This window comes from Syngnathus scovelli, chromosome 6 (genome assembly GCF_024217435.2).
Source record: "Syngnathus scovelli strain Florida chromosome 6, RoL_Ssco_1.2, whole genome shotgun sequence".
Lineage (NCBI taxonomy): Eukaryota > Metazoa > Chordata > Actinopteri > Syngnathiformes > Syngnathidae > Syngnathus > Syngnathus scovelli.
Window position 1 is genome coordinate 10,333,919 of NC_090852.1, and position 130,248 is coordinate 10,464,166.

The window sequence follows — 130,248 nt, forward strand, 5'->3', positions numbered from 1 at the left end:
TGATGCACAGAGATCAAAGCTGAGGAGATCCATTACCATTATTTTTATGACAGGCTTTAACAAATTTGCAATGGAGGCAGTCTTAAATGCGGTGTAAAAGCTGTTGCACAGCCTGCAGGACTACCCAAATAATTTTGGCAGACAAGAAAGCGTGTGTGAAATGTCACTTAATTACAAAAAGAAAAAAACCCTGGTGTAAGTTGGACCCAAAAGCAAACAAATCCATTCAAATGCATGATAGCATAAATTTATTAGGGGAAAGAAAAGCAACATCAGGAAAAAGTTCTGTTCCAACATTTAAAAAAAAAAAAAAGTTACAAATATCAATATTATATACAACAGCTTTCAAAAATAAATCTATAATTTAGCTCTGTGAAGAATTGTTTCTGCAACAATGCACTGCTTGAGATTCCTGAGCTGAGCCACCGAGTGGGACACTTGACTCAAGCAATTAGCAGTTTGCTCAAAAACACACTACGTAACACTGAAAACACACGTTGTGGAGTGTCTGAAGTTGGGAAGGAATGTGAATGGAAATGTACTGTACCGGTATTACACGCGTGACTAATCACCAAAAAGACATGAGCAAGTTCAGATACCACATTCAAAACTGCACTATTTATCAAAGTTGTACTTCAAATAAATGTCGAGACTTAATCCATGTAAGAAAACACAAACACTTTCTTCATTAAGCATGTAAAACACAGTGCCAGCTGGTTCCGTTGCTGTGGTAACACAACACAATAACTTACAAAGTAATGGCCACTTTCCACTGCACGGTACCTACTTGGCTCAATGTGCAATAAATTGTGTCTCTGTGGCCAACATGGCAAGAATAAAAAAACACCTTGTTCTCTTATTGTTGTCTATTAGCATGTCTTGTTCTGACTGGTGTGTCCAATAAGCATGTTGTTATTTCTTCGCAATTTCCTGAAGTATTGTTTTGAAATTGGAAAACGAATTGCACTAATCCACCTGGTAGGATGCAGTAAAAAAACAAAAGTGGCTTCCACAATGACGACAACTCGTAAATATCACCGATTCTCTACATTGTCTTCATCTCTAGAAACTGCGTTTTCACGTAATTTAGGCTGACAACAGCAACTTTGTTAATGACACAAAATGTACAACATGACACATTGAGACTAACACCAGAAAGAGGAGAAAAAAAATGTAGTGAGGCAAAATAACATATCTCTTACTCTTTGCCGGACTACGTTTTTCTTTTTTTTTTTCTTTTTAAAATACACAATTTGGGTATATATTAGGATTCATTTTATAAAAACACATCAAATTAGTTTAGTGCAATGCAAAAAACGGGGATAAAAACATGTCTTCAGTCTTTGCATCCTTAAATGTAGAAAAGGTCAGCATGGCTATAGATAGCTTCTGTATTTGGCTAGAATATCTCCTTCACTCATTGACGTATTAAATAAAAGTGTGTGACATGTATGAGAAGTGGTGACACCCACACTCCCATACCAGTCCTTAAATTGTTTACAACTTCCATAGGAAGGTAATTTATTTTGCCATTGATAACTTCCTACTTGTTCCACAAAATCTTCATTCCCGTAGAAGCGCCGACATGACACTTGCACCGCTTCGAAAAAGTCTCAGAAGGCATAATAAATATCACAGGTCCAAGTTCTTTCTCGTTTCCATTTTCAGGCCAAGTGTGTAAACTGTAATTGGCGACAAATATAGTACTTTCTTAAATTCTTGAGGCCTTTGTTGTGCTGCGAGAGCAAATAAATTAATTCCCTTTTCAAGTCTCAAATATTCCAGCTACCTTATTTCTTTATAATATTTCCTTTCAAATTTAATCTAATCTTTTATTGGTTATTGATGTATTGGGTGGCATTCTAAATACCGTACGGTCTTACTGACAGATTATTTGATTCATTAAAAGGTGATAGAAAATACCTTCATCTCATTCCTTGAAATTCTTTGCCAATGTTTCAGGATGGAAGCTCATTCCTACCTTCATTTCAAGTGCTCTTGTTAGAAAAAAGGAGCTACAATCACACCAAACTTGGGACATTTATGTCAAAAGTTAAGGTGTGTGCAGGAGCCGTGACATGGGCGCTGAAGCACCGTCAAGACCTCTCTGTATTTGCAAACATCCTCCCTGAGTCTCTTTCATGTCAACAAGCTGAGCATGAATGTCATCCTTTCGCCAAGGAGGCAGTCCACAGGAGTTTAAGGGCTCGTGGTCTTGAGGCCTTGTTTCTCCATGATGTTCCACAGCTTTCGCAAATTGGACTGGGTGATGGTGTCATCCGGTTTGAGGCGCAGCGCTCGGAGGTAATTAGCTTCAGCTTCTTGAAGTTTCCCATTGAGGTGGAGGATTGCTCCCAAGTTCATCAAGGCTGCAGGATACTACAAGACAACAACAGAGGAGATTTCGGATGCAAGTGTGCATAGTTATGGAGGAGCGCCATTTTCATATTTCTGCAGGGATGCCATATTGGGTTCATGTCTGGGCCACTCAAGGACAATCTCAGAGTATCAGAGTTGTTCTCAAGGCACTACTTTGTTATCTTGACAGGGTGCTTGGTGTAACTTTCAGTTGAAAGGTGAACATTTTTTCACCAGTCTTAAATCCATAGGTCACTTGAAGAGCTTTTCATCAAGGATCTGTCTTTGCACAGTTGGGATACCACTGACCAGGTTCACGGTTGCCTCCAGATAACATTGTTGATGAGCTGTGAGTGGCAACTGTGTAGCACCCGAGGACCCGATTTCGACTTTGGGTCAGCAATTGAAAGAGGAAACTAGGACAAACCAGAGCATCAGGAGAAAGCCTGTTTTTGACATACATGCAGGTACGCTAAGTTGGCAAAGCTGACTTTGCTTTTGTAAACTAGCGACGCTCTGTTTGCAGCAATGCTGCTGAAAGCAGTGCACTTCAGTGGCGGTACGCTTTGAACTCCGGAAGCTGCTAAAAGAGTTTATTAGGAAAAGTCTTTCTGGCAGATGAATTAAGCGCTAAAACAAACCTTTGCTAGGTGTCAGGTATGTTTAAGCAAGATATATAGAAGCTTTAATATAATGATAATAAAAAAATATATATGTATGTATATGTGTGTGTGCGTGTGTGTATATATATATATATATATATATATATATACACACGCACGCACGCACACACACAGACACATATATACACACACACACATACATACACACATGTATACGTATACATACATATATACACATATACATATATAAACATGTATGAATTAAGTAACAAATAGCAGTCAGCAGGGAACAAACCAACTATGGATTTTTTTTTCTTCCAAAGATAACGGAAAAAAATCTTTTGGAGAGCATATCAGGTCATAAGTTAAATTCCTCCTCGATTCAAAGGTAAAACCTTTAAGCAAAGCTCAGCCAAAAATCTTCAGCGCTCTGTATCATTCATAGGAGTAAGACGTCTGATTTATATCCATACTCCTGCATTTTTCCTCTTGCCCTGTAGCAGCACATGCGGTACTCCGCAAATGTCCCTTGTCAAAAAGCCTTCATTTTTTTTCCTCATTTCCTGCAGCTCTGCAACCACTCTTACCTCCCAATCCTCCCCCAAAACCGTCATATAAGCAGCAAAGGCAGAGCCAGATGTGCAGCACATTAGCCTGCTCTGTACAGCAACATGTGTTCCATGTAAAGTCCGAGTGTGAAATTCAGTTGGGCAATCATTGGCTCAAATAGTGCAGGTAGCTATTAAGATAAAGAATCCCATGATGAGATAGGACACATCAAAGGGGAGATGAAGAGCCATGCAAAGCAAGCATCAGATATGACTAAACTTGCCTCGCGAGAGGCAAAGGCATGACTTTATATAGAGGGAATTGTCCCGCAGACATTGGTTTTTAATACAAAACATTAGTACATTTGAGTAATTCATGAAACAACAGAAGATGGACAGGGCATGGCCTAAGTCAAGAAAGTGTTAACAATATGGGGTACACTAGTGATCTCGTCATTCTTATAATCCTTGTCTTCTTTATGCTTACAGACCATTTTTGATTTAGAAAACATGAACATTTTATCATTAAGAATCTGAAATGTTTTCCTGCCAATATAGACTGAATATTACTACTCAACCCCTCTGTTTGTAGTCCAGGTGTATTTAGCATAAGTGTTTGCTTTTGAAGCTGGTAATGGACCAATAAATCTCCAGTCTGAGTAAAATCCCTAATTTTGCAGCGATTCACTGATAATGAAGGCACATTGAACAGTATGTGATAACCCAGTTGTAATGGTAATACTAATGATTCGCCATAGGATGTACTTACGTTGGGTCTCAGGCTTGCTGCTTGTCCGTAATACTTCTCAGCTGCTGCATTCAGGCTGGCTTGTCTAAAAAAAGGAAACAGAAAGAAGCAATCATTCATCCATCCATCCATCCATCCATCCATCCATCTTCTTACGCTTATCCGGGGTCGGGTCGCGGGGGCAGCAGCTTTAGGGGGGACTCCCAGACTTCCCTCTCCCCAGCCACTTCATCCAGCTCATCCCGGGGGATCCCAAGGCGTTCCCAGGCCAGCTGAGAGACATAGTCTCTCCAGCGTGTCCTGGGTCGTCCCCGGGGTCTCCTACCGGTGGGACATGCCCGGAACACCTCCCCAGGGAAGCGTCCAGGAGGCATCCTGATAAGATGCCCGAGCCACCTCATCTGGCTCCTCTCAACGTGGAGGAGTAGCGACTCTACTCCGAGTCTCTCCCGGATGACCGAGCTTCTCACCCTATCTCTAAGGGAGAGCCCGGACATCCTGCGGAGAAAACTCATTTCGGCCGCTTGTATCCGGGATCTCGTTCTTTCGGTCACGACCCATAGCTCGTGACCATAGGTGAGGGTAGGAGCGTAAATCGACCGGTAAATTGAGAGCTTTGCCTTTTGGCTCAGCTCTCTCTTCACCACAACGGACCGGTACAGGGTCTGCATTACTGCCGACGTTGCACCGATGCGCCTGTCGATCTCGCGCTCCATCCTCCCCTCACTCGTGAACAAGACTCCAAGATACTTGAACTCCTTCACTTGGGGCAGGATCTCATCCCCGATCCGGAGAGGGCATTCCACCCTTTTCAGCACGCCATCCCCACTGTAAACAGTGTTGACGTTGCGCTGCTTCCCCCTCCTGAGACACCGGATGGTGGACCAGAATTTCCTCGAAGCCGTCCGGAAGTCATTCTCTATGACCTCACCAAATTCCTCCCACGCCGGGTTTTTGCCTCAGCAACCGAAGCAATCATTACGCATCTTTATTGCGAACATACACAAAGGAAGGCTTCAACCTGCTGCTTATGGTTTGTATGGGTGTCACTGAAAAAAGAATGGAGTGGACAACATGAGGGAAGACAATACCCGATTCATTCACTTGAATTATTTCTCACTTAATAGCATCTTTCTACATGATTGGATCCTTGATTTGATAACATCTCATCTGAGTAGGACAATGCAAACACTTTTTTGTTAATTGTGGAACCAGTGATGCTTACACTGTAAACTAATCTTTTTAGTTTTAAACTTTTGAACTTTTTCCTTATCAGCTGATGCCTAATATTAAGTTGTCAATGTTACCCCATTTGTCTTGTTGCTAAAAGTCTGCTGAAGCACAAATTACAAAGGCCAACTGCATTATTTTCACTGATGGTAACAATTGCTCCATTGAAATGGGCTATTTTGACAAAGTCAAGGACAGCAGGGCACAAAGTGGCTCTGGTGGAGCTCCTTTTTTTCTCATGATCAAAGAAGGCCAGCTTTCATGTTGGCTCTTGTGGTCCATTATAAGCTCACTGGTTTTTTAACATTCTAGGTAAAAGGGCATTTGACATTAACAATCATCAGTTTTCCAAAAAAATCAACAGTGATGGATGTTTGGTTTTGTGCTTGGAAAAAAGAAAAAATAATAACCTAATGTTATGTGTCTAATTACAGTGAAGTGAAATATGCAATTTTAAGCTATTTGGATGGAAGAAGCACATCTGGCCCAAATACCTTAAAAATGGGGGAAAACCAACAAATGTTTGTTCATTCTACCAGAAGGCTCAAATCGGGGCTTATGTCATGTCGGCCAAACTCATCCACAGATGCTTTGTTAGCTGGGGTCATGCTGGAACAAAAAAGTGCCTTCACCAAACTGCTCCCACAAATATGGAAGCATATTATTGGCCTAAAATGGAAACGAAATGAATCATACTTTTTTAAAGTGTGCTAACGATGACGAAAGTGAGCATGCTGTAGATTTAAGATAAGGTTGCTTTACCACGGCCAAGCAATAAACTAACGTGCTAGCATTTTTCAAAAAGAATGTCCACGATAGAGCAATCCAGACAGGAGCAGGCAGACATGCTAGATTGTTATAAATGGGTGAGTTTTCCATCTAACCACAACCATATGTTTGTTTGCTATTATTTAGACTATGATTTTTGAAAAAGGTGATGATTTCTTCTTCAACCCATCACTCTGTCTGGCAGAAATCAACTGGAAAGCTACCAAAAGAGCTCAGGAGCCTTGTAAGTCTGCCAAGCTGTAGTGAACAGAGGAATGTATGAGAGGGGTGGTTTCCAAACATACGAAGATCCTTTATTTAAACCTTAAGTAAAGAATAAGAAGAAAAAGAGACAAATGAACTGCTGGATAACTGATGTTGTTAGGACATCTTGTTTTGCAGACAATTTATCTCCCCAAGGCATGAACAAATCACAGAATTTCAAGCGTGGTAATGTTATTGATTGAGCTAAATGGCAGATGGACTTAAAATCACAGTCATCCCATCATTTTTTAAATTCACCATTCGACTAAACATCGAAAACTTAAAATAAGAAGTCTATGAGTACCTACAGTAGGAGTTGCAGTTATGATGTTTTGTGCTGGAACTGAGATCAATCTAAAGAATCTCTGATTGGCATACCAAACATCATGATATGCTTGTAATTTTTCTAATATGCTGCTATTTGACATGGCGGACAAGGTGTCTAGAATAGGAAATCATAAAATATGTGTATTGCAAGTGTATTTTATTGGGTGTGATTATAGTGTATTGTACAATATCACATAATTTGACACACAAAATGAAAGGTACAGAACTTCATAACATATTAAACAACATTAAACAGCCTACTTTTTAAAACTGACGCTGCCAAATAGCGGCAATTTAGAAGAGGGAAGGAGAAAAACACTCTCCGAACTTGTTGAAAGGAGACATGCAATTATTAGTTTGGTAGCTAAATGATCAGAAGCACACGAGAGTGCAATAAAAGACATTCACACATGTAAGCGTCCTTTTGAGAAGTGACTCTTCCCTTAAAAACCAGAGGCCTTTCTACGTCTGCACCCAACACACACACATAAAGCGTGTGAGCTGTAGAGGAGTCAGGCACCAGGCCAGAGAGGAAGAGGAAAACCTGACCATTGCTTAAAACTACTCTCTGGTAGCGAAGTCACATACATATAACTAAAGTAAATACAGTTAATGGCTTAGTTTGATTGAAACGGCTTTTACATTACAAAAAATGCCCTCATACCTAAATGAAAAACTCACACCTACGAGTAATTTGGAATGCTCAATCAGCCTATCATGCATGTTTTTGAGATGTGGGAGGAAAACCGGAATGCCCGAAGACAACCCACGCAGGCACGGGGAGAACATGCAAACTCCACAGAGGGAGGGCCGGAGCTGGAATTGAGGCGGACGTGCTAAGCAGTGCTCTGCCGTACTGCCACAATAAGGTATGTACACCATAAGAATAGATGAATCCAGGTTGTGAATGGATTTAGCATTTAAAGTAAAGTCGAGAGTAAAACCAACACACTCACTCCAGTTTGCCGCCTTACACAAGGCACACAAAGTGAGTCTTCCCTTTGACTCCCTATTCAAAGACAATTCATGTAATCCGGTTCACGGATTGACTCAAATTATAATCTAACATTGACTAATCAGTATGTAAACATACTGAGAATCAACTATTCTGAAAAACATAGCAGAAGAACAAACTCAGTGAATGCGAGAATACAGTCAGTAAGTCTAGATTTATTGGAACATGAATGTACTGCAGTGCAGGCAATAAAGTGCATGGGTAATAATCCAAATTTTATAGTAGAGAGCAAGCGATACATTTCCACCTAAAAAGGCCATAAAATATTTGACTATTCTTGGTAAGGTAAAATTTAGGATTAAAACCGTGTCTAGGCAGTTTATCACTGCCTTTCTATAAGAACACAACCAAGGAAGCACATGTAGAATAATTACAGTATATGGTATTTGGGGAGAGTGACATCTTGGATGAGAGCCCTGCTGCTGGTGCTGTTGTATATATGTATGAAACGTCTCTAGCAATGTGTAGATTTACTTATTTGCTACTATATTTAGTTACGTTGCTTTCTTTGCCAATTTCCATTCATCATACTGAATGTACCAACCAATGAATATTTAAAAGGTTCCATTCAGAAGGACATAACAAACTACTGGTTTGTCATGCATAATACAACTTTTTTGGGGGGTTTTCTCACTGTAAATAAAGCTTTCATTTCTGTATTCAGCACCAAATCCCATTTGATTGCTTGCATTTAGAAAAACAACAGAGAGCTGGTGGGCTACGAACACTTCATATTTCAGGCCCCTCAGTTGGACGTTGCTCTTTGATTTTGGAGTGGAAGCCAGTTCCCGCAAAGCAAGAGTGGCAGGGGAAAGTGGGAAAGCACGTATGAAAATATACAGCTGAAAAGCTCACTGAGCTCAGCTGGCAATGCGACCACAGAAGACGATTATAAAGTGGAGTCGAGTCAATTGTACTGGCTGAGGCGAAACTATCCAGACATGGCACACGTCCCTCTTTCACAAACTGCCATCCCATTCAAATAAAGCAATAGAGTACACGGTTGAGATACCACAAACTAAAAGAATTCTAATTCAAAACTTACCTGAGCATGTGAGCAGCACTGAAGACCACTTCAAACTCCTCGCTGTCGAGTCGCGCCGCCTTCTGTGCCATCTCTGCCGCTTCTAGCAAGCGTGACTCTTCCAACAAGAACTGACCTGGAAGCCCAACAGAGAATTGCATTGTTAGAATGCAAAGGGGAACTCTTGAGAGAAATAGAAGTGGCATAATGGCACCCAAGGTGGAAGAACATTAACGAAAACAGGACACAAATGTAAATATTTTGACATTGCTCAGTCTTAACTGTTCAAATTAACAAATTTGCTAACAGAGAATATAACAAGTGCTATATATATAAGCACTTATAGATATATAACTAAAGTTGTGTGGGAGAAGTTTTTGTGGGGACTTGGGTACTGTGTTGACTTCAGCTTTCCCAAAATACTCAACCAGGATGCTTAGTGGACTGAGAAATTATCAGAAAAGTGTGTATTGCTCAAAGCACAGAGGATTGTAAAAAAAAAAAAAAAACCTTCATAATATAATGCCACTGGCCGCATTTATGGAAGGCTGCATTTTCGGAAGCATGAATTCATTTCCGGCGTGACTTCACCTAAAGCCTGTTCAAATTCACCACAGTTTATGCAGTCCAGCAAGGCTATGTGAGCCTTTCTAGAATTTGGAAACTACATGCGGTGAAATTGCGCCGGAAGTGATGTTATGCAGCCGAAAAATGCGTTCGATCATGCGGCCTTCCGATGATTTTGGATACAGCACGTGTTGATGTTGTAAGCTCCTGCTGGTGCATTATCCCCACAGTCTTGCAAGTGATTTACAAACTCGAGCCAGAAGGAAGTGCTGCGGAATTGATGAAGAAATTGGCTTTTTACTGGATTCTGTCATATTTTTCAGCGAAACGAGGTCATCAATAAATTAGAAACGGCTGTTGGGATAATGCTGTGCTGTTCTACACCTCTACAAACTGCAAGTACATTAACGATCAGTGTTGATTTAATATCGCTATAACCCATCCGGTCAACTGAAACAGAACAATATCTTTGTAAATGCAGTGTTTTTGTACTGAGCATCAGTGGTTATATTTTTGCAGCTTCTTGTCTGATCACAAGCCTATAGAAATAAATTGCGTTATCTCACGTGTTCTACCTCCTCTTCTTTTGATCATTTGAGCTAATGACTCTGTTACTGTTCAGTATTCAATATTATTTTTAATATCACTGTTAATGTTCAGGAATTTACTGTCAAAAATTTAAACATAGTAACAAACATTACATTTTTTACAAACACATCCACAATAGTGATAAATCAACTGACAATGAAATTAATTAAGTTCATTTTGTTCAAATAAGATTCTGTCTGTCAACATACTGGCTTCCTGACTACAAAGACTAATACATAAGCTACTGCATATATGTGTATGTTACTTGAGGATATGAGGCTGGGATCAAGATACGTCCAAATGAAGTCGAGAAAACAAACGGCTACTCACCATAATGCATGTAACAGTTGCCCTTTGTGGGATCCAGTTGGATAGCCTTCAAGAAGTACCTCTCTGCTTCTGATTTCTGCCCCTGAGACAGATTAACCGCAGTGTCATTATCGCTATTTCAATTGCCTCATGAAACTATTCATTCCAATAATACCGCACTCAGCTCGACAGTCCAAATATCTTTGTGTATTCTTAGCATGTCTCCTCAAACCGCAGCCTCACTTTAACAATAAATCTGAATAAATACGCATTGCACCCTTGCTGTTTCTTCAAGCTCATGCGTTGTGTCAACATACAGTAAGTGTGGTTACTCTTGATACGGCCGATCAAACGGGGCAAATAAATCCATTTTATATCTTATCTTCTAACACTTGCAGAACGTAACCACAGAATGCTGGGTGTACCTTAGTTTCTATATAATGGAAAATTGATTCAAATTGAGCCTGAACCGATAAAACCCAAACACATTTTGGTGGACATGAATTCAGAGGTGCCCCTTTCTGACCCATGATAAACCTGACTCAAAAATTAACTGCAAGAGACTGATGACAACCAATCTATAATCTAGTGAGAATGAGAATTAGCACTCAAATGTGCAAGGCATGTGCAGCTGTGTATATACCGTGAATTAACCCCAATGCAAAACAAAACCATTCCCAAAACAGGACGCAATTAAAAACAAACCCACAAAAAAAGACCTTAGTGGCTTTGAATTGTCAATCAAAGTTAAGAAAGCAGAGCAGCTGGCCAATAGAAGTGCAGACTGGGACGTGGACAGATTCAACACAGGCATCAGAAGACATCTGATCAAACAAACCACAAACAGCAGTCATCTATAGGAGCCTGGTTTAGTATTAACAAGGCAGCCATAATTAGAATGTGTTCACTTGAAAGGACAATAAACCCAACATGCATAATGCATTCACAAAGCCTTTATAGGTTTTAGATAGTGAAATACTTCATTGTGGCACCATCCAACCACCAGTCTCATATGAACGCCGGTATGGTTTTAAGTGATCTGCACATTCAATGAATTAATTTTCAAATGTAAATATGCAAGTGTGGTTAGTTTCCTCCCATGCTGTGGAAAATCAAGCCAGTGTGAGGTATACTGCCCAGTCAATATGCTTGGGAGTCAACTTACATTCCAATTGGAAGACGGTCATCTCTGGGTAGTTTCATTCTGCCTTTTGACAGGCTGATGATTTTATAATAACGGAGGCATATGTGTGTGTGTGTGTGTGTGTGTGTGTATTTTCTCAAATTTATAATAACGGAGGCATATGTGTGTGTGTGTGTGTGTATTTTCTCAAAGTCAGAATAAAGCTTTCGTTCTCACAAATGGGAGTTGAGAGTGGATGGAAGATGTGACTTCTGACACATCTTGACATAATTTATCAGCTGTAATGAGTTACAGACAAAAAACAGATGAAAAAAAACGGACGCATGTATACTGTTGTGTCTGCAACCCTCGTGAGGATAAGTGGTTAGAAAATGGATGGATGGTGAATGCAGATACAAGTGGTTTACTTAGGTGAAAATAAAAAGGCCTGCCTCAAATTCATCCATCCGTTCATCTTCCGAAGCGCACAAGGGTCGCGACTTGCTGGAGCCTATCACCAATCACAGCTGTCTCAAATCATACCTATATTAGCCGTAATAGTAGTATATGCCCAAGATATACAGTGGGGGTTTGGGTTAGCATTTCACATTTTTTCCTGAAATGATAAATCATGTCCTGAATGGCTTCTATACAGTGCAGACTCTGCTTAGGCTCACACCATAAGAAAAAAAATCTATACAATTCTTAAATTGTCAACTGTTTTTTTGGTTTGCTGTTTGGACTGCACCATTCACACATAGATATATGATGACTGTTTCCATAAGGCAAATAGAATCTGAATCAGCATTCAACGACCAAAATACATGGCCTATTTCTACTTTTGTATCTTTCATTCCAGTGAGCTTCTATGCTTCATTTTGGCACATATGCTGGCCTTAATGGTGTGTCCCTCACACCTCAAATCTCTGGATAATGTCACACAAGTAGCAAAGGGATCCCTTGGATGAACCCTGATTTATTAACTGTTGAAAACGACAGCATGTCGAGAAAAACAATTCTATTAGCAACCATTTGAGCCAACATTCTGTCACACATACTAATCCCTAAGGTGGAGGTGTGGAGTGTTTAGCACAATGAGGCGGTTGAGATTTCATTACATCTCCCTCTTCCTTCCCGACAAGCAATAAACTCCAATTCAATCGCCGTCTGTGCTTCAGCTACCAGCTCTGCACCTCTTGTCCTTTCCCTCAAGCTTTAATGATCCTGCCGCCGAACTTAATCTCTCAGAATCTCCACCCTGCACCTCAACCATCCGGAATGGCTCTGGAACATTCTCCCGGCTAGTCATTTTGCCACAGGAGAGTGTGCAAGTGGGCGATGACAGATGACCAGGCTGCAGGGCTCGTCTTATATCCTTTACCCACACTGACTCAGTCTCGTAAGTACAAAGCCTCAAAGATGTTTGATTAAGAATAAACGTGTCACAGCGGTCAAGCCCAATAATTAACTTCCCTCCTGTGCTGGCATTGCACTAATACAATCATATGTGCTTTAGAACTCCTTTTCCATCCATCACTGTCAAAATGTACACAATTACATCCCTTAAGGTTTCGACTTTGAGCTAAAATCAGTAACAGTCTCCTAAATAAAATGCGATTCTCGTCACGGCTAGCTGAGCGCCTTCCCAGAGTAAACTTCACCAAACCATAACACTCTTCTGTGTTATTCCCAGAGACTGTGCTTGAGAAAACAACTTGAGCTCATATGATTTATGATGAAGGGCTCTTGCACAGAAAGTACTTTATGTCTGCTTAACACGCTACTTTTATTTAAGATCACAGTGGAATAACTCTGAAGTCTCAAGACATCAGTTTGGTTACAAATGGCAGTAATTTGGGTCAGTCATAGTGGTGTAGCAAACATAGCAGCATGCATGTGATCAATATCTGCTCAGTGCGTGCGGGTGTGAATTGGTTTTGTGTCCTGTGATTGACCAATTAGAGTGTAGTCTGCTGGTGCACAGGGATGGGCGTGAACCTAATCCATGACATTGTATACTATGAAAGCAGCAGACAACAAATGAGTGGATGGAAAAAATAAAATGAAAATAGACTGACTTATTAGAACCCCCCAATAGAAAATTGGGGTTGGTTTCAGATGAATGTTTCTTCTTGAATGCCTTTTTTTCCAATTAGCAAAGGGATCAGTTTCAAAAGGTTCATGATTGAGAAAAACATTAATTCACAGATGAAATTGTTTGTTTAAGGAAATTAAGTCAGGAGGTGCTTAGTATTCCAGAAGAAGTCCAGATGCCATTGCACTGGGCTTTAGTACACACTTATGTCCTTTCTTTACAGGCCTGGCGGAGGTTGTAAATGACGTACAGGCATACAAAAAGTGACAAAAAATATCGAATGAAAAATTGCAATGTCACTGGCTTAATACATTAGACTGTACCAAATGACAACATTGTGCCAAAATAACCATGTATTTTATTAGATAGTCTTTAGGCAGATGAATAATAGCAGGACAGAGGACAGTGAAAGGTTTTGAAAAGAATTCCAGTCTAGAGAAATATTTATCCACTAAGGTGTAGCAAAAGCGTCAGGAAAATATTTATCTTCCCTGACGCTGTAGCAAAAGTGTCAGCAGAACCCCCCTGTGTGTATTGTGTTCAGTTATTTTTGCGTATGACTTCACTTGCAAGAGGCACAATTTGTCATGATTTCCTTCATAAGTAATATAATAGTGGCTTTAAAGGCCAAACAAAAGAGTGGAGGGAGAAAGCTTACTGTGGTAGCCAGCAGTTTTCCATAGGTGAGGTGTGCAGGAATGTGGTCCGGCTTGGCTCGCAGGGACTCTCGGTACCAGTGTTCAGCTTCAGTCAGTTTGTTTAGTCTCATATAGGCCTCTCCTGTGAGGGCAAAGGCAGAGATCAGGTCAGGGTTCAAGCTGTCAAAGGTTAAGAAACCACACATCTGCCGCTTGTGCCGCTAAAGATTTCCTGGATAGCCAACCAACTTTTGATTACGAGACATCGGATCTGGTACAATTGGGTCAGTAAAAGCTTTATTCAAAATTCTGCGCTCAATCCCAACCTCACTGATCAAATGTTTTAGAACACGGTGTAGTGTGTGATTTGAGCAGTGTTATATTAAGCGCTATCTCATCCTGCCTCATGTGTCAGACATCATTTGACACCACCACATCTGACCCTCAACCTGCTCACACCTGGAAAAACAATGACATCTCGTCCAAAGTCATCAGGTGACGCCTGCGTTATTGCCAAGAATTTGACAACATTGCATGGTAACTCTACACAACGCAGCTCAGAATGCATCCAGGGAAGGAGGCTTTGCGTATTCCAGGTGTTAACACTTCACTTGAGCTTTTGACATGGTTTGTATATGCAGCTGCTCAGTTTTTACCCACTCTGGAACAACTGGAACCATAGGAACACTTTAATTCTGTAGAGATTACGACTAATCCTTGCACTGATAAAGTATGACAGGCAACAGGTGACACACACTTCTTGAATTAACACTCACATTTGGGGTGGTGTGAGGATGTAATGAAAATTATTATTATGTCCTTAATCTAGTTTTTGCTCATCAGAGTTATTAAATGTGTGTTAGGAATATGCAGACCTAACCTGCAGTATTTCCATAGCACTGTGTTATGAGTTAAGGAATACCTGATAACATTTTTGATAAATAAAAATTCCTCAGATTTTTATCTCGTATGTGACAGCTGATTCTACACAAGACGTGGACATGTTCACTTTTCCTTCATTCAATTGGCAGTTACGATTGTTTAAAATTAAAAATGTAGTTACAAACTAAATTATTATTAAGTAATGCCACCCTTTTGACCGGACTGGACAAATAAGTCAGGCGGGGCAAACAATCAGTGCATCAGCGGTCGTCAGGGAAGGGTCAATCCTTCTCATTTAAATGTGGTGGAAATTGAATTCCACACAGTACTTGTCATTGAATATTTATTTCTCTTATTGTTTGCAAGACACTCAGACTGTGTGGTTCATCTTCCGTTCCACGAGCTACCTGGGCTGCGTTCAAAGACCGTTCACACCATCAAACAAAAAACAATGCATTAAACGTTGATGGCCACAAATTTCCAAACAATCTGGGTTTTCTGACAATCGATAAATGCTGACGCAGTAAATTGGAATTTGTTTTTGTTACAAATTTACTTTATTAAAATCAATAGTCAATTTAGTCCCTCATGTTACAATTAATAATTACATTACATCACTGAGCTTCAATTCTCCATTCTGCAAGTTATCTCAGTATTAGTGGTCGGGATGTCAAACGTTAAATATCGGCGTTGTAACAATAGTAGCGACAAGATAAGCCGAGACAATAATCACAATCTCATCAGTAGCTAAGCAAACTCATTAAAGCTATAAAATCCACTCATCCATTTTCTAAACCACTTGAATGTTTTCAACATTCCACATATCTAACAAAACCATCAGTGTACACCAAGATGTAACATAGCATCTAAACTAGCCTTGGAGTGGAAAATTCCTCAGCTCGCCAGAGAGCATTGGAGTAGGCCCAGCACAGTGCATGTGATGAAAGGGGCTGCTCATTGGCGACTGACAAACAGCATGAGGACAGCACAGGGAATAGACGTGAAAATAGTTACGAGCAGGTGCGCCAGTTGGGCAAATTCAGATCTGGGGCGACACAAAAGTAAAGTGCAGAAAAGAAATTATTGAAGGCCCTGTTACAAAATTGCTGCTTCATGGCAAATTGAGCTTTCGTCGACATTTTGACATCTTGTCAGTAACTCTGTAAAATTGCATCTCGCCAACAAATAAATGAAGCAGTGGCACTACCAAGTCTGGCTTGCAGATGATGAGAAGTGGCCTTATGATAGAGGAAGAAGGGGGAGGCAGGAAGAGAGAAAAAAGGGAGAAGGAGCAACCGAGCATCTGCTCTACAGCTGTAAGCTTGCTTCTGGAGTTGAAATCATTCAACTTCTGTGCAGCACTTTTTGCACCATGAGGCTGAAACGTCATGTTGTATGTTCTTATTCATTTCAGCTACTCCCACAGTCAAAGACAGTCAGTGATTGACTGGCTAACTGTGCAGGGGTTTGGTCGTGGGCACACATTGCTGAAATCGTCACCGACTGCCCAATAACCATAAAGTGTCCAAACATAGATTTAGTCATGAGCACAGTATTGGGAAACAATTATTTTGACTGAATTGATTAAAAACTGAATGTGAAAACACATGCTGCTTCAACATACTGTAGATGAGCAGTGCACACGTCACTGGCAATGGTTGGTAACTTCCGAATAATTTCAAAGTGTGAAATGTTTCCTAAATGGAAGTCACATCTCATGAAAACTCAGAACTAAACGAGTCAAGCCTCTTCGAGGGTTGTGCATTAATTTCCAGGTGATGAATTGCGGGTGTTTCGGTGTAACTTGAATGTGAGCAAATTAGTAGCAAGATACTGACAACTAAACTAGGCCAAATTATACTCAGTCTGACACACTATGCTGATCTATGCTTGACAGCTGTTGACTCAACTCATGTTTGGTGTGACTTTCAAGGCATATTTTTCCCCATCACTTAGGTAAAACTCAATTTTAGGAATCAACTTTCAAGGCTTCACTACAATAATAATTTTGAGTTCAAAAAAAGGTACTTTAAGAGTTATAGCCAAGTGGAATCCTCCCAAATATAACCTCATAGCCTTGTTTCCGCAGAGTGTTCTTTCCCCCGCATTGAAAAACAACAGCTGCAATGCTTTCAGCGTTGAAACAAAAAGCAGTTCTTACCCATCATGTTGTAGAGGCTCTGCGGTGCAAATTGCCTTGGCATCTTCTGTATTGCTTGTTTAAAGATGGAGAGGGCCTCCTATGAATGACACACACAAGAGAAAAGAAGGTGGGATGTTTGCCTTAGACTGGCGCTTGGGTCGCCTGGCGTCAATACAAAGCGTGGAATTGGGGGGTTGCTTGGAGGCTGGTTGATACAGAGCTGAGGAGGAAGGAAGGGTCTGTCCACAATGTCACGGCTATTAAGACGACCGGAGTGTGGTTTCACATTCTGTGTATGGGGGCAACGATTCACCTCTCAAATTAAATGGTCAAAGGATCTGGAACCAGTTTACTGCTGAAGCTAATGCTGTGGTCAAGAGGTCAGATTTCAGCCATCACACTGTCTAGAGTGAAATGGAATCTGCAGGGACTCCTGCCAAATTCCCAAGTCAACCAGCAGCGCTAGTGCTTCTGTACAGTGGTAATTTGCAGAATTGAAACCACAGCTACACAAGTCTTCAGGGGGTTGAAACCAAACAGAGTGCTTCAAAACAGCCTAAGGTTTATCTGCTCAGTACATATCCTTTGACAAAGGCAATTATAGAAAATATGTACAGAACACAAGCCCCCCTCAGGGGCCACTTTAGCTACTACCTACATTTGATTTCACCACTTGTGTGTATAGGCAAACTCTTTCTTTTTATTCCCCTTAAGAATTACACAAATATATTAACAAATGCTTTGTGCCTAATTGTTTGAGCAAATTGAATGCTTTATATATTATATACTATGTTAATGAGGCTTTGGTCCATTATCAAAATGGAATGCTATTTATGAGTTGGGGGTCAACACGGGGTTTATTGTTATAGTATGCACTGAACAGAAAGACACCACTGAAACAATACGATACAAAACAAATCATATTATTGTAATATATATGCATTTTTACCAGCCGGAAACATACAGTGTATGTTAATAAGGTCTAAAGTTTATTTTATTTTTGTTTAGACTCTAAACAAAAATATAAAGGAAGACCTTTGATACAAATCAATAATAGAAGCCACCTTTGTAAGCTATCACCAGAATAATAACCGTGTACTGTAGATATATCATTTGTACTGCATCTCGGGACAAGTATAACTAATGTGCTTGACTGCGAAAAACAGAACTAGCTTCACCTCTTGTTGTCCCTGCTCATGAAGCTGCTTCCCCAAGTTGTACAGGCAGCTGGTGACCGAGCTCTTGTGGGCGTGAGGGTCCTTCAGGTTCTCGTCTGGAATGTCAGCGCAGGTTAGAAATGTGCGCTTAGACTCCTCCAGGCGACCCTGATTCATCAGGATGATGCCTGTATTCAAGTAGGCGGCTGTATAGAAAAAAAAAAGACAAAAAGAAAGCACAAAATGTATTCATTTGCATTATAAGCTGAACGAGTGACTAAAGCGGTGCTAATTAGTGCAATTTTCCAACGGTCTCCGTCTGTGTTGTGTTTCAAGATTGTTGAGCTAAAACAGCATTTGAAAAAATGTAAATACGCATTCATGTATTCTGACAGCGTCTAAGAATCTTGCAACTTTCTTTGCAGTATGAAATTGTTTTTGTTGTTTTCATATGACAATGAAGCTATCGGATACAAAATGCACAGACTTTATAAAAACACCTTAATTTAAAGAAATACAAATCTGTTTTGTTATGTTTCATGTTTGACCTATGAAGAGGTCCTATGGTATTCGGAATAAAATACACTCATTGGATTTGGCTGCATGGTTGATTAAAACACCCTTTCCTATTTTTATTCTGTCTGGGAATTTCAACATTAATATTTTAATTATTGTATCAAATATAAGTGAAGCAAGCCTGTGACAGAAAACTGCAAACGAGAGCCATAAAATAATTGGGGCATTTTTGCACTAGCTCTGTTATTAGGCATTGAGCAATGGAGTAAACGAGAAAAGGCAATACAATTCTCTTGCCTTCAATATGTCAGTTGCTCTGGCTAATTCATTACCTCTGTTATCAACAAATTGATTGGATAATTGCACACCGAATTGAAATGTTCTAGTCCAACTGCGATCGTGATTAGATCTTTAATTACATCAGGGCAGAAGGTACAGACTTCCTGTTTATCTATCATAGAACAATTGGGAGCTAATATATTCTGCTAAAACTGGGAGTCATTTGTAATCATGGCAAAGTGAGCCTGGCTGCTGAACACCTTGTGGGAAATCAAATTTCAGACAAACTAGTCAAATGGTGGAGAAAACAAATCAAGCACAGAAAAGAACTTCCTTACAGAATTAATCATAGATGACATCATGTGTTTGCTTGTTCAATTGAAAGCACCAGCTGTAGGCCTGCTGCCCTTTGCCTCCCATTCCACTGGCCTCACATAACCGCAGCCTGCCTTCACTGTTGCCTGGACACAGTGCAGCCACAACCAAGCGCTGCAGATTGTCAATACCCGGAGAAGCTGTACTTACAGGCCAGAGTTGGCCGGCTCCCAATAGCCAGCTTATAGTAGTGAAGCGCCTCTGAGAACTTGTTGCTCTCCTGCAGCAGCAAACCACTGCAACATCAAAATGACAATGAATTGCAAGAAACCCCCAAGGTGGAGATGTTTTCAAAGAACGCAATCATAGGTAGAGAATACAAGCAGTTAAAGGAAAAAAAGAGCATGTCAGCCGGTTTGCCGCTCTGTTTTTATTCCAGAACTAGCGTAGTAAACATTGATCAAAGTTGAACTTGTGAACTCTGAAAAGATTAAGCGCAGTATTTGTGTTTGCTTTTTCCATCCATATCAGAGATGGCTGACCACTGCATAACAGTGACTGGAGTTCAGGTCATATTGTACTTCCTTGGACTGCAAAGTACAGTCATGTAATGAGTAAACATTGCTTAAAACCATCACTAGTTGCTTCAAGATATGATTCAACAACAATCAGATCCACGCAAGCTACAGTGCTCTTAAAGATCACGTTAACGTTGGTCACTTCCTGGTTCACATAGGATGCCAGAACATAACCATTTTTTATTCTAGGGTAACAAATCTGAAGAAAAGACTCAAAACCTGTTCAGGGGGAATTACACACAGGAAATTCTAAATTCTGTTTGTTAATTTGTTATCAGGATATTTTCAATCCTGACTAAGGGGAATTAGTTACACAATAGTTGCAAAAATCAGATTTCTCTATCAGCATTCTTAGCCAGATTTGCACAATATATTTAGAAGTTTCTTCATCTGTAGCTCTTAGAAAACCACAGAACACTACAGTCCGTCATTATTGGGTGTGGGTGTTCTGCGATTTCCCTCAGGCTTCAACACACCACTTATAGCTGTCAGATATTGAGCTCCACTGGGAACATACTGAGGTGGGAGGAAGCCTCCTATGAGAATAGTCTTGTGATCAATGGAACTTGTTAGGAGGCAGGCGCCGCCATTTGATCGAGCAGACATAGAATCAATGATTGAATATGCTTTCGCAAGATAATTAACTAGTGTTTTGTACGGAAAATAATTCAAACATTTCACTATAAAGTTCATTGGATTTGGTAGGGAATATAGTGAGTGACACCCATTGTTTGAAAATCACGACACTAATGTATTCAACTCATAAATTCCATCTGAATTCTTGTAAGAACATACTAGCAGACGTAAACAACCGGGTGATTTTAGTACATGGAAGAAAGAAAGCACTAACACACAAAATGACAAAATTTCTACTCACAGATTATACAGCATGTCAGCCATGTTGCTGCGGTAGTAGAGCGCATTTCTGTATGCCTGTTCTGCCTCCTCCATCTTGCCCTGGCTCTTCAGGACATTTCCCAGATTGCCCCATGCTGACAAATCCAAAAAGAAAACATTCATTGTGATGCGTGTGTCGCAATATTCATGAATGACAACGTTTAAATCTCTTTATGAATTGATGACAAAGTAAATATGTTTTCTTTTTGCTATCCATAGCCGCTCAAGGCTGTTGGATTCTATGTTTTGAAGCCATTAAAATAATGTTGTCCTGCTGCAGCTGCTCTACAGGGCTGAGGGATGACACACTAGGAGAGCTTTGTGCCAGAGAACCACTTATTGCTGTGAGAGTGTGCTTGAAAAGGAGACCACCACTGAGCTATTTAACTACTAATGGCATTAGCAATAAATGTAGGAGTGAAAGAAAGAAAGAAAGAAAGAAATACGTAAGTATCTTGAGAGCTTTTTTATACAGTTACAATATGAGTTGGAAAATACACACGGAACAATTTAAGGTGCATATAAAGAAAGATACATCATTTTAGTTTCAACAGTCTTAACATTACTATTGGTAGGTTATTTTCAAAATTCAATGCAGCACGCCTTTCTACAATGTGATCATTTACTTCCTACCAAGCACGATCCCTGAGGAATATTTAGTAGAATTAAATAGAATTTGCAAGCCTGTCTGACTTATTTGTGCCTTTAGTTGCATGCTTGTTTAGACGTTTGGATGAAGGTCCGCTGGTGTAGTGTTAAATTTCACAATTCAGACAAATGCTCGATTTTCTTTGAGGTCCAATCCCTGGCTAGGATGAATATGAATGCCCCTTCTGCTCTGTTCGGCTGATGGTTGGCTAAAACAAACAGCCTGTCATGCCTCAGCTCTAGTGCAATATTTGAAAGGGAAATTAGCTTACACAATGTATCCTGCTGTTGCCTCACGAGTCGTAGCCCTACTTCCTTTTTAAGTGGCGATTAGAGCAATGATTTGAACAGAAATCTGTGTCTGTTGGCCTTCAATAAAAGGACTGTCGAATATTTGAATTCCTGTTGAAGGATGCAATTACAAAATAGTGCCACGGCAGTGGTGCCCTTCCAAGTGAAAAAGGGAAACTTGTGCTATTAAAAAAAGCAGAATACTGAGTATTCTTTGAATGCTCATTCTGAAAAATGTGGTAGAGTTTGAGAAGGAGATGCACAACTTCCATATTCTAGTAGTGAGGCTAACTGCTGAAGAAAAGACATTTTGAAACAGCCTTACTTTGAATTATTTACAGCAGTAACAGCAGCAGATAGAGACCTTGTGCATGTCATTACAATAAAATAGCTTGCAACTTTCATTAATTTGTTGACATGCTTACAGTTTCTAAGTGTTGACACTTTGTTGACTCCATTCAGTTACTATTGTTGCTGAGGTTCCAGCACTGGACGTAATGCACGAGGTTGAGGGGGGGGGCAACACTACAGTAGCATTTGAGACTCCCCAAGGTGGAGGTGTTCGACAACTGCAATTTACTGTATCTGCAGTAAGTGTATATAAGTCTAATTTGATTACAAATTGGATTGTCTTGAATTTCTTCACCTAACGTCTAAAGAGGCAATCTTGATTGCATTAAGGTGTTAAAATATTGATTAAATGTAATTGTTTTTCTCTAGTGCAGGCAATTGTTAAAGATGCTTGAATTTGAGAAGCCGCGTCTTTCATGTACATTCAATTTGGCATGAGCATTTTTGTTAAAGTAGCTTACCTTTTGCAGGATTAACTGAAATCCCTGATTTGTAGAGCATCTCTTCATTCTCCCAGTCTCGATTCCTCAAAACAGTCTTAACACCAAAAAGCAAAATCACGGCTGCGCTGCAGTAAACCAACAAAGTCCTAGAGGACCTCTTTCTCAGTCGGACGTAGAGAGACCTCAACCCCACAGCTACCAGCAGGCAGAATCCCATGCTGGGGATGTAAAGTACTCTTTCTGCAATCACAAAGCCTACATAGAAAAAGAGGTTTGTGGCTGGGAGGAAAGGGATAGCCAAAAGGCCGAGGGAGAACACCACAACATTTTCTGTAGGAGGTAGCGAGGTCCTGCTCTCCTGGAGCTTTTGGGTGCCATTCTGTATTCTGTGAGTGCTCATACAAGAATTGCTCGTATGTTCATTTTCATGATTCTGGTAACTGTGTCCATTGCTGTTTCCATTCTTTCCATTGGTAAACAAATGAGCTTTAAGATAAGTCTCCTTGCCCTTGGCTCTTGGCTGCTTCCACACACTGAACCAAGCCAGAAGCAAAAATCCCAAATAGAAGAGGAGTGTATGAGCATTCCTCCAATCAGCGAGGCTCTTGATCAAAGGTAGGGTGTCCATGGACCAATCAAAGCTGAGTGTGATGGGGCAGAGAAGAAGCCAAAAGTTGACAGCAGGTAGATAGAGAAAGGTCAGTGTCCTGGTGAGGAGGGAGGGGGAGTCAGCTGCTGGGTTGTCGGAGTTGGAGAAGTTTGGGGGCTTGTTACCCATCCAGTATAAACGGCAGGCCAACAGGATTACGCCCCAGGCTGCCAGCAGAAATACATTCATCAGCAGATGGACGTTATTTCTCTGAAAGACAAACGACACAAAAGCTCCAACAAATAAAAATCAAAGCAGCTCGAAGACATTATATGCAGCACATTTAACACAAGAAAGACTTGGTTTCCGGCTTATGATGTTCTTTCTTCATTTGGTTTTGAACTTTCTAATCACTTTAAAAATTGTGGTTTGGCAGATTAAACAAAGGGATGTTTGACCTTTCATCACTTAAATGGTTGTGAATTAGAAGACATGAATTCAATCAAAAAAAGTTCTTGAGTTCTGATTTATCATATCCTTAAAGTGTGTTAAACAAACAACTTGGTTAAATAACCCGTCCAAACCGTCCAGCAACACTTGAATTCAATCATTAAAGTAAATTCTATTTTCAGTATGTTAACTTGAACATTCTTGCTGATTAAACAAGTATTTGAGATAGAACCCATCGATTTGGTATATCAGAATTACAGTTGTGAGACTCATTTTGAGGAATACAGAATACAGCCTGAGAAAACGTGTACGGTGATTATTTTTTTACTTTTCTCCATTTTTTTTAAAGCCTTACCAAATGCAACACAGATGCATGTACAGATCATTCTCAGATTACTCATGAGCCTGATGTGAAAGCCTCGCCTTCCGTAGGATAAAATCATGCATCACAAACCTTAAAAAAAAAACTCAATTTTGGGAGACATTGATTTCCTCTCAGATCCAAGACCACATAACACAACAGAGAATGAAAGAGCACATCTAATAGAAGAATTTCTCCTATCTGCTCATCATCACTGCCAATGCAAAGAGAGGGAAACCAAAATGAAGACCACAGGAAATTGCACAATGAACACAGGAGAAAAATATATGAATATCTAGGCTACTATTGAACTGTTGTATGACTCCGCTAAAATAACTGAAAGACAAAGACATACTATATTGAAGAATCAAAAATGCCTCTCCTGGTTCTTTCTTCAACGTAGAAATGGATCCAGTACAGCACATGAAATTATTTTGGAATGCGAGGAAAGAAAATACCACTACCAAAGGATATTCATTCTTGACTTATGTGGCGACACAGTTCAATATATAAGGCCATAAAATACATTTATTTGTAATTTGAGTCACTGTCAAAAACACAGCATGACAGACCAAATAGAAACATATCTCCATAGTATATTAATGGTAAAACACCAGGAGAGTTGGCTTTAACTTCTCATCGAATGACAAAGAAAAAAGATGGAAAAAGAGCTAGTAGGACCACTTTTCTACTCAAGAAGGATCTTTGAAAAATACAGGAAGTGCATTGAAGTGGTTGGTGAGGCCCAGGGGTTAAATTCTGCGCAGACTTTACTGGGGAGACTTGCTGGCTGTTATTACACCCCAATCATTACTTCAGGGGGATCCAGAGGGATTTACAAGGCTCATCTTGAGACTCTCATGACACTTTTGTGGCACAGGCAAAAGTTGTTAAGTCCTTATATAATACAAAACTTGCGTACAGTGGCTGCAGGTGAACAGTTTTCAAGTGGCCACATCTGCATCTGTCATCAAATGCCCACGGGACTAAAAAAATATTTGCACCAAGACTTACTAGTACTATTCTTAAATCATATTATGATAAAACAGACTTGTTTATTCGATATTGGTGAATTTGGAGAAAAGTATAAATACAAAGTCCCATACAATAAATATGAGGGCCAGAGCTAAACCTCACTTATTTTACATTGTTGTGATTTGTGTAGCCTATACAGTGTAAAACGCAAAATGAACGGCAATATTAAAGGCAAGTAAACGCCCCAAATTTCATAACAATCAATATATTCTATGCAGGTCTACTGGTCTGAACACGGTATTCTGGTTAATATTTCATTTGTGGAATATGATTGAGGCAGCAAATTCCACTCGTTTTTTATACATCTCAGGGCGGCCATTTTTCAATTGGTGTGAACTAAAAATGACATCACATTTGCTCGAGTGGATTTTGCATCAATCAAAATATGAATCAGAATATCATGTTTCGCATAACGGGGCCAAATTCTTCTGGGAGTTGAATTCCGATTTAAATCTTTTGACAATATTGACAACCCGAAACAATAATTTGATGTAGCCACATATGTAACCTGATTACTGTGCTTTCTAGATCATCTTTATCGTCTCTTGAAGAAACATACATCCTGCAGTGAGCCCGTTTATTCTTACTATGGATATTTTTGAATTAAGGTCATGTCTTTAGCTGTATTTTGCTTGTTAACGAAGGCTTTTCAGTCTTTTGCGTATGAGCTATAGTACACCCACGTGAGCTCCACATTTTTTAGAATCAGTTCAGAATTGAAGCAATCTAGCCATTGTAAGGCATACAGATAAAATATCCTTGAAATGCAAAAGGGCCTCATTACCGAAGCTCGGTTTGAGTCTGTGCCTGCCTTTTTTTCAATAAACACACTCATTACTCTGAAATGAATGAGCAGCAACATCAATTTTAAAGGTTTTTTTTTTCTTCTTCCTCAAAGTGCATACAAATTTAATTAATTAGAGTGAAGTATTCTCTGGGTGCACAAACTGGCTCGCTGCACCGCCATTTAAATATCAATCCGTCGAACGACAGACAGCCTCCTGAAACAAGCCCCATCAGATTGGCTCGTACCTCAGACATAACTCTGTGAGACGATGAGGTATGTCTGACCTGTCCGATCCTCTTCATCATCACTCAGATCAATTATCTTGATAGTCTCTTCCATCACGCTCCTTTCTTACAATGATAGACTTGTAGCAGAAGGAAAATGAGCTCGGGGTGTTGTAGACACTCAACTCACAATTCCCCAAGACCACTCGCCTGACTAAATCCCTCCAAGTATTTGATGGATGACTCTGCAACCCACACGTGTCATTGCTCCTTTACTGCCGGATCAAGTAACCATGCAACTTGTGGTCCCAGAACCACAAAGCCTCGGTCAATCTATCTATTACTCTCCTCTTATCTGTTTTAGCTTGTAACATCAAACAGTAAAGTCATTTAGGTGTAAAAAGCTGATTTCTTGCACTCAGGACAAGATAAGACGAGCGTAAAGATTTCATATCCAAACTGTTGGGAATTAGCACCATCTGGCTCTCGAGTTTGCAAAGAGTGATACCCGAAACCTGGATTTAAGTGAATTGTTGGCTGCTTTAACAGTCATAGCTTAAGTTTAACATTCAGACTCATGAACCACAACCAAGGATAACCCTGCTTCTTGTTCAAATCAGATTCCAATTTAGTGGCGTGAATCATTGTGAATAATAAATCATCCATAGCCTTTGTTATATAGTTGAGATAAATTGCACAGCAGTTGTAGTCATAGGGAGACAACTTTATAAAGCCCTTCAAGCTTAGTTTACTTATAGTCAAGGGCATGACTTGTTGGACCACATGGTGGGAGTGGTCACAGGGTCAAGAGGACTTGGCTGACACTGGTTGTGATCAAATCTTTTAACCTGTGTGAACCCATCAGGAAACCCACAAGTCAGACGATTGGTAAGGCCGATAGACTGAGCTCAAAGATGGAAAATCTTTCACAGAAAGCAAAAGGCTGCATCTGAAGGGTCAAAAATACACTATGTACATGACATACCTATATGGTGACACCGCAAAATATGTTCAATTAGGTGGGAAGATTTTGTATTTAATATGTAAATAATAGTACATATATGGTAATAATATATAATAAAGGACCACATATCAACGGAATGCTTTAAAAAAAAAGTATGAGAAGTAGAGACCTAAGACATTGACTGATTAGAATCTTGTAAAAATATGTTCATTCATACCGCTGGTCAGATTTTTATTAACCATAATGATTGCAGCAACACAGTATGCAACTTTTTATAAACATTCCCGCTTGCCTTTTTTGGCCCAACTTCAAGTCAACCTCTTCAACTATTCTTGTGAATGATTGACCAATCACAAAGCAAACATGCTTCATTTTACCAACGAAGCCAGATAACTCTGGTTTAGGGGTCCATAAATGTTTTATTCTCCTCAGGCTACAATCACAGAACATTTATTTAGCCATCAAATTTAATCAGGGCTAACCTAACAAAAACTGGGTACCCACTGCGTGAATTCTGGAATGTTGTTTTGAAATTCAAACTGACACCCTACAATGAAAGTGAGTGCAACGGAATGCCAAATCAAATAATTCTCACACTGTTAACAAAGACTTGACGTTCCTTCAGATGGTAAGGTTCCATTTAAGTGCGGTAGGAAGGCCTAGGGGCTGAATTTCAAAACACCCAGTTAAACAAACCTAGATGATCAGTCGGACCGACATTGCTACAAAGCAAAAAAAGCAACACATTTGTCTAAGCAAGGCTCAAACGTTTGAGTAGCTGTTGCTTTTTTCTTTGCTTATTTGCAATACAAATCATGATTTCTTTTAATTTCAGACAGGTGATGTCTAGTTTTCAAATACTACATCTCACACCACTGACATTCAGAGACACACGTTTCTCTAAAGAATACAAAATTGTGGTAAATTTTGCTTTAATCAAATATAATCAGTTAATATCCAGTTTGTATGGACGCCAACTTTTCCTAAGTGGCTTGAAAACTTAAATGACTACACAAAGCACACAACCAAACCAAAATGCTACAAAATTACACGCATTTGAAATTTAATATTTTTGATGAAACAGACCACTGCATATTTGTCATGATTTTGACAGTGAAAACAGTTGCAGAAAATTGGTATAATTCTGATCTGGCACTAATTTGTGCAGCTGCTTTGATTTAGTAGTAAGAAAAGTTTGTCACTTAATAAAAAACATTCTCATGATCAAAAAACGCTGCACAGTCAAGATCATTAAACAAAAGAACACAATGACATTACAAAAAAAACAACAATAAGTTACTCTGAGCACTTAACATTTTAAAATGTTTCTTTTTTTTTTTAAAACCACGGTAATCATCTTTAACAAAAAGCGGACTGTTCACTATTACTATTTTCTCGCCATATTTATTTGTCCTGTGAGAGCATAGAAAACGTAACCAAGCTGCAAATCAGCTAGTGATAAGATGCTGATGAAGGGGAGTGTTTTGAGAAGTACTTCTCAATCTTTACTGCTACACTGACTGACTTCCATGATAAATTGCGGACTTTACAGAACCAAAAGCAGACAAAATGCATGACAACTGAGCCCCTGAGAGGACAACAAAATACTGTTTATGTTTCTGCTTCCGAAAGACTGCTTTATCACATTCCAAACTACATTGTGCTCTTTCCCTGCATGGTTCCACATCGTTACTAAGCCTTCGGGAGATGTTGTACTGCAGGTTTTACCACACATGTAAGCTCCTCAAAACACACACAAAGCAGCTCGACAAGGCCAGGCAGACAGATTATAGGAGGATGTCACATCCTGCATTGATATAATTACTCCACTGCGTCATGTAATGGTTGACCACTGTTTTTAGTGACACCAGAACATTTGTTGTGTATTAAGCTGACCAGCAATACACATGAGATTCATCATCAGGCTCGTAAAAGTAATGCCTCGAGAGCTTTAATTTGTAGTTCTCAGTCTGAGATGGTAAATCAAAGGTGGCCACAGACAAAAAAAAATCAAACTCGATGACACAAAATCAGCCTTAAGATCAAAATGGAGAAACGTTTCAAGTTGTGGTAGCAGAGCTCTTTGTGAGCTGACAGGTCTGCATGCCACCTTGGCCACCCACCAAGACATGATAACTTATTTCTACACGCAATCTGCGGATTGGAGAAAATCTCCCAGATGCTCTGGCACCATGATTTGCGATGTCTCCTCATGGTGTTGCTCCTTTTTAGCAAGGAGTGGGGCGGGTCCCTTCTGGGGCCATGGAGGAGTATGGCAATAACAGCAATATGATACAGTAGTAAAATAAAATGTTTTAGTAATCAAGTGCTAGATGTGCTGTGCAGTGCTTGCTGGAAAGCTGTATGATATTTCATCGAGCTTCATGTGGTGTTATTGTCATTTTGTCACTGTACGTGTTTCTGTGCTTGGAATTGTACTTAATGTCACAATTTGACTTTGATGAAGCTGCCTATTCTGGAAAATATGTTGTTATTCCATCTACTGTGACACATTTTAGAAGCAAAAATATGAAGCCAATGTCAGGTTCACGCAAATAGAAGTAATTCTAAAAACATTTTTTTGTGTGTTTTTCTATTGAGTATACAAATCTATATAAAGAGTACACAATAGTGCTTTTTAATATATTACATGATTACATCACATTGTTTGTTGGCACTTGGCCCCAGATTCACCAGTCCCGTTATGAGTTATGTGTTTATTTTTTTTACAAGATCAAACGTTGATCACAGAAAAAGAAAACTTTAAGCAAGGCTACAGAAAATTCATTCCACTTCAACTTTATTGCCCGATTGTGGAGGAGAATTCTTTCCACTACTTATGTGTAGACGAGCCCCGTGTGGTTTTGTTTTACCGCTGTGATAATCAGTCCAATGTGCACAATAAAGACATGAGCACTGAGTGAAGGCCAGCGATCGTGTCCACACATTTAAATTAATGTTAACTGAGAGAAAAGTGGAACCAAGCACCTAAAGCAAATGGAAGAAACAACTGTGAGAGATGGTTGCATTTATTCAATCATTGTTCGCATTTGATGCAAAAGTTATTATAATTCTGTCTCGTAAATGTCAATAAAGCAGTCTACAGGTGGTTGGGAAGAACGATTTATAGATACGAGCCCTACGGTCATCTGAAGGCAGGAAGGCGGAAACACTAATGGATCTGCAGCACTAAATATTACCATGACATCACTCACAGTCCTGGCACATCTTTTCATGCCTGAGTGCACAAGAAAATGATCGGGTAGGCAACGAATTGTACCAGTTATTGTTTTCTCATGCTGAAATTTGCTTTTTCTTCAAAATCGGTTGCTAAGATTTAGGTTTGGAGTGGGTAGAACATTTTTGGACCCATTCGTTCCACACCTAGTGGGGGCCTATTTGAATTCTGTACTGATGAGTCTTTGTACATTTCTCTGTACATCTGAGAATTTTTATACTGGTTTTAACAAGAAAAAACACATATTTTTCATTGCTGTTCATGCAAAGGTCCCCATATTAAAAAGGAGACAAAAAAGTAGCAAAAAAGATAGGGAACAGTTTATTATTTACAAATAATTTGGCAGTAACTTGGACAGTTTAATTACTAGCCACACTTCCGCCAAATCCACTTTGAACAGTGTCTTCTTAAACATTTCATCTCTGGTGTGTGTGTATATCAAAGTCAGCACATTGAGACACCGTATTTATTAAGGCTTGCTTTATCGTCCTCATGCCGTCACATGTGAATAAGTCCGCCAAACTAGCACAAATTCACTCCAGCAGCTCGTTTTTTATTATCATCCTTTTTTACCATTTATTCCCCTCTACTTTGCTGCAAGAGTCAACAATGCAGATAAGACCACCGCTGAGAAGTGCTGATGTCCTTTCCAACAGCAGTCACAGGGAATTCCTGCTGCACTGTTATAGCACTGCAGCATAGAACCAACTTAATGAGGTAGCTGGAATGCTTAGCCTTCAGCAGCTATTCCAAACTGGATGATAGTCATCCAATAAATTTAATATTTGTCAATCACAAACATTTTAATGGCAATTTATAGATCACGAGCGCTCACTTGTTTCTATTGTGATCCCCAACATATGTAGAGAATTAATTAATACATTTGTCAAAATTGCACAACTTCTGTAACTCAACTTAAGTATATTTAGAATAAGAGTCAAATTCAACATATCACTGAATAGAACTCCCTGAGGACTAAGTTCATTCATCACATAAAACAAAATGAAGAAATATAACCAAAGCATAACGAGATTTCTTCAGGATGAACAATGTGTGAGCTTTTATATAAAGTGGTATTTTAGAATGTATTGCTGTCCAGACTGGACCATTTACAGCGGGACCAAAAATGAGGCAAACCAAACCAGAGTGAGCCACATTTTGTGAACTGTGTGCATAATACCTCTTCTATAAAGTCATCCAGGTCATTGTCATCTGCGAATATTGAACTGAATTTGAATTGAGACAAATGTCCGATTGAAGTGTGCCTCAATTATATTAAAAGTAATTATAGTAATTGCTACACTGATCATGATCCCCTGTGGAAGATTAAAGATTTTAGAGATTTTACAAAAACAAGACAACCAGTGGATTAGTGCTGTGGACACTGTTGACGTGGGACGTTACAATCTGTGACTGAGGTCTTACATAACCCGCTGCCATTGATTCTCAGACAGGCTCGCTATAAAAAGTCTACAGCTGCAACAATGTGAATTATCTCCAGCCTTGTAAAGTTTTTTTTTAATCTTTCAATCTTTTGTTTTCTATTTTGACCTTCTATTTGAAGTGGTAAAGTCGGGTGCATTGGCAAGTTTAAGTCACTTTCCACTGCAGTAGTTGCACTTGCTGCAGAGCTCTGACACACACAGATCCAAAGAGCCGACCTATCCACTGCCAGTGGAAATAATTCAGGATGAATTCATTGGAAAGAAACCCACTTCAATATCCATTCTGTACAAGCTAAGCCCCCTTTTGTTTTTCCATTTATGAGTTTCCATCATGCACCCCCATCTTGCTCTCACGAACAGAAGCAGTGAAGTGTGTCTCCATGAAGGACGCAAGTGGCTGAGGGCAGGGGTCACTTGCTGAACATGATCTATCACACTGGTGGAAGCCACCAGAGCCTGAAAGAGCATGTGCAAAGCCTCAGGTGAGAATATAATGCCTATGTGGGCTGTATTTATTTTTAAGATAAAAAAAAAAAATAGTGCTTATCATTTTATCACAGATAAAAGTAGACAAGAGTAGTAAGTACTACGACTGTTTGGGAACATTTAACCCTGATGAGAAGGCAACATTCGCTGGCTTTTCAAACACTTCCAATTGTTTGTCGCTCAGTGGGATACTGTAGGAGTTTAAGGCTGAGGACAAATTAAAGAATACTGGATGACTTTGGATTTTCTTGGATTGTCAAACATTTACCCCCTTAGAAAGCAGGTAGTAGAAATAAGAGGAATATGCAAGGTCAAACTGTTAGCATCGTAAAACCTGTACGCAGCTCATAAATAACATATCTAGCTTCATAACTGTATTTCAAGAGTAAAAAGAAGTTAACCACTCCTAAGGAAACGTAAAAACAAAAACAAAAAAGTTTTTACGTGAAGCATACATGTTTGAATTTTACAAAGTGTGTAATGCAAAAGTCATGCAGCATTTCACAAATGCTTTTTGCATTTTAAAATGTTACACAAATGTGGTCAAATTTACATCATTATTAAAAATGCAAGTTTGATCAGGTTATGTAACTAATTATGCTTCTCTCATAACCCCCTTGTTAAGGCCGGTCCTCATATTTGCCAAAAGCCAAATAAAAAGCAACAAACACTGTATTAATCATAGAAAACCAATGTGAAAGTGATTATGGTCCACCACAGCCCAAGTAACCTCTGTCTGTAACCAATCAGACAGATAAATTCACAAACACACACACATGCACACACACACACACCTCGAGCAGTGACCTTGTACTAACAACCAAAGTGTGAACAGAAAATGTGAGGTGTAAAAAGATAAAGCATGTCAGTTTGACATTCACTGAAGGCCAGCTGGATCTGGGCCCAGATTTAGAAATTATTTTTTCAGAGTCTGGGTCAGCAGACAGACAAAAGTGTTCTCAGACCAACTTCTCCACTTTCTCTGATGATAAATGGTGAGTTGCACTAATAGATTTTTCTGCTGACATGACATCACCAGCATCATTGTTCTTCATCCAGGTTCTACTTTCAAAGTATCAAATTTCACATATTATGTTTTCAAAGAGTTGTCATCATAGTTCATCACAAGAATGTCAGCCCCTCAGGCCTGCACTGCGCCTCACAAGGTTTCTTCAAGGAATTTAGGACAATGTGGGAAAATTCTACAAAACTTGACTCTTTGATGTCATATGAAGTTGCAACACCAGACAAAAAGACTAAAACAGTAGAACGGTTTACTCAGAATTACACACCCAATTAGATCTTGCTTTATCCATAATCAAAGTTGCTTTATCCATAATCAAAGTATATGTGTAGGCTACTTTGCATTTTTTCATCATAATCAACAAACCAAATATATTCCAGTATGCAATGGCAAGAACATTGTATGATCTGAGCAAAAAGCATCACTTCCAACATTTGGAAGGCATTTTAGTAGACAGGAAATAATCAAGGAAGTGCATGTTTTTCCACAAACACTTAATATGGTGCACTTATATACTATAAAGTCAGGGCCTGCAAGCAACTCAGCACATGGTTAAGCTTTAATCCAGCACACTAGCACATCCGCTTGATTTGATGACACACGGAGACAGCAAGTGTAGAGAAAGCAACACAAGCTGAACCTTACACGGGTGACAAAGATGCTGGATATAAATCACAAGATAAGCGCAAATTACAAGCAATTATTACCTTATCAGACTGTCAGGTATCAGATATAAGGTTTTTACTTGATTATTTTTTTACTTTACTATTTGCTTTCACACATGCCCCTTTTTGACAAAAAAAGGCAATGGCTTTGACATGCAGCATGAAAGGTGCTCTCAAATAATGCTCCTGAACAATTTTTATTACAGAAGCTACAATGGTCCAGTGAAAGATTTGCAGCTGATATAAACCACTACTGTAATTGACTGAGAGACATAATCAGATAAGCAGACCTCTTCTACCATTCGCAGAGTTAAATGTCAAGCTACTTCAGCTGAGTGAGGCGCAGTGTAATAAAAGACAGCGCCAAATCACTGCGGTCTGTCAGTCTCGCATATAGCCAGATGCTGCAGTCTGACCAGGAAAAAAAAAAAAAAATTCAATCCACTTAGGAGGCAAAAATAAAAGTCTGTAGTGAATCTTATTACTGGTCATAAATGTTACAATGCACTTTTGTCACTGATGCATTTGCTTTGAGAAACGTGTGGCCTACATGGAAGAAGACAGGCAGAAAAGAAAACCACTTTGGAGATGATGACAGCTCTCTGTTTAGACTTTTTTTTTATATCTGTGATGTCGTAAAATAACGTGTTCTCATAATGACAAATGTCAGTCAACACAACTTTAAGCAATCCTAACTCTCACATTTGATTTATAGCTCTCGCTATACACAATGAGAAGCAGTTTTTTTTTCTCCCAAAAGTATCTGACAAGCCACAGATTGTTCCTCTCAAAGCAACGTACACAATGTGGGCTATAACATCACTTTTTGTTGAGGAGATTTAATTGCCACCAAATTTGGACGCAATGACACGCACGACCAAGGTGAAAACAGTCATAGCATCTCTTCTGTTGTTGTAAACATGCCATGTGGAAACGCTCCCAACTGCAACACAATCTTTTACTCAAACTCAAAAGTCAATATCAGTGCAATAAGACAGCATGGTGAGATTTAAGAGATCAATCTGGCTCTGGGGACACCCTGTCAAATGATTAACCCACAATGGTAAAAATACACACACAAGGGCCTGAGCTGCACCAGAAATAAAACAGTGGGTATCTTTTTTTCAGGAAATGTTGAGAAAAATCAGTAACACTTTATTTGAACTGCAACTAATAAGAAAAAAGCTGTCTGTGTGTGCAGTTCAAAGTAGAACGTCCTACTGAGGACACACAAAGTCAGATAGCACTTCAATAATGAAGGTCATCAGGGAGCGTCTTTGTTTCCACACTATGCAAAACACTGAAACATTAAATGTTAATTCTTTTTTCCAGCTAAAACATTTTCTCTTTGGTAATCTCTGCTGGGTGCCTTCCATTTTGTGTTCTTTGCTTACACATGCCAGATGTGTGCATTTATTATGTAGCAGCTCTTCAAAAACACCTTGGTGTCATTTATGCACACGCCCCACTGAATTTTATTCCGATGTGCAGCAAAGCGTAGCCATCTTAGACAGACAACAGTAAATACTCGTGATGGGTGCTTCAGGGACAATAGTGGCGTGATATTCTGTTGTTTCAAAATAAAAAATAATGTCTTTTTCACTGGCTTAAGCAATCGCTGTATTGGAATGTTATTATTTCTCAAGTGATTACACACGAATCACTTCATTAATCACTAGATTAATGCTATCATGAGTCATTTTAACAAAACACAGTTTCACAGTAATCAGGGCAAGGAAGTTATGCCTTTAAACAGATGACGGGTTAATCTACTAGTCATGTCTGAAGAAAAAACCCCAAAAATATATGACTGAGCACAGTCAGACGAATTGGAGCTAAATAGGACTTGACCAATCTGGTGGCACCAATATGAAACATTTGTTCAATTCTAAGATTGTAGAGGTAATCAGTCAAATAGTATGAATGATGAAATAAAAAAGTCCACACCATTATGATATCATGTTAAGTACTTGAAAATTGAACAAAAAAGTACATTTCAATGTATTTAATTTAGTATGGAATTCCCTGCCTTCTTGTACATCAACAACTCCCAATTTTGAATTTTATAAAAATATTTTTACTTAAGGGTTTACAGCATGTCGACAGTTGTCATTTGTATTGCGAAAACCGCAATGACATTTGTGTTTTGCTGCAGTCTTCAGTTTGTTTTCGCTAGAGAGCAAAGCTCCTTTGATCCCACAAAATAGATATCATTGGAAAGGCCAGAATGAAATCGCAATCACATTGTGTGGTCCCAATTCTGTTTCATACCTACACAGGTGTTGTTCTACTTGATTATGAAATCAGACTTTGTGAATAAGCAACGTTACAAAGGGGGAACATGTTTACCTTATAGAGAAGAATGAGAATCTGTCGCAGTTTGAGCCTGTGCAAGACGCAGATGTCATAAAGCGCTGATAAGGCCAGCACGGTCACTCCCAGCTCCTTCCACAGCATGCTGCACGCAGCACAACCCAAACTGCCAAGGAACCAAGCTAGAAGCTGCACTGCTCCAGCGTCGCCCTGCAGTTTACAGTAACGAATGTAACATAGCAGGGACAGCAAGAAGAAGAAGGCAGCTCCTTCATCGGCGCGCCCCACGACACCTGCCACCGCCTCGGTGTGGATGGGGTGAGAGGCAAAGAGCAGGCCAGCTAGGAGGCACCATAAGCCTCCTCCGAGCAGCAGGTGAGCCAGCCGTGTGAAAAGGCCAGTCACCGCTCCGTGGAGAGCCACATTCACCAGGTGGTAACCCCAAGGATCCAGTTCACCAGCAGCATGATTGAGGCGGAAGGAGAGGGTGCAGAGTGGCCGGTAAGACTTGTGGCTCCCACTGTGCGTGAGCAATGTGCCCCAGAAGTCATCATAAAAGATATTTGTCCACGGCGTTTCTGAGAGCAGGTCCTGATTGGTCTTGATTGCACGGCTGTGGAGAAAGAGAGAGGGAGAAAAAAAAAGGTTTAAAATCAACTTTGTGCTAAAATAAGTGATGTGGTCCACACTGTGGACGGGTAAATTACATTTACATTAAATGCAATGTTGAACCTTGACATGTATGTCAGTTCAATTAAAGTCAAACTGCTTCACTGCCAGGCAACTTTATTGGCCTGACATTTTCAATTTATAGAGCTCTCAAAACTGTTAAACACATCTTCCTGTGGATTCTCCAAGGGTGTACTACAGACTAAAAGACTATTAAAGAAAAAAGCAGCATGTTCTAACGGGTGAGGGAGTGGGTCAGGATGCTTTCACAAACAGAAACTCACCAAGGTTGTGCCTCAAATTTTAGACAGCTTTGCCACTGCAGCCACAGCACTTACGGCGGTGCACTTTGGGATTTGGCAAGAGCGCCACACCCACGACCACAAACAAATACAAGCTCACAGTAGGGAAATGCCACAATGGCAGGAATCAGTTTTATAGAGAAGATGATGTGGTGATGGTCAACAGTTATTTTCCTGCCAAATGCAGAGGATTACATGTTTAAAACGCTGCAATGGAATGATCTACACACTTGAAGGCAATTCTAAACAAAAGGGTAAACCCAAACATGTACTTTGAGCTTCTATCAACAGGCAAGGATGCTAAATAAGGAGCCAGTTTGACTTTTCCTCTGTTAGGGATGAACCTCTTTGACCTGATTCAAAGATGGTACATCAGCCACAAGCTGTGTGAGTGTCAGTGGACTGGAGAAGGGTGGGGGGAAGTCAGCAGGGGTCAGGCGAGGGGAACAGAAAGGCACAGCAGGAGTCCTTCCATTTTTATTCCATCTTCCTTGACAAACAGTGCAGTGTCTGACAGGTGACCTCTGCTTCCCTGGAACATGGCAGCTCAGATGATTTCAAAGCATCAGCTTGAGCCTCCTCAAAGGGAAGGTAGAGTATTCGAGCATAACACTAGTGTTATAATTAGGTGGGACAGATGGGACATGACAAGTGAGAGCAAGCCAAGAGCACCCGATCGGGCTTGTAACGTGCACCAGAGACCCTCGCAATTAACAATGTCAATTAGCTCAAAGAGAGCTGGGTGCAAAAACAATTCATCATGGAAAACATGAAACTACATGCACATTAGCCCAATTTTCAACAGAGCAACCATTTATATTGGCTTAATGTGCATGGTAGAACACACCCATGCATGCACTCACACAAAAAACAAAAACAATCCTCTTCCACCGAGGGCATTTGAAACATAACACTTAATTCGGGCTGCAACCGCCACATCTGCCACATTATAATGCCAGAAGGTTTCTGAGAAGCTAGTTGTGAAGCGGCGGGACTTGTACTACCCATCAAAGCGCAAAAAGTCTTAAATTAACCAAGTAGAAGCTTGTACTTGATGAAGAATCAAAAGGAAGTAAAGACCACCGTGCCTCAAGATGTTGGAAAGGGGAATAGAATTAGTCAGGGGAGATGTAATGGAAATGTCTTGAATGTCATCACATACGCTTCCACCAGAATACTCAAAAGCTCACTACGCCACGACATGACTAATATATGCCAGGGTATTTTCTCCAGCCCATTTGTCAAGAAAAATCTTTATTATGCTCACATAAGAGGCAATACGATTCAATTACATCTTAAGGCCGTTTCAGAGTCAGACGTGGTCTCTTTCCATTGTGCAGCACGGAGAAGCTAGTGAGTTATGTATTGCCACAAAACCTCACTGCATTTTCTGGCAACAAAGTAAAGACAAAAGCCCGTGCCAGTGTGTCAAAACCCAATTGTGTTTATAGCTTTGGCTTCCTGAGTCATCTTGCATGAGGTACAAGTCTTAGATTGGCTCTTTACTTACACTATATTGGGCTGGCGAGCACCTGTGTCTAACAGAAATAGAAGACCAGACCTTGGAGAGGAACACAGTAGTAACCTCAGAACCAACATTGCAACAATATCTCTAAATGAGTCGCAACACAAATCACTAAACGGCTGATAGCTAAGGAGAAATTGATGATCAGGGCGTGCTCTTCTACCCGTAGCCCAGATGGGGAAAGCGATTGACTCTCAGCTACAGAGACTTCTCTGTGCACTTAAAACCTTTTTCTTTCGAGCCAGGAGCACATTCTTTGCCCAACCGAGTCCTTGTTCACATACGAACAAGTGGATCTTGTGGCTCAATCTGTTAAGAGTGTCAAACAATAACAACATTAAATACAGCATGGCCCATATGTACAAGCAGAAATCCATAAAGATTCATATAAAGTAATTTAAAGCGGTTATAGGTGGACACTATCCAGAAGACATTTCCCTCAAGTTTGAATCAACTGTGAACGGATGACTGTGAATGTATAAATTATACGAAAGTACTGTCAGATGCAGAAGGACATATGAGCCACCTATTTAAGGAAAAACACAACTCTTGTGCAATCACATGCACCTTCTGTGGTTGAAAACATCATGCACAATAATTGACATTCCTGTGGTAAACCTTAAAACGTTTCAAACATTTCCTCAACTCATTATTTTTAGAGAATGGCTACACAATGTGACCAACAATAAAGCCCACAAAGGGAAGCAACCAGTCTGTTGTTCCGATGTTGAGGTCTGATACTCTTCTTGCAGCATCCGCAAAACGACCTAATTTTGCCATCATTTTAGCCAACGCTTCAAAAAACAGTCAAACAAGTTGAAGCAAAATGAAAAGCACATTTTCCCCCTCAAATATTTCTCGACAAACTCATTTATTGTTTGCGCCGCTAATCCGCAGTGCTGCCTGATAATGCAAGGTTGGAAGCAGCTCAGGCAAAACATTGTGCACTAATTGGCTAAAGCTAGGAGAAGCACTGTTGATAAGTTCTCCACTGAAGAAAGTGTTTATGAAAAGAGAGCATGTAGGTGGGAAATCAATTGGAGGTCTGCCAACTGTGCCTGAGTCACCACCCATCTTTAATATTTGAAAAGCATAATGGATAGTGTCAGCTCATTCACTGAAGGTTTCCGGAAAGCTCCTTTGGTCCAATGCTTGTCAAAGCTAAATCTTCATTTTTAATTTTAACACAATGTTTTGAATGAGTCTATGGCAATTTTGTGCGCCAATTTTATTTCTGTATATTGGCTTTTTTCTTTCAAACAACACAATAATCATTAGGTGTCCAATTGGTCCAGGAACGTACATGTCCAAATCTTAGAGCATCATCCATTCAAGGATATTTGCATTGATCCACTGGAACCATCATTCAAAGACGCACTCGCGCACAACATTTCATGGCATAGGAGACACAAAAACTACGGGATACAGAGACACGGTGTCTCGGGCTGCTGTCTAGCATCCACGATCAGGCACTGGGAGCACAAAGGACGGGCACGACATGAATGCTGATCTTTGCCTAAAAAGCAGCAACCAACCAGTTTGGCAGAGCAGGATTTAATACTGGCAGTCCAACATTGCATCCCATGGTGCAGTGTTGCCTGGGACACAAAACCTGATTGATTCTCTGACATCCAGCAGGAGTCTTAAATTCACTGCACTCTTTGAAAAAAGAAACATCAGCAAGTAAAAAGTGAAACAGACGTTTAATGCTCAATGACACTTTGATTACTAAAATAAAAATACAAGAATCCACAAACATCTGCATTTATGAGAGCTCTGTTTCAATTCACTTGTTGACCTCTCACACTGTTATTCCAGCTTTTCTGGAATAAAGATAAAGATTAACACTATGCTTTATCACTGTTCAAGGTGAAATTGTAGAAGATAAATCAAAGTTTTCACAGCTAAAGTATGGTTTTAGATGTAGGACCCAATTACATTGGTGTGCTGTGCAGAGCGGAGGAGGGTGATATATACTCTGAATATTGCATCCAATAAATCAGACAACAGGACCATGCGTGGCATTGGCTCTTGTGCAAACAAGCACTCGCATGGACGTTCACACACTCACACACACATTTTCAGTGGCATGCCTGCAGGCCAATCTCACAAACAGCTCCATGTTATTGAACAACTCCTGCACCTCCACTCAGTAAAAAACAGTTTGTTCAAACAGTGAGGAAAAAATACCCGACTGAATATGAACTTTCAGGTCTCACAAAACTCTTGAGTCCATCTCTCAAGTGGATGACCGGAAGTACATTCAAAGATCTATTTAGAAAGGTACTTTTACAATTAGTGTATTAATTCAGATTAGGCTGCAAAGCTAATGCATAGTAAATAAAACCTCTGCCCTGTAAATCAGGCATTATTTGTAACTGTGTACGTCTGTGTGATGGTTTCATTTTCTTCAAGGTCAAACAATTCATCCATCTGTACCGCTTATCTTGTTCAGTGCTGCGGGGAGTTTGGAGCTTATCTAAGATGACTTCAAGCGAAAGGCAGACTACACCGGCGTGGTTGGGCACATATCGAGACGACAACCTCTCGCACTCACATGATCATCTACGCTGCTTGCGTGGAAGTCTGCTATTTGACCATCAGTGATGCTGAATATTGTTCCATTCTTTCTTCCTGGACTGGTCAATCTTTTATTGTTTCGTTTGAGTAGGACCAAAGAAAAATCTCGTGTGAGTAAGCTGCACGACCTTACCATACTCACATCTACAGTACAGTGGACTCTACATACTCGTGGTACAACGAATAATGATTTACAGATTTTTCTTTTTCAAAATATATATATTTTTTTTTTACTTAAATTTTTTTTTCAGGGGGCGGGGCAGGGCAAAAAAGTACAGAACATAAGGCCATGAAAAGTTGCAAGGGTTGATCTGCTTTAATGGATCACCCTCCCTTGATTAATGGGTTTAAATAAAATTTTACTCTACAATTTAAGCATTATGCATTAAATTATTTTGACCAGCACAAACTTGAATTCAAAATAAAAATTAAAAAATAAATTTAGTCCTCAAGATTATACCTTTATCCAGACCTGCTTCATCATTTTAGTGTGTGTGTGCGTGTGTGCGCGTGTGTGTAATCCTACTTACTAAAGAGAAGCATCAACAAAACATGACCTCCTTGACAGAACAAAATCTAATTTCTCAGTCTCAATTAGTCATTTTTAGCATTCAAATAGATATGTGAACCAAATAGGATTCATTAAATAAACCTCACGGCCCAACGTGAAGAGGCTTTTTGTTCCCAATGTCTTCTACTTTTATGTTTCCCCTCAGCCTGACCCATGTCTAATCCTTTGGTAATATTCCAGGCTCGGTTAGACGTACTACTAAACAATCAGCCCTCTCACAACAGGAGGGCTTTTTGTCTTGGTCTGACCTTTTCGGGTGCACGCTAATAAATTTGTTTGATTTGTTCCTCCTCACGTATTTACGCTTGTCTTTCTAATGGCAAGGGACCTCGGTGTAAAGGAAGCATGCACTGCACTGTGGTCAAGGAAATTTTTCCTTACTTGCCCATCACTGCGCTGGTAATGTATTCTGGTTTGACCCAAAAAGGGGTTCAACAAGCAACCCCCACAAGATGGAGGGACAAGCAGAGTGGGATGGAATGTCCATACAAAGAGGCTACAAATAAGTGAATGGATTGTTTAGTCCAGCCTTTTTGTCATCCTTATTCCCAAAGCTTTTACCATAAGGGGACTCAAGGCAGGACTGAAGGATGATCTTAAATCACAGCACATCAGCAAAGCAGCCAGTCTCTTACTGATGTTTATTGTATGGGGGCTTAAGTGCCCAAAGAATCTTTGAGAATGCCAGTTGAGCGTAAAAGAGAAGACATCTTTAGTGCATGCGCCATCTTATATATGTTTGAAACACAGCATTCGGAACACCTGTCATTTTATGAAAATGATTCTCTTCAGTTGAAAGATGAAGAAGCTATCTTAGTGCAGAATAAAATTGGGTGCCTGACTCCGAGCAACGTATGTTTTGGTGAAAATTCTGAAAATTCACGTGCAATCAGACACAAAATATACCGGCAACAACAATGAAATAAAGGCCACCCTAAACAACAACATGGGCTCTTTGGTAAGCACATTCTTCAGCCATCCCACCATGAAGAGCAGATCTCTTTTAGCTTGGCCCTTACCACCACAAGGCTTCCAGCAGAACACAGCGTGAAAGCTTATTTAGTGAAATGGGACACGCATGCATATACAAAGAAGCATCACATTAATGAATGGCAGCATTCAAGGATGCAGCTCTGAGTGATCTCATTAGATACTATCACAACAGGCCAGTGTTCTTGTGTCACTCTAAATCCTGGCTCACTCCGCTAAACATCCCCATTTGGGCTCCACTTCTAGCCCTTAATTGAAGGCACATGTAGCCTGCCCACATACGAGTGTGTGGAGTGTTGCTGATGGAGCTCTTGTCTTCCTTCGGGGCCTTCTATGACAGACTGAACTAATGCAACACTGAGGGCTGATATTGCTGCCTCATTAACTCCCGTTTGCTCCGAGATACGCTGGACTGATTTGAACTGGAGGGCACAATGATAATATGACGTTTATATTTCAAACAGGAATGATGGATCGGTGAGAGATTTCTAATAGGCAAGTATTGGGGTAAGATTGTACCAACACTGAAAGAGGTCTGTCATGAAGAACATTACCGATTCTTGAGGCTATAATAAACTCATTTCGGTTAACTGGAAGCCGTCTGTTAATGCAGAGAAGGTTCTGTCTTCCCACAGGACCAGAATAAACAGGAAATGTACTCAAAACAGATTTTTCATGTTTTAAATGGGTTCCATTTCCCATGGGGGGCTAATTACCATTTTTTGCAAAGAGGACCATTTTTACATGTTGAATCTTACAGCAGCCAAATCACAGCATCTTTTCTAAAGCAAGTGATTGTTCTACATTCACAGGAACTACTGTAGTTGTGGCTAATTGAAGTTGGAAATATCTAACACACTTATCAGACTTGACTGAAAATATGATAATGTAGCATCTTAACGTTATTTAATTCTTGTCCAGGTCAAATAATTTCTCAGAATTGGCACTATGGCGAGTCGGAAGTAGTTCTACACATTTGGGTTTTGGGAAAAGAAAAAGCATTCTAGGGATGAATGAGGATTGTAAAAATTGCGAAGAAGTTAAATCTTATTTGGGAGAATATTGTTAACTAAAATATGATGCCAGGAAACGCTGGTTAAATATTTTGCAAGGCTTAGGCATATGCTAACAGAATAAAATACAGCAGATCTCTAACCTAAAAAGCACATGTACTTGGTTAAAACTATATACCACAGGCAGTGTGATGACCTGGATGTATAAAACAGAAACTCTACAAAAGTATTTTTTTTCACAGCATCTATTAAAGCAAGCCATAGTCTTTATATTCTCCCATACTGTAATTTTGGTTGGCACTAACAACATTAAAGGACCATGTGGTTTAGATGACTTTGTGGACCATTAACCACTGAATGTTATACTTGACTGGTGCATTTCTAAATTCAGATACATCAAACCTTTCTTCACTGTAGTTGAAGAGCAATCAGGCTAGAAATGTCATCACATTTAAATGCATCACTAAAATCTACGACAGTATTCCTCAAGTCTCACTGGTAACATTACACAAATATCATACAAGAATAAAAAAAAGAAAGACAAAGAAAAGGAAAGCTCACATTGTAACGGGAGACTCATGCTATTTTAAATAATGCAAATTCAGATTGTAAAGATCTGTGAATATTAACAAAGGTGAAACATGTACCACATTGAGACAAGCGTGTTGCCTTTATAGCAAAGATGCCGTGACTTTAAAATGACTTAGAATCAAATTATTTCTGTACATAAATGTGAATTCTCTCATTCATTCAACTTCCATACCGCTTATCATGAGGGTTGCGAGCATGCTGGAGCCTATCCCAGCAGTTTTTACTTAATTTAATAATTACCTACATTTATTATATTTTATCCATTGATAATCATGCAAAACTTGCAAAATTAAAATGTCTTAACAATTCCATTCTCTCATTTTTCTGACTTCTTGTTGGTGGCATATTGTAGCTGCTGTAAAGAAAACAGAATTGGTACAGATGCACTAGGCCCCCTAGATAGGAGGACAAAGGCCCCAGCAGAGCTTAGGTTAAGTGAAAGGGCCAAGACAAAAGGCTGAGAAGAAGAGGCCTTTGAGGCAGCTGCATGGAGAATGGCCAGAGCTCAGTCCGGAGCCCAAGCTTCGAGTGCCTGGTCCCAGTGAGAGGCTCGAGCACGACCATGTGTGGTCCATTATCACACCGAGCAAGCCCAGAGCACCACGCCTCTCTGAATTGCAAGATGGATGCCCCCTTTCTGATTGCCCCGAAATCTGGAGAGAACTGCTGGTGAAACAAAAGCGGCCGCTCCATGGGGAGAGTGCCATTGAAAATGTTGCTCAGGACATGTCAGTGTAGCTGCACACGTCTTCACTGGAGGACAATGGCAATGACAGGTGCTGGAGGATGACAAGAGGTTTGAGCCCAATGGTGGATGACACACTGATGGAAAGAAATGGACAGGCAAGGAAATAGCCAGCAGAGCGGCACACACTGTGTGTTTGCATCAAACTATTTCAGATGTTATTGGTTATTGATGGGACATGACAGAGTCTGGTGCAGAAGCGCCGTGAGAGAATGCATCAGGATTTTGTGACTAATTATCTGCTTGGATGCTCGACTCACACCCGCATTCAAAGTGCTTTAACAAACATGCCAATATTTCCAGAGCTCTCGCTCAAGCAGAACCACTTGTCATAACAAAAGAATAAAGTAGTGACGCATCCTTCCGTTTGTCGTTCCTCTTCATCTGATATGACTGAGAACACTGCAGCATTCTGTAGCAGGAAACAGATGGAGCTGTGTCCTTCATCAGATGAAAAAGCAATGGGGGTGGGAGGAGGATGGATACATCAGGCCCTTATTGGCAGTTTCTCCAAACAACCAATGTCACAGCCTCGGCCGCACTCTGAGCTGTTTTCAGGTCAGCTGCCAAAAGGGGGCAGGGAGTCTGCATCATCTCAGGAAACCTTTCCTTAAGGAATTGAGGTCACCAGAGAAGAGTGGCTGACCTCCACAATGCTCAAGGATCAGACAGCAAGACGGAACGGAAGGAGGAAGAAGGAACTTTGTCATCTCTGTCATCTCTTTGGTTGACCATTGACGCTTACAAAAGTATTTGTATTCAACACCCAACAATCCATGGAGATAAGTCTCAGTGGTTGCGTGCCGCTGATGACATTAATCAGACAGTCCAAGTACAATCCCTGACCTGTTTGTCCAGCAGGTTATATCACACAACTGTCACTATGCATCAGTCAACACTGAGCGCATATACAAGGACATGCATGTCTTGAGCCTCAAGCAGCTCCTTTTAGTCCACCCCAAATGTCTAAGGGAAGATTTCTATTCAGTGTTTGTATGCAATAAGGGGAAAGAGGCGCATATAAGGTTGAGAAATCATAAAATGTTATACAAGACAAGGCTAAAATAACAAACATTGATTTGTGTGACCGCCTATCTCAGCACAGAGTGAAAAAAAATGAGCGTGAAAAATGACTGACTGACAGTGAATCGTCAGCCAAACCATGCGTTCACATGTGAGTAACAAGATCGACAATTCACCAGACGGCTGATCCTGTAGAGTTCAGATGGCAGGGACACTCAAGATGCTCCTGGAAGCTTTTTTGGAGTCGTTTGCACACAAAAGCCACAAAGAAGACATGTGCATCCAAAAATGCATCCAAAAATTCACTTCATCAAATTCCTGGGGTATGTGTTTCAAAATGTTTCCCCTGTTTGGAGGTAAATCTTTTCTTTCCCTCTCGCTTGGTTTATTGGAAAAATGTTACATTTACTAGGACTTCATTCAAAATTCAATCCAGAAAATAAATAAATAGATAAATAAATCAGCCATTTTCCTAACTTAAAAACAAATGCCAATATAAAATAAAAAACGGGGTTATAAACACATTCCTGTGTTATGAAATAAATGTTTTGTTTTGGGATACCGTTCACAAAATCAGTCACTTAATCGTAATCAAAACAATTGGTATTGGTCACAACAATGACAACAGTGAGGTTAACAATTCTAGTCACCATTTCATTTTTTTTTTTTTTTATCATTTTTTTTTTTTCTCCAAACAGCTTTGCACCACATACTCATTAGTGAAAAAGCCAGATATGGTATAAAGTAATACATCCCAGCTGTATTCGGTCCACGATGCTCAAACAAACTGTACTGGCAGATAAAGCTTATAAAAATATCATTTGGGAGGTAGAGTTCGCTCTCAAAACATTTATCTGAGTCAAACATTTGTTTATGTACACTGTGTGTTGCTGGATGTAAATGAGTAGAATGTCCTTCGCATCCTTATTTTTTCACTCTGCAACACCTATGTTTCAAGTGTAACCCTACGGCATTTGCGGAGTATTAATAAATCAAGACAAAATCACCTACGCTGCTGCTTTTAGATGTTTTCTACACTTTGGGGAATCATTTGTTATTACAGGTGGCCCTTACAAGCACTGTTCCTTCTCAAGTATCTCAAATAAAATATTCAAATACTCTTGTGAGCTTTTTCTTGTCTTTGCACTATGCAGAAACGATGGGGAAAAATGTGGCTTGAGCTGCAAACAATGGAGAGACTTTTTGAAACAATGGACGGAAGATATAAGGTTGAACGTTAATGCACAGAAGCAGATTAGTCTATTTGGGCCATAATCCCTTTGCAGACGAGAACAGATTTATGGGTCATCATGAAGGGGGTGGGTGGCTGTTCTGTGTTTACCACAGCCATAGGTTAGGGCACTCTGGGACGCTTCAAGCGATCAAGCCAGCCCTCAGTCAGGTTTATGACCACCCACCCACCCACACATGCCCTTCAGGAACAATCTACTGCACCGTGACCTGTAAACCTCAAACTCATCTATTTACAAATCTTATTTGACTGGGAATCAGTTAAAACTGTTGTGGAGGAGGGGTTATTATTTAATGAGCTTAATGTATTACAACAGTATGTGGATTAAGATGTGGCTAGGAAAATAAGGGGGCACTGTATTGTGACTTAATCACCATAACAGAAGAATTGTTTTCTCATTAAGGTAAAATCAGAACTCAACCATGGATTTCCTGAAGTGCTTTTCCTCACGAGGACTTCAACCTAAACTTTGGGGAAAACTGTTAAAAATTCAATCCAATTTGGAGTGGAAATCATCATCATTAGAGTGATGTTGTTCATATCGCAAAGAACTTCAGTGTACCACTCAAGATGTTCAGATAGCATCAAAGCCTCCACTAAATGCAGTAACAGGCTCCATATTCCAGCGTGGGTGGCAGTAATGCACTCCAAAAGTTGCTTGCCAGCCCGCAATAAATGACAAAAGAAGATGACTCCGGCCTGACTTCTTGGCATATTACAATGAAAAAAATTCTAGCCGTCCAGTATGTACAAAGCTTGCCCACACACCCCGGTTTAACATAGATACATTAGCATACAATTCCTCCCAACGCCTGGTAGATGGAATGCTCATTAGGCAGAAAACTTTGGTCTGCCTTGGAGCTGCTTCTATCAAACGCTCTGCATTTTCCTGGAAGAATATGGCTATAAAGCATTCTTTCCTGGGAAGTCAGATGATCTTAAATTTTAAGAATCATTATCAAGCATTTTGGGTTTCAGCTCGAGGGGCTCCAGCATAACAACCAGATTATCTCATCGGGGAGTTAAGTATTTACTAAACATTCATTAGTTTCATGCATAATACACAAGTGTGTCAAAGCATGTGGAAAAAAAATGATGAGCAATTCTTTGTGTGGGCCCAATCACTGACATAATTTTGTGTTTTTTCATTTTGTGACTGTGTTAATCTGTGTTCGCTCCTTGCTTTCTGAGGTTTGCCTTCCACATTTTATATCTGAAGCCAAAATCATGATGACTAACCAAACTCCGGAGCATTTGATACAGGCTATGTTGAGCACAAAATAAATGATTTCAGCTCTGCATTTAAAAAAAACATCAATTTGCATTCACAGTTGGTGAAAGGGTTCATACCCAAATGGCGGTGGCAGAAACTACAACGTAAAATCCCTCTGGCTTTTACAAATGTCAGAATTTGGCTCACAAAAAGCAGTAGATTCTATTGAGATAATGTTTAAAATTTCAGCTTGTTTTACTGAGTGTTTCCGTTCATTACTTGCTGCAAACCAACTCGAATGTGTCAGCCCAGAAAAGTGAAAAGCGCACTCAGCAGGAACCAGTGCTAGACAAAACAGCATTAAGTACTGGGGTTGCTTGACAGGACAGAAATTCCCTTTGTCAAATCAATTTACAAAGCAGCAGGTAAAATGTCATTGAGAAAAAAGAAAATACTTACAGGAAGTACACACATAATGCTTCCAGCAAACAAAATGTAAATTTGCATTTGTGTCCTGTATTTACAGAGTAAATAAACATAGAGCAAGAAAAGACAACCGATTTACAATGGGCCTGATTAAAGATTTGTGCATGAAGAAATAAACAATTGATTGCTCAAGCAAACATGGAAGCTGTTCTACTAATGAGGTGCATTTTGGATTGTGTCTGCCAAATTGGCACATGGTTAAATTGCCAGTGACAAAACTCCCTTCCAATGTGCATTTTCGTTTCTTCTTGGTTATTTAAATCCACTATAGCAATGGTGTTGACTCTCTTAGAACAGTTTTTCAGGTACGCTAACTCCAGTTTTAAAAATAAAATATGCAGTGATGAATTATTGTAGTGTCATTTTTTCCATCCATTTATCAATTTCCCAGCTGTCATTGGAAGAGATGGGGGGGGGGGGGGGGGGGTTAGTATGGGACTCATTGAGAAATAATTATTTTCCATCAAATCATGTGTGCCACAATTATTAGCCCCTGATGTATGGGGGTTGATCATTCAATGAGAAGACCTTGATTTTGTCTGGTGAACCATGCCTACAATTTTCAGTATGAGAGTGTGATACCGCAATATAAATTTAGGTCATAACGCTCTTAATGCATCTTATCCAATGATTATGGAGGGTGCACTGCGTGGGCAATTTAGATTCTTCAATTAACCCAAGATTATTTTAAGAGGCATTATAATTGTGAACATGGGAAACTGTTATTCAGTATAGAATAATGTTTAGAATATCCATCCATCCATCCATTTTCTGAACCGCTTAGTCCCCACGGGGGTCGCGGGCGTGCTGGAGCCTATCCCAGCCGTCATCGGGCAGTAGGCGGGGGACACCCTGAACTGGTTGCCAGCCAATCGCAGGGCACACAGAGACAGACAACCAATCGCACTCACACTCACACTCACACCTAGGGACAATTTGGAATGTGCCTACCAAGCATGTTTTTGGAATGTGGGAGGAAACCGGAGTGCCCGGAGAAAACCTACGCGGGCACGGGGAGAACATGCAAACTCCACACAGGGAGGGCCGGAGGTGGAATCGAACCCGCACCCTCCTAACTGTGAGGCGGACGTGCTACCCAGTGCGCCACCGAGCCGCTGTTTAGAATATATTATATTATATTATACGGTGTTATATTATATTATGTTATATTGTGTTATATTATATTATATTATATTATATTATATTATATTATATTATACAATTAACCCAAGATTATTTTAAGAGACATTATAATTGTGAATATGGGAAATTGTTATTCAGTATAGTATAATATTTAGAATATATTATGTAAGTACCTTTTGGTAAGGTGACAACAGGTTAGTAATAACATCACTAGTTAAAACAGATATAGAGAGATTGTCCCTGCTATTTTACCTCAACTCATTTCATTTTGCATTTTGATTTGGAAATAGCTTCCCGAAGCATTAACAGACAATTAGCAATTTTTAGTTTAGTACTATTTTCTAAAAATAAAAATAATAGAAAGAGTTCCAAGCAGTAACTTTGATGATTGTCATTTGAGTGAACCATAAGCACAGGAATGTAACATTACTATGAGATATGGCACATTGTCAAAATTACATTGAGTTCTATTACTTTGAAAATCTCTCATGATTATTCCAATCTGTCTTTGTAGAGCTGTGTAGGTGTTTTAACATTCAGCGTCAAGTAGAGAATAGGAGTGCCGTCCTCAACATAGAACCGATTCAGACCTTCACATTCACAGATGCGCTTAATTGCCCACCCAGCGTGATTAATAATGACACAGGAGACCATGCACTCACTGCAGAGCATATTAAAAGAGAAGGAAATATAGGGAGCGGTCATGTAAAACACAGCTGTGTGCAGTTGTGAACAAAGTACTGTGTGTTTCATCATACAAACCTGCCTGCACGTCAGATCCCTGATAGCAAAGTTCAGAGGAGGTTGGACTTTCTCAGAAGGAAGATTTACAGGGTTGTTTGAAATAGAGTAAGCCGCTGAATTAAGAACGGGAGGAAAGATTTATTTTAGCCTCTTTCCAAAAGACCCATAGGAACCTTAGATTGATTTTTGGCAATATAGCGGACATACTTCAGTTTTATCTCCGATTTATGGCTCTGGGATGCAGTCATGCATTTCTTTTTTTATGACTATGACTTTTTGCTAGCACCACTTTCAGCCTTGCTAGAGTAGTCAGGATGGCAATGGTCAGTCAGTCGACTAATTGCGCTGTGATTGTAAAATCCTAGGTGAATGATATAACAATAGATAATATACCACACGGTTTAAGTGGAGTTTTTTTTTTTTTTGAGGTATAGCAATGAGTATAAAAAGTTGAACTAAACTGAAAAATTCCTTCCTTTGGGGAGACTCAGTACGACCGGAGGTTCATTCCCGGAAGACTAGACGCCTGTGTATTGTGGAAAATTATCTTAAGTGAAAAACAATTGCTTTACAATCACACACTAACATCCCCCCCCTAAAAGTCCGCCAATTAATTTCCACATAATTGATTGGTACTAGTTTATTTTATGAATCCGGCCCATCAATACTGCAAAGACTTAGTGTGAATTATCTTTGTTTTCTTGCACATACCTACATATAGATAAGTTACAGGTCATCACTATCATCAGGAGATTGCTTCACCGCTGACTTCCAGTATAATGTTTGCAACGTTTTAACAGTGCTTTGCTCTACTCTTTCCTATTTTTTTTTCCGTCTACAATTGACCCAGTGATTTTACAAAGTCACATGATGATTTATGGCGAGCATACAGCCCATCTGCATTACACTGATAATGCAGTATCTGGAAGAACTACAGGAGTTTCTTGTGAAAGGATTCTTTGAAGGGCCACAGTGCAAGTGGAGCTCATATCTGCAACAATTAAGGTAAATACATTTTGCGCAACTTTGCCAACTCCTGCTCTACCTTCTCAGCTGCATTGTAAAAGAAAAAATGGTGAAAAACACAGTACAGTGCTCGGGATCTTCAAAAACAGGTGATTTTTTTTAATAATTCAATTAAAATGTACTGATAAAAAAACAAACAATTATAACAGGATTAAATTAAAAAGGTGAATATAACTAGACTGCGCTTTGTCGACTGTTAATAAAAGACGCAAAACCTACAAGAGGCTTAAGGTGATCCTATTCGTTTTTATGATGTGCTAAGTGTGTTATTACTTTTTCAAATCGCCCCGTCCTTCCTAAAGGAAAAAAAGAAATCTCTCGAACCCACCAAATTACTTTTGTATGGGTTTTATGACCTGAAAAGTGCAATTGACCTACCCCCACACTTCTTGGCGAAGAGAATCTGAGTTTGAAGGCACCACTGCCAAATATTGCACTGCACGGTGGGATTAGGTCCATGTAAACAGATTAATGAAATCCTTTGCCATGCTTCAAAGTCACAGTCCCCCATCTAGAGAGGCTACTGTGCAGCATGGCCACTCCATTAGTCTTCTGTGGTTGTATTATTTATGCAGAAGGAACAAATTATTTAGGTTTGCCCGAAGCTTGGTCCATATTTTTTTAAACATTTATGTAATATGCAGTCAGAATAGCACATTAAACTTGATATCTTTAATAGTGTTTAGGTAAAATCTGGAAAGCTTGAATCACAATCCTGTGACGTCTCTAATCTGTTGTTGTGACATCCGTAAGAAATGAGAACCTTTGTATGAATTTGCGTCCCAATATTAGAGGGAATTAAAAGGTTAGTAAAGTGACCCAATGTCAAATCTAGTTTGTTGTCACATTCCAGTTGTTACGGAGAGGCTGGACTGACATTTACAAAAAGACATGGTGGTGTGATATGATATAGCCCATAGCTATGAGTATTGATTGGTCATCATTCCTCCTTCTCTTACAAAGGCCTTGGGACTGTACATGTCATTTCCTTTTATTTCATCACACCAATGAGCGAGCTAACAAATACATTACCAGCTGCTTGTTGGTATGGTCATTTTACAGTCCTTGGAGGTTGTCCAATACTCACGGTTGAAATAATGTTTTGACTTATTATTCAGTATCAGTATTCATCCATATTTTCAAAATGTTAAAACTGTGAGATGCTGATTAATCACATTAATAACTGTGCAACTAGGCATAAGCATCTTTCCAATAAAGGACTATTTAATATGTATCTCGATACAAGGGGTACGATACATTTGATTCAGTGGGCTCATGAGTCAATTCTATAGGGTATAGCTGTACCTTGAGTCAAATTTGTTAATATGAAACAAAATTTGAAAGCTCCCTAAAGCCCAAACTATTCCAGTTAATTAAATTCAAAGATAAAATAAATCACCAGCAAAACAAATTCTATTTACATGGATTTACACCTGCTGTGCATCTCATAAAAGGCAATTTGATACGTATCATGATATATGGGGTGTGATACTATTCAATGAAGGTACATTTTATAAGGTAATGATCTGATTCGATTTGGTTGAATCAAAACCAATTTACAGATACAAATCAGTTTTAGTTACCCCCCTATGTGCAACACAATTTATGTGTTTTGACAGAAAACAGGTAGTTGGCACATTTATAGCACATAGGATTTGTTTTCTACATTGGCGATTGCTCTCAGACTGCAAAGGAAGCTCAACGTCAAACAAAACAACAAAATCAAGTTTGCTTTCTATAAGCACCATGAAGTACAAATACGTACATCCATCACACATGCAACAAGTATTCAAATCCTTTGTACAACAGAAGAAACACCAGCATGGCATCTACTGAACAAGCAACAATGAGTCTTGATCAAACAAGCACCACACATGAGCAACTGTTCACAATGGAGCTACAGTTCCAACCCAGGCTGACACTACTCATTAAAATGCAAGCACGTCTATGCTTATAAATCCTGTCAACATGTAGTCCACAATACAACAGTGTTTACTTGTTCCACCTTATCAAGAATGGTGGTGGTGCCAATGGATTATATGTACTGCTAGGCATTTTATTTATATTAATCCATTTTAAAGGGAACAACCCAAGATAATTATTAGACATAATTGTCGACCTTTTCTTTTCTAATGGTTATTATGAACAATCTGTTTAGATAAAAGAAGATGAACTGTAAGAAATAAGGTGGGACAGAAGTAGTAGTGGAAGTAGAGGTTGATGCAGAAAATGACCTGGATGACTGTTGGCAGTGGTAGAAGTTGCCGGCGATTACTACTGCCTGCTACAGGTAAGGTACAGTACATATCAAACACACAAAAAGAGTCATTTGTAATATACAGTAAAATATGTATTCAAAAAAAGAAAAGAGTTTCAATGCAAAGTAATACAATCACTAATAGGAAAGCAGTAATTTATATTTTAAAGGTTGTGAAGCGACAATCTACATACCATCATCCTCATTCCCCCAGTGCATTTATTCTTACATTGAATTAGCTCTAAGCTCTATTTATTTTAAGAGTAATGTTGAAATTATAGTAATGTGGTTTTGAATGATAGTTTGATGTTTATTTAGGGTTTGATCTATTTAAAAAAGAAAACCTACATTAATTCCATTCTACCTGTATTCAATGCAATTGACCAGCAGGTTATTAGCACATGTGAATTTCCCATAACTATAGAAATCATACTTTTTTCTAACATTGTTGAGAATGCAATGCTCTGCAAAAAATGATGGCTGTGTGTGAATTAGGATACTCTAATGGGGGTGAAAAGGTTTGTGATGGAAATTTACCGGAGCAGGCTTTTGCTGACTATTGAGTAACAAGGTTATTTCGCACACTATGTTCCAGGGAACTGTAAACAATTGTATGTTATGGTCACAAGTCTCCTATAAGTGCCGACACAGCCACTCTGTTAATAAGACAATCATATTGCGGCACCTCAGGTGCTGCACCAACATCTTTTTTTACACTCTAACTCAAATTCTAGTGTTGTACAAAATATTAGTTAAATAATGATACATTTTATTTGTAATGCGCTAAATAAATACTGGTTTAGACAGGAGGCACCGTTTGTTTGCCTATCAAACTGTTTTGGGTGGTAAGACCGTTTTACTAGAACTAGGCAGATTCTAACCAAATTTAATTGTGAGATATGAGATGATTGAAGAAGTAATTATAAGTTGCCCTAATGATCTATGAAAGTTGTGTTAAAACATTATAAAGTGAGCAGTAAATTGATTTGCAGATCCATTACATATGATACGAATGTCTTGTTGGTTCTACCAGCTGTGATTTAAACCACATCACTTATTACCTTCTTTTGTCTTACATAGTATTGCCTATACTAATGACTGGCGTGACTTGTGAAAATCTAGTGAAATTGCACAGTATTCCCTTGTGTAAGTACTTATTATAGCGCCTACTAATGCACAAATACAAATGTGCTCTTCTGCAAAATACCCTTCAGAATATTTTTCTTCCCATTTAGATTGCCGCACCATTGTAAGATTGAATTCATTAGTAGGCTGTATCACAGTGACAAGAACAAATAGAGGGAATCCTAATAAGGGCAAGTCATATCAATTGTCACATGGAAAAATGTGGCAGCTTATTATTTGGTAGAAAACAAATCAATAAATCCTCAATGACCAGCCGCTGATGTATGTTAGCCTCAAGGAGGATGAATAATAACAGCTGAAAGACATTCTATTCAGGATGTGAGGCCAGTGGAGATCTATTACTTCCAAACAAGAGAGGTGTGTCTCAAGGGAGTCTACACAGAAGGTACCTGCCGCCATCAATTGGCGTGTGACAGAATCATCAACGGTGTCAGTCAAGAGAAATTATGGCCTTAATTTGCAAATGGCCCAAATGACCACTCGATATTAGAAGCTAGTTTAACTGAATGAATTGTTCTCTGTGTGATAATCATTTACTTGCGATCCAATCCTTTTGTTTTATAAGAAAAGCAATTTAATCTTATCTTGACCACGAAACTTAAACACTCAAAGAAACATCCTTGAATCAACATTCTTGTGATAGCAAGAAACATAACTAGTGTGTGATGCTGCTCAAAGTACGGGTCAGGATCACTGCAGTCTGAAAGTAAACCAAGGCCACGAGTCTTCCAGCAGCTTCCTAATTAAAACAGAAGCTGAAGCTGATGTTTCCACCATGTGCTTATGGGTCTACTGTGCATGCTGGATATTTTAAGAGGTGCCACCTGGGGCAACCGGTGAGGTTTAAGGCCTTCCAAACATCACTTTAGGTTGGTGGCGTAAGCCTTTTAGCAGAAGGGAGTTCACATTCGGGGTAGGTTGAGATAAACGACAGCCACAACCACACATGTGAATTCAACTTCTCGCACCCTTTCACTTTGGTCCATCCATACTCACAATCACTTTCTCAAAGGCATGTTTTCCTGCGAACCCTCCAATTAGAAACTTATTTTGGGGATTCGAGAATCCTCATTATTCTGTCAAAACCATTCTCTCTAACTTCTTAGACTTAAGGGGCCGGTAGAGGAATAACAGTCATTTTCTCGTTAGCCGTTCCTTGTCAAATCTAAATAAACTCACACAAATTGTGTGTGTCCATCTCGGTAGCCGGGAGGAAGTGCTCACTTGGAGGAATAGCTGCAGGGGAAATTGACATGCGGAGGTCAGTGATGAAGAGAAACACCACGGCCGGAGACTCTTGGGGTCAGTGCTCAGCCAAAATAAACCTGTGAAAGCAGCCCTGTAAACCATCAAGAATCCATCAATCTGCCTCCTCTGTGATTTTATTCCCAATGACAGTGCGCAAGCAAGAGAGTGAGTGAGAAATTTGGCTACATCTGTGAAATACAATACAAACTGGAGTGGATTTACCATCTGGAGAGATTTTACACTCATCTGCCTCATGAGAACTTGACAACTTATGCCCGAAATCTATCTACAGCAGAGCTGATAAGAAATCAAAATAATCTGCTACAATATGAATTATCTGACAGGAAAGGAATTCAAATGTATCCTAAAAGATGGAAATATTTAAAATAGGTCCTCAGCGTTCAGTGGAAAACAAAAGTCTTGTTGTTGGTCAAAAGCAGCCTGTGTATCAGCAGTAACTAATAAATACACGTAAAAATTTATATCAAGCATGTCCATGTTGGGAAAAGCCCTCTGAGGAGAAATGTGGGTTAGATGCACTTCATGTGCGAAAAACAAACAATTTTATTAATTGTACTAAGTTCATTTTGCACATTGCACACATTTTACTCAATGAAGTGAATCTTGCAAAACCTCGATATCTTGTTTCCAATATCACAACTGCATCATCTTTGCAGCTACAAAAGAATGCCACCCAAACTAGCAAGATGAACTGCTGGCATACACACAAGGTGGGAAAGAATGACTCTTTTGTTAACGTACTTAACAGTGAATGTTCTACTACATCTCTATGTCTAGTTTAAAAAAAAAAAAAAAAATCAGAGCATGCATCTCAAGTTCATTAAATTGGTGAAGATTTAGTCCGCAAAGCTATTGCATTTCTGTTCCATTTAAACTGATAACTTTGAAATCTTTCTTCCGTCCAATGACCAATATTTAATTGGCTCATACTTTGAGTCCTCCTGAGGGAATAACAGGAACAACGCACAACCCTTTCCTCTGACAATAGACAAAGGCGTCACAACTGAACTGGCCAACCAAATGAAACAAGCCACTGACTGCTCTTTGTTTGAGTGGTAGGCCACCACGAAGGAGAGGATCATTGAAGCCTTCTTGCTTCTTTATAGAAAAGGGGCAATCTATAGCATCTTATTTAGATTTGGTGGTGGCAAACAAGTTTGGGTTTTTGACAGCTCAGGGATCTCTGCTTACACTGTGTGCCCCACTCACCCCCAGTCTTGTTAATCCTATTAATATGAAGCGGGCCAAGAGCCTGAGAGTGGCCACAACTTAAAAGCCATCAGAGTGCATTAGCATTGGAAACGCAAACCCAAGTCTAGACCGAATAAGCATTTGGACCCAGGAGTCAAATCACTGGAGGTCTCATGATAGCAGAATAACCTATAGACAGTATTTACCAATCAAGGCTCCCTAAGGGAATGCAGCGTTGATGCAACAGATGTACCACGTTATTGGATCTAAATCCCACTAATCTCATTTTGTTGGTCTAAGAGCACATTAGAGCCGTCATTTTCACACACTGTATTCCTTGGCAGCATGATGGCTTTTCTCACTTTATTGAGCAGCCGCTATGGATGTCCGCTCTGCTCTACTGACCATGTGAAGGATTTACTTGTTGGATGATCTAGTCTAGCGTTGCATTTTGTTCCCATTTAAGGCGATTATTATCACTGTGTGCAAAACTGTACATGTGCGCTTCTACTTGTACAACCACATGATGTACTTGGAGGGATAATCTGTTGTCTTTTAATTAAAACACATGGCAGAGAGACTCAAGAATACTCAAAGCGGACTAGGGCTGACATGTTGCACCGTGCAGTCAAGTTGATCTTTTATGCTTCAATCCACCAACAGGCACGTTCATCACAGTTCTACATAAGGCTTCCCGCTGCACACCAGTCAAGTTATTAAAAAGCATCTGATTTATGCAGCTTATTCTGGCTTGGCTTAAGCACAGCGAGGGATTCGAAGATACGACAGGCTTGGCGGCGGCCCATGAGCAGCTTTCAGATACATAGGAGGTCGTGCGCCACCAATGTGGTACATCACAAATAACCAGTTGAAGTACATAAGAACTCCTTACAACCACCAAGAGATGTTTATTTTCACGCAGCAGCAGACCGCCACTTGCTCTGGTTACAAAAAACAAAAAAAGGAGAGAGAGGGCTTGATGGGGTATCCTCAGGTTCTTACAACAATATGTGATTAGTAAGTCTACATCATGTTGTGTCTGTATAAATTTCTCAAGAGTCTAGACACCATCTGGACCTAAAGGAAACAAGCATCCACTGGTGTCAAGAGATCATGTCATGTCATGTCATCTTGTCAAAAATATTTAGGGCTATTAAGAATGTGGAAAAGCTACGAAGATTTAGATGCTAAACATTAACCTCTTGCTGTTAAGTCACAAAATAGTTTTCAGATGTGACTTGGGTGATTTATACAGCAACTGATAGATGGTAGAAATACAGTCAAACTAATCATATCCTATTTGATTTCATTCTTAACAGAACATCTTTCCATCCCTTTATATTTGTTGCTCCTTGTATTTGCAATTAATACTTTAAAAAGCATCTTCTTTTGCACATAAGAGTACTTTTTAGTTTTTTTACTTTCAAATCACAAAAACACATATTTCACATAAATTATGGCCAAATGTGTTTTTATTGTTAACCATTGCAATCAAGAAAGGTCATAAAACTGAGTTTTCTTATGTAATTTTGGTAGGAGTGTGTGCAGTCATGCACAAGTTTGTGCAAATCCACCCTATTTTAGGTTTATGGAAAAAGCTTTGTTTTTCTATAATGAACTTTATGAAAATAGGCCCCAACCATAATCCCCTAACCGCTACTAAATTATGGCAAAGCAGGGCATTTTAATGAGAAAAAAATATAGAGGAGCATGTCCAAAGCATTACTGTGGTCTGACTACCATGTCTGTAAATTGATGTCGGGAGTATCTTTAGGACGCATGCACAGAAAGTAGCCAGGTTCAATGATGTTCATCCTATGCAAATAATTTATATATGTTTTTATCCATTCCACTAAATTATGTTCTGATGAAAAAGAAAGAAAGGACCATTGTATAGTCGGTGCATTCCTATTGACCTGTCTATGAACCCACTCCATGTAAAATGCCAAATGCAATAACATAGGTCATTGGGTGGTAAACAACCCACAAATATATGGATGGAAATTCCCCTGGTTATAAGTAAATAATTAGATTTTTTTCTGCTATTTACGGAGAGGGTTCAAAAGAACCATTTTTTTACCGTAGTGACAAATTGGTTGGAAAACGAAGCTTAGGAAAACGGAGCTGCAATCTATTTGCGGTCATAGTCTGAGTGAATCTTTCCAGGCTGATGTATGGAAAGATGATCACACCAGCAGTATCATCATATCATACAATTAACTATTTCTGTGAAATGATTAGACCACACAAGAGGTACTTAGCATTTTTGTAATTATAAGGCAATTTGAAAGGAAATTTGTGTGGAAAAAAACTCTTGACTGCGTTTGACTTTTGGTAAGGCCTATTACCCTCATCTGAGCCCAAACACAGAAGTAATCCTGTGATCTGCCACGCGTTCACACTGGCCTAAGTGAATATAACAATAGCATGAGCAGTTGCGGAGCCAATTATCCATCAAATTTCTGTATTCAAATAGATTTCATTGTGAGAAATTGGTCACAGTTACATTGAAAATGCATTTGCGATCACAACTGCATGAGATCTGACATCCGAGACTTGCGATGTCTCTATCCTGGCAGGAAAATAATTAAAGCTACCGCAGATCTTTTGCTTCCTTTTCATTCACCTCAAACCCTTGCCTTTAAGCTGCAGAAGGGACTGAAACCACACTGGACCATCTGCAGACAGACGCTGGTTGATGAAGCCAGAGGCCTGAAGGCTTTGGGCTACTCAGATGGATGCTTAGCAGACATGCAAGTGTGAGAGAGGAAGACACAGAGAGCGAGAGAGATGCAAGCACGGCAGTAATTACAGGGAGGAGAAGGAGAGAGAGAGAGAGAGAAATCCAGACCTGGTAAAATGAGGCGATGCTCAGACTGCTGGGTTGCCGCCCTTGGGCCCTCAACAGAACCACAACCCTAACCAGTCCATACTTCATATAGAGTTACCGACCACTGCCGTGACACGGGGGGCCAAGAAAGCAACAGCAAAGGATGCAGACAAGTGTTTGGGGGATTTTGTCTATTTCTAGATGCATTGTGGAGCAGAAGAACTCCACAAATAAAACATTTATGCTGAAAATGGACTCCACGAAGCAACTCAGAGTTCATTGAGAAAAAAAAGAGAATCAGATGGCGAAATAAATAAACTAGTGGAGTGGTTACTGTCCAAATCTTCTCTGTGTTAGTTGGCACCACCAATTGCAAGCATAATTGGAATTTCTGGTTCTTCCCAACCTGACTAATAACACCATCACAGTGCCGTACAACTGTCATACCACGAGACATGACAACCCTGACAAACAACCTGAATGCCTTTGGTTTCAATCACTCTCTTTAAATTCTGCCATTACTAAAGAGTAATAAATTTGAAAGTCAAAAACTCATTTTGCATTCTAGTGCTAATCTGATGATGTTACACAATTCTCAGGTGTCTTGTATAGGTATAATGTGTTATTTGCTAAAAATATAGTCACAAAAACACAACCCGAACGTTGATCAGAAATTGAGCAAAGCCAGTGCACTGACTACCTAGCCAAAGGCAATGTAAGTGCTGGCTGGTTCTTCATTGAGGATTACTATATCAAAGTATTCGTATTTAATTCTCCTCAGTGCAAATGTATTAATGGTGATATTCAAAATCTGCACAACCTGCCGTACAATTCTATCTTCTCCACGTTGACAGCTACATTATCAAATCATATCAGGCTTCTCCTCACACACGTACACCGTTAGCAAGTTATATCACCGTATGGGTCTGGGATACTTTTTACTTGGATAAATTAGATATCTCAGACTCAGCTGCCTCCCCTCACTACTTTCTCACAACCAGCGGAGCCTGAGGGGACAGGAGACTGCTGCTAATTACAAGCCAGAGCGCAACATGTGCTGTTTTAAACACAGATAGTGCTGGCTGGCTGATAGATAGCAAGCAAAGAAAAACCTGTCAAATGTCAGAACATATTGAATAATATATTGAAAAATACTTGGCTGGGATTGCGGGGTTTGTGTCAGAAGCCCCTACTCGGTTGGATCACAGCTCAGGTGGCAATAAATAACATCTCTCCACGGACTAATCACGACTTGGCATGCTCTTACACTAAAACTTTGAAGGCTTTTGGAGCTCTCCGGTAGTCACCTTTCTCTCTATGTTACCACTGTTTGACGGCTTTATGGACATTCAACATCTGTCTTGAACAGGACAGCCGGATCCGCCTATGAAGTCCAGAATGCAAACACACTACAGGGAAAGAAAAACTGCACAAACAGAATAAGGTGCCTTGGGATTTTTTTTTTTTTCTTGTTGCAGGAAGCGCTGTACATACAGAGCAGTTAGCAGAGTTGTAAAAGGAAACACGGTAGTCGTCAATGTGGAGGGCGTTAAAGTCCAGCCTATTTCATGGAGCGTTGTCATCTGGCTGTATTGGAATAGTCATGGAATACATGTCAAAAATACACACAGTGTTGTTGAAACTTTCTGAGCTACTGTAGATTAAGAAAGGGAGCTTACCTCTAAAATTGTATTTTGTATGTGTTTTAGGATAGTGATCTATCAGCATGACATATTTTGGCTTGCAAAAGTGCTCCAAATCTATCAGACAGTGAGGGCATTTCCTCATTGGGTCACCCCAAATATTTTTAACTGGATTTCTGTCTCCATGTGGCTGGGCCAATCCTTAAATTACATTTTCTGCCCCTTTCTTTTGTCTTTTCCTTTTTTTTTCATTTTCACTTTTGTATGCTTGGTAATCATTCTATTTTCAATTGAAATGCATTCAACCACTCATTTTCTAGGACTTATTCTGTTTTGCAGGTGAGATGGAGCCAACCCCAGCAGACATTTGGGCAAGCATTTTTACAGGAATGTTTTCACTTTAATGTCCCGTGTGTGCTAGATCAAACTAATAAGAAACCTTTATATAATTAATCACATTATGTGAGCAATTAAAAAGCTGTTTTTTAAAGCAAAGAGAACTAAGTGGAAAAGCGAGTGACCTACATCACAGTGTGGATGAGGAATAAATGAGCCCGAGGCAGTGACATTCACTCAGCCATCAAATATCAAATGGTGCTCTTCCCCCCAAAAATGATGGTTTCCAGTGAAGAGTGACAAGCCAGTCCATTTTAAGTTGATGGGGCTTATATAAAAGTTCTAGCAGACTGCACATTTGGACAGTATGCAACTTGTTCTGGGGAATGATTTCTTCACCAGAGATCGATTATTTCCACTAAGGAAATTTGGGAGCAATTCTGCTCTGTGGAGAATGCAGTTCAGAATATACAGCATCATGCACTTTACTATCCTCCAATTTAATTGATTAATGAGAAGAGGCGGTGTATAGTATGAGTGGCATATGCCCACGCAAAGTACCTGTCATCGTAGCAGAAATCTGCTCCCAGAGTGTTGACATATAGGACCAGAGCCACGGCGCTGCACAGCAATTCTGCAAACATTTCTCTTCGTCTGGGACGCACGCGTGACGTTGGTCCAACAATACAACTTCAAAAAAAAAACGCGTGCAAAATCCCAAAATGCGTGTTTCCTCACAGCCGCCGTCTTTGTCAGGATGTGTGCGCGAAAACAAGTCCGGTTGCCCCCATCCTCGCTTCAAGTGCACAAAGTGGACGCTCTGCGGGTCGCGGCGTGTCTAACCCATGTTGGCTGAGAGGCGGGGAGCTCTTTATCCAGCTGGAGGTTAGCCAAGGAGAGGGAAGGAATATTGCACACCAGCAATGTTTAGTCAACGTGTGACGACGCCACGGTTTCACACGCCTTCCCTTCCACAAGCGGATCCGCACTCTGATGCTGAGCGACAGCGGCTTGGAAGCCGCTGACCGCAAAGTTAGCAGTAGTGGCAGGAGCAAGTTCTGTTTGTACTTTCAAAATAAATGTAAAAAGTCAGAACTTACCCCTGACGAACCTTATTGCAGGAAAAAGAATTAGAAAGCTCTGAACAAGTACATAAATGTGTAGGATTTGTATTGGCAGTCCTTACGAACTATTTTATTTTATAACCGTTACTGACTAGAATAAAGGTTGCTCAAACCCTTTTGTGCATTTTTACGTTGACACATTTTAACATTGAGATTGTTTGCTTCTAAATAGCAATCATCGCTCAAAACTTTTCTACCTACGGAGAGCCTCAAAAGAACAACTTTGGGAGTCTTCATAGTCATGGGTGCTGAAAACTGGAAACAATTTTTTTCCCTAAATTTTGCTTGTGCGTCTTATTATCAGGTGAGGCTAATAGTCCAGAAATTACGGTAACTCAAAATGAACACAGTCATTTGCTTACTCAGAACAAACCCTGATGAAAAATCAACATGTTCGCAAACACTCATAAACCTTCACCGTTCAGTGGGATATGGGCCTTAGTTAGTTAGTTAGTTAGTTAGTTAGTTAGTTAGTTAGTTAGTTAGTTAGTTAGTTAGTTAGTTAGTTAGTTAGTTAAAGAATACTCTGTATGTATTTTGGTATACTTGTGCTATACCATAAATGCCTACCTACTGATTCTGTAAAATGTAATTTATTTATTTGTTTTTTTAAAGAACCTTGGTAACCAAGTTTTACAGTGATGTCTTAGTGCCACACAAGGGAAAAATCCACCACCGTGTAAAATATATGCATGTGCTGGAAATTGAGGGTGAGAGAGACAGAGAGAGCAAGACAGACAGACAGACAGACAGACAGAAACAGAGAAAGGCCTTTAGTTTGCATGCGAGAAGAAGACCTCCCTGAATGTCTTTGGACCGTGGATGGTTTGGAGGAATTACAGGGACACTGCATTGGCAGAAAAATAATTGCTGGTTTGGGATAATGTCCGAGGAGGAAAATCACATCCTTGTGGAAAAGATGAAGACTAAACGTGAGAGTGGTAAAACAGAGAAGTGGTGCTTAAAGCTGGCTTTGGCTTTTCACAGAGCCAAGAGGCTTTATCTAGCTGTGGTTATTTAGGAAGAGTCAGGGGAGTATGAAACAAATGAAACAATGAGAGTGATATTATGAGCAGATTGTGATAAACCTGATTTTGGGGGTGTGTTTCTAATACATTATAATCACTTTGGGAAAAATGGTGGTTACGTGGTAGCATTACCAGTGAAAAACACACACACACACATACAAACAGCACACAATTACACAACTTGTTTCCCTTGCACGGTACTGCGTACACAACAATTCTAATTTAGAAAACCAATTAAAGTGAGCAGCGTGTACAGTATACAGTATTATCGAAGCACCCAATTGTCACACAATTCCAGAGTTCTACTTTTTAACATGCATCTTCTAATATAAAAGGTTGGATTTACACAACATGCTTCAAATGATCCTGTTTCATTTTTCCCTCATGTGGTTCGGTTCAATGTCATATAAGCAGGAAAAAAAATATAATCCAATTTCCTCAGATCCAAATTAGACTTGAATCATACATGGATATCTGCCAATGGAACTGCAGTGTAAGCGGACCGCCTGACTGTGTTACGATATGTGCTCTCAAATACTAAAAGTATGTTGCTACTGTATTTCATGCAGTCTCCAGGTCGGGGTTGAGATCATGTACTAAGTCCAGGAGTTCAAGTATTTTGGGGTATGTCCCAAGCATACTTAAAAGTAAAGAATGAGAGATGATATGTTGTAAGAAAATTCCAATATACTTGTGGTTGTAGTTCAAAGTGGCACTAAGTTGCTTTTACTGAACATTTTGAATGTGGAACAAAATAGGAGGCACCAATCAGTTATAGTCATTATCACAACTGTAACACAATACTACCTCTTCTACCTTGTCTTGTGTGATGTTTTCTTTTCAACTACTCTTTCTCCTTGTACCACTATGACATTGTCAATCAAAACTGATGATTATTATATTAATAAAAGAAGCATATTTGACTGTGATGTTGTGGCTGGTTAGCTTAAACATCCCTGCAGCCATTTGAAGGAAATTTAATAAGAAATAAAGAGAAGTATGGCATACCGCCTGGTAAGTGTATTGCTATCATTTCAGGTTTGTCAGATGAGCATTTGCAGACGCACACACGCACGCACACACACACACACACACACACACACGCATACATACACACACGCACAGCCATGGAAATGTCTTTCCAGCATCTTGAATTGACCACTTCACTCAAGGGACCCTCTCGGTTATTTCAAACTCTCTTAAACCCACACTGACGATTGGCAGGTTTCTAACAGTAGTGCACAACATTCATATTTGGACTCCTTCGCAACCTCAAAAAGTCACACAACTGGTACTTTAGTTCAGACAAGTTTTCCCAATATTTTATCACTGTGATGTGTCATCTTTAGCTCTTGAATGCATCAGAGGTTAAGAGATTGATTCCCTTTATGATCAACATTGACATATTATGATTGATGAATGTCCATGAACGTAAACCTGTGTTTTGTTTAAGTGCTACTACTCATACATCAATTCCAGGCTTATATTTATTTATTTTTATTCAAATGCCCCCGATGACAATACCAGCTGATGTCGAATAATGTGCTTAGCAGATGATTGAAAATGACTATTGCAGCAAGGGATCTTTTAAACATCAATTTAGATGTCCCCTGCCCCTGTCTCCTCCCCTACTATCTCGATCCAAAAGACAAGAAAGGTATTGAGTTTTTCTTTACTTCTAAGACTAAACATAATTACACGGATACCGACCAACACTCCTGGCCCTATTGCAGTATGACCCATATTCGAATGAGCTGAGTTGTGACTATTTGACATAAAATAAATAACGGAAACATGCTCGTGACCACTGCCATGACCAAAAATAAAGCCAAACTATTACTTTGATTTCAGTATCAAAAAGGAAAAAAAAAAAGTTCCACGTGGATCAAGATTTATTTTACAGTTCTATTTCTTGTCTTGTTGAATTTAGCCCATTTTGATGAGGCAGTCCTGTTTAACGCAAGTGAGTCAAGGCTCACCCAACCCCCATAGTGCTTGGCTATTGGTAAGTATGAATGTTTTTACCATGATGATTTGAGGCAGTGCTCAGGGATTTAAACAAGACAAAGAGTTCCTACTTGTGGAAAATGAACCCAGACAGCAGAAAAAAGTACTTGTTTACTGATTGTGATCCTATTAGCACATTGTGTTGTTATTTGATACAGTAAATTACAATGCAAGATGAACGTTGGAGGGAATGGTAACTATTTTATGATCGGTATACTCACTAATAAATTATACATCTTCCTTAAAATGGTGTGAACTAAAGTGGGCGTAGAACTATTGGAAAGTTTAATTATTATCTACTTCTCTAAGAATGTAATGTCATCCACAACTGAATTGAGGCAAAAGCCCAAATGGGCCACTCAAAAACTAGTTTAACCAATCAACCAATTCAGTTAAACGCAGTATATGTTTCTGAAATACTCAACTCAGTTGGTTAAATTATAGAAACTAAAAGCGGTTGTCTGACTTTTTTTTTTTTTTTTTTGGCTGCAAATGATCTGTTAACAATCAAATCAATACATCGAGATATCCCTTGAACTAACCAGCAAGCTTTGCTGTGCAAACTTGCAGTTTGCTTTTTGCAGCAAGCATGTAGAGTGACAAAAGACTTGCATGCACATATTACATCCTTCCCCTTTTTGCTAGCCAACACACTTCCATGAACACCCTCTCAGTAGACATTGTGCTGTAGACAAATTATTGGTATGCATATTTTCAGCATGGCGTAGATACCACAAATACCACACAAGCTCAGAACGGGCAAGTAATTCAAATATTATCTTTGTTCTGCTGTTTTCATTGCCGCTTCTATCCAACAACATTCCGAGACAAAAATCTGTTACTGTTAAGTGGAGCCACACGTCAGAATGTCAGACCGGATTGATATAATATATATATGTTACACACATATGAGGAGAAGCAGACGCTCATTTGATGGTTTGATGAAGCCAAATGATACGTATTGTGAAAACCTGGTCATGGGTTTCATCTTTGGCACATGCATTTATAACCCCTATAAAGTCTTATATATTTTATTTTAGTCTTCATCACTTAAAAAGCAGTCGGAATAGTACTAAATATTGACGCCTAGGCAGTGAGATTAGGCCAATTTAGTCATATCCAACTTTGATACAGCCACTTCTTGCAGTTATGAAGCGCTTCATTGTTTGTATCCAGTGAAATGACAGTGGAGCTCAACAGTGATGTTTTACAAAAATAGGATATAATTTCCTTTACTCACAAAATAGTGTAACACTGTATGTCCCAGGTCTACTTTATACAGAAACATTTGTTGTCAACTCGGATTAGGCAGACATATATGGAATTTCAATCCCTAGAGTCAAATGATCCAGCTGCAGTGAGGAATCCGGCCTTTAATCTGTACATCCTTTCAGCACGTTGGCCGATCCAGCAGACGTGGGTCGAGACAGACATCACAAATGCCGGGGAAAATATTTGTAGTGCTGATAAACAGTGGTTTAGATAGTGTTTTAAGCTTTTGACTTTCAAGTGGGACACACTGTCTTCTTGAAGCAGTGTGAATATTCGTGTCTTTGGTCATCTTTTATGGTTTTGATTTTAGTCTACGTATGACTATATGCACTTTGTTCACTTTTGACAGTTCTATGAAGATCAGCAAAGTTAATGTACAGAGTTGACAGAGTGAATGCTTCTAAAATCATCAGCATGAACAACAGGAAAGTGGTTATGGATTATTTTAAATTACCAGTCTCCTTTTTCCACTGCTTGCCTTCCAGCACAGTTCCTTGTTATCCAAATTCTAAGCATGCAGATAGCGAGGTGACATAAACTACTTCTAGCCACTTATCCGTCGAGATCGCTCATCGCTCTTTCTTTATAACTTCTGTACATGAAAAAAAAATAAGACATACAAGTTACTGTTAACGTCACATATTGCTCTGCCTTAGCGCCGGGCATGACAGTGTTGTATTCAACAGTCTCCATTTGGATGCTGTGGTCTTTTTTTTCTTGCTGCCCTCAATTTCCTCTTGAAAAAAATATGTCTCCTAATTCTGGACAACAGCCACATTCCAAATAGATACAGAAGACCCTTGTTCTCCTCCATTGTCAGGTCTTGTTCTGATACATTCCATACAGCATGGTAGTCACAATTTCCTCTCCTATTATTCCTGCTTTACTATTACGAGGGGAGTACTGCTATTTTAGCAAGATGAGTTAGTAAGGACATTTTTAAGATTGTCTATATAGGGTTAGGATTGGATTATGTGTATGAGTACAAAAAAAAAAGAAAAAAAAAGTCCATGCCATAACAAACAACAGGATGTGACAATGCAGTACCCTCAGTGGCCCTTTATTCTGGGCTCCAAACCAACACACAAACATCTTGAAGTGTTTAATCTCATCATAGCTCTCTCTCTTTTTTCTTATTGCAACGACTCTCCTTTAGAAGTGGTGGGCTGTGCAGACTTGACACGCTCCATCCATATGTAGAATCTCATAAAGTGAGTGTGGGGGTTTGTGAGTAACCAATTCGCTACTGGTAGAGTCTTGATTTTTGTCAACTGGGCGCATATTGTGACAGAAACAGCGCCACCCGCAGGTGGTTGATGCCGCTTTGGACTGATTTTTCACAATTGTTCACCCTAGTTTAGTTTAGGACTTCAAAAAAAAAAAAAAAAAAATTCTCATGAAATCATATGATACTGAAATCATTTATGGCAGGGTCAAGCGGATGCCATCATAAAACGGTACACAGAATGTTTAAACTTGAAATTTTAACGGCTAGTTTTAACCGCTGTTAATACTGTAACACATAAAAAACATAAAACGCCTTACCTTAACATTCATAACAATTGACAATGTGGGTGGTAAAGATGGAGATTTACTGCTCTGAAAGGGAGTCTGTCATTTGTGATTTTCAGTCATCCTGGTCATGGTAAACTGCAATAGCTGAACAGAGTTAACTTGAAGTCTTGTTAAGGATTTTTCACTTTAGATATTTTTTTCCACCATTGTTGAGGGCGATATTCAAAGATGAATTCCTTGACTGTGGTGTAAATTAATATACTGTAAGTAGAATATCCAGGAAAAAACGGAACCCCTTCTGTACCGAACATTTACAAAAGTACAAAATGCTCTTTTTAGAAATGAAGTCTTAGACTTGAGGCACTGACAACTATTGTCAGTAAAATTTGCACACAAAGTTTAGAGAAAATAATGTTTACTTTTCAGGAGAGTGAATGACCAAAAGGGTCTACATTCCTATTCACAGCAAACCAAAAAAAGAGCTCAGTGAGATATAGGGCTTCAAGAATATCAAAAGGCCTCCCGGGAGGAACATATGTGGAGAAGGTCTCATCGCGGTATAGAATCTGCACAGAGATTACAGCACCCCATTCCCACACATTCCCATTACAAAACCACGGTTCATCCATAAATTTCCACCATGCAACCATCTGGAGCCCATCTTCACAACCTCACACCCATAGCCTGATGGAGTTCACAAGGCCAATGCATAGAAAGTATTGGGCCATTTTAGCATACTCACATGCATCTATTTACATCTTCTCATAAAACTAATACAATCATCATTTCTGCCTCCGCTAAGCCAAATCACACTTATGCACAGAAGAGTTTAGAAAACAAGTTCGATCCAGTCATAGGCTGATGGCTTTGGTTAAATTAAATTTCAATATCGCGACCAGGCTGCTTACATTATATATTGAACCTCGTCTATATTTGTAATGGTCCCTCAAGTGTCTGTGTTTTTCCTAACAGCTACTTTGACCTGACCTCTCACACCTATGTCACCTTTTGCTGATTTGTTCTGTTTGTCTGTTTAGTTCATCTGTGTCTATTTGGCCTTTGTCCTCTTTGTCTTCTGCTCCCAGTTCCCTGTTCAAGCCTGTTGTGTTCTGCATTTTTTTGTATTTTATTTGTTATTTGTAGTAGTAAAAGACCATTTACAAAAATCCAATAAGCCCACGTCATGTTCACGGTGACCATGTTATTTTGAACCAAAGAATACAATACAGAATGAATACAACACAGATCATTACTCATGAACATGTGTGGTTTTGACAATAATGTGCATACGGAACATTTTACTAATAGCTGAGTTGAAGAATTGATTCCACCAGCTGTATTTACATAGCCAACACATGTATCACATAACAGTCACTGACAACATTTATCTTTTACGTGTATCACTTACCCATAACAGTATTCATATGATCAAGAACCTGGGTCATAAATAAACAAGTATAAAGTGTAAGTAAACTTTCCACATGGCTCTGAATTACAGCGTGGCAGCTCCAATAAATTTGAAATAATACATTGTCTTGTTTTTTTGTCTCTCTGAGACAATATTCCATTGGCATGATTAACAAAAACATAAAGAAAAAGAAACCATAAAAACGCTATTCATTTTAAAAAAATGCTTCAATTTCGAATTCCAGCTACTTCAAACATTGTTTGATCAAACAAAATCAATAGGATTCTTTCAGTGACATTGATAAATAATCTCTGAATCTTTAAATATCAGATGGCATGTGTAATTTACTCATAGTTGTTAGGGCGCCCAGACAAGCAGCCTATTCCAAAATTTGCAGTAATATTAATCTATTTTGGAGCAATCTATAAATTATTCATTGCTCACTTTGTTCATGGCCAAAATTGAAGCACCTCCTCAGTGTGTGGTGTCTTGTGTGACATCAGCAAAAAAACTAGAAACAATTCTACAGTCTAAAATGCTTTACATACATCGCTTATGATAGCAGGAAACAGGCATGTGGACATTCCTTCTTTGACCACTGAAAATTGCACTCTCCATAGCCGCTCACTATACGAGAACAAAAAAATAAAAGAAACGAACCACTAAGCTTCATTTTGTTTCATGCTGTTTTTACATAGCGCCTTTCAAGACACCAAAGGACACTCCAGCGTCCCAAAAGAAAAAAGTATTGGCCGGGAAGACCAGAGATCCCCACTGGTGAGCCTGCTCAAATATGCTTGTTGACTGGTTGCAACTATGGGATGTCGTGAGGCATAACCCCAAGCAAACACCGTTACCCAAATGATCACATCACGTTTGTTTGTCACGTTGTGTATACTGTATATCTGTACACTCTAACTGATTGTCACGTTGTGTATACTGTATATCTGTACACTCTTACACTCATTTATATCCATTTAGAGGTATACACATAAAGTGACCATCCGACAGTGGACACATAAACATTTATTCAGTCCCGTAAATACTAAGTATAAATAGTGATCTGTCCATATATACACACATAAATGTAAACACACAATCTGCAATCCTGTGTATGGATGCACACACACTTGCTCACACACAAATACAAACACACACACACACACACACACACACACATACACACGCACACAATTTCATCTTCAACAACAACGGTTAAATGTGAAGAACCTTTGACGTAATGGACTGTATGGCTTTGACTGTATGGCTTTGATGGGCTCCCTTAGTGGCAAAATAAAATCACCTTTCACAAAAGCAAGGTCCAAACGTCAAACAATCCGGCCAAATTCAAACCTTTTCCCCTTCTTTGTGATTCTAATGTCTCTGAAAGATTTCCCTGAGTGATTATCCTGAGGCGTGGGCTACTTTAAGAGTTATTTGACCTCCCCATTCTTGTCGGAAAATGGCCGATGCCCACAATAAATGTTAAACCTCATTTTAGTGCAGTATTTCTGATCGCAAATCCTGATGTGTGTGGTTAACATTGGGTTCAGCCAAGCCACAGATTCCGTGATGGTGAATTGAAATGTTACAGTAGCCAATTAAGAAGCGACCTGAAGCTTGTGCTGTTGCCAGACAAGTGTAAGTGGTTGAGTGGTTGTATAACACATCTCCTAAGTTATTCACCACAAAGAAAATGACAAGACGAGCTTGCAACCACAATTTCAAATCTTCTTATATCTTCTACTACAGTTTTTATTTTCCAGTAGACTAGATGCCACCATTCTGCCTTCTACATTCTTGGTACTATGACAGACATATGGTTTGCGGAAGGACATATCATCTTGTGTGTGCTGTGCTGTGTTGGTCATTTTGAGTATACACCACACGCTATAAGAGCAGCAAGAACACACAAGGCGATTTTTCTCTCACCACGTGTGGGGTCTCTCACATTTGAAAGTGTATGTGTAAAGCCTGGTTTGGCCACACCTCTGAAATGTAGACTAATTATATAATTCAGCGCAGATGATAAAACTTTTCACTAAATCCATCTCTTCAAGTCATCCAAGAAATCTTCATCCACGGTGTCACTTTTAAACAACTCCGCTAACTCCGGAAATAGAAGATGCAGTGCTTCCTCTTCTACGTCGCTTACGTCTAACTCATTGTCAGTTGCTGTTCCAATTATTCCACAGGCCTAGAGTGCCCTCATGCAGTTTAGTGTGAAAATAACATTTGAAATGGTATAATAATGTGTTAATAATTTCACACATAAATTGCTTCTGAGTATAAGTCGCACCTTTTTGTGATTGTGATTTATAGTCTGGAAAATACGGTAAGACATATACTGTATTAAAAATGAAATACCATTTGGTTGTGCGAGACAGAATCTTTCCCCTCCTCAATTTGAATGAGGCTAACCTCAGCATTACTTCACTAACCGTCAAAGGCAATTATATTCACATTGTTATGTATCCGATGTGTCTCTTTATGCTGCAGTAGTATTGGCAGATATCTCATAGCCTATATAATCAATATTTGTACAGGCCCTGACTGATCTAAAAATGATGATTTCCATGGCCATAATGCAACTCAGGCTAATGCCATTGAGAGAAAAAAAATAGGGAAGTGTCATTTGAGTCGTATAGTGTAAATCGGGCATTAAATTGTCTTGCCAAACAGCTGCTTTAGAGAAATAATTAATATTAGTGTGTCTGTTATTGTTCTGTGAAAACGGCATCCCATATGCACATCACATTTAAAAAAAAAAAAAAAAAAAAAGCCAACCAGGGGCAACAGGGAACAAACAACTGTGTGCTAATTTGTGCAGTTGAAAAAACTGGGAACGTGCCTTTAAATACTGACGCAAGCATTGAAGAATGCCTTTTTGTTGTACGTATGCTATCATTTCATTCTACTGCATCATCTTCTTGACCTTTCTGGCAGAGAACCAGAGATTGCATTCAGAAAGCATATCATTTTCTAATCCAGGTACAATCCAAGATAATTTATTGACCATGTGGGCTGCACGTTCATACATATTTCATCACACACTGGGAAAGAGGACATCTGATTGATGGTTTCATGCTAAACCTGAATCTTCTTATCTTCTTGACAATAGTCTGTACATTTTAAAACCAAAACAGCCAAAACTTGAAACATGTGGCGAGACGGAACCAAAAACACCTGCTGTGCTTTCCTCTCACAGCTACAAAAGCGGTTTTGTTTTCTTCAGCTACTTGATCAGGGAGTGAGTAGAGTGACATAAAATGCTCAATTCTGGCACAAAGCGTGGTTTAACTGTATGCATATGCGGGGTTTCCTTCGTTTTGGTATTGCCGCACATGTGCAAAACAGGTCCTTTGCGCCGTTGTGGGCGTTAACACTGCCAACTAGCTTCACAGTCAATAGAAGTGGCTCCTCTCATTCACTTTAAATTAAGGATGCGTGATGTGCGGAAGCAAAAACTGAATTTCTGGAGTCCATGCGGGCAAAGTACGTTTATTAGGAATTGCAAGCAGACCTCAGCTGTGTAAGGATTTTATTCAATCAATGCTTTCAGATAACCCTATATAAATTTAGCTACATTTAAATAAAGCTAAAACCATGTTTTGTAAAAAATAAATATATATATATATAGTAATAATATTTGCAGTTTCATTGTTTGCCAGCTGTTCCTTTTTTTTTTCTTTTTAATCATTTTTGTCAAATCTTACATTTAAAAAAAGTTCTTTACCCAGATATGTAATAATCCTGATAGGTACAGTAATGGCGTAACCTAGCAAGTTGATCACCATACCAAACCAGAGACAGCTGTTCATCTGGACTTGAACAGGATCAAGGTAGATCCTCGGGCAGCGCCAGATTGCACTGAAACAGATGATTTCTTCAGATTTAAGTCATAACAGACTTCTGGGCAGCTGTTGGATAGTAATTCCATTTCATTTTATCTCCTCAAACACTTGGCGTTGCCCTTTGCCAAACCAGAGCTGGTCTGAAGCCAGTTCTAAACTGTTCCCTGTACTACTGTACATCTCGCCAAATGGATGAAGAGTAGAGGGGCCAGCACAGCAATGCTGTGAACAAAACTTAATCAGAATCTAAGGTAAAGAAAAGCCTACCCATTTTGGAATGAAATGTATTTTAGTATTTTGACAATAATTCAAAGGTAGGCCAATGCATATAATTTCAATTGTAAGCTTGTGTGTGTTTACAATGAAATAATGTTCCATAATGCAATTGGCTCACCATTACAATTTCTGATGTGAAATAAAATGCTCTTGCATGGAAAACCTACAACAGGAAAGTATCAAAGTTGAATGAGCTGGCAGCTGACAAAGGGGGAAATTGTTAGAAATAGGATAAGTGATTTTGCTATTGGGACGCCAAGTACAATATGAGCTATTGACCTACTCTAATGTCTTGGGAGGTACAACCTCCCACTGGGTGATCAATATTAACTTTCAAAGTAGTGCCCAGTTACTTGGCTCCAAATCCTGGTTCTTACTCCATTGAAAGTGGTGCAATGCACTCAATTGTGCCTGCCGACGAATGCTACCCAGTATGATTCTTTAAATTAAGAGTTACTCACTATTCTAAAAATAATTATGCATATATTTATGTACCCTGAGGTTTGGAGAACGAATGAAGGAATACATTAATGAATTAACCATTCTTAGTGTTTTCACTAAATTTTGTTTTATTATTTACAAATTTGTGGAGTACAATACAGTTTTTTTGTTTTGTTTGTTTTTATTTTGTGTTTGAAGTGGTGAAATATAGTTCATCTTGTACTTGATGGATCAAAAGGGACTGCACCTTAAATCCATAAATCTGATTTTGGATGAGAGATGAAGATGCTCAGGACAGACTTTTGTTGTTGTTGTAATTTTCGACTCAAATCAAGTAACTGTTTAATCACACCATTGACACCTTAGCCTTCTAGCATTTTAAAAACTGCTCTATAATTGTGCACAGTAGATGCTCTTTGAGTAAGAATACCCTAATGGACAATTGAGTTTACAATCAGCCACACAACACCACTGCATAAAAATATTCCCATGAGGGAAATGCAAGGGCAAGAGCCTCTGAATCTGTGTGGCCATGGCAATCTGTTCAAACAAACCATAACAACTACCAGAGTTATATACACACGCACGAACAAACACTATTCATATCTATTCATAGGAACATCTGTAACATCTCCAGAATGTGGGTTCAAGAAAGGCACTTCAGCTCGATTTATTTCAAGGCAGACGATAATTACAGTGAAGTGACTTTCTTTTTCTTCAGATCGTTATGATAGGTCCCACTTAACTTCACACATTGACACTTGTCTTTCATCTATTGTTTGGAAAGAATTGCACCCTATTGTCAAAACATTCATGCAGAATATAATACACATAAAGTATCCAGTATAGTGACTGACTGACTGGTTCTTGCAGTGAACGTTTTTCTTTGGGCATAGGATGGGCTATGTTTTAGTATGATTTAGTTTACAATATAAAACAGACATTTGCTTTGGCGTGCTATGAGTAGAAGACAGACAAATCAAATTAATGTGGCACCACGATAACTGAAACTACAAGTTCCTTGGTTAAATCTGGAATGAACAGGAAAAATATATTAAGGGGAGCAAGGGAAAAAAGATCAACTAAAATATAAATGGTTGTCACTGCTAAGCATATTCACCATACAGCAACAAGTCATGACAAACTGACTCTTAGAACATTTTAAGCCAAGTCTATATATCAAATAGCTTTTAGGTATGGCTGGGCCTCCATTCAGTGATCTGTGAGAAAAATTGATTTGGATAAAAAAAAAAAAAAAACTTAAAATTTCACCAAGTGTGTTACTTGATCCGTCTTTAAATTAGGAAAAAAATACCTTTTTGCTTTAAAATACCATCGATAATGACAACCTTTTGTAGGTCATCCAAATTGCTTGGAAGAGTGCAATTTTCCCGAAGGTTAAACTGCTGTGATCCTAAAGCTTATAAATATGTTAACTATTACAGACTAATAATGCAAAAAGAATAAAACACACAGTGCCTCCCGCATCATTCTTACTTTGTCCCCATTCTCAATTGTGAGTTCAATGAAAAAACAAGTTCACCGTAAACAAACCAAAGGAAAAGCAAACGGAAATGAGGTGGAAAAACATGAAAATAAAAAGTGACTAGACAACAACAGCATTTTATAGTGTGTTACAACACTGTTTTCTTTCTTATTTTACTGACCGCTATCTGCAAATTTATTCAGATTCAAAGTCAACGAGTGGGAATCAAGCCAATGCTGACTGCACAAAAATAATCTGAGTGCACCAGCACCATCCCGACTTCTGACAAACCAGGGGAAATCATCTTTTACCAAGAGATGATTAAAAAAAAACCTGCTCTTATATGAACCACTTTGTTTGGCCTTGGGTGAGGTTATGAAACCTTTACTTTCTGGCTTGCCCCACAGTATGACTCATACTCAGGTCTTCTTCAAACCTGTCTCAACTCCTGGCTGGCACTACTGTGGAGTCTGTATTCTGGTCAGAGCAGTTTACATCAGTGCCACCCAGTGAGAAAGCACTGTAATTCCAGAACATTGCAGTATCATCTTTCTATTTTTCTTCCTCCTTTGTTGCACGGCTTAGCATCCCCATACATACAATAACAATGCATTCAAAATTCAGAGTAACCCATTCCCGCCATTAGAAGACATCGCTATCTTCTCCCCCTGCGGTCAAATACCTCTCTGAAATTGCTGAGCTTTGTGCGTGCTACTCGTCAATTTATACTCACTCACAATGTGAAATCATTTTTTTTGGCAGGTCTGAAATGGAAAATATCACAAATAGATTGGGCAGGGAATGAAGTTCTACCTCTAATCCCAAGATCCTTGATCCCTTAGAGAAGATACACAGCGTTGTGAGGCGCCAACTCTAGCACTGCGCCAAACCGCCCCACTAATAACATATGTCAATTGTGAAAAAGGGTCATTTTTATCACTTTCATTTTGGTTTAATAATAGCCATTTGATCCAACTGAGTAGTCGAATAAACACAAAACAGATTGTTGATTATTAACTACAAAAGTAGTCATAACTTAAGGGAAGTGAATGGGACACATGGTGTTCACAAGGCACCAATGGCTTGAAGCAGGAGTAGAGAAGACTCAGATAAACATTCTACCATCCTATCTAAATACCAAATTAATTGATCATGGATTCCCCCCACAATAAAGAGCAATGTAGTCAACTGCCTGTTCCCATTAAAGTTAAAGTTAAAAGTTAAAGTCCCAATGATTGTCACACACACATCTGGGTGTGGCAAAATTTGTCTCTGCATTTAACCCATCCCCGTGTGATTTTGATCCATCCCCTGGGGGAGAGGGGGGGAGCAGTGAGCAGCAGCGGTGCCGCGCTCGGGAATCATTTGGTGATCTAACCCCCCAATTCCAACCCTTAACTGCAGTAGAAGATTCTTTAGGTGACAATTTCAAACCTAATGTGAACCTGGTACAAGCGCTTTCATGAGAAAAACACCTGCATTGGATTTGTGCAAGCAGCATTTATCTTGAAGCTGTATAAGCCAAGTAGTTGCCTTTCTTTTTAGGTTTCTTTGAAATCCAAATCCAACCCATGGGAGCTGTTAAAGGTAACACAAAAGATAAAAGTAATTGAAAATAAAGCATAAATTAAAGTTGTGACATATGTACATGTGTTTCTCAAGTACACCAGCCTTGAATCAATGTTGTCCACATCACTTTGAGGACAGAAAGAATATGTTGAAAGAATAGTTTTGTGACACAAATCATTGTAAAATTTGTACCACCTGTATTTCTTTTCATTTTATTTGATTTGAATAAACATATGGAATGTTTGTGTTATTGTTTTTTAGGTTTCAATTAAAAGTTAAATATTGAAGTGTGTTTGACAGGAGGTTTCAATTGTATTTGCAAAATACCTAAAATATTTCAACCCTTTGGGAACAAAATATGTCTTATTGGTGGTTTTCGCTACACTATATTCACATAAAGTGAGCGACATGCTTATGATATGTTTTCCCCCTTTAATTCCAATGTCATTTTCATTCCATTGACTTTGACTGATTACTCCTTAGCATCATCACTACTTCATTTCTTTCAGGTTACACCATCAAGTGGGATGAGCTCAATTTGACAATGGGAAAGTCAGTGTGGTCAGAGTGTCTATAAGAAGAAACCATGGTCCAATGAGAAACACATGTTGTCGTATTCCTGTGAGGTTCAGCACATACGGCGAATGGAACTGCAATCATGTCTACTGGCCCGAATCCAGTTGTTAAATAGCAATGAAAATCCTGATGCATACACGTACAATAACATACTGTAGAGTACATATACCGGTGAAGTATCCCATCCAGGTTAACAGGAGTGCTTCAGTAATCAAATGGAGGTTACAAATGTATTCATGGAAGAAATAAAGATGCGCTGTGAAGCCATGTAAAAGACTAAGGCTTGGTTAATGGTGTAACTAATAACTTTCCTGCTGCTATAATACTGTCATCATGCATGTATTCCATGAAATCTGCGAATCAGACTTGGAAACCAAAACGGGCTGCTTGCTGCATGACTTCAGGACTATACCACTTCCTTTGAAAACGAGTCAAACTGGTTAGATCTTTCATCAAAGTCATGTAAAATATGGTTGGAAAGGGAGCGCGTAAAGTTTAGAGCAATCTATGACTCACTCAGTAGGGTACCCTGATGGTACCATGCTTATCAAAACGGTTTATAAATGTATGAAGTTAGGTGGAATCCATCTACCAAGTTTCTACAAAAGACAAATATTCAAATTAGTCTATATTCTTAGATATATTCAGACAGCTATCCAAAATGGAATGAAAATGACTCACAGAGCAAGAGTAACATCTGTGCTCTGTGGCCAGATTGAGGTATGATGGATTTAAACTACTTGTGGTACAGGGCTATAACTATGAAGAGATCACAGCTTCCATAGAATGTCAGCATTAAAAGCCACTGAATATTTTGTTGCGTGTCTCATTGAAGGACAGCCAACATGTTCAATATTTTTAACTATGATATTCTAACCATTTCAAATTATGGGGCAATACTGCCAGACAACTGCAGAAAGTAAAGAAAATACAAGCTCATTTGATTGACATATTTTGCATATAATGATGTGCAAATGAGGCAATTTATTCAAATATTGCGGCAGTACTGTGTTATATTTAAAGCGTTCAACATTTGATAACGTGTATGTAAAAGTTCTACATATGTAAATATAATTTATTTCTATTTTTAAGTATTTTTAAAAATTAGCACTGTCTACATGATTGCTAGACAGGAAATTGGTACAAATAGAAGGACTAGTAAGAGTGCTTAAAACAAATCTCTTCAGCTGTTATATACCTTTGTCTGATGAGATAATGGTGTACAATTTTCATGTCGTTGAAAGAGAACAATTGCAAATGTTCTACAAACACTAAAAAGTGGGATTTGGAAAGCCAACACCGTGTCTGGAGTTTTGGTTTCAGCTGCCAAAGACATGTGGACAAAAGGCCAAAACAAATAGAAAAACAAACGTTTCTCAACATAGCGGTGCTGGTGTAGACATGACCAAAAACTGGACAGCAGCAAACATGTTGAATAAGGTTTCGTGTTCCCTCTAGAGAGACAACGAAAGCCTAAACTTATAATTACAAAGGCACACAGTGATACAGCATGCACACGTGGCTTGGAATGGGAAGACTCCAAAGCAAAGTGTCTCCAGAGAGCTCCACAGGCATAAACTTGATTCGAGCCGCATCGCGTGATCCGCCAGGCTAGCAAAGACCTCTAAATCAGCGGCCCAGATGACTCTAAAACCCTCAACCACACACCCTGCCATCTCTGAGATTGCAGAACAGAATGAATGTCTCCAAGTGTGATGTCAGTCCTTCCAAAGCCTTAAACCAGAGCAACGTGGTGAGACTTGCTCCTCTGCTTATTTCCAACTGAGCCGTGTTTCTTGCTTCGCTGCCCTGTTTCCCCTGTACAAGTATGACTCTGACAGATTTTATCGTCACTCTTAAGTTTCTCCTGGGCTTTATGAATGATCGGGCTGAAAGAATTGGCTACTAAAACAAAGCTCCCGCAGCTCTTCAATGGGAGCCAAATGGTTTCTTTTAAAAAATGGTTAAAGGTAATAACGACTTCAACAAATTACAGTATAAAAAGTATGCATGGTCCTAAATTCTGTTATGTCAAAGATCCTCATTGATTCACCTCATCCATTGGAGTTGCTGGTGAGGTGGAGCCTATCCCATGGCTGACACTAGGCAGAAGGTTGGTTACACCACAGACTCTTTTATTTATTTCATCACTTGTAATCTCCAGTATATTCTCTTTCTTACTATGATGAATCATCTGTGTAGCTTCCTAAAAAAAAAAAAAAGGGGGGGGGGGGCAAAGTGGCAATGGTAGCGTTTTTTCGTAATGCCTTTTGAACTGCTGCAATATGGAGCTCATTTATATTGCATTGCATGACAGGTTACACTGCAGCTTGCACGCAGAGCTTTCCTATTTTTTTTTTTTTTTTGCAAGTACACAGTGTCTTTATTTGCAGTACTGACCACATCCTGGTTTCAAAATTTGAATGGCCAAAATAACAAAATATCCAATAGACCGACATTTTTCAACAAATAAATGCTTAAAATAAGTACTGTACTGCTTTCCTGCGTTCCTTATTCGGATTACAACAGACCTTTGCTGCAGACTAAGGTCCTGAGTTTTGATTAAGGGCATCATGCATTCATCTTTCCATCAATCCTGACCCGTCTTCCAGTTCTTTCAATTCCCACAGCCTGATGCTAAGATGCTGTGTTCAATGTAATATTTATTATTCGCACGCACAGTGGGTCTTGCCATCTTAAATTCCTGGGCTGAATTTGGGGCCCACTATATCCTAGGTCCCTCTATTGGGTCTTTAATTTGATAGGAGTTTGGAAATTTAGATAGCATTTAAGTAGCTGTATTTACTGTTTGTATCATGATTGTCTGTAGACAAGATTTACAAAAACCCAAGATGCATGTTTGTGAAATGCAGGAGAAAGTCGGAGTGCCCATGGCAAAAAAAAAAAAAAGCTCGTAGACAAAATGCAGTCATTCAGGAAGGCCGCAGCCAAGAGCTGCACTTACGTACTTGGGGGTAGAATTTATAAAGATAAACATGGCCATCTGCTGGATGTTGTTGGGTACTACTCCCTGCCCGCCGACCCTAGATGCAGGCACAAACAAAAATGCACGCAAAAACCTGAATTAAAATGATGCAATGCGCCTTTACGACCGTAAGTTTTAACTGTTATATTATATGTTTATATATTTATTTATTTAATTAGATATATTCAAAATTAGTAACATTTTGCTGATGTTCCGAATAAAAGTTTGGAGACCGTCAAGTGTCAATGAGTACTTCAAGTTTTTGTAGATAACACTTATTCAAGATTTATTTTATTGTAATATTTTATTGTGGGGATAAAATGGACCAGAAACTTGGGTGTCGTTGCTATAGTAATACTTGATAACAGCCCCGCCCCTTTTGTTTGCTCATCCGGCGTGCAGTCAGTCAAATTCCACCACTGCAGCAAGTCACACTTGTTTTCACTCATCTGCGTGAAACGAAACAGGTTGTCAATGAATTAATCTATCGAGAACGCATTTTTTCCACTGTTCTGGTACGTACGTCGTCTTGGTCATTTGTTATATTTAACAGATAAATTAAGCTGGCACTAGGTGACTGATTTCAACTAGAATGTATTTAAACGTGCACGTACACACGACTGCAATGTCAAGAGACCTGCAACTCTCCTCGGCAGTTTAGCATGACAAGGAAGTGAATTTTAAACAATGGGTAAAATTGCGAAACTCACCGTGGTTTTTGCTCAAGCTTTTCTCTGCATTTTAATTTGTTGTGCGGTGAGGTGTCATCCCTCAATAAAATGATCTAATGCGCCTGTTCCGGTTTACTTCTCGTTTCAGTATTACTATGAAAGCCTACTGGTATTTCATTTGAATTGCAAAATATTTTTTTCTGTAAAACGCGCTATAGTTAGTGGCAGCACAGAGGAATGTCATAAACAGACAATAATACTCCAACAAATGATGTCACTGTTTATGCTCTGAACACTAAGCATTAAGCAACCAATATCTGACAGCTCTTTCAAGTTCTTTAAACTGAGCTCTACTTATGGGGTCCTCCTATGCTACGTCTACAAAGTTATGCTGAGCATATGTCACTGTTGTTCAAATACTCCACAATGTTACTGTGCAATGCATAATGGTAATCTACAGTATGTTGAATTTGGTTTTGCTTTTGTGGCAAGAATTTCAGTCGAAATATATATTTTTCACAAAGTGTTAATCAAACTCAATAAAAAACGAAGGAGTTCTTAACAATACCTTTCCTCCAGACAATACAACACCTTGTTCGAGATGCGACAATGTGGTTTAATGAAGAAAAAAAAGACGTTCACTTCCTCTTCAGGTTTCCTCTTTTAGATTCAAGGTGGTTCCATTGCGTGTAGTGGCTTTGCCTTCTTTGTGAGAGTTTGTGCGAACAAGAAGTTGAAGTCTTTATCTGTTGAGTACATTGTGTTAGTGGATCAGATGTCTATCTGGCACTTATTGTGAGTAAATTAAACCTTTAACTGAGTAGGAGTCCTAAGATTCAAGGTGGTTCCATTGCGTGTAGTGGCTTTGCCTTCTTTGTGAGAGTTTGTGCGAACAAGAAGTTGAAGTCTTTATCTGTTGAGTACATTGTGTTAGTGGATCAGATGTCTATCTGGCACTTATTGTGAGTAAATTAAACCTTTAACTGAGTAGGAGTACTAACAAATACTCAATAAAAATCTCTTGTCACACTAAAAAAAAAATAACCTGAATATTTGAGATGCAAATACATATATATGTATATACTATATTATCGTTTTGTGGTTGTTGTTTACAATATTTTGTGTTTTGCGTCATACTGATGCCATTTTTAATTTTGTATTCTCTTTTCTCTATTCTAGCACCCGGTGTCAATTAATGAGGCGGTTGCTAAGAGATGATGCATTATACTGCTGAAAGCATCTGATGCTTGTTTAGCCTGTAAGCACCTGACTCATGTGAAGTACGACTGAGGTGCCCACATCACAAGCAACTTACTTCTACCATGGCAGCGTTAACGGTCTCCTCTGCCCTCACCAGCACCGCTACTGGGTTTAGGATGGCGCAGCGAGGGCATGGAAGCACCGAAGCACCCCTCAAACGTGAGAGTGAGTGGCCAAAGCGGGAGAGCGGACATGTTGGTCAAAACACTGTCCTGGAGAAAACGCACGAGTTCTTCCAGGTCTGTGACATTGAGAAAAAGGGCTTCATCACCCGACGTGACATGCAGGTGAGTGAGGTGATCAAATTGTTTTTGAATTCATATTTGGAAATTCTAATGCACCCCCCTCCATCTAAATAAATTAGCAACATTCTGTCATATAACTGTTTTTGTTTCATTTTTGGGGGGGATGTTTTATTTAATCTGACTGTGCAAAACAAGGACAATTTGTTCTCTCATCAGTGATGAATTAGACATGAAGATACCTCATGTGGTTTATTCAAAAACAGGACAACAAAGAGTTAAAGGGGAAGGCGGCATTGATAGTAGAGTGAGCAATCCAAACGCTTTGTGATCCAAGCTCCCCACACATATTATTGTGCAGATTTACTTTGTCTCTCTGATGTTACCAATCCATTGATGAAGCACTCATGAACACATGTATAGTGAAGCTTTGATATCACAGCCTGCTCTAATGAGGCTTTAGAAGCACCACTTGGTGCTGTGAGTTACGTATATCATTGGATATTTGTTATGCTGCCGCGTTCAGGAGACCCGTTTTGTGATGTAATAGATGCGATAACGCACCGCATGCTACCATTTCCTTATCCCCATCCTGGATCAAATGGGTGGCCTCTATCAACACTTGCAGCAGTGTAAATATATCCTGAATACCACACTGCCTACAAAGGTGTGGCTGGGATTCTTTTTTTCCTTCTTCAAAAAATGCTGGGCCGTAAATATCACGAGTTGTTGGCTTGACCTCTACTGGATTTGACCTTTAGCTAAGAGTACCTCCCATGTCAAATAGTCTCTCTTTGCAGTACGTCATGCAGGGCTCAAACTTTAAATTTTCCACCAAGGCCCTTCTTTGTGGAGTTTGTATGTTCTCACCATGCTTGCTCGGGTTATCTCCAGGTGCTTGAAATTGCTCTAATGCTTGTGTGCAAATGGTTGTTTGTATGTAATGTACTGCCTGGTGACCTGTCCAGGGTATATCCTGCCCAAGGACAACTCCAATATGTTTTCTTCCCAGGAACTCAAAAGTGGGTTGGATTGATAAATATGAGGGCTGAGAAAATAATTTCTACATTTATTTTAGAAGCTCACATACAATGCTGGTAGGGGCCAAACTGTAGATAAACCGATTTTTAAGAAATATTTAATCCCTTCACTGCTCTGTAATTTTCTCTCATGAATACACCGTTAATACCATTTGTCTGTTTTAATCTGGTAAAGTGCAATAATTATTACGTGTACGTATTTGCTGTAGTTGTAAAGTATTGGAAAAGTTTTTATCTTGAACGGGTATACTTGCCCCCATTTCTGGTCAGCTGTAAAGTTTTGGAAAAGTTTTTATCTTGCCCTATTTCTGGTCAGTTGCTCTGGTCAAACATTGAGGAACCTACTGTATCAACTGGGAATATTCCAGATGGTTCACGGTGTGCACAGTACATGAACACAAGTATCACTAAATGGTACGTTACAATCATTGCTGTGTTTAAAAAGAATCAAATTAGCCTCGACTGGGTTATTTATAAGCATCCTGGGTGCATTGCAAAGTGTTATATAAGTATCAGTATTGTTATTGTTGTGGTTCTTACTATTTATTATTACTGCACGGAGGCACTTAAATATTAGAGAGCTCCACTTTTGTATTCTCCTTCTGGTCGTGTCCTTGACAATAACAGCTGCTCGCGTCATGTAAAACAGAGACTGCTTGGCGAGCTCCCTCTCAATGCGGACGAGCTGGAGAAAGTGTTTGACACCCTTGATTCTGACAGCAATGGATTTCTAACCCTCGATGAGTTCTCCACTGGCTTTAGTAGGTTTGACTTGAATGTTCCTATTGACGACAACACCGATACAGTATGAACATGTGTTTTATGTTTTGGATCTCAACTGTTTTCTAGGTGATTTTTTGTCTGGCAGAAATATTTCTTTAAAGGACGACATGGGGGATAAACCCCACTGCGTAAAGTCTCCAGAGGTCCTTTACCGCAGCCGGTGGGAAGAGAGCACGGTGACCTCAGAGGATGACGAGGAGAAACATTTTTCCATGCTGATGGAGCGCCTCGGAGCCAACAACGTCTTTGAAGAGTGAGTATTGTGTGTGTTTGCCCACTCATGTGGGCAACTTCAAGTAGTTTAATACTCAAAATGATTTGTTCTATGTGTTTCCCACAAGCTTTTCGACTCTATTCATTTGAAAATGGTCCCACAGAGTGCTATTCCACTCAAATCAACTATAACAATGGCTCTTTTGTGAAAGAACACAATTAATCTACTTTTGTTTCATTTTTGAATGTGGTACTATAAGCACACGAGGCATTTCATTAGAAAAATATGTAGTCTGCTGCACTAATTAAAACCCCATTTGTTCTGTGAACCCAAGTTTGCTTGCAGTTTTTGTATGATTTATTATACACAATCTCAGTGCATTTTTAGATTTTGCACTTTGGATGTCCTAAATAGAGGCCCCAAAGTTGAAACCGCAGTGAGCTGTGCATAACCATTTCAATGTTTCCATTCTTTGTGAAATGCTGTTGCATGCGTATGACCTCCTCCTTGTTCTTCATAACATTTAGGAAGGGAATTATGCAATGAAGCGCAATTTTTTTGTTGATTACGTTTTGAAAATTACAACAATCTTACTTGAAATCTAATCAGAGATAGTATCTCTTTTCACGATCCAAATTTTAGTGTTGTTTCTGTCAGTTGTAATTATTTTTGTTGTCTGTTTTGGCCTGGTATATTATATATGTACTATATAGACTGCACTTGAAATTAGAACTATTTTATTTTCAACTAAGTTTTCACAGGCAACTCAAAATACAAATTCAAAAAGCAGGTGACGCACATCTTGCCCATCAGATCTAAAGTTAGTGATGAGACATGACCTTTCAAATCACATCCTTTTGGGCATCACTAACCTTTATTGATCCTAACCAGACATTTGACATTTACTGCAATACATGAAAGACAGTTATACAGAAATGTGTCTCTGAACTTTATTCTTCAGCGGGATATTTTGTTGTTTCACTTATCACTTAGTCTTTTTACTAATTTTGTGTCACAATTAGATATGATTGAGAGTCGGGATTATTTCAGAATGATGCCCCCAAAAAAAGATTCTTAAATGATCAATATTTGTTGTAACCTTTGAAAGTTACTACTTCTGAATTGACTAGGTCACTATAATTTGATTGCTTCAGTGTAAATTATAAGTAACATACATTTCTATCTCAGCATTAGTGCACCTCATCTAAAATGCACGTTTACTTGTAACCCTCTGTGTCATTAGTCCTGCAGAAGTACGCAGCTTGTGGGCTCAGCTACGGCGAGACGAACCACACCTTTTATCCAATTTTGAAGACTTCCTGGCGAGGGTAACATCCCAGATAATTGAGGCTAACCAGGAAAAAAGGGAGATGGAGAGCGCTCTGAAACGGTCAGGGAATATCCTATACGTGTGGATTATTTTGAGTTTATTCAGGCTTTTATGACATGAGTAACAGCGTTTGACTAACGAGCTGCTTCATTAAAAAAATGCTGTTGGCAAGAAATTTTCCTCAGCTGTACAGCTACATCCTGTAAAAATCATAGTATATTCTTAGATTCTATCAAAAGCAACAACATGAATAAATTCTGCATAAGACAACTTTAATGTGAAAATCATTTCAACCAACTTTATTGTGATGCAAACAGGACTATGTATGTCTTATAGAAAAGTAGCTACACATGACGATGAGATCCATCACCTTTACGAGGAAATGGAGCAACAAATAAAGAATGAAAGAGAAAGGATTGTTCTGCAAGTAAAAAAAGTTATTTTTTTCAAACTCAATCACCAAAAAATGCATCTCATTCATTTGATGTCGTTGAGCTCTGTGCTTGTAACTTCCTTTCTCGTCTCTGAAGGACTACACAAGGTTTGTGTCTCGCAGTCAAGACCTTGAAAGAGAGCTGATCACCAAGGAGAAAGAATTAGAGCAGCTCTTTCAGAAGCAAAGGAGGGTGAGTAAAGAGTTGAAGAGTGCAGAGTGCATTTTGCACATAGTTTCAAATGTTCAAACACTCACGGCTTTGGATGGATGGATGGATGGATGGATGGATGGATGGATGGATGGATGGATGGATGGATGGATGGATGGGTGGGTGGGTGGGTGGGTGGGTGGATGGGTGGACGGGTGAACAGGTGGACAAGTGGACGGGTGGATGGGTGGGTGAACGGATGGATGGGTGGGTGAACGGATGGATGGGTGGGTGAACGGATGGATGGGTGGGTGAATGGATGGATGGATGAGTGAACGGATGGATGGAGAACTACCTTCACTGATGTCACTGATGCAGTGGGTAGCAATTTATTGAATGATACACATAAAATCTTGGCCTGACTATAATGTGGTCGCTTTGCCACTACTGGTCCTTTTGCAGTTAGAAGATCAGTGTCAGGAGCTTCACAGTGAGCAACACGTGACCAAGGTGGAGAACGTGAAGCTGAAGAAGACAAATGATGAACTCTCCAAGGAACTGGATCACACTAGTCAAGAGTTGCTCTTAGCACAGGAGCAGCTGAGTCTGCTCCACGAGCAGTCCGCAAGACTCAATGAGGAGAGGGAGTTGTGAGTAATGACCCCCAGCTCTTTAATTTCAGCATTTTGCCCTTTATGTTTAGCACTTTGCTTGTTGCACTCACTGTAAAGCGCCTCTATAATTAGTAAAAAAACTATAAAAGTGTTATTATCACAATACTGCATTTGTAATAGGGAAATATACAGACTGACGGAGGGACTCCAGCGTGAGCGAGCAAGCCTCCTCAAACAACTGGACCTGATGAGGTGTGGATATTTGCATGGGTGTTAACAGCACCTATAAAAGACAAAACACTTTGAATATTTTTTGGGAACTTAGTTTGGGTAAACTAACTTATTTGTCTGAAAAGTCAACTGGATACAAGAAGATATGTCACAATGTTATGATTTATTTTTGTTGACAGTTTTATTTTGCACTGTCAAATTCACTGGCGCTGAGTCAGTGAATCAAGCTGTAGCCCACTTCTGAAACTTTTATTCCACTCTTGTGTCGCTTTCATCTCTGAGACATTCCGGCTGTTTTCAAGAGCTGGCCCTGTATGTGTCGGCTTTGTTCTTTATTTTTTATTTTTTATTTTTATAATCACTGAATACTAATCCGCAGTATCATTGAAAATATTTAACTATCTTCAGTATTTTCTTTTTCAGGGAAATGAACAAACATCTACGAGATGAAAAAGACATTTTCATTCAGGTTTGTGACATGTATGAAACAAGACTCTCATGTTACTTTGTTGTATGACTCTAAAAATTCAAAAGATAAAGAGACAAATAATGAATCTGATCACTCGTGTTTGGCTTTACAGAAACCCCAAAATTGTAAGAATACAGGATTACAACCAAGGTCTTTATGTCATGCTGGGAGACACACCTACTTGCCTGAAAGGTAAAAGCATCGAGTATGTGCAGAGGAATCTGCAAAGTTAAACACAAATATTTTCAATAACACTTTATTGACTTGTCGTTGCTGTAATTTAAAAAGAAACAAAAGTAAATGAATATTCCTGCTTCCTAACTGTCCAAACACTGTTTGGTATCCATAACCATGATGAATGGAATAGAAAGGAGATTAAATATATATATTTTTTGAATATAGCAAACCTACTCAGGCTTTTGAGATGCCAGACAAAATGGTCTTTTATAAATGTTGCAGGAATTAATATGTGGCTGTTGGCAGGTAACTCATCGTTACCTTTGTGGTTCATTATTATGTAATGTTTGAGTGACTGTATGTTTAACATGGCAGCTGCTTAGTAAAATCATTTTTATAATATTGTACTGAGAAGCCAATGTTGTGTATGTTTATGTTTCTGATAAAATAGATTGAACTTCAAATTTGACCACTTTTCTGGTGTTTGACTTCGGAAGTTCCTCTTTACTTTTGTTCAATTTCTTTCAAGAACAAAATAGAAAGTATACTTTAATCTCTGCTTGTTTTTAAAATGTTATATGCAGGGAGGAGGAAGATGTAAGGCAGAATCCAGCCAATGTGTCAAGCAACTCAGGTAGTCCTAAAATGACCAGAGGTTACCTGCAGAGGATCATCTCTATCGAGGAGGACCATCTCCCACATTTGCTCCAAAATGGCACTCAGACCCAAATCTCTCTGCAGCCATTTATTGAAGGCGAGGAAGTGTCAGACCATGACGAGAATATAGACTTGGTGATGAGTGATATTTACCCTGTTCAGTTGCAACTGTCTAAGGGAGCTGGAGAAAGAAGTCAAACTCCCTTGTCTCCAAGGGGCCAACCTGTCGGCAAGGAGACCAGCATAAATGTGAGCTTATCAGCATTTTTGTACTATTTTCTCCCTTTTTTTTAGTGGGGAGTAAACTATGTCACTTCTTCATTTGATCAGCATTGCTTCTGTATGTGTAGGAGGAAAGCAGTCTGTCACTGCCCGAGCGGCTCTTTAAAATCGTTCTGGTGGGAAACTCCAGTGTCGGAAAGACCTCCCTCCTTCGACGCTTTTGTGATGACTGTTTCAACCCCGACACTTGTGCTACAGTTGGTATGAATCCCTGAGCTATATCAGTCCATAAATTAGAATTGTGAAGCTGGGTAGGAGATAATGTAAAATGCAGAAATCAAATATGTTGGTTAGATATTTATCTTTTTTTTTAAATATCTCCATCAAATTGTATTTGCAGGCATAGATTACAGCGTGAAGACAATAATGGTGGACAACAGCCAGGTGGCGCTGCAGGTCTGGGATACCGCAGGGCAGGAACGGTAAATCAGGCACTTGACACATGAATACATTTTCTTTTTGATGATTTATGGTGACATGTGTTTTGAAAGTGCTGTGCTTTTAATCAAAAGAAACATCTACTTTTAATCAAAACCCAAAGATTTGTCATTTTTTTAGTTTGGCGCTGCTTTGAAAGTTCTTTTTTTCCTTTTCTTTCATAACAGCCTCTGCTTTTTCATTTTAACGTCTCATCCCTTCTCAGGTACCGAAGCATCACCAAGCAATTTTTTCGCAAAGCTGATGGTGTGGTTGTGATGTATGACATAACAGTTGAGCAGAGTTTCACAGCTGTTAGACAGTGGCTGACAAGCGTGAAGGTAAAATTTAATGTTTGACGTTATTCGCCCGTTTCATGATAGCAACAATAAGTCGATTTCTGTGACTGTCTATATTTCCTGTCTCTTGTTTATAGGAGGGCGCGGGCGAAGATATACCTTTAATGCTGCTGGGAAACAAAACTGACTTAGAAATTACGAGACAAGTGCATAAAGCAATGGGCATGAGGCTAGCTAAGGTATGTCTATTGGTGAAATAGAAAATGATACTATTGAGGCACTTCTGTTAGCAGCTATAGATAAATTGTATTAAACTCATGATTTGTGTGTGTGTTCTTTTAAGGACTGTCAGATGACTTTCTTTGAGTGCAGTGCATGCTCAGGGTATAATGTGATGGAGGCTATGCTTCATTTGGCTAGGTAGGTCATTTCTCTTTATTGCAAAAATAATAATAAAATGAAACACACTCGCACCTAAATTCATTTGCTAAGTGTGCTGAAACGAGGTGGGAATTTTTCTGCAGAGATAATTAGATGTTTTTTTTGTGCCTCGCGAAATGCCTTTTTGAAGGGATGATAAATTAGTAAAGTTCTGATTTTAGCAACATCTAATTGTTTGAAAGAATATTTTGGCAAAATGAGATTGACATTGTATTATTCGCAACCACTCAACATATTTGATTAAAAAAATCAGAGTTTGTAACAAGTCATGGTTTCAACAAATAGGATACAGACGGTACACATTATGTAGTACATTTGGATGTACTGAAGAGTTTATGACTTCTTGGTTTTCATCCCATTGTGTCTCTCAGAACCCTGAAAGAGCAAGAGGATCGAGACAAAGAGAAGACTGTCCAGTTGGTCAGAAGCTCACTGGAGAAGAAAAAATCCTGCTGCTAACAAATACACTCTTTGCACACTAGCCTTTATTATTCTAAATGTTAACAAAACTCTCATCGGTGCACATCAAATTATTATCATATCAAAGGAAGACAAATAATTGAACGTTTTAAAAGTTGACTTTGTGTCTATCACATCCTGGCAGGATTTTTATTATATATAGATTAATCCACGGGGATATTTTTCCACACAATTCCTTATTTTGGAGTCAAGTGTAACATATCTGTAAAATGTGAAATACCGCTAAGTTTTCTTGAGGCCGGTTTTTAAATTATCGGTGTCCTGGGGCTATTCTGAACACTGCATAATTCAATTGTTTACTGGGTTTATCTGAATATTGTCATGTGATTTGCTGCTTATTTGTTCCTTTGTAATTTAATGTTTGTAATATTATGGAAAGCAATTTGTTGGACAGTTGCAATTATTGACTTTTTGGAGACAGTCAAATTTGTTTGATTGTAAAAATACATGCATCTACTTGCCAAGTATTTTATACGTATTATGCCCTTCATTATTTAATGTAATACCAAGTATGTTTGTATGTGATTTTGGAATTGAAATACTATTGTATTGTTACTGTAATTGAGTCACTATTTGTGGTTCACTCCCACAACTCTCTAGCACTTCACTCTTACGTGCACACTGAGATGTATAATTATTGTAACAAAAATAAAGAATTGGGTGTAAATGACCTTTTTTCACAGCACCAACCAGTGGATGATTTTACACATTGCAGTTTATTCAATTTTTAAGATGACATAAAACCAAGAAAAAATATCCATCCATTTCCTGAACCGCTTAGTCCCCACGGGGGTCGCGGGCGTGCTGGAGCCTATCCCAGCCGTCATCGGGCAGTAGGCGGGGGACACCCTGAACTGGTTGCCAGCCAATCGCAGGGCACACAGAGACAGACAACCAATCGCACTCACACTCACACCTAGGGACAATTTGGAGTTTTCAATCGACCTACCAAGCATGTTTTTTGGAATGTGGGAGGAAACCGGAGTGCCCGGAGAAAACTCACGCGGGCCCGGGGAGAACATGCAAACTCCACACAGGGAGGGCCGGAGGTGGAATCGAACCCGCACCCTCCTAACTGTGAGGCGGACGTGCTACCCAGTGCGCCACCGAGCCGCCAAGAAAAAATATTTGAGTTTTAAATGATTAAATAAATTAATAAATAAATGAGAATATGCAGAAAGATGCGTGTGTGTGCGTGCGTGCGTGCGTGCGTGCGTGCGTGCGTGCGTGTGTGTGTGTGGGGGGGGGGGGGGGGGTGCATGTGTGTGCTTGTGTGCACGTGTGTGTGTACTTTTCCAAAGCTTGCTGATGAGCTGATCATTTTAATCAGGTGTGCCGTAGAAGGGCTGCACCTAAAACAGGATGGATAAGGGCTCCGAAGACCAGACTTGGGTTGACAGTCATAATGGCCCTCCAAAGGAAACTATGACTATGATGCGGCCCGTGACAAAAATGAGTTTGACACCCCTGGACTAGACATTCCCAAAAGTTCCCAGTAAGTAATATATTCTAAGCCATAGAGGATTACTTTAAATGTTTACTATGTAACTATGTGAAGCACCCAGCCATGATTCTGTGAAGTACACAGGGTTCAAGTACAAGAGCTGTTCACATTCAGAAAACAGCTACAAAGGCAATCTTTTTAACATTAATCACATACTTTTTATTAAATTACTTATTTTATATTCAACACACCTTTTGAGGCTTTCATTAAAAAGTCTTCAATCGGAATATCTGAGCCACATTCCGTAAAATTATCTTATCTTCACTACAAAGTACCAGTTAAAACCTATTGTTGAGTGAATAATGTGTAGATTTTAATAGATTTGCCTAATTGCCAGGTTCACATTTTTTGGGTGACAGGGGGGTGAAACAGTTTAACTCTAAAAGGTTTGACATGGCCAACTAAAGTGTACCTTGAATTAAGTCATGTAAATGCAGCATCAAGAAATTGAATCAGGAACACTTGGGAACTTAGTAAAGGCATTAAGGGGAAAAAGACTCTTCATAGAGGATCCAATACAAGAGCGATATTTAAGAAAGGCCTTTAGAAGGACTTTTCATTGCACAGTGGCATGCAAAAGTATTCACCCACTTGACCTTTTGCCACATGTCAGGCTTCATACAAAGATATAGCTAACATTAAATGTTTTTTGTGTGAAGAATCAACACTAAATGGGAGACAATTGTGAAGTGGAACAAAATTAATCGATATTTAAACTTTCTATTCGAAATAAAAAACTGAAAAGTGGGACACGCAATATTATTTTGCACCTTTGCTCTTTGTCCCAGAAGTTCCCTGAGGATTTCAAAGTTTTACGACGGATTAAGACATAGAAAGAATTCACCATCTTTAAAAATCTCATACAGCACCATCAAGAAATCATACTGAAATGAAAAGTAATTGAAGAAAGTTATTTGTCATAGACAACCATAAAAAGTCTCATTTGAATGTATGCCAAGTCACTAGGAAGACTTGGCCTACATTTGGAAGAAGGTGCTCTTATCAAATGAGACTAAGATTGAACGATTTTGGCTAACTGCAAATGTTTTTTTTTATAATTTTTTTTTTTTTTTTTTTTTTTTACATTCGAACAAGCAATGATCATAAACATGAAACAAAATTGACATGGGATGGAATAGTTAAAAACTACAAATATCCTGGTATTAGAATGACCAACTCAAAGTCTCGATCCGAATACATTCAATAATCTGTCAAATTTGAAACTCTTATTCACAAATGCTCTCCATTTATTCTATTTTAGCTGTAGCTGTTTTGAAAGAAAGAATGGTTCAAAATTTCAGTTCATGGAATGTGCAAAACTGATAGAGACATATACCAAAATATTCAGAGCTATAATAACAGTAAAAGGTGATTCTACAAAGTATTAACTCATCGTAGCTAAATAATTTTGCACACCTCACTTCAATTTATATTTAAAAAGTCGAAAATATCATTTGAATTGCGCCCCACTTCACAATTGTGTCCCCACATGGTATTGATTGTTCACCCTAAAAAAAATATAGAATTGTATATCTTTGTTTGAAGCCTGAAATGTGGCAAAAGGTCAAAAAGTTCAAAGGGCTAAATACTTTAGCAAGCCAATATCTTTTTATTATTATAGTTGTAATTTCCAGTGGTGCAAACCTACACAGCATCATCCTGATTTTGTTAAGCATATATTTTTTTATACAGCCCTTGTACTGGATCACGTACTACACTTGTAGACATCGAAGCAGGTCAAACAATACCAGACAGATAAAACATACCTTTTCCAGCTAACGACAAGAAGAATTACAGTACAGATTGTGAAACACTTTCACCTTTGACACTGTCCATGACGCGAGGTATGAGCACTGTACACCAACTATTTAACACGTTACCCTTCACGGAACACACACATTTAGAGTAGCCCTGCTGCTTTTGAGCTCAGATATTTTTTTTCACCATTACTGAGCTTTAACTGACACAAGTACAAATGGTTTATCTGACAGCCAGCACAGGGTCAAAACTAATCAAATAAAAATCTTACAAACAAAATGTGGACCCTACAGTCATTTGACATATATATCTCTACCCGATGAGTTGCAAGTTAGGGTGAAAAACAAATGACACAGATACATCACTCCGTTTCACCAAGCAGGAATCTAACTCTGAACAAGATAGAAAAATCCCCATGCCCACTATTACATTCAAAGTTGTTTAACAGTCTGTGCCCATGGCTTCCTGACTAGCAACATATTTAGCAAGTTGTTAGTGGGGCCATCACCTCTGTACTCTGGCCCATCCTTCTGCCCTCATTGCACCTTCTATTTGAAACCGGTCCAGGAAGGGTCTAGACTTCCTCTGCTTCTTGCAGGTGTCTTTAATGCCCGTTTCCTGCAAAACTAGCGCATCTTGTAATCGTGGACAATAGCTGCCTCACACAGTTGTCCTTTAAAATCCAGCTCAAAGGTGAAGTCCAAGTCCCGCTGGAGGCAGAGATAAAAAGAAACATTTTAAGTGAGTTGTGGAAAAGTCATTGTCAGATCACATTTTAAACTCTTAGAATTGACAATATGATTCAAAGAATCGGAAAGAGTCATAGTGGTGCTGGTTACAGGAGACATATTAGAGGACTAAGTTAACGTACCTTAGCAAACTGCCGTATTTTCCGCACTATAAGGCGCACCGGATTATAAGGCGCACCTTCAATGAATGGCCCATTTGAAAACTTTGTCCATATATAAGGCGCACCTGATTATAAGGCGCACCTTCAATGAATGGCCCATTTTAAAACTTTGTCCATATGTAGTGGCTCAATATTGGTCCATATATAAGGCGCACCTGATTATAAGGCGCACTGTCGGCTTTTGAGAAAATTGGAGGTTTTTAGGTGTGCCTTATAGTGAGGAAAATACGGTGCTTTACCAGCATTAGCTTCTAATAAGATTCTAATAATGTCCAACTAAGTTGTTGATGGTGAGGTGGGAGGTATTTGTTTTACTACACTGACTGACAGGTGTCAATAGATAAATTGGTGATGAATTGTCACTTCTACGAATCATGACGCAACAACATCTCTATTGGCAATAATTTTAACTTCAATTAATTCCAACAATGTGATGTTTGTATCAGCGAGGAGGAATAACGCCTCTGCTTGTTCAACACAGAAGAGGACAAGGTCAACAGTTGTGTTGTCTGCATTGTGACTGCTTAACATACAAAGAAGATTCTGCTGCGGATGGACAGCTCATAGGTTGAGTCACAAGTTATGATTCGTTAATGCCACTCAATGTGATGTATCTATATTAATTTCTATATCTTTCCATCCACTTCCTACTGAGAAAGAAGCTCTGTGTGACACTTACAATATTTTTGTCATTTGGCTTCATTGCAATGCTGCCAGTGATTTCCTCTCCTCTTCGCACAGTTAAGTAGTCCTCCAGGTAGAACACAGTCTGCTTCCAGTGTGTGTATGTAGTATTAGGAGCTAGGACCGATACACAAAGTTAGGTGTCTTTCGACAAGATTTTCTTTTACACAAAATTTATCCAACAGTGCAAGAATGGGTATCATCGACATAATGGTTTGAGCCCAAGAAATCTAGGGTCAAATCCCCTTTGGCATATGAGTGTGGTTCGTTCACAAAACCAGAGCATGCTTCTCAGGTTTTCAGGAACAACACATTCATCTTGGCAAAAAATTAAAATGTGTGCTACAATTTTCTGATGCCTAACTGATTGTCTTGGTGTGAAGTAATGGTCCAAAGTGACACATAATAGCGCTTCTTGAAACCACTTGCTTCTTTTCCATTTTTGTTTGCCGTGCGTGTGTATTTGTTTTTAAGGGAATGATAGTGTGTGTGCATGTTTTCTTTTGTTTGTATCTCAATGTCAACACAATTCAGAGCACGCTCTACTGCCCTGACCACCACTGACAATAGCTTGGCTGTCATTCAAATATGAGGTGCACTTGAATCAGATGTTCAGCCTCCTGTGCTGTGCTGTGGGCTAACATACTGCATATCTTTTCCATAACTTTTCTTGTTCGTACAAACAGCTCTTTGTATGAAGCTTTATAAAAGGACCTGCCAAATGAATCCTTCTTTGGTCAGGCCTCTTTCTTTTTTTAAAATTAGGAGCTGAGTTTGCATTTCTTCCTCTTTGCTTTTCCTTGGGCAGGCAAGAGTGTGCGGTCTCCATCAAATCCTTGGGGGTTAATTACTTTTTGTCCGAGTGTAGAGCACTTTCTCAGCATATGCTTAGTGATGGATTCTAAAAGATTGGGATTGGGAAACTTGGACTTTTAAAGGAAATAGGTTAGAAAATGAAAAATAAAAATAGAAAATGAGAGCTATTATTACATTGCTGTATTCTTGATTTGGGTTGGTGCATTATTTGAGTAATTGACTCATGAAAATTACCAGTGCCTGCGCTTTGTAAAAGATGCAATTTTTCTTAACCCCACTAGAGGTCAGCCTCAACGCGCTATTCCCCGGTAAAGTCTTGAAATGTGATGTAAATCTTGGCAACAAACGTTACAAAGCTAATTGTTGCTGTTGTAGTTTGCAATGATTTGAGCATCACAGTATAATCAGCCTAAAAAAATAATTCTGTAGATCATAACTGTATGTTGTGAGAGTGCTTGGTCATTGAGATTGTGTTCCTGTTGATTAGACAAAATCTAGTGAGCCTGACAAAGGAGACAAAGTGCATCATCTAATGTCTGGAGTTCCACAATTAAATTACAGTTTAGCTAGACTGTTGCAGATGAAACTCAATCCATTTATTACATCTACCGTGCATTTCCTTTGTTTTGGTTGGAAAAAGGTTAAATGTGTGCTCTGTACAATGAACACATTATTTTTTTTATCTTCAACAATATCACTCCAACAATTAGCTTCATTAATTAGAAAAAAAAAAAGAGCTGTGGCATCTTACCAGTAGAGAAACCAGTTTTTTTGTGACATTTGGTGAATTCGATGTTGAAATATGTAACCAGTGCATGGATGTAGTCATTTCTCTGGATCTGGAGGCAGAATGCTGATGTGAAAGAAAGGTCTTCAGTCTTCACTGTGTAGATGTCCACCTCCTGTTGGTGGAAACAGATGGATCTCTCACTTACACAGTAAACTCACAAGTCATTTATCATTCAGCCATCTGACTGTTATAGGCCTGTACATTGTCACCTGATCTCCTTATTCTGGAAAAAAGTTGTGGTTAGCCATATGTGTTCAAATATAGAAAATATACGAGTGAGTACAAACGCTAAGCTGACTGTAACTGCAATCAAGAGAAAAATATATCTTATTAATGCACAGGACAACAAGTATATTTTATTTTTTTTGAAAGCAGAAAAATGTGTAACATATATGCATGAAATGGTGTACTGGAGAAAGTCATCAAACCATCCAAATTGAGTTAGTCAATAAACACATTCATTTTTCTGGCCACATGCTAATAATGCATTCTCTCTGTTAATATAAACATTATTAACATCCATGTACATATGTAGAAATTGCATTTTTAAGGTCATATGAGAGGACTGACCTGATTGCAGTTCAGAAAAATGATCTAGGTCACATTTCAAAGTTTAAGACACAAATCTTCACAATACTTTAGAGCAAGCGTGTGTGTTTGTGTGCGCGTGTGTGTGCATTTGTTATGTGCATGTAAACAAAAATTTGCAGTGCAGTAGGGCACGTTTTAGGGAAATAATACAATTGTACGTGGCAAGTACATAACTTATCCAAACGGAAAGATTTTCATGCAAAATATGAAGGCAAAACATTTTTAATCGTGGCATTAAAGTAATCACTTAACAATTAAGTGTTAACAATCAGCCCTCTATTTTTTCTAATTGTGTACATTCTGATGAATTTTCTAAAATGGAAAAATATTGACCCTAGTATTTGCATTTGTTGTTATAAAGCATTTAAAAAATTGAAGTGAAGACGTAAATTATTTTATTTATTATTATTATTATTATTATTAAATATGATTATTATTATTATTATATGTCAAGCTTCTGTAAAAATCCATTAAACACTTCCTGCGGCACCTACTAAATAAGTCCTTCCATATACCAGCAGTCAGTACATCTTTACTGTGATGAGGTGCAACAAAAGCAGTTCACACGAAAATAGAACTTACAGAAAGTAGGGCGTCATTGTTGGAACGACTGCATGACCACAAGCTTCCAGTTGTTATTTTTGCAGTGCACACTGCATTTGCATCAAATGTCATTTTTGATCAAAGAATAGAATAGTGCCTGCCGACCAGCAAGCAGGCAGAGAGCACCGATGGAACGCTCACATCACAAGACAGAATGAAATTGGGTTGAATCAATTGGAGCAACTAAACATTAACTGAGTTGCAGAAAGGTCACTGGTGTCATGCAAGGCAACGCGACAAAGCAGGCAAAATATTTGATACACAAAACACATCCATCCTACTCCGTTCTCTTTCACCCAAAATGTTAGACCCAAGAATTATATACGTATATAAAAATATTCGCATAGAATTTCAAATCTTTTGGCATGATTCCTCCATGCGAGTGAAATAATGAATAGTCAGGGTACACGAGTACCTCTATCTGTTTTAATTGCAAAATTTGACAAATTTGCACTTTAGAATCTTCGTAAATCAAAAATTGCTCTTACGTGTAGCTTTATCTCATTTTATTATCTAATCACATGTGTTCAACTTTATTCAGACACATTTTACACAAGAAAACTATAAAATTCAGAATTTGACCTACCTTGACAAGGCAGGCGTTGGTCACCACCTGCTTAGGATCCACAATGTCAACCAGGGGCTCCTTCATTGCCACATTGCGGATACAAGTCATGTCGAAGCCATACACGTTCTCCCACCCTTGAAAAACAGCATAATTACTATAGCATGTTAAATGTTAAAATATGTACGACCCACGCAATTTGACACTTGGCAATTGTTTTAGTGTATGCTGAAAAACCAAGAGAAATAAGCGTCGTGCAATACAGTGCAACTATAAAACCACAACAGGCCTCGTCACTGAGTTTCTCAGAATGGAGGGCTCCTAATTCTCTGAATGAGAATTTGCAGTGTTTGGAAGCAATTTACTATAATTTGACACACATCGAGTAAGTTAGATACTTTTTAAACGCTGCCTTCACAATCTTAGTGAAAATCAGGATACGAGATTACTGTACATTAATCATTGGAACAAACAAATGTGTGAGCCAAACAAAAGAGCAAACAAAGAATATTTGTGGATCACGTATCCTACAATGTTCTACATTAGAATTAATGATGGTCCTCAAAATATTGCTCAGAGTAGCAATAACAAGCACAGCATCTTGACTGAGCGCAACATAAGGCCACTTCTACCTCAGTGCAAAGGTCAAATGAGGCCATCTGCCCATAGAAGGAGGAGACGAGTGCAGTTTGTGCATCACTCTTTTCAGTTTGCTCATGTGTGAAATTCACATTTACACAACTCCACTGCGTTAAATAAATAAATAGCATCTGAAGACTAAAAATGTTCTGACGTCCCGGCAAAGCTGCGGGCCGGCTTAATATAGTGACACTTCCACGCAACTAGCCGCACGCTGCAAATTGCATGGAATATAATTATCACGCATCTTAGCAGTTACATAAAGTCAGACAGAAATAACACAAGTCACCATGCTTGCTTGTTACCTTCTTAACAAGGCAAAAACAACCTCTTGTCCATATTTAAAGATATTTTATCCAGCAGACATTTTTGAGAAATTGAAAGCGGTAATCTCTGACTGCTGTTTTCTTTCATGTAATTAATTTTAGCTCCATCACTTTCTTATTCGATTATATTTTGACAGTTTGTTATCTGGTACTGGCAATAAATGCACATTTTTTTTGGTTTGTTTTTTAACGATTATTGAGATGCAGGAAGAAGATGGGAGACGTAGTTTCTAACATCTTGCCGACAATACTGAACTTATTTTTCTGAGATGATTGAAGCAAGTTCAACTAATGTCATCACCTGGCATATTTCATAAATTGTGACTGGCAGTTGAATAAAGATCCCTCCACGGAGCTTAAGGTTTTGCAGCTGTTGGAGTTTAGTAATGTACTGCAGGAGATCGTTGTGAAAAGTTCAAATCATTTATGGTCAGGGTTTCACATGTATGATTTATGTTCGAGGATGACAATGGCTTTGGAACTTCTTTTGCTTGTGATTTGGGAGTGAGATGATTCAGGATGGTTTCAGGCTTGTTGACTAATATTAGACATTGCAAAAAGGCAATCATGAAAACCAGTAAAAAAATAAAATAAAAATGTAGGACTGAAATAGTTAGATCCTTTTCACATTGTGCACATGTACACATTTTTCATATCTGGTCCCTTACTTAAAATAAATGAATTTGAAATAAAACAAGACATGGCAGTACACTGGTATATATGCAAATTAAATGTTTTGTACCCTCTCGAGTTTGCATGTTCTGGCCGTGCTCGCCTGGGTTTTCTTCGGGTTTTCAATCTTTTGTTTACATTGCAAATGAATGCTGTACTGTACTGCACTTTATTTTCATTCCAGACTTGCTTTCACAATATGTTCACAGTCGTTATTCATCCGCACTGTGAAGTGCAGTCCTATCCTTTGTAGCATTTGAGTGGAACATAGCTCGATACGCCTCATCTTGTTCTGTCAAAAGTTACATCAATAACTCACCAGTGATCCTCTTTCAGTCGCACTGTCTTAAACAAGTTTGATACCTGATATGGTATGTTTTGAACAATGAGATTTTCCTTTCCTTCAATAAAAGGAATGCATCCTGATATCCTACACTTTTGTTATCATACTGCGAATTGCTGCTTAATATACCTCGAGATATTTTTAAGGCCAAAAAAAATGGGCTAGTCTTCAAATAGAGCAGGGCATATTATTAGGCCTGCTGCGTACAAAATATCATATCACTAATTCCAGTCTATGAAGGTACGTGTTGATTAAGATAACATCATAAATCCAGTCAATATTTTGTACCTAGTTGTAACACACACATCCTTGCATTGAACTTACAATGAATCTTGAAGTCTTTATACTGCCTGTCCTCAATGGCCAACACATACAAAGAGGCACGATCGGGAAACATTAGTCCACCTGGTTTCTTTTAGACAAAGGAGAAAAAAAACAGTAATGTTCGGGATTCACAGTCATGGCAGAGATTTTTCCTGCACACAAAACAGGTCGCAGTTTTAATTCAAATTTGGTCAATTGTAAACATACCTGAGATTTGAATATGGTAAGGAAAATAATTGAATTTTCCTGAAGTTTTTATCTTCAACTTTTTAATTACTACCGTAATACATATATTTGGAAGCTGGCCAGTGGAATGCACTGTGGTCTCCTACACATTTCTAGTTCTTTACCTCAGAATTATGTGATGCTACTGTTTTTTCAATGAAGTACACTATCTAAAATATTAGCAACTTCTCCCATCAGTGGTTGCCACAGCTTATCTTTCTTTTCCACTGAAGTCTGTGTCTGCCGTCACCAACTGCCCTCATATCTTCCCTGCCTACATTGATCAACTGTCTTAAGTCTTCCTCATGCTCTCTTTACCGGCAACTCCATCCTCATCCTCCATCTACCGATATACTCACGATTCCTCTGGACATACCAAAACCTTTTAAGTCGGCTCTCTCTAACTATCCTCCCAAAACATCAAACCTTGGCTGTCTCTCTGGATGAGCTCATTTCTAACTCTGTCCAACATGTTCACTCAACTTCTTCATTTCTGCCACCTCTTCTCTGCTTCCTGTCTTCACTCTGTACATCACCACAGTCTTATAAATGTTTCACCTTTCATTCTAGCCGAGACTCTTTGATCACATAACATCCCTTCCTTGATTCCTCGGGCATCTTCTCGCCCTGTAGAATTCGATTAAACCTGGTGGAAAAACTCCACAGCCTAGATGCTTTTCTATCTCGATTCCATACTGACGACAAGATGCTTCATACCTCCACAGGTATGTCATCAGGAACAACTGCTGTTCAATTTTGTATCTTTTACAGTGGCTTTTTATTTGTTGTCCTTACCAGTCATTGTTAATTCTTGTTCCACCACAAGTGTTTCTTCTACTTTCTCATTTTTCATATCCACCTGATTGTCTACCTGACCCGCAAAAATCTTTCTCAGATTATTTTCTGTCCAACCTGCCTCATTGTTGGCCTTTGCCGACTGACAGTTATATGCTTAAGTCAATTACATTCTCTTCAAATATCAATACAAATATGAAGAGTGCGTACCAGCCACTTGTCCCTGGCAAAGATGACAGTGTTCAGCATGGATTCGTAGAAAAGAGAATAACCCATCCACTCGGATATAATGATGTCAACCTCCTCCACAGGGAGCTCCACCTCTTCCACTTTTCCGCTGATGATGGTGATCACTAAAACACATATAATGAATCTCATAAAAATGCTGAGTCTCTCTAGCCATTCAAAAATCTTGAATCCATCATTATAATCATATCAAAATGCTATCTATGCTACTCTCAAAGGAATGCATGCAGATGTCAAGGCTGGAAATATAGACAATTTTATGTGGAAACATGGGAGAAATGAAACCACAAAGATCGAGTGCTTATACAAAATTTCTACCAGTGCGGTGTGCTTATGGAAATGTGTGGCCCAGCTGGAGGTTTACCAAAGATCTTGTGAAACTCTGGCATGGGAGTGAGTAGCGGACTACAGATTTTGTTCTGTTTTTGAGGCGTTATACAAACGTCTGTCATCTGAACCCCAATATTCCTCAAGGCCATTGCCTAGATGTGCTATTTGTATAATACCAAAAATCTGATTATATTCTTCTCGGATTCAATTGCTTTTAAGTGCTTGTTATTGAAATATATTACTGTACAGTATTAATGCTTCCAGGCTGTTTGATGGAGCTACAGTACTTTAGCTTGGCAGCCAATTATTTTTCAAAACGGGTATAGGAAGGCTTGTTTGCTCTACAGAGACATTTCCATATTGTGGAAATATGATATGAAATTTAGTCCAGCCAAAATGCTGAGCAGTGAGATACTATGACTACTCTTGGCTCCATCATTTTTTTGCTTCGTTTTTTTTTTTCAAAGACTGTGTTGCTACTATGAGGCACATGGAATTCACTGAAAAAGCCTTTTCCAACACACTATAAATCAATTTTGATGAATTGTTATTTGCATGTGATTTGTAGATTATTTTTGCCGTGCTAAACTAATTCACTGGCTTAATTTAAGTATGTAAAGTAAAACATGAGATGAGCTTTCCGTGTCGCCCCCTACCTGTTTGTTTTGCTTTTCACTGCAGATAAAAAAATAAATAAATCTATAACTTAAAGAACCTTTCATAATTTTTTGAATTATTAAACTAAAGCAATCTGGGTTTGGAGAATAAATTAATAACAATTTTAATTGTTGGGAAAAATTAAGCAAAATTGGATAATTTCCCATGGCGCCGCTGATAATCCTTTGCAGCACTCGGGTGCCACAGCACCCAGTTTGGAATAACTGGTTTACTCCATGCAGCCATATGACCATGTAAAGGTGTCAGTTAAGATGTCAGATAGATTATGCATTGTCATTTTAAAGTAGAGTAGCTCTTACTGCTGTCAAGATGGTTGGATTTGATGATCCTTTCTGAATACTCTGAAATACTGGAACATTCAATCTGAGGAAGACAGGAAAAGAAAAAATAACTTTTTTCAAATAGATCTGTCTGTCATTGAGAAGAGACATTATTTCAATTTAGATGTCTTGCAGTATTAGGTGTGAGGTTACATTCTCAACTGCTCTGTGAAAAAAAAAAAATCAACTGCACATTGTAATCTATTTCTCTGGGGTAATTTGGGAAGTAAAGTCATCATACGCATCTGGACAACATGGAGACATCAGAAGAGAAAGGAGATGTATAAAGTCTCGATGTGTTGTATTGGAGGACTTCAAGTTAGGACTCAACGAAAGCCTTTTGGCATGAATACAAGGAAGAATGAAAAATTGTGTTTTAGGGAGAGACACTGACAGTGAGGAAACACCAACTGTGAGACAGACCACAATAGGGATATCCTGATGGTTATTTATTTAGAAATGAAGATCAAACTTCTGTTTTGAAGTCTTTCCTGTCAGGGATTTTCTCCATAATTCAAGACAGACAATCAATGTAGTACAATACATGTAGATTTTATCGGAATTGTTTTTATAACAATTAAAACACTGCAACGATGTTCATATGAAAACAATTATGATTTGCGTATTGCTTTTTTTGCATTTTCTTAAAAGGCCAACCACTGACTGATTCATACTTAACTTCTTAACATTAGGGAATCAATATATATATATTACCACTATCAGATGTATTATTAACAATATATGTACAGTATTACCTCTCAGCTAATGACAATGATTTGATTCACCCTATATTTGCAGAATATGAAGATTTTTTTTATATTTCATATTTATGCTGTAGTGGTGAGAAACCACACTGTACACTGTGAGAATGGTTTGGATTGTTTTGGCCGCCTCATGTTGGGATATAAATTCATATTTTGAACAGTGCATAAAAGTTTTTAAATATTAGACAAGATGCAAAATAGATGACAGAATAAATATTATATACACCTAGCAACAACATGTAATACATTGACCGCAATGGCCTGCTTTACACATTTGTTCTGCACTGCACCCAATAGCTGCTATCACAGATGAATTGACCACGAACTTGAAACAAGTTTAGCAAGTCAAGACCAATCATTAGATGAAAATTTACCAGTAAAATGTAAGGCACATGTGACCTTACAGGAATAGAATTGCAGTACATAGGACATACATATGGGCATATGGAATGGAGCAAGTGATTTATTGTCATTGCGGAATATGAATTTCTTCTTCTTTCTTCTTGCAGACGTGATAAAATACATGATGTTGAGTTGGACTGTAGATCAACCTTTTCACCTCAATGGCTAGCTCATCTTTCACATGATGCCTTATTAACTTTTTAGTTGAACAGCATAGTCCAGACTTTAGTGCAGATTGTCATGTTCAAAATGGATTCAATCCCTCAAGTCATAGTTCCATTTTTGGTGTGTTTGAGCACAGCCAGATGGGCTGACACAAAAATGAGCCGAAGCAGAAAGGTAAAGAGAGAGCATGAGAGAGACAGAGAGAGAAAGAGAGAGAGCGCAAATGCAACTACACATGGAAGCACATAATGTCAAGTACCGTAATTTCCGGACTATAAGTCGCGGTTTTTTTCATAGTTTGGATGGGGGGGCGACTTATACTCAAGAGCGACTTATATATGTTTTTTTTTCACAAATTTTTACTTGATCATTAAGACATCACTTACAAGTATAGTTGACCACTTCCCATGTTATTTTTAGTATAGTTGATCACTTCACATGCTTTTATTTCTTTATCTTGAACATATTCAAAACATAAAAAATAGAGAAAACATCAAATAAAGCAATTAACACTTTAAAGCACCATATCCAAGTCCACTGTCTGCTGTATGTACACTTGCTCCATTTTTGCTCCTCTTATATTTATTATTATTATTTATTATTATTTGTTTATTTATCATTTATTCAATACTCTTATTTATTCATTGTTAGTGCCTTCTTGGTTTTTTTTGTGTTGCTTGTATGCATATGTGTACTATCTCACCGAGGGATAGAGGAAATGTAATTTCAATCTCTTTGTGTGTCTTAGTATATAAAAAAAATATATCGACGATAAAGCAGACTTTGACTTTGATAAAACAACCAAAAAAAATTATATTTTCAGACGAAACTGGATGAGGGCGCTCTAAATTTTACCGTTGGCCGTGACTCATCAACTGGGTGGGCTTAAGAAAAATGGCACCAAAAAGAAACTCATATTTTGCAGGTTACAAACTTCAAGTTGTAAAATATGCAGCTGAAAACAGTAATCGAGCAGCAGAAAGAAAGTTTGGAGAACCGTGATGTACCAATGGATTACTATTTCAAGTGACGTCAGTAGCGCGGCGCGCCGGTTGTTTACATACAAACGTGCCCACACAAGGACGACCGGCATCATTAGCGGTGATCATTTCTAAGTGACACGGAGGACAAAGAGTTTGAAGGAATTAAGGATTTGGAGTGACATAGAAGGTTTGAAAAACTATTATGGCTTTTACGCACGCCCGGTCTCTACTGAGTCGGGGGCCGACGATCGGCCGAGTGGTTGTCCGCGAACGGTGCGCGGGGCTCGGACATGGCCATTACGCACGCCCGGTCTGTCTGGAAGTCCACGCCGCCACACGCTTGGAAGTTTGTTTTGTTTAATAAAGAGCCGTTTACCAAACCTACGTCTATCCTTGTACTTTGTTAATGCTACAATATAGTTATATAGTAGATCTGTGGAATAAAGACGAGGGTGACGTCAGGGCGCACGCGCGGCGATGTTGACAAAGGACGAGGAATTTGATCGATGGATTTAATGGAATTAAAGTGCACGGATGGTTTGATAATATTATTGGCTTATATTATAGTTATTTAAAATATAGTTTATCTATCGTTATATGAGCCTGTGGAATATTTTGAAGCGCAAGCGCCCTCAGCCGTGCGCACCCATTGTTGACAAAGATCGATCGATGGATTTAATGAATTGGAGTGACACCGATGGTTTTATAAACATGTTATTCATGTAATAGTTGTCCTTAATCACTCTATATGTTACGTCAGGCCCGTTCTCAGCTCTTTGTTTGTGTTTGTCAAGTTAGCATACCTATCGTTTAGCCTGTTGTTGCTATTTAATGAATTGGAGTGACACCGATGGTTTTATAAACATGTTATTCATGTAATAGTTGTCCTTAATCACTCTATATGTTACGTCAGGCCCGTTCTCAGCTCTTTCTTTGAGTTTGTCACGTTAGCATACCTATCGTTTAGCCTGTTGTTGCTATTTAATGAATTGGAGTGACACTGACGGTTTTATAAACATGTTATTCATGTAATAGTTGTCCTTAATCACTCTATATGTTACGTCAGGCCCGTTCTCAGCTCTTTGTTTGTGTTTGTCACGTTAGCATACCTATCGTTTAGCCTGTTGTTGCTATCGTTTAGCCTGTTGTTGCTCGTTCATGACTGTTTTTGGTGTGGGATTTTGTCGAATAAATTGCCCCCAAAATGCGACTTATACTCCGGAGCGACTTATATATGTTTTTTTTCACTTTTTGGGGCATTTTATGGCTGGTGCGACTTATACTCCGGAGCGACTTATAGTCCGGAAAATACGGTAGTACCTTACAATTCTCTCGGCAATTCTAAGTTCATCAGTCCTCCCCTGAAGCAAATATATGCTCTCTGGGACGGTCTCAAAATAGGATCCAGGTTATCCCAAACCAGTGGTGTGTATCCACAGACACGACCTGACTAGCAATTACCTGTGCCCCCAGTACACGGTAACAGAGAGGGCTCTTAAATCGTTCCTGCGTGGCATGTGTACTGGTCTGAGAGGCTGTAATACTTTTATCACCTGTCTGAGACAGGAGATTCCTCGAAGATTATAGTAAGCCTCAGCCAAGGCGCAGCAGTTCAAATATATGTCCAGATACACATGGAACATGTCACAAATAACGTACAATGCTACCAAGATAGCCTCCAGCATGGAATTAGAAGCTGTTACTCTTAGCACAATAAACCTCCGTTGAATATCGAATCACTTACCCCATACACATGCTTTGCTCCTGCTTTGGCTGCAAACATGGATAAGATCCCAGTGCCACTTCCAACATCCAGAACTATTTTGTCCTTGAACACGTGCTTGTTGTGGTACATGGAATTGCGGTAGGTGAGTGTCCTCACTTCATCCTTTAACATCTCCTGTTTTAAATGAAAATAAAAAGGTCAGAAAGATGCTGTTGTGAGTGCCCCCTTGGGAAAATGGCAATTTGTTTCCCTGAATTTAAAATATGTGGTCTGCGTTTGTGGATTTGCTTTAATATATGCACTACGCCTTTTTGTATTGTATCAAAGTCGCATGGTTTTGCATTCAAATCAATAAAAGGCGTTTCGAGTGGACTCCCATGGGCCTCCGAGTTCAGTAAATCCATTTCTACTTTTTCTCTTTACTTTATGTAGGGGGATGTGGACAGAAGTGACATAAAAGTGACCCGACTCTGCGCCTAAATCATTAGGAGGAGGTTAATGACACAGGTCAGACAGAAAGTTCCCATTCTACTTTAGTACAGCCTTACTAATACTTTCTAAACAGTCTGTTCTATTGAATTGCAATAGCTGCTGCTGGAAAGTTAACATTTATCTTCATTAAATGAAATATGTGCAATAAAAAAAGCCAGGAGTTCAATATGCGTAACAATAATGTGATATTAGTGTGATATTGTTTTGTTTTATTCATGGGAGCTACAGCTGGATGAACAGGATGTTCTGACTCATTTGGAATATTTGTATTATATTAGACCACAGTTTTGTTTTATTAGATCCTGAAGAGTCGAGAATCAGTTTTCTGTCAGTAGTGGTGGTAATGTGGTCAAGAATGACCTGATCCAGGAAACTGGTGAAACAATATTGCTGTCAGTTGGCCCCCACTTTGTGCACTGTTGTACGGTAGCGTGTAATTAGTTTTCCCTAAACAGATCAAGAGTATACTTTGGCCTTAGAAGAGGTCTGCGGTCTTCTTATTCCAGTTTACACAACCCAAAAATATTGTTTGCATTAGCAAATAGAAATATTTGTGGATTTGTTTTTTTGTTTTTTGGACGGCGAACCCATCCTGGGTTATTTGCAAAAAGAAATTCACAGGTTTCCTGTATGTATGCTCAGGCCAAAGGAACAAAAGTATTTGTTTGCCGCCATTTTGTGGTATCTTGATGCCAAACTATCCATCCATCCATCTTCTTCCGCTTGTCCGGGGTCGGGTCGCGGGGGCAGCAGCTTTAGGAGGGACTCCCAGACTTCCCTCTCCCCAGCCACTTCATCCAGCTAATCCTGGGGGATCCCAAGGCATTCCCAGGCCAGCTGAGAGACATAGTCTCTCCAGCGCGTCCTGGGTCGTCCCCGGGGTCTCCTGCCGGTGGGACATGCCTGGAACACCTCCCCAGGGAGGCGTCCAGGAGACATCCTGATAAGATGCCCGAGCCACCTCATCTGGCTCCTCTCAACGTGGAGGAGTAGCGACTCTACTCCGAGTCTCTCCCGGATGACCGAGCTTTTCACCCTTTCTCTAAGGGAGAGCCCAGACATCCTGCGGAGAAAACACATTTCGGCCGCTTGTATCCGGGATCTCGTTCTTTCGGTCACGACCCATAGCTCGTGACCATAGGTGAGGGTAGGAGCGTAAATCGACCGGTAAATTGAGAGCTTTGCCTTTTGGCTCAGCTCTCTCTTCACCACAACGGACCGGTACAGGGTCTGCATTACTGCTGACGCTGCACCGATCCGCCTGTCGATCTCGCGCTCCATCCTCCCCTCACTCGTGAACAAGACTCCAAGATACTTGAACTCCTCCACTTGGGGTAGGATCTCATCCCCGATCCGGAGAGGGCATTCCACCCTTTTCCGATCGAGGACCATGGACTCGGATTTGGAGTTGCTGACCCTCATCCCGACCGCTTCACACTCGGCTGTGAACCGTTCCAGCGAGAGCTGGAGATCACGGCCTGAAGAAGCCAACAGCACCACGTCATCTGCAAAAAGCAGAGACGCCATGCTGAGGTTCCCAATCTGGACCCCCTCAACGCCTCGGCTGCGCCTACAAATTCTGCCCATAAAAATTATGAACAGAATCGGTGACAAAGGGCAGCCTTGGCGGAGTCCAACCCTCACTGGGAACGAATCCGACTTACTGCCGGAAATGCGGACCAGACTCTGGCATCGGTGATACAGGGACCAAACTGCCCTTATCAGTTGGCTCGGCACCCCGTACTCCCGAAGCACCCTCCACAGAACCTCCCGAGGGACACGGTCGAACGCCTTCTCCAAGTCCACAAAACACATGTGGACTGGTTGGGCGAACTCCCATACACCCTCGAGGATCCTGCCGAGGGTGTAGAGCTGGTCCACTGTTCCACGGCCAGGACAAAAGCTACACTGCTCCTCCTGAATCCGAGGTTCGACCTCCCAACAGACCCTCCTGTCCAGCACCCCTGAATATACCTTACCGGGGAGGCTGAGGAGTGTGATTCCCCTGTAATTGGAACACACCCTCTGGTCCCACTTCTTAAAGTGCCACGATAGGCACCAACAACCTTACGGCCACAGCTTCGGTCGGCCGCCTCAACAATGGAGGCGCGGAACATGGTCCACTCAGACTCAATGGCAATAAGTATACCCACACCTGCTCAACGCCTCTCACCGTGGGCAACTCCAGAGTGGAAGAGAGTCCAGCCCCTCTCGAGAGGGCTTGTACCGGAACCCAAACTGTGCGTGGAGTCTAGTCCGACTATATCTAGTCGGAATTTTTCTGCCTCGCACACCAGCTCGGGCTCCTTTCCAGCCAGAGAGGTGACATTCCATGTCCCAAGAGCCAGCTTCTGCAGCGGGGGATCAGACCGCCAAGGTCCCTGCCTTTGGCCACCGCCCAGCTCACACTGCACCTGACCCCTTTGGCCCCTCCCACAGGTGGTGAGCCCATGGGAAGGCCAAACAACTATGTTGAGGAAAAATTGAGGAGCTTCATTCAGACAAAAGTCAGGCTTTTTTGCCATCTTGTGGCATTTATTGACAGTATAGAGAGGGTTTCAGTTCCATTATGGTTGTATTTTCACTGTGTGACAGGGCTTGGTCTCTATCCCCATCAAATGACAGTGACATATTCACATAAAAAGTACCCAAAAAGGAAACATTCTGCTGCAAGGGATGACTAACAAACTAATGTACATATGTCCAATAAGTGTGCTACAGCAGGAAATAGTACCAACATACCTCATGTATACCAAAGTGGGCATAAGAGTCAAAGTAGTAGTCTTTTGAGGTCATCTCCTCAGGATTACACAGCTTTCCCATTCTTCCCCGTCCAGGGCAGCTTGGAAAGCTGGCAGCAAGTGGTGTATGTGATGGGTGAAGAGGTCTTGGGATGGGCTGGGTGCAAGGCACAGGCTTTGGCAAAGAGGTTGGCTGAGCCGACTGTGATGCAATGATGCGGACCGGCTGTGGCTGTGTCTGCTAGAAAAACAGTAAATTCAAATGATTTAAATACAATAAATATAAGACTATGCTTTGTGATCTTAGCAATGTACCTTAAAACCACAGACATATTTAAAATTAAAATTAACTGTGTGAAATTTAAAGTAAGAAGTGACTGTTAGTGAGTTGAATCTGATTATTCTTTAAAACGCTAAACTGACAGTTTGTTGCTCCATGTGGCCGTTTAGTACGTCCAAACAGTTCACCGATTTTGGAGCATACTCGTATCTCCAGCTTGAAGTCAGACTGTTTGGTAGCGCAAGGAAGAAAAAAAATGTTCTGCACAGAAGGCATGCTCATAATGCGGTGATTATCTTCTCTAAGGCCTGCTCGGAAGGCTGCATCAGGCTCTGAATTCGTGAGTGAGTGAGTGAGTGAGTGGGTGAAAATGAGAGCCCGTTATGGAAAAAAAAACTATACATTGAACAGGGAAGTCATTCTAACCTTGACATTTTTTACCTTAATAGTTACCACTGGCAAAAGCAAAAAAATGTTTTTAGCACAGAAGAGTCAACACAAAGCAAAAGTGGACAATTGCAATTTGGGGCTCTGAAATGATTAAAGAATGCTCTGAAGACATTTTATTAATTGTTTGCACTCTATGTATGATTTTATTGTATGTGTTGTACTTGGTGCATTTTCCATGACAACAATGTTAACAAAAATCAAATGTCACACACTCGCTCTTTTTTTCAAAGGGAAAAATGGCTAAATGGCTATTAGAAATACTGACTGGTTAGTTACTTCAGAGGCTTGTTGGACTTGTTGGATTATTTTCAACCACTATGACCTTCAGCAATAGAAACACATTGCACTGAAATATATCAAGTATTGCATGAACACTCAAACAAACATATCAAGGGTCTGTCCTGGATGACATAGTAAGGTCCAGACCCTGCTAAGACATACATGACACACACACACACACCTTAAAATAAGAGAACAAGTCTCTGTACAGGTCAGCCAGGTCCCAAGTGAGATGAGGGATCAAAATGACAAATTGTCATACAAAAAGAAAATAGAGAACCACTTCTCAGAGAAACACACAAGATAAGACTGGGCATCAAACAAATCATCAATTACAGAAGCAGACAGATAATACACTGGCTGAGGGGCTCAACCTGTTTCTTTTCATGATTTGAGACTCAATGGCACGGAACAATCTCACGGAGAAGTGCGGAAGCTCCCAAACAGTGACAAATACATATATATATATATATATATATATATATATATATATATATATATATATATATATATATATATATATATATATATATATATATATATATATATATATATATATATATATATAGAGCCTTCACTAAAATATGCAAACTGTTCCCTGACACAAGTCACCATCCCTTCATGTCTGAAGTCATCCAACACCTAAAAAGCAAGCGATCAGCCTCAAGGACTGCAGACCAGTTGTGCTCAGGCTCTAACATAATTAAATCAGTGGCATTAACAAATTATACTATCTTGATAGTTTCTGGGAAAATATATATAATCCAGAAGAAAATCTAGTAGTTTGATTCTGGTGTATAAAAAAAAAAAAAAAACTGCCTCCTCTTTGATGCGCCATAATACATTATAATTTAACATATATAGGTTTTCTGTTTAAAACAGTATTGAGGCTTACAATACACTGTGAGCATTGACCTTTCAGCTTGCTGATACAGGATGTTCTAAGCAAGCAGTTTTACATTATCCAGCCATCCATCTGCAAGGTGCAGCAGTACCATGGACAGCGTCATAGGGGGTCTATTGAATGAAGGTACATTAACCATCATCAACCATTGGTCAAATCTAATTAGATACAGAAAGAGTTTCTAATATCTCTCCCCTCTCGTCTAGCTAAAAAAAAATAATATATGTAACTAGAGACATCTCTCAGTATAGTTTGCAGTGGTGCATCATACTATCTGCAACATACAAATACAATAAAGTAACACCTTTCTGATAGTGTAGACTCGACACCATGTGATTTAGGATTATTTTGTGTAGGGCACATCTGATGCATTGCAACATCTATAGGCACTGACGATTTTTTGGAAGGTGCATCATTCCCAATGCTAAAATGATCCCTACATGGGCTACAACAAATCTCGGTGTAGACCTGACAGTGACTGTCCATACTTGTCTGGTGGATGTTTGGAAAAACACTTATCGCAGCTGCACAGGTTTGTGTAGAATCAAATAACCGTGCGAGAAGAAACCCTTGCTTGCCCGAGATGCACCTTTAACGCAGGAGGGAGGACCTCGGGACACATGTGGGCGTCAGGGTCCGAACAACTAAGTGCAGCGAAGCGGTTTTGCACAAGAAAAAAAAGACACTTACTGACTTACCTCACTGCTCTCAGATTCCGCCATTTTTCTCCTGAGGAGCATGCAACGGGACGAGTGCTTAATTCCCATAAGAAAAAAATGTATTTTTTTACGCTTGACAGGTGAGAAAGCAGCGTGCAACTCCCGCGCCGATGTGTCATTCAATACTCGTCATTTTCATTCCGAAATGCAATGTTCTCTTGACAGGTGGTGCAACTGAATAAAACTACCCGATCTACCAAAGGCGAGCAACGTGTTGTTGCCCCGAAGTAGTGCAGATTCCACCATGGCGCAAAAGTTTGCATCCACCGGTGTTCTTTGCCACGACGAAACGCCAACAAATTTGAGCTGAGATGGAAAAAACATCAAGCGATACCCTGTCCCATGATGATCAAGTGCACGGAAGCTGTGCGGGAGGCACTAAAAGGAGCAGCAGTAGCAGCACCACCACCACATGACAGTGGATGCCAACCCACTTTGATTGATTCCACCACCGCAACGTTGCTTCTAAAAATAGTAACAGTGCGGTTACCTCACACAGACGCACACGCACCACCGCCGACTACATGCACGGAAATCTGATGAGTGCGCGCTTTGATACGCGTTCAGGTCCTCCTCTGCATCAGAGTCCACACGTCTCGTCACTGTCTGACTCCTCAAGTTTACTTCAAGTTGTCACACCAAGTCACTGCTCCCTCTGGCTGTTAATACGACTATTAATGATGACATGAGGGCTGATGTTGGCACGCTTATGCTGTGCTTCGCCTTCTATGCACGTCAACAGGATCTTTTACGCACTCCTATGTCTTTTTTTTTTTTTTTTTTTTTGGAATCAGTTGACACAAAATATGCGCGCCAGTCTGCAGCAGTTGATCTTGCGTTAATAGTGCCTAGGGGGACAGGCAAGGTTTGCTTCCCCAGCTGCAAAACCATTTGGATGTTGCACCATTATCTATCTATCTATCTATCTATCTATCTATCTATCTATCTATCTATCTATCTATCTATCTATCTATCTATCTATCTATCTATCTATCTATCTATCTATCTATCTATCTATCTATCTATCTATCTATCTATCTATCTATCTATCTATCTATCTATCTTTCCGTCCGTCCGTCCGTCCGTCCGTCCGTCCGTCCGTCCGTCCGTCTATCTATTGCCTACCTCCAACCAAATTACTCCATCCATCCATCCATCCATCCATCCATCCATCCATCCATCCATCCATCCATCCATCCATCCATCCATCCATCCATCCATCCATCCATCCATCCATCCATCCATCCATCCATCCATCCATCCATCCATCCATCCAGTGTCTTGGTGCAGCGTCGGCTGTAATGCGGACTCTGGCAAAGCAAAGGCAAAGCACTCAATTTACCGGTCGATCTACGCTCATCCGCTCACCTATGGTCACGAGCTATGGGTCGTGACAGAAAGAACGAGATCCCAGATACAAGCGGCCAAAATGAGTTTCCTCCGCAGGTTGTCCGGGCTCTCCCTTAGAGATAGGGTGAGAAGCTCGGTCATCCGGGAGAGACTCGAAGTAGAGCCGCTGCTCCTCCACGTTGAGAGGAGCCAAATGAGGTGGCTTGGGCATCTCATCAGGATGCCTCCGGGGGAGGTGTTCCGGGCATCTCCCACCAGCAGGAGACCCCGTGGACGACCAAGGACACGCTGGAGAGACTACGCCTTGGGATCCCCTGGGATGAGCTGGACGAAGTGGCTGGGGAGAGGGAAGTCTGGGAGTCCCTCCTAAAGCTGCTAACTGATTTTCTCTCTGCAGTCTTTTGACTTAACTTTAACTTAACCCATCTTAACTTTAATGGGTTTTCAAAAACTAAACAATCTCTTTGTGGAATTGAAATATTCTGGGAGTTTGCATAGGTTTTCTCCGGGTTCTTCAAGTTTCTCCCAAATCCCAGTAACTTGCATGTTTGGCTAATTCAATACTTTAAATGACCCATAGATGTGGGTTAGAAACCACATTGTCTATATGTGACCGGCAATAGACAGCATGGCGACTAGTTTGAAGTGTGCCCTTCCTCTCAACCAAACACATCTGCTATAGACTCGGGCTCTGACCTCACACTAATGAAGACAAACAATACAGAAAATGGATGGATGGAATTAATTTACTTTCAGTGCAAATACCATATATGAAGTGTTCAGGTTTGTCCACCATTATTATAGACCAATAAAGTAAGGGATAAAGTATTAGCTGTAAAAAGCCTATATAACTTTGTACATTGTACCTTTCAAATGATTTTTGCAGCCAGTTCAAAGTGAGATGATGACATACTGTCACTAACTATTCTTCCACTGCAGCTATAACGACATACTGATTTTTCTTTGTCTCTGAAGTACTTCTTTTTTTTTTTGCATCGGACTAAAGTCTATTTTAAGTAGAGGCCATTCCACTTCCCCACCCACACTACTCACCATTTGTTACATTATTCAGCAGTGAGAGTAGGCAGAAAGCTGCAAAGGCATCAAAACGTACCTCACTGCGCTATTCTGGCGCCCTTACCTTGCGCCATCGTACATGCTGTTAAGCATTTTTAATAATACAAGCACATTACTCCATACGCCCATACGTACAGTGCATTTGTTAGCTAACTTACTAATTGAGAATTCATTTATATGAATGTGATAGAATATTTCATCATACTGTTGGTTCATTACTTAGTCAGCACGATTACTTTTAAGCTCAGTCACCGCAGTCCAAATATTTGATTAATGAGCAGTAGAATTTCTGACAATGTCAGCAGAGTTCCTATCTTTCTCAGGGTCAGTTTCTTAAGGGAGCAAAAGAAGCACTGGGATTTCTTCAGTTAATTCCTTTTACCTCCGTTTGCTGTATCTCATTTGCTTTTTTTTTATCATTGCACTGCTTGCTATAGCTCAAAACTTGCTTCTGATATTCTATGAATTAACAATTGATTGGGTTTATAGCAGAGATGTGTTTAAAGTGCACGAGCGTGAGAGCATGGCAGGGATTCATTATCTTTAGGGGAGAGTACGGCATCTCGGCAAAGCTTAATTGGGCCTACACCGCCCATTTCATTTTAACACAAATGGTTTCACTTGAACATTTGTACAGATAAGGTACGAACAGAATGTGTCGCAGTTCATTAAAGCCAATGTGCTATGTATTGTCAGTGCCATAGCAAAAAAAGATTATCTCTGGCATTTGCAGTGTTACGTCTATTTCCAGGAAATCTCATTTAACACACACTGGACACATTCCATTGAACGAGAATACCTTTCACACTTGCTGGAAACTGGCTTTGCATTCTGACTATTCTTTTGTACAAAGTGTACAGGAGAAAACGCTGAAGGGTTATTTAGTCACTGTAAGCCAAAGCAACACAATCGCTCCAAGGCTTATCAGAAAATGTAAACTGCTTTTGTTATTGTCAGGACAGAGATGTGCATACTTCTTTCCTACAAGACAATTTAGTTTCCTTATCTTAAACTCTAATTTTGGTAAAGATTGGCTGGCCTTGGGCCATGGACTTTTATTTTGAACTTTGGTTCAGATTGGCTGGCCTTGGGCCATGGACTTTTATTTTGACACAGCCTTTGGTCACCTGGTTAGTCCCCTGATCAGGCACCTGATCAGGTAAAGATGGCTCCTCCCACGCAGCCTCAGTTAGACAAAGGAAGATAGTAGTGATATAGTTCTTTACCGCTTTGGAATTTAGGAACTATGAACTTGGAAGAATAAACTTTCGTTTACTTCTTGGAACCCTTTATGTTGAAACATCGTATTCAGATTATTTGGCTTTAGTTGGATTACAAACGATTTGGATTGGCTGCAACTGTGTGCCACCTGCTTGCCTGCCTGCCACGCCTCACTCCTCTTCTTCTTGCCTGCCTGCCATTGCCTACATTCTCCTTGCCTACCTATCACCTCTCTACCTCTGCCATGGTTGCCTACATGTTGGACATTCTTCCTCCATCTTCAACAAGGTATGAGCAACAGCTGTACACAGTGTTTTAAGATAAGCGTGTGACAACAACTAGTAAACAACATAAACCGTTGAAAGTAACACAATTGTAGGTCATCAATAAGCAAAAGTTGCAAACAATAAGAGATTTAACATGCTGAGTCGTTGGTCCCATTCTTCATTTCTAGTCCTCACATCTCTCCCAAACATTCATGCAGCAGCGACACACTCAGGGGAGAGGATCCATATTTAATGACCCGGCTGCACCAGTATTCTCTGCTTGGAAGTGGGCCATTGTAGAACCCAGAAACTGGATAGGATCATTTGCTCATAATAGTACCACTAAGGAATTTTAATGGAGGGAGGGAGGGAGGATAATGAAACCGTTTAGAGAACAACTGGCAAGTATTTTTTTTGTAGGCTCGAGAAATGTTAACAACTTGGTCTGTAGTTTTTTAACGTGTGACCTGATTTGGCCTGATGAAAGCTAAGGCACAAAATATGAGAGATTTCTGTATGATTCGGTGAAAAAATGCCTGATAGAATTCTTGCCAGTGTCCATATAGATACACCTTTTTTCAGTATTCTTTTAATGACTGACTAAATATTATGATTTTTTTGTTAATCTTCTTTGTTTTTAATGACAACTTGTTTGTGTGTGTAATGTGCATTGTTGATCTCCATCTCAAAGAGAAAGTGAAGCACAAATATACAGATTGATGTACAACAAGCCTTTTAAATTCCATCTCGTAAAACTGCGTGCCAGTGTAGATCATGCAGCAGATGGAGTATAAATAATCCAAATGGTGCTTGGCAAAAGGCCTTTTTAAACATTCTAAAGTTGTTAATATGTCCAAGGTTACACATTAAAACACCATTTCAGGATGTCTTTCAGTCCTAAGATACACTTATCCCACTTCCATTGATCAAAAGTACACAGTGAGCAGACCTCCTAAGGTTTTGTGTGCACTCACCTTGTCAATCTTAAAGTACAATACAGTATCGTAATCTACAAGACTTGGACCCCTATTTGCACTCAGTCTGCTCTCTATCATTACGTTTACATGAAGTCATTAACCCAATTATTGCCAGTATTCAGGTTCTTAAACTCCACGTAAATGGGTGCAGGAACCCAAATATGCCCTTATAAAATCCTCGGGTTAACCTCTTTTCTAACTCAAATCAAATCTCAGCTTGTAAACGCGATGGGGTTAGCTACACATTTTGCATGGTCTTATGCCATTTGCGTGGAAAGGAATCTTGGTCTTTGTAGTACTTGTATGATCCTCGGCCCAAACTTAGATTCAGGGATTTCTCCTTGGCATTTCACATTATTTTTTTGTCTCTACAGCAAAAATAGAGTTTATAAGTCTGTACTTCTAGCACGCAACTCACACACGTAGATATAAACAACTATATTGGTGCTCAGAGAAGTGGCAGAAAAGCAGACTTTTAGAGCGAGAGGGGAAACCTACTACTTTATTCCTGTGGACTGGTCTGGTGTGTATATTCGTCGCAGAGACCATGTCACGGTGACTTCAGGACGAATTGGTATCCGAAACTGTTAGTTTTAGTAACTGTAGAAGTGCTAAAAGAACCCTACTGAACCACGATAATCACCTGGCTGGTATTATGTAAAACCTTTAACCTGTAAACCGATATCCTTCAAGTACTGAGAGCCAGTTGGCCTTGTTTGGTATGCAGGAGAGAGGAGGGCAATAAAAAGCCTCATTGCAGGTGACATCCTCCTTGAGGCACTCAGCCAACATAAAGGCTGATAGCTCATTCATTCTGGAGCATCAATTCATATTCATTATCTTGACAAGTCATTGGAACAGGACAGCTTGATGGAAACTGAAAATGAAGACCCAAAGCTGGTGAGCCAACTATATGCCAGAAACAACCATATCTGTGTGACTTAATTCGTCCCGTTTGCAGCCTTTTAGACACAGCAACAACAAAAATGTCGTGTCATTTTACAAAGAGGACACAGGTCTTAGCTGAGTCATTGTTAATAAAACATGTCAAGTTGAAACAATGTGTGTTTTTCTACTTTGTGGACTTTTCCACTGATATTTGACTCGACGACCCTGCTGTGCTTCCCATCTTTAAAAAAAAAAACAACTCAGTGATGTTTAACATTCTTAAGAATCCATCCATTTTCGATACCACTTATCCTGTTCAGTGTGGGAACTGGAGGGTATCACAGCTGGCTTTGAGCAAGACAGACTACACACACACACACACACACACACATATTGTATAAAAGACCATTTACACAATAGCTTAGGGGAGAGTGAACCAATGCTGCCTATTGCTGCCCAAATCAGGTGACTGTACCACTAACTCATCAGTGATACTCTTGAAATTTGGCTGCAGAATGTAGTACTTATCCCGTTCAATATTGAAGCTTTTCTATAAGATAGTTTGTCAAATCATCTCACGGGAGTTGTATTTCAATGGTAAATTAATTAAAACATGCCAAAAATTGAGGCGTCATGCCCTGGAATGTCACAGGTGAAGTTGGAAGAGTCCAACTTCTGACATGTCCTGTTTACTAGTACAAAAGGTCCTTGTTATTGACACTAAGCTATATGAATTACATATTTCCAAGCAAGTATTAAACTTAGGCATATCTTCAAAACAATCCCATGGCACATTTTCAGATAAAAGTAGAGTACATTATAGGCAATAATGATATCATTTATCATCAAGTTATTCATAAATTTAATTACCCTTACTAACATACTATATCTGATATAATTGCAGAAACGCAATGACTTATTCCATTGCATCACTAACAAGTGGATACACGTGAACTTTCTGTTACATAGTAGCAGAAAATGTCATAACATGTCAGGAGTATAGAGAGATGATGATTGTTTGACATTACATGAAGTAAATTATAATTTTCCCAGCAAATAAATGACAGGATAATTTCCCATGACAAACTTGCTGGTGTTTTACAACCACTAATCTGCTGCGCCGTAGCGGTTGGAATCACGAAATTACACAGCAATATAATGCTAATGTGAAAAATAAGGGCGGTACTTACGTAGCTGCACAGAGATGAAGCATACTTCACTCCCCCACTGATGCTGCAGGGGCCTCCTCTTGCCTCTTATAACTCCCCAAATGGCCGTCCACTGCCAGGCCTTCAGTGCACACTGCACCAGCGCCTACACTTTGATTTCACCCCTTGGCCATGAGCCGTTATTTTCATGGAGGTCTCATGTTCGTGTGAGAAATATAATGTTGACTTTTAGAGAGTCATTTTTCCCAGCAAATCGGTCCTCAGAAATTAAACAATAATTCACCCCAAAAAATGAACAATAAGAAAGAAAGTCACAAAACTGTAATTTGACATTTTCAACATTACACAATAGTGTTTTTGTTCTATTTTCATATCCATCAATAATATCAATTCAAGCAGTATTCGCTTCTGGAGTATTTACTATTGACAGTCTCATGGATAAGCCTATCTTTCCTGGCATTAAGATTAGCTTCAGCCATTTCTGCTATAAACCTTTCTCTGAAGACTGCAGCGTTTGCATTTATAAATGTTTACTCCATGTCTGATTCAAACTCTTTTGTTGTGGGTGGAGATCATGAAGGCCTTGAGGACTGTGTGTGACCTAATTCTTTGTTCAGGCTCTATACTATTGTGCAACTTGTCTTTTGTCTGAGCATCAAGAAATGATGAGCATGAATTCACAAATTGTGGTGGCATATCTTTGGACCAATTTCTACTTTTTCACTAGATGTTAATCATCCCTTTCAATAAAGTGTTAAAACTCCTATTGTTCCAATTCTTTGTATGACCTCTAAAAATCAGATATAATTGATGCATCTTTGTTTTCTACAGCTCTTTAGGTCATTTTCTATTCCTTGGTATTTCATTTTGCTATTATAGTTCACCTTTTCATCATGTGAGACCTTTATTCTGACACTTAACTGATATTGCGTTATCGCGCCCGGTCATTGGATCTTCATTGTCATTTTCTTCCATTTGAATGTCTTCATGATGTGGTCCCACACATATTATCCTCTTCATGAATTCAACTCTTTTGTTGTTCTTTGTACTCTATCTAGCTGATCTTTTAATTGACATTCCATAACAAGTATGCGTATGACAGTTTGTGCCTCTTTTCCAAAATGTCTTTTTTGACATGTTCCAGTCTAAAAAATAAACCTCAGTTTGACACACAATTAAATCAACATAGCTTGTTATTGATGAGGGCCACTTGCACAAGAACAAATTGGCAAAAATCAAGAATGGATAACGAACTTAACTAGGTAACAAAAGTCAAAATAAAATGTTATAATGTTTTGGAGGTGTAAATTGCATGTGAGGTCACATTATAGAGATGGAATGAAATCATCACATGGATCAGACCACAAGACTCAAATCAACCTGTGGGTGGAGGCAGGATCAGAAAAAGTGTCAACGCTACAGAATACACAGTAACTGTCATCATAGCGGCGACAACAATAATCATGTTGACAAAGGAAGGTTGTTGCAAGGTGAAACTCTATCCGTCAATGTGAAGGTGATGTGTCGCAAGGTTCTCAAGGATTTGTCGCACTACATGAAAGATATCTCCAACAAGTTGGAGTTTTATTTGGGAAAATTGTTTTCGGAAAATGATTCATAACAAAGACTGTTTTCCATTTTAAGACAAATAACTCCCAAACAACCAGCTGAACAAGACAAAAAGCACGGACAATCATAAATAAATGCTTTTATTGGCTTTCAGGGAGCTTCTACTTTGTTAGATTTGAACTTACTGCCATTATGTTAATGGTCATATGAAACAATGATCTAATGTTCAAACACAGGCATTGAACCTCAGCAATGTCTTATTCAATGTTTTATTACTCTCATGTGCTCTCCTTGGTAAGCCAATCAGCTCCTTCCCTTGTGGCTTTACCAGTTGTCTTTTGTTGTATGATTATATTTAGGACCCAGGCTTTGTTACTTTTTTGTTGTTCCTTCTGTCAAAGTTTAGTTATGGCTTTGAGGAAGATGGATACTGAGAAAAATAGAGGTTTGAGGGATTAATTGCCCAAAGCCCCCAAAATATGCTTACACTAGCAATACAAAGAAAAGCACCACGGATAGATACAAGGAACATGAAGAAAAAAATATTTTTATTAAGTGACACGGAAATCCATGGAACACAAGACCAGACAAAGAGAATGAAGGCCAATGGGAAAAAGAGCACAACTCAAAAGCTCAACACCCACCAAATCTACGACAAATGTAAATAAAGGTCATAAAGCATGAAATCATTGGACAATTAGCTCACTATAATTTGGATTTACCTGTGGTAACCCTGCCTAAATGATGAAAGTCACACATCAACAACTCCTGACCCTGAAAATGCTCGTACTTATACCTTTCCAGCTTCCTAGGGGTGGAAATAAAGGTTAAATGAGCTCATGCTAAACCACAAACAATGAAAGTCAATACACGGATTATCAGACAGTTGAGGCTGGAAGTGACAGAAGACAGAGACAATCTATTTCATTAGATTGACAATTTGATTCTCGATTTGATCCTCAATTTTATACCACTTACATGCGTGAGCTGAGACATATTCCAGTGAACCTTGGGTAAAAAGATAAAATTGACTGGTTGCTGACTGGTCACTCGCTCGACACATATACATTCACATCCATGGGAAGTAAAGCACATCTTGATTTGTGTCAGATAGCAAATCATTACAGTTGGAGATATCGTGATTATTTTCCTTGGTCTCTTTTTAGCTGGGCATTAGTGAGATGAGACCTGGCGGCTGATGGCTAGCAGATGACCATAAAAGATGGATTGAGAATAGAAAGCATTATGGATTGCCAGTTCAGAAGGATCAAAGGCGCCTACCAGGGGGCTGATGAAACCTGACTTCTGGAATATGGCTCTGCTTTTCAATTCTATTAGTAGCAGTGCTCTTGAAAGGAGATACAATTAAGGGAGACTCAATTCGGGTCATTGACAATGGATTTACTTAAAGGCTTGTTCCTTTTTCTTTTTGTTTGGGGGCTATCTCATGGTTCTCAGACAAATAAAGGTTGTCCGTGAAATGTGACCACTCACCTTTATACATTAAAATTCTACTCCATGCTTCTTGAAGCTTATCTTGGCATTGTGAGCCTCAATGAAAAGGCCCCCCAGATAACCAAACTCATAAAATAGGAGTACATCGAGTGAATCAATGACGAGAGCTCCAAGGACAGGTGAACCCCAAGCAGCTCAAAACACGTTGATACTTCTTCCCCTTGTGGTGGTTTTAAGTGCTTCTTGGTCTGATATAATTGACCGATAAGGGCATTTTAAGTATTGCAGAGTAAATCAGATCAGGAAAGCAAGTAGCTTATTGTTACTCACAGTTTTACACGAGATAAATTAAGGATTCAGTTGTCCATTTTCTGACTTTTACATCATCAATAAATAAGTTCCCTGAAAGAACAAATATTGGAAACATATCCTGTGATAAAAAGCAAAAAAAAAAACCTCCAAAGCAAGCCAGTTGTAAATATTATTTTAGTACTGACGCTAGTTAAACTTTTCCTTGTAATACTGATAAAACCTTCACGGTTGCAGCCTCTGTTCATTTAGTAGTCTAGAATGTTGGAATACCAATTCGACAACGTTTTATAGTTTCTTAGCATTTAAACTGAGACTAGTGTTACTATAAGACTTTATGAACTTTACCTCGGCTTATTACAATCGAAATGGAAGTATTTCCAAAACAATGAAGCTCATTGTTAGTTGGATTGCGTAATACTGATCTCCCCCATCCATCCATTTTTAATATACTTTATCTTAATTAAAGTCTTGGATAAACTTTTTCCAGCAGACTTTCGACAGAGAGGATGGGCAAACCTTTTACTGTTTGCCAGCCAAACACAGGGGTACTTTGACCTTAAAAGTAAAAAAATACAGGTTGTAAAAAGTTACCTTTCTGGGGCAATCAATAAAATCAAGGCAAGTGGTTGGACAGTGGGGGGTGGCAGAAACCTTCAGGTGAGGCACAAAGCGTTTGAGAAAGGTAAAGGTTTGTTCATGTTTTCTTTTTACTATAGTGCTTCCTTTCCTTGCTTTCTACGGTGTACCTGCATCTCGCTACCTGCATCTAGTGTGAGCTGGTGTCTCCAACTCTGTGACTTTAAAGACGTCTAGTGATATATAAAATTGTTGTTAACATTGCATATATTTATGACTTAAAAACCAAAATGTATCACTCCAGGCTATTAATTGCCATATTGTTTTCTTTGAAAAACTCTAGTACAGACTGAATTATTCTAACAACAATCATCAAATGTGACCTGCTCTCACACAAAAGTTAATGAGAAAATAGTGTTGACAAGAAACGAGTCCAATGTTTGCGGGCTATTTTTCCATCAGACACAATCGTTTCTAATCAGGTTTTACTTCAATTTAGTGAGCTTGTGTTTTCCGTCATACTGAGTGTTTCCACTCTGTATGCTACCTGGTCAGGATAATGTGTTTTGCCACTAATACGATGAAAGTTCAGGAACATGCTTCAAAGCTGATTCCGACTTAAACCCATGGTTAGAAGGAATGCAGTGTTGAGCCTAATTTGGAAGGATGTCATGTGGACAAATGTTGAAGGGAATAAAAATGATTTCCATTTTCATTGTGCTTAACAGATATTACATCTTTATTGGTGAAGATGGAGCTCAACACCTATTGATTGCCTAATATTTAACAGAAGGTCATTACAAGGGAAATTAAGATAATAGACTGCTGGAAATGAATGAATAGTATTTAGAAGTTGTAAGCATAGATGAGTGCTTCTGATTGTGTATTGTAAAGATGGATGACTACTTTTGACAGTGTTTGGGCCAGCAGATAAGGCTTTGAACGCATACCAATGCATTATGGAGAATTTTATGCTTCCAATGTGGTAGCAGTTTGCGCAAAGGCCTTAGTGTACAAAGCAACGCTCACAACATTGTGGTTGGAACAGTTTGTCATTCATATTTTCAGTCACCGCAAACCTCACAAATATTCACGTGGATGAATCAACAATAAACACAGACGCACTCCTTAGCTTACAGAAAGTTTTCAGAGATGAGTGAAAACTATAGCAAGTGCAAAGTGGGAATCAACGCTCTAAATGTTTTACTTTTAGAGTTAGTGTAGCCATCTATTGGATTTTAAACCCACTTGCGAGCCCTTTGCACACAAATATTTTACATGTGCTCCTGTTGAGAAATGTACACTGTGCATCACTTCCATTAGGAGCCAAGGTAAGAAGGCAGGTGTGTCTCAAAGGGCCCCGTTTTTCTTGTCATCTCCATATCGAAGCACCATTTCACAGGATTCAACCTGCTAGGAGAAACATATATAGCACTGCAAATGCGTTCTTATAATCTCTAATGGAATGTAGTAACTACTTTGTACATCCGCATGCAAGGACGGACTTCCCATCATGCTGCTGTTTTATGTACAGAGTTGAGCACATCCATCATTCAGTGGACAGGGAAGCAATTATTGCAGGCTGATGTAATGCAGATTTTTATTGCCAATGGAATTACCCACAGGCAAAAATATTCACAAATGGAAGATGAATGAAACCAATAAGTAAAGTGGACTAAGTAGTACCTTGACTTTAGCGTTCAATTTGTTGTATTATCAACCATGTAACTCAGACTTTATTGTACTTTTTTCCCTAGTGCCTGTATTTTCCACGATAGTGTTCTGTATTACAAGTACATAGTATATAGTTCTGTGTTAATAAGATGTGAAGAAACAGCACAAAGCTAGTTCCAAAATCACATTCCTTCACTTGTCTAGTACAGTTGTTGAATCATGCTATCAAAGCGGTAATGTGCAATATACGGCATTGCAATACAAGTACCAAAACGTAATACGAGTTTGGTAGTGTGACTTTAGTGTGCATCTACAATGGTGCATATGGATATGCGTGTGTTTTGGCTAGAGTGTGTGCATTTCCTTTAATTAATTTGACATTGTTTATTGTACACCATTAGAACCTCTCTGATGATACCCATAATGAGGGAGCCGTCACTTGGTGATTAACATCATTAACCTCTTCTGCCTCTTCAGGCGTCTGCTTTCTTTCAGCCATATGTTTTGTTCTCATGCATTTGGAGGGTCTTGGCAGTCTATTTTTTCCCGAGGTTCCATTAGGTTTATATGCGAATCAGCCAAATTAGCTATATATTTTTCTGAGGACATAGAGTATTTTAATATTGGGCTCCGTTTTCATAGAGAGCACATGTGCGCTTGGTGTAAAAATTGGCTCATCTCATGCATTTGGAGAGTCTGGGCAGTCTACTTTTTTCCTGACGTTTCATTATGTTTGTATGCGGATGACCCAAATGAACTATTTTTTTAGTATTTTAACATTGGGCTCTGTTTTCTTAGAGATCACCTGTGCGCTTGCTGTAAAAACTGGCTTGTTTAGGAATTTGGCACACCAGATCCATTGCAAAATCGGTGTACGCCAACTCACAATTCATGCCTATGAGTCTTGTCATGTGAATCTGCTGTTACAAACACTCGAAGTTCGTTCTCAGGATGAATGGGAAATATGAAAAAGCTTATAAAAGTTTAAAATTAGGTAACTGGATATGTTCTTGCATCTGTTTGAGCTCTCATACTAACATGGTAATAAAAGCCACAGTGAAGCAATTTTATTTTGCTTCTACCATACACTTAACCGCAGCCCAATTTTTATTCATCAAGTCAAGGAATTATGAATTGGAGTTCATTATTTTTAGGCATTACCGTTCTGTCTGCACTTTTCATCGACTAACTTGAAGCATTCCTGCTCAGTCAGCTCAGATGGATAAGTCCTGCAGTTACGAAAAGGAAGAACATTCTGAAAGCCTATAACATGAAAAACAGATAGATAGACTTGTTATAAGTCCACGAACCTCAGCCACGTATAGCATAGAGAGCTTCACATGGGCTACCAACTGATAAATGAGCTGACAAGCTTTCTCTCCAGTATGCTTTTGCTCCAGAGGGAGAGGCTGAAGGAAAAAACGGACAGGGAGACAAAGAGAATAAGGAAATGACTATGCGCCAGGGCTATTTTTAGTAAGCCTGTAATGTGCTCTGCTACTATCTTGGCAGGGTTATGGGGTTGGTAAAGGGTGAAGTGAATGCGAGCTAAAGCAATGTTTCCTAGTCTTGATTGAGCCAAGATACATTTTACATTAGAAAAAGGTCATGGCGCATCACCAAATGAAAATCTCACAAAAAGTATGCATTATATAGTACTGAAATAAAAATGAATTGGTCTCAATTTATGAACTAATATACTTACTCTGTGTCATTTTAGCCCATTTAGTTGAACACAAACGAATTATTGTTATTCAAATAAATAAAACTTAATAATTTGATCATTTCTGGCAGCATGGTAGCAAACTTGTTCACACAGGCGCTTCACAGTACTGAGGTTGTGGGTTTAAATCCACAATCTCTACAGATTTCTTGTGTGGATTTTTGGGTGTTGTCCTCGTGCCTTTTTGGGTTTTGTACGGGTACTCCCATTTACCACATTCTGGTCAGTTGACTCTTGTCCGTTGGTACAAATAGATGTTTATTTGTGCCCTGTGATGGTCTGGCGACCAGTTCAAGGTGTCGCTCAAAGACAAATGGCTCAAGAAAACCCACAAGCCCAATGAGCATAAGGTTAACAAAATGGACAGATAGATTTGTCATGTC

The 130,248-nt window shown here is 39.3% G+C and overlaps 3 protein-coding genes and 1 long non-coding RNA gene across 9 annotated transcripts; 2 read left to right on the forward strand and 2 right to left on the reverse strand.

The window, feature by feature from the left end:
• Positions 1–231: 231 nt before the first annotated feature.
• Positions 232–63,867, reverse strand: tmtc2b (transmembrane O-mannosyltransferase targeting cadherins 2b). The gene is made up of 12 exons (XM_049722780.2): positions 63,413–63,867; positions 36,343–36,919; positions 22,744–23,584; positions 20,973–21,087; positions 19,728–19,813; positions 18,429–18,613; positions 17,269–17,347; positions 14,246–14,367; positions 10,391–10,472; positions 8,927–9,041; positions 4,299–4,362; positions 232–2,379 (listed from the first exon to the last, which is right to left on the reverse strand). The coding sequence occupies exons 1-12, from the start codon at positions 63,493–63,495 to the stop codon at positions 2,200–2,202; spliced, it is 2,529 nt and encodes an 842-aa protein (XP_049578737.1). The 5' UTR covers positions 63,496–63,867; the 3' UTR covers positions 232–2,199.
• Positions 63,868–67,653: 3,786 nt separating this feature from the next.
• Positions 67,654–79,918, forward strand: LOC125970974 (uncharacterized). Its single transcript, XR_011087022.1, has 3 exons — positions 67,654–67,769; positions 71,904–71,982; positions 79,341–79,918. It is a non-coding gene; the product is annotated as an uncharacterized lncRNA (long non-coding RNA).
• A 2,864-nt stretch (positions 79,919–82,782) lies between these two features.
• cracr2aa (calcium release activated channel regulator 2Aa) lies at positions 82,783–93,269 on the forward strand. 5 transcript variants are annotated; one of them, XM_049724399.1, is made up of 19 exons: positions 82,783–82,908; positions 84,244–84,344; positions 84,422–84,611; positions 86,256–86,367; positions 86,456–86,642; positions 87,847–87,993; positions 88,270–88,360; positions 88,464–88,559; positions 88,980–89,167; positions 89,312–89,383; positions 89,786–89,831; positions 89,944–90,023; positions 90,593–90,914; positions 91,016–91,148; positions 91,288–91,369; positions 91,591–91,705; positions 91,801–91,902; positions 92,007–92,083; positions 92,476–93,269. In XM_049724399.1, the coding sequence occupies exons 3-19, from the start codon at positions 84,441–84,443 to the stop codon at positions 92,561–92,563; spliced, it is 2,109 nt and encodes a 702-aa protein (XP_049580356.1). In that variant the 5' UTR covers positions 82,783–82,908; positions 84,244–84,344; positions 84,422–84,440; the 3' UTR covers positions 92,564–93,269. The 5 variants fall into 5 exon arrangements, with proteins under 5 accessions (XP_049580356.1, XP_049580357.1, XP_068507183.1 ...); XM_049724400.1 differs by having other exon boundaries at positions 84,244–84,322; XM_068651082.1 differs by lacking the exon at positions 82,783–82,908 and adding an exon at positions 83,897–84,026.
• Positions 93,270–94,376: 1,107 nt separating this feature from the next.
• LOC125971299 (protein arginine N-methyltransferase 8-B) lies at positions 94,377–116,229 on the reverse strand. 2 transcript variants are annotated; one of them, XM_049724409.2, is made up of 10 exons: positions 116,099–116,229; positions 112,978–113,217; positions 109,762–109,917; positions 105,683–105,746; positions 104,340–104,482; positions 103,110–103,197; positions 100,827–100,942; positions 99,008–99,158; positions 97,436–97,557; positions 94,377–96,556 (listed from the first exon to the last, which is right to left on the reverse strand). In XM_049724409.2, the coding sequence occupies exons 2-10, from the start codon at positions 113,056–113,058 to the stop codon at positions 96,473–96,475; spliced, it is 1,005 nt and encodes a 334-aa protein (XP_049580366.1). In that variant the 5' UTR covers positions 113,059–113,217; positions 116,099–116,229; the 3' UTR covers positions 94,377–96,472. The 2 variants fall into 2 exon arrangements, with proteins under 2 accessions (XP_049580366.1, XP_049580364.1); XM_049724407.2 differs by lacking the exon at positions 116,099–116,229 and adding an exon at positions 115,588–116,078.
• Positions 116,230–130,248: the final 14,019 nt, after the last annotated feature.

Coding starts and splice junctions, on each gene's coding strand:
- cracr2aa (XM_049724398.1), top strand. CDS start 84,387: ATGGCAGCGTTAACGGTCTCCTCTGCCCTCACCAGCACCGCTACTGGG. Junction 89,832..89,943: donor AAAAAGACATTTTCATTCAG/GTTTGTGACATG, acceptor TTGGCTTTACAG/AAACCCCAAAATTGTAAGAA. Junction 90,024..90,592: donor CACACCTACTTGCCTGAAAG/GTAAAAGCATCG, acceptor TGTTATATGCAG/GGAGGAGGAAGATGTAAGGC.
- LOC125971299 (XM_049724407.2), bottom strand. CDS start 115,656: ATGGGAATTAAGCACTCGTCCCGTTGCATGCTCCTCAGGAGAAAAATG. Junction 105,747..109,761: donor GAGCAAAGCATGTGTATGGG/GTAAGTGATTCG, acceptor TGTCTTCCTCAG/ATTGAATGTTCCAGTATTTC. Junction 103,198..104,339: donor TTGCCAGGGACAAGTGGCTG/GTACGCACTCTT, acceptor TTTGTCTAAAAG/AAACCAGGTGGACTAATGTT.
- tmtc2b (XM_049722780.2), bottom strand. CDS start 63,495: ATGTTTGCAGAATTGCTGTGCAGCGCCGTGGCTCTGGTCCTATATGTC. Junction 21,088..22,743: donor TTCAGTTAATCCTGCAAAAG/GTAAGCTACTTT, acceptor TGGATTTGTCAG/CATGGGGCAATCTGGGAAAT. Junction 17,348..18,428: donor ATGAGCAGGGACAACAAGAG/GTGAAGCTAGTT, acceptor TGTCATTCATAG/GAGGCCCTCTCCATCTTTAA.